The sequence below is a fragment of the Balaenoptera acutorostrata genome, chromosome 12 (assembly GCF_949987535.1).
Source record: "Balaenoptera acutorostrata chromosome 12, mBalAcu1.1, whole genome shotgun sequence".
Lineage (NCBI taxonomy): Eukaryota > Metazoa > Chordata > Mammalia > Artiodactyla > Balaenopteridae > Balaenoptera > Balaenoptera acutorostrata.
Genome location: NC_080075.1, coordinates 461272 through 583167, shown reverse-complemented (window position 1 = coordinate 583167; position 121896 = coordinate 461272). Strand labels below are relative to the sequence as shown.

General features: G+C 46.8%; 2 protein-coding genes and 1 long non-coding RNA gene across 5 annotated transcripts; 2 read left to right on the top strand and 1 right to left on the bottom strand.

The window, feature by feature from the left end:
- Positions 1-412: 412 nt before the first annotated feature.
- On the top strand, positions 413-9564 carry LOC130709361 (uncharacterized). 2 transcript variants are annotated; one of them, XR_009009869.1, is made up of 3 exons: positions 413-2235; positions 6013-6168; positions 8498-9564. It is a non-coding gene; the product is annotated as an uncharacterized LOC130709361 (long non-coding RNA). The 2 variants fall into 2 exon arrangements; XR_009009868.1 differs by having other exon boundaries at positions 413-3794.
- SEPTIN10 (septin 10) lies at positions 6233-57974 on the bottom strand. Of its 2 annotated transcripts, XM_057557911.1 has the most exons (11): positions 57826-57974; positions 37451-37519; positions 31847-31967; positions 31235-31430; positions 28921-29107; positions 25012-25173; positions 22945-23041; positions 21665-21833; positions 15069-15201; positions 9563-9750; positions 6233-7731 (listed from the first exon to the last, which is right to left on the bottom strand). In XM_057557911.1, the coding sequence occupies exons 1-11, from the start codon at positions 57850-57852 to the stop codon at positions 7716-7718; spliced, it is 1365 nt and encodes a 454-aa protein (XP_057413894.1). In that variant the 5' UTR covers positions 57853-57974; the 3' UTR covers positions 6233-7715. The 2 variants fall into 2 exon arrangements, with proteins under 2 accessions (XP_057413894.1, XP_057413895.1); XM_057557912.1 differs by lacking the exon at positions 37451-37519 and having other exon boundaries at positions 57826-57928.
- A 267-nt stretch (positions 57975-58241) lies between these two features.
- Positions 58242-62597, top strand: SOWAHC (sosondowah ankyrin repeat domain family member C). Its single transcript, XM_057558665.1, has one exon. The coding sequence runs from the start codon at positions 58242-58244 to the stop codon at positions 59943-59945; it is 1704 nt and encodes a 567-aa protein (XP_057414648.1). The 3' UTR covers positions 59946-62597.
- Positions 62598-121896: the final 59299 nt, after the last annotated feature.

The window sequence follows — 121896 nt, the reverse complement described above, 5'->3', positions numbered from 1 at the left end:
GACCAGGGCTCGAACCCGTGTCCCCTGCATTGGCAGGCAGACTCTCAGCCACTGCGCCACCAGGGAAGCCCCAGTTGGTTATCTTAAAGCAATTTAAAAGAAAATTTTTTATTGGAGTATAGTTGATTTACAGTGTTGTGTTAGTTTCACGTGTACAGCAAAGTGATTCGGTTACGCATACAATTATATTTTTTTTAGATTCTTTCTCCTTATATTAAAAAATATTGAGTATAGTTCCCTGTGCTATACAGTAGGTCCTTTCGTGTTATCTGTTTTATATATAGTAGTATAATATTAAAGCAATTTTTTAAAGTAAATTATTTTTGGCTGTGTTGGGTCTTTGTTGCTGCATGCGAACTTTCTCTCATTGTGGCGAGCGGGGGCTACTCTTCCTTGCGGTGCACGTGCTTCTCATTGCGGTGGCTTCTCTTGTGGAGCTCGGGCTCTAGGCACGCAGGCTCAGTAGTTGTGACACACGGGCTTAGTTGCTCTGCAGGCAGGCGGGATCTTCCAGGACCAGGGCTCGAACCCATGTCCCCTGCATTGGCAGGTGGATTCTTAACCACTGCGCCACCAGGGAAGTCCCAAGGCAATTTTTAAACTAGAGAAAAACAGTCTTTTATGTTACGTGTTTATTCTTTCTAGTTACTTTGTGTGTAGATTTGAATTTCCTTTAGGTTTCATTTATCTTCTGCCTGAAGCACTTCCTTTAACGTTTCATGTAATCCAAGTGTGGTAGCAGTGGAGTTTTTAAGCTGTTGTTTGTCTTAATGTCTTTATTTTGCCCATATTTTTGAAAGATATTTTCACTGGCATGGAATTCTAGGTTGACTTTTTTTCATTCAGCATTTGAAAAGGTATTGTCTCTTGGTTTGCATTGTTCTTGATAAGATGTGTTTGTTCATTGTTAACCTAGTTTCTCCTGTAATCGGGAAGAGCCTTTGTATCCTATTACCAGTTAATCACTAAAGGGGTGCTGCCTATAAGCTTAAACTCTACATAACGGCCCATCTCTGGGAGCCCTGCCTCCCAGGTAATGAGCATTCAGCTCAAACACCTGTGTTTAGCCCCCAGGGAACCTCCTGACCCCGCCCACCTGTGAATGCCTGCACGAGGGAGAAATTAACACCTCCCCTCCGGAGGCTGATGGGAACCAGGAAGTGCTTGGCTTTAGTCCCGCCCCTTGTAGTATAAAAGGAGCCTGACTGCTGACGCAGGCACGACGGCTCCTTGGGGGCGCGAGCCCACCGTCTTCTTGGTGTGCTGGCTTTCTGGATAAAGTCGCTATTCTTTGCCCCAGCAACTCGCCTCTGAATTTATTGGCCGGTCGTGTGGTGAGCAGGACGAGCTTGGACTCGGTAATACCGTCATTCAGACTCTCTGGAGTCTGCAAGATGTTTCCTTACATAAGCATCTCTTTTTAAAGCTAGTATTTTTCCCACGTGGGGTAACACCTTAAACGCTGAGATTAACGACTCGGCAGGGAAATGGGGAATAAAGAGGGTAAATAAGGAATCGGGCGGCCCCGGCGAGCACTCCAGGCGTTGGTGCGGAGGCTGGCCGCCCTCTCCTTCTGTCATCTCGCCCGGGCGTGCCAAGCGGCTTCCTGATGCCGGAGGTCAGCGCCCTCAGCAGCTGCAGGCGCGCTTTCTGGGCACCAGCCTGTGCTGACCTGCCAGGCGCTCAACGCCAAGTGTTGTGGACGAACGGCTTCCCTCTCGCTTGGAAGGACTCAGGGACGCCAGGGCTCCCCCAGCTGGGCCGGCCTCACAGGGAGGCAGGGCAGCCTCGGACTCCGGCCGCTTTCCTCTGGGCCTCACCCTCCTCCTGGTCCGCTTGGGCAGCAGCACCGCCTGCCTGCTCCCCAGATTTCACACGGGAGCCCAAGGGGCGTCGGAGGGCTCCCAGGAGCCCCAGAAGCCGCCGGAGTGGGCGGCCCCAGGAGGAGCAGCTGGACATGGCCCTGCCCTTGACCATCGCGGAGCAGGTGTTTCTGTTTCCTGTCAGGCCTTCTGGGTGCAGTTCTGCCTGAGTGGGGCCGGTGCCCTAGTTCTGGGGCTTCATCTCAACCCCCTCTAGTCCCACACTGAGTAGCCTTTGTCAGCAGTAAAGGGACACTCACCTTCCAGCAGCTGCGTTTTCACTTTGTTTCTCCAGAACTTCGGGGGAGGAAGCTGACCCTCGGGGCAGCCGTCCTGAGCGTGGAGGAACGGCACCAAGGATGGTGCCGGCCAGGTGAGCCCGGGCGAGGCTTCGTGGGGCCAGGTGCTCGGCCTACCCCGGGCTCCCGGGTCACCACTGCAGACCTGGAACCTCCCCTCTCGGGACCTGAGGCCGCCGTGCCGGGGCCGGGGCCCTGGGGTGGTTTACTTGTGCGGTTGTCTCCTCCCGGGGGCCTGGGCAGGAGAACTGGAGGTTTGGGGGCACGCGGCTTTGACCTCGTGGGTGACCACGGCCTGCGGTGGCTCTGTCCACACAAGCAACCCTTTCCACAGAGGCAGGAATTTAAGCAAAGGCTGCTTGGGCCTCCCTCACTGAGGCACAGGCCACATGCAGGCACCTGAGAGTGGGTGGGCCTTGTGGAGGACCTTGACCTTGACCCCAGACCACAGTTAGATAGGCCTGGGGGCAGCAGAGCCTGAGCACAAGCCAGTTAACGAAAGGGCAGTGGTTGAGGCCGGAGGGGGCAGGCGGGACAGAGCCCAGGACACACCTTCGGGAGCCGAGATTCTTTGCTCGGTGAGACCCTCGAGCCTGCCCGGTGGCCGACCCCCTCCCGTCATCGGTGGGCAGCTGTGCCATGACCCTGTGGACTCCTGGTCCCCGAGCTCTGGCCACAGCTGCATGTGGACTTGCTGCAGACACAGCCGTGTCACCTGTGAGGACTGAGGCCCAGCCCATCTTTATTTTTTGCCTCCTGAGGGGGCTGCCAGCTCCGGTGACGTGTCTAATGGAAGGGGACGATTGTGCCAGCCTTGCTTGCCCCCAGCCTTAAAGGTGCTTTCAGTGTTTCATCGTAAGTGTGACGCCTGCGCTGGTTACTGTTTGCGGATACCCTTTATCAAGTTAAGGAAGTTTCCTTCTATTTGATATTCTAAGAGTCTTTTTTTTGTTTTGTTTTCTTAAATCTCAAAGATGCTAAATTTTATCAATATTTTCTGATTCTATAGGGATGACCATATGATTTTTCTTTTAACGTTCATGCTGAGTTAACACTAGTTAATTTTCTAATGTTCAAACGTCATTGCCTTCCTGGATATGAGGAAATATCTTTTTAAATATATGTTCCTGGATTCAGTTTGTTAGTAATTTGTTTAGGATTTTTGCGTGTTTGTTTATGTATGAGATTAGACTATGATTGTCCTTTCTCAGAATGTCTTTATTAGGCTTTGAAATGAAAACCATGTTGGTCTTGTAAAATGAGTTTGGGATGTTTCTTTTATCCATTTTTAGGGAATGTATTTGTTTCCTATTGCTGCTGTAACGAATTACCACAAATGTAGTGGCTTTAAACAGCACAGATTTATTTATCGTACGATGTTGGTAGTCAGAACCGGACTAAAATCTAAGTGTCAGGCACAGCTGTGCCCTCTGGAGCCTCCAGGGGAGGATCCCCGTCTGCCGTTTCCAGCCCCTGGAAGCGCCCGCGTTCCGAGGCTTATGGCCTCTTACGCATCGCAACCAGCAGTGCTGCCCCTCCGACCCTGCTTCGCCAGCCACACGTCCCTCCAGCGGCCCCCCGAGACCACCCAGAACCACCCCCCGGTCTCAGGCCCTCTGCAGCCTGCTGCCAGGTGAGGAAGCACACTCGCAGGCCCAGGACCGAGGGCGTGGGCATCTCTGGGGTGGGGGCAGCGTCCCACCTACCACGGGAGAGCTGGTCAAATGCCTTTTCTCTTGAGACATCTGAGAGGATTCGCGGCCCAAACTGTAGGGGGATTTTAGTTATACGTTGTCTTTTATTAAGAAATTTTGTATTTCTTATATCAGTAAATTTTTTAAATTATTTTCTGTTGATACTTCTGTATTTTCTAATTTATCAGTGACACTTTAATGTCCCAGTATCTGTAGTGATACTCTGTTTTTTCATTCCCCGCTTTTGCCTTTTAACTTTCAGCCTTTAAGAAAAAAGACAGGCTTACTGAGGCATAATGTACAGATAGTAAGAGGTGGTTGAGGTAGCCGCTTGCACGTGCTTTACGAACGTCGGCAGCCACGCGGCCCCCTCACGCCGTGGGTCTGGGGACCTGCACCAGCCGCCAGATGCCCTCCTGCCTCGGAGGCCAGGCCGCCCCCCAGCAGGGCCGCCTTTTGCCAAAAATGTAGCTACACGTCAGCTTTTGGCTCAGTGTACACGATGTACCTTTTCCTATCAGGACAGAAAGCTTTAGCTCACTCTTGTAAAGTGACGTAGCTGATTTAAAAAAACTTCTATGTAGAAAAATTAGAGCATGTGATTACTGATTTATTTGGGTCTAAATCTACCATATTACTAAATGCTTTTTAGCTGTCATACCTGTTTTATTTCCTTTATGTCCTTGTTTCCTTTTGGATGATCATTTATGAGACCAGTTTTCCTTCTACTGGCTTGAAAGGCACACGTGTTCCTACGCGTATGTGGTCCTTCCTGAGTCTCACGTTACCCGGCTGACGGGACTTTTATCCTCTGCCCAGTTAATGAGAACCTCCTCACGCCATGCATCCCACTCTCCCAACCTACCGTGCCACTGCAGTCTTGAATTTTTGTTCCCTCTTTATTTCTAGCTCCACAGGACATTTTCATGGGTTTACACAGCGTGTTCCTTTGTGTGTCAGTGTTTTTGAAGCGTGACCTAGTTACCCTCCTGCACATGCGGTAGTAGGACTCCTGGCCTGGACTTGAGTCCAAGCCCGCCTGCCCCTGGCCTGGCTCCTCCCTGCAACACACCTCTCCCCCGGCTCCACGCGCATCTGGCCTGAGAGTCAGACTTGCGCCTGCTCGCTGGGCTGGGCTTGTGAACCCTCGTCTGCTCCCTGCCTCCGTCTTCCCAGTCCTCTCTGTTCTCTGATCCTCTCCGTCCCCCGGGTGCACAGGCGGCGTCGGGAGCCTGCTGTTCCCAGCATCCGGGTGGCCCTCCTGCCCTCCTGCTTCGGAAGCTGCTTCAGTCCTTCCAGGCCCAGCCACACCCACCCGCTTGCCTCCCTGTGCTCCAGGGCCAGGGGCAGGAGCCCTTGGCAGAGCGGCCGCCCCACAGGGGCCTCCTCAGTTTGCGCTCCCATTTCCTGACCAGACGGGAAAATGGGGCCTAAAATGAGTTCATCTTCAAAATGGGGATAGTAATCATCCCTGTAGCGCTTGGAAGCTGAAATCATAGTCTGTATGAAAGAGCTTAAAAATTCAGAGTCCTCGGTACAAAGATTAATGGTTGGCGGTGAAAGGCAGTTCTGTTTTACATGCTTTATGGAAAAAAATAAAACATGTCTAGCTTTATTTTGTTCCCAGGAAACTTATTAACTTAAGCATCAGTGGATAATATCTCACTCTGTGACCCTGGAGAATTAATAAGCTTTATAAAGAGAAGCTGAGCGTTACGCAGGCAGACCTCGCTGTATTTGCATATCCTGTGCTGATTGGTACCATTTTTCCGACAGCATTTGCTCACTTCGTGTCTCTGTGTCATGTTTTGGTAATTCTCACAGTATTTCAAACTTCCTCATCATTACATTTGTTACGGTGATCTGTGATCGGTGATCTTAATGTTACTACCACGGCTTGCTGCTTGCTGGATGGTTAGCATTTTTTTAGCAATTATTAACTAAGGTATGTGCACTGTTCTTTAGACATAAGCTGTTGCACATTTGACAGACTAAAGCACAGCGTAAACATAACTTTTATGTGCACTGGGAAACCAAAATTCATGTGACTGACTTTATTTCGATACTCGCTTCATTGGGTGGTCTGGACCCGAGCCCGCACTATCTCCGAGGTCTGCCTGTACTGTAATTGTTTAAAAATATTTTTGTTCTTTGCAGTGCAACTCTTCTAAAATAAAATCTTATGTGGAATCCCAGATATATGAAGTGAATTCAGGAGTCACACTGCGGGCGTGCACGTGTGGCGAGTCTTCCTCACAGCAGAGTCACTAGCAGCCCAAGGTGACGGCCCTTCTTTTCACCTCCGGGTCTGAGGTAGGTTTCCGTGACCTTTTCAACTAGGAATTGAATAACTGTTTTAACATGCCAACAACCACTCTGGCATTGAAAAGTAACTTTATTAAAGTTCAGGATAGCTGTTTATACACAGTTTGATGTAATAGGCTACCAACAACCACCACTCGCAGCACATCACTGAGCTCGCCGCGTCGCTTCTGGGCTAAGGCTCAGCGCTGCGGCACTGGCCGGGCTTGGGAGGCCAGGCTGCCTGCCCTCAGGGGCTCACCGACTCTCCTGCTCCCACCTTCCAGAGGCTGGGCATTACTGATCCTGAGAAGAAAGCGCAGAGCTTTTTCTGTGATGCTTGTAACTTATTTTACTAAACTGCAGAAATGCAAAAATGGAATTTAAAGTGTTGGTCCAGATAAGCTGTGCTACAAAATGAAAGGTTTTATTTGCAACTTACGCAAATTCATGAAAAAAATACACTGCTCAGAATCTGACATGGGCCAAGTAAAACATTCTGTTATCTGAAAAATACTGGTAATATACCTCTGTCTTAAAATAATTCAAACATATAATTAAATTCTCATAGTTCTGATAAGATGTTTAAGATCACAGTTTGCAAAAAGAAGAGTTACAGTAATTTTAAACGTAGTTTAGTGAATATGTAGATACATTTTGTCAAGTGTAAATATCAGTTTCATTTAGAATATTCAAGTACAAAAAATGAAAACTTATGACTGTTAAGAAAAAGTTAGAGGCCATTAAATCGTTCTGCAAATACTGAGGCACTGAATTCAAATATCCTTTACAATACAAATTATCTAAATTTTTATCTTTAATATTCAGATGTTCCTAGTAACTTTTTAAAGAAATATTTTTAATAAGATGATCCAACTTTATTATTTATTTTCCCTGGAAGACAGTTTGAAACAAGTATGTAATACAGACTCATGCAAACAGTGTGAAGACACCCAGTTCCAAAGGTACTTATCACCAGAAAAGGGCTTATTTACCTGAGTGTTTCTGCTTTAAACATATTGTTTCATCACAACAACCCATGGACCACAACACTGAAGCACATATTATGTAATCTGATGCAAAAGCTTAGGATCATGTTACCAGTTGGATAATTGTATGAAAAATTTTAAAGTTCTATAAAACTATTGAGCTTGGAGTTTCAGGTACATAATACATTTTAAAACATATTCCCAAAAGTTTACCTTTAGTATGTACACAAAACGTTCATCTTGGAATATGTATGCAATCAGAGCCACAATATAAACGAGTCCTGTACTTTCAAAGGCACCGACACTCTTGTCACAGCAAAGTGATAGCAAGCTCTGGGCAGCAGGAGGAATGATCTCAGTTCATCACAAACCACCAACTTGAATGTCTAACAGTGAATGAGTAACATCATCCAATCTGGCTTATGTACTGACCTCATACTTTAACTGTGGCCATTTGCCAGATACAGAATAAGTGATACAGCAAGTAAAAACAGCAAGAAAATCAAAGCATACTTCTAACAGTTTAATAACTTTGCTTGTGATGATCTTCTGTGATCTGGAACCTTTGTTTTACATAAAACTGGAGCTGGAAAGGGAAAAAAAACCTTTTGATTGGTACAATAGAAAACCATATAGGAATAAAAATCACTTGTTTTACAAAGCTTTTACAGAAAGAGCAGATGTACATTGAGGATATGATAGGATATCTAGCCATGGGACTCTGGAAAAGAAAAGAAAAAACAAACACCAACATTTCTTGAGGGGAAATTTTTCTGAGCTCTCAAACGATGGGCTTGGCCCTGATTTTGCAAACAACAGCCCATACCTTACTTCCACAAGGTGATTGTAAATGGTTTTTTGCGTATGGAATAAAGTCAGGGAGTCCAAATCTAGTAACACTGGACTAAGTTGAGATGATAAGGTAAAAGACCCCTTAGCTTTATAATTCGAGGCACACTGAAAAGAAGTTATAAATTATATTTATACACTTGGTCCTGTGGATCCGAGGGTTCCACATCTGAGGATTCAACTGACTGAGGATCGAAAATACAATATTTGGGAGAAAATAACAGAAAGTTCCAAAAAACAAAACTTGAATTTGCCACTTGCTGGCAACTATATACCTAGCATTTACATTCTATTTACATTGTAGTAGGTGTTATAAGTAATCTGTAGATGATTTAAAGTGTACAGGAAAATGTGCATAGGTTCTTTGCAAAAATTGTGCCATTGTATATGAGGGACTTGAGCATCTGTGGATTTTGGTATCCTCGGGGCCTCCTGGAACCAGTCCCCCATAGATAATGAGGGTGGTTTTATCTTTTGAAATTCAGTGTATTCATTTTTTCTAGGCTCTGGGGGTGGATACATCAACGGACAAAACAGAGATCCACTCCCTGGAAGAGCTTATGTGAAAAGATCATACATGAGAATTCCTTCTTCCCCAAAACCATAAAATCCAGAGGCCAATTAAATCCACCCAAAACTGTGTGGATTTACTTCTCCATAGTTCAAAAGTGGAAAGCTGTCATCATGGGCAATGTTGTGTTCTCCTACCTTTTTGAAGGAGACTTACAATATCCTGAAAATATCAGTCTGAAATACGATGTGGTCGTAAACCTGAGGGCTGCCCTTTGGGGCACGGGAGAACCTGAGCTCCCCACGCGGAGGGGCTGGGTGCTCAACAGAGGGAGCAAGCAGGCAAAGTGATGAGGACATTTAAGTGGGAGAAGTAAAGTGAAAACAAGAAAGGAAGAAAACCTTATCTTCTAGGACTTCGGTTGCGTTGTCTTTAACACATACCCCAGACCTACAAGCCTTGGGACCATCCTCCACCTGCTACCAAGGCCGCCCCGATGCACGGGGGCCCTCTCTACCTTCCTCTGCATCTTTACGTCCACCACTCGTTTCACAAGCTCTGACATCAAAGCACAGGAGTTCCAATCGATAGCCTGGTTCCCTTATTAAAATAAAAATTCTCATAAAATCATTATCAGAATTTGTTTTTAAAAAGTAAACCTAAGAATTTTTTTTTTATCAACTGTTATGTCTGTGACTCCCCAATACACAGCCTCTGTCAGGCATGAAATGTGACCTAACTAACGGGGGGAGGGGTGGTCAGCAGTCACTAGACGTGCCCTGGAGCAGCCAGTGTCCCCAGGTCGCTGACCCTCACGTGCTGTAGCAAATTTTTATTTCGTTCGTTCATTCACTTCAGACTCTCACTCCAGGATGCACGGAGCACGGAACACGCGCCAGGTGCCCTTCTAGCTGCTGGGGAATCAGTCAGCACAGCAAGAGGGACGAGCTCTCTGCTCTCAAGGAACTGACGTGCAGGAGCAGACGGGAGCAAGGAGACAGGGTGGCGCGCCCTGAAGGCCGGGCACTGAGACGGGCGGGGGGCGGGGGGCGCTTACTTCTTGCGGTCCTTGTCCTTCCTCACGTTACCACCCGGGGTCATAAAGGGCTGGTTCTGGTATATCTCGGAGGTAGCTTTCTTCTTAGAGAAAGCGATTATTTCTTCTTCCAGAAGTCTCCTCTTCTCCTCAAGCCTCAGCTTCTCCTCTTGGTGGACTCTCTTAAGGTGTTCAAACTTGGCCTGGAGCTGTGAAGTGAAGTGCGGTTCCCGCTGAGGACGTGCTGGGGCAGCCCGTGCCCCGGCACCTCCCCACCGCAGCCCTGCTCACGCGGCCTGCGTGGCGACATGTGGAATTGCTGTAACTGTAATTTTGAATGAGCGCCCATGCAAAAAACGCATGAACAAAACATAAAAACAGCCTCATGCACAAACCTCAGTTTTTTAAATGTTTGACCTCTTAGAGTTTTTCTTTTGCTCTACATTTTCCCCACAAAGCCCCTTCAAATAAAGTTTCAAAAATCCATTCTTAATAAAAGTGAGGGACAAATTACAGAAGCAAGTTATCAAAAAGAGGGAAAAAAAGCCCTTATTTTCCAAATAAATTTACTACGTGGTAGTGAAATAGCTGTTGACTACGCTGATGAACCTGTTTGGAAAGCAAGTGTCAATTTAAATCAAGAACCTTAACATCTGTTATGTTTTTCCCACAGTCATTCACCTTCTTGAAATCTAAACTAAATCAAAAAGTCCTGAATTTAGATAAAAGTTTTATACATAAAAATACAGTTGACCCTTGAACCTTGCAGGGTTGGAGACGCCAAACCCCGCCGGTTGAAGATTCGAGTGTGTCACAGCTCCGTAAGCACAGACGGTGCAGTCCTGTGGACTCGGTGAGTGAAAAACATCCCCGTATAAATGGGCCCATGCAGCTCAAACCCAGGTGGTTCAAGGGTCAGCTGTACTTGCTGGGTTTACACCATAATTGGGAAAAAACACCTGTGTCTCTAAGAGAGAACATTTTAAAATTCACTTACGCTAAATACACTCAATGCAGTCATTAAAATGAGTTTTGCCAAAGTTTGTAACAGTACAACATGAGAATTCCCTGGTTTGATTGTTGTGTATCTGAAAAAAGATCTAGAGACTTTAGCAGGTTCCTTACGAATCAGCTGTGTGCCAAGAACACAAGCACAACATCTAGACTCTACATCAAAAAGATAACTTTGTTTTTGATTCTCTGGTCTGGTTAGATAAACTTTCAATTAGTATTTTCAGTTCTGGGCAGCAACCTAACATTTATACAAAAAGTAGGACTTGGTTTCCAGAAAAGACGGCTTATGATCACTGAGGAAGTCATCAGAGGCTGAGGGCAGAGAGAGCAGAGAGCCGTGCTGCTTCCCAATAAAGATCAGATGTCCCAGATACGGAGCGGGCTGGCTAGTGAGCCGGCGACCCTGGCGGCAGAGCTCACAGAATAGGGTTGAAACAGATGAAGTAAGGCCCGAAGGTTCTCTTATTCCTGAGGATGTCCTTTCCAGAGGGATCAGTTCCTTAGTGTTTGCTTATGTAAATGGTTCCTTATAAAGGAAGGAACCATGTTCTTTATAAAAAGAAACATAAATAAATCGGTGGTATAAATACACAGACTGGCAGCTCTCTGAGCATGCGTGCACCCCGTGGATTTGGGAGAGGAGCGGGGCAGCTGGTGGGTGACGCCTGGAAAGAGAGGCCAGAGGGCAGATTTACGTTATGTGAACAGAGATACATCTCTGACAGACACTTAAACGGAGGGTGCATACTTGATATCCTTAAATATCCTGAAAGGTTATGGAGTACTTCATATATCATTTATGAGGTTGACTAAAACTTCCAGGAAAACTACGAAGAGAAAAACGTCTTAGAAAGGGCGCAGGGGGAATGTGACTTACATTCTGTGGCGTTCATGGCTTTCGTCAGTGACAGTCTGCTCCACCTGCAGGAAGTGCTCACTCAAGGGCTCCAATATTCACTACAAGGCCTTTAACTCAGACACAGTTTCAAGTACTTCTGTGCTGTTGAAACTACTCACGGACGCTCTGGAGCCTCTGTGACCAGTGTGGACGCTGCTGTCTCTTGTAAACCTGCTTCTAAGGACACTATATACGCTGTTGTTCAGTGATCCTTTTTAAAGTATCCATTTTAAAAAGTGAATACCAGAGACAACATTCCTCTCTTGCCAAACTAGTCGGTGTCTTTGACCTGACCTTGACCTCTGTACTTGGCTGGAGACCCGGAAGTGTCACTGACAAGCACCCAGCGCTGCGGCTCAGCTGCACCGAGTGCAAACCTCGCTGCTCGTCCTGGACTCCCCACGTCCAGGTTCTAGTGCAGCTGTACTTGTTTACTGAAAATTATCTAGAATACTTTGAAAAACAGGACAGGCATAAATGCTAAGTGAGCAATTAACCAAGAAACAGACTTGCATATAAAATTCAGAAGTAGTAACATTTTAATGTTGGTCATGCACTTCACCTGAGGGATGAATATAAAGTGCACTTTTTCTTGTGGTGCGGAAGGGCTGTGCATCCAGAATGATGTTAACAACAAAAGATGCACAAAAGAAACCATTTAAACAGTATCCTGACATGATATCTGTCCTGTGCATCTCCCTACTCTAGTTACCTGACGTTCACTGCATTTTCAGCTAACTCTGTACTATACATGAAAATCAGCCAAATTCATACAAAAGGTGAATTAAGAGGTATTTGTTTACAACCATATTGCCAAGGGTATTTTAATAACAAGGCCATCTAATACAGACTTAAATAACGTTTTGGGTTACCTGCCAGTATCTTATTGATGTAATAACTAGCTTTGAATGTCCCACTTTGCCCAGTAGAGACCTGGTTTACACCTACCTGTTGTCCAGCGTAACTACTAAAAAGCCTCCTTTCCCTCTAAAACTGCACTTAACTGACGGTAAATTATACGGCCCTCCTTGGTCCTTCAACTGATGGCTCTTTTTTTTTTAATTTTTTTTTTAATTTTTGGCTGTGTTGGGTCTTTGTAGCTGTGTGCAGGCTTTCTGCACCACCAGGGAAGCTGTGTGCAGGTGACTGCGCCACCAGGGAAGTCCTAACTGATGGCTCTTGAGTTAATCATCACTCATGCGAGTGAAGATGACCCCCAGACGCCCTGCACCAGACCTGACTCTAACGTACCAGCCTTGCAGGATGAAACTGGTCATGAGGGAACTTACTAATATTATTGTAATATTAATGAAACAGGCCAGTAATCTGCTTCTAAACCTATATAATTAAAAGTTTAGAACTCTTGTGACAACTTGGTTTAAACTAACTTCATTAGTTTTAATATAATGTTCTTAACACGAAACTGCTTGAATCACAAAAATAAACATCTATGAAGCACTTACTGACAAATAATACTTCTCTTTTTCTTTCAACCATTTGGTCACCCTGAATTTTCAATTTCCTTTTAAACAATACGCATTTAAGCAAAATATTCTTATGTGGGGTTTTAAAAATTAAAATTCAACTATAAACCACTTCTACATCTTCTCTCCTCACTGGAGAAACTGAGAACCATGATGTATGAGAGAGAAACTCTTACAAGAGAAGCATCTACTAATCAAAAGAAAAATCAGCATCCTATTTCCTACTCATCACAACTCCTTCCTCAATATTTGTATTTAAAAATAACTCCAGGGACTTCCCTGGTGGTCCAGTGGTTAAAAATCGGCCTTCCAATGCAGGGGACGCGGGTTCTATCCCTGGTCGGGAAACTAAGAACCCACATGGCGCGGGGCAACTAAGCCTGCATGCCACAACTACTGAGCTCACGTGCCACAACTAGAGAGGAGCCCGTGCATGCACCGCAAGGAAGAACCCGTGCACCGCAACGAAAGATCCCACGTGCCGCAGCTAAGACCCAGCACAGCCAATAAATAAATAAATATTTTAAAATAAATAAATAAAAATAACTCCAAACTAGGGACTGTTTTCAAATAAGAGACTGAACAAAACAGAACACCCAAATGCAATATGAGACCTAAGATTGAATTCTGGTTCCAAAACAAAAAATCACCAAAGAGAAAGCAACAATAAAAGATAATCTTGGGGGGCTTCCCTGGTGGCGCAGTGGTTGAGAACCTGCCTGCCAATGCAGGGGACAGGGGTTCGAGCCCTGGTCTGGGAAGATCCCACATGCTGCGGAGCAACTGGGCCCGTGAGCCACAATTACTGAGCCTGCGCGTCTGGAGCCTGTGCTCCGCAACAAGAGAGGCCGCGATAGTGAGAGGCCCGCGCACCGCGATGAAGAGTGGCCCCCACTCACCGCAACTAGAGAAAGCCCTCGCACAGAAACGAAGACCCAACACAGCCATAAATAAATAAAATTATAAAATGAGAGAGTTGACCTTAAAAAATGAAAGAAAAAAAAAGATAATCTTGGGACGAGTGGGGAAATTTGTGCACTGGGGATTAGGAGAGTCTGTGGCATTGCTATTCCTGTTCTTAGGTGTAGTACTGGTACTGTGGTTATGGAGGAAAATGCACCTGAGCTTCAGAGATGCATGAAGTGCCTGCAATAAAGTGTTGTGATGTCTACAATCAGCTTTCAGACGACCAGGGGAACACACACACTAAAGATGGAAAAATGTCCATTCTAAATCTAGGTGTGGGGAGGGACACAGGTACCCCATACTTTCACTTTCCCGTTGTTTGAACTTTTTCAAAATAAAGATCAAAATTCAAATTATAAACAAGATGTATTAGATTATTTATTTTACAAAACCACTTACTACAGGGTTTATTGAAATAGCAAGTACTATAAGGGTACTTAAAATAAATTTGTAGCATTAAATTACTTTACAAATAACTCCTCAGGAACTCTTACATCAGCAAGTTCATTTGTATTAACATTTCTGTCTTCTCTTAGAGATTCCTTTTTGCAGCTCATCCTTTTTGACCCTCATCTTAAATGTGGCCATTTATTTAAAAGCAGCCATTGCAGTAAAGTCTACAGAAAATACCTTAACTCAGGTAAAACTAAAATTGATCCTTGGAGAACCAGAAGCAAACCAAACGCACTGCAGACGGTTTTGCGCCCAGGCTGCCCAGACCACCCACCTCCAGGAAGCCTCACTTCAAACTCAAAGGCTAGTTAACAGCTTTCAGAGTCACCTACTTCAAACAACAATCCCAAGGACTCAAAACTCTCAGAAAAGGCTTTATCAAGCCACAGCTAAAACACTTCTGGCTCCTGGTTAAGGTATTTAAAAGGTATTTTAAGGTATTTAAAACGCTTCTTAGTAACCTAGTCCTTTACAAGTCCTCGATAAACCACTACTTCTAATGGAAGACACCGTGTTCAAAAAGGCAACAATTTTTGTTTCCAGACTGCTTTTTTTGGGAAGCCTGCATCCAAAGAGTATGTGTTAAAATACAATAGCTACTTTTTAAGGAACAACTAGTTTTCAAAACCATCTCCAAATTCTTGAGATTATTATCCCCAGGTTAACAGGACACCCCAAATAAGTGCACATGCCAGCAAACCAGCGTACTTGCCTCTCTCTCAGCTTCTTTCAATACGGCTTCTTTCTCCTTCACACGCTGCACAAACAACTGCTTCATTTCTTCCTCCTTCCTCTGACGTTCACCATAAAATTCGTGTCTTTTGGCTTCGTAGGTCTCCTGGAGACTGAAAAGTTATTTGTGGTACTCTCATGTTTGTTAGCAAGATGACGTCACAAACTTGCGAACACTCAGGCGTCCGGGTTAGGCCCCGTGACCGTCACAGCACACGTGGCTCCAGGGAGCACGGGTCTATCTGCGGGTCCCTGCTTTGCCAGTGCTCCTAGAGGTGCTCATCTCACCCCAGACGGATCCCTCCTTCCACCTCTGTTGATTCCTCCCCTCCCCTCATTGCCACGTCCGATCACCAGGCTCTGGGAGCTCAGCCTGAGACCCCGACATTACTTCAGTCCCGTCTTGTTCTGATTTCTACAGACACCGTGTTCAGCCCAACTTGATCTTTGTGCTTTTCTGCCTTCACTACTGGAATAATCTCCCAGCTGAGCTCTAGGCTTTTAGTTCCTCTTTCTTTCATTTTGTTCTTCCTGCCACTCCTAAGATTTTTCCACCAAAAACAGAGATCTCCTTATCTTTTTCCTCTGCATTAGTTAGTTATATTATCTACAGGATAGCAGCACTTCAGAAACTTCACAATCTGGCCCAACAGACCCAATCGCCCTAAGGTTTCAGCTGTACCAACCTAACCATTGTTCCTAAGACGTGCGACGCGTTTCATGCTCCAGCCGCTGCCCACTTCCCAGCTCTCCCTCTACCCACTAGTCCTGTCCCTCGCTTCTCCAGTCTCCCCAGCTGGAATCCACTGTTCCTCCCAAGCACTTCCACGGCTCTTTGTTTATACCTCTTCCTGGCATTTACACCCCATCTGCCTCTCTCTCCTAACAGCTCAGCATCTCTGTAAGACCCAGCTATCCAGTAGAGCCCTCCAGATGTTTCGGTTTCTTCATAAATGTTCATCTAATGACAGAAACTAGCAGGGAAGTAGAGCCAGTGTAACCAAGCAGAGCGGGGACTGTCCTGGAACTCCGCGGCCAGTGCCTGCCTGTCTGTCTTGTGGCATTTCAGAAGAACCACAGACCTTATATCCGGCAATGCAGGGCCCTTCCATTTCAGCTCACTTGGAGAATATCCCCAAGGTTTAACAGGGAACACAGATTCACTTTCCAGCTGTGTCACAGTTAGAAATTTCTATTACTTATAAAAATATAGCTAAATAGATTTAAAATGTGATGAAATTCAGGAATTTTACTAATCTTATAACTGGAGAAATCTTTCATGGCTAGAACTGTATAAATTTAAGGAAAAACAGAGGAAGAAATGTTACACCATAGCACTTACAGCTGAGCATAAGTGTGTGGTACCCAGAGCATGTATTCCAAGGAGGAACAATCCTACACATTGTCTTTAAGAGCAAAGTTCATAAATGTACAGAATGCCCTAGATAACCACATAAATGCCTCTAATCTCGAGGCATTTTACTTTTTATAAGGCTTTTTGTTTTTCTGTGTTTGTTTTGGTCTTATTTTAAAGAAGCCTCTAAATCAATCAGGCCACCTTCGCCCACATTTCACTGGTCCTACACTGGACTGATAGCCTTTAGTGGCAAACTTAGTTTAAATAATGTATTTAAATCATGTCAAATCAAAGTTTTAAAAAGTTCTCACTAATTTACTTACACAAGCACTTGAGTTGTTCAGGAGGAAAATCAAGCCACCTGGCAAAGAGAAAAGACCAAACACTTGCGGAATAGCTGCTACCAGCAGGGACTGGTCTGGACTCACTAATTCCCGCAGCGCCATGAAGAACAAGCACTAACACTGTCCTTCAGGTAAGAAGACGACACTCGGAGAGGTAAAGTCACCTGCACAAAGGGACAGAGTTAGCAAGTACAAAGCTGGGGCTGGACCTTGATCAGACGTGCTGCAAAGCCTGTACTCCTAACCAGCATAAATCCCGCCTACAGTGATGCCTCAGCAAAAGGTAAAGAGGAAACACTGCCCCCGCGTGTTCTGCATCCATCACACAGACGCCCACTGTGACAGGTAAACTTACAGAGCCGACTGTAAGGAAAGAGACCGCACTGTCTTTCAAAAGGTGGCAATGAAACTCTGAGAGGGCCTGCGAGGAATGGCTGTGAAACTAATACAACCACTGTTGACTGCCATGGATCTGAGAATGAAAAAGAGCTCTCCTGCTGCCGTGATATTTAATGCAGCATCCTACCCTAGTTGCAAACATCACTGATTGAAGGCAGAGCTGAAAACGAAAGAGGAAGAAAATGCATCCTTGACTGCTTGTGTCCACCAGGAAAATCGCTGGGTCCCCCTCACTCAGGATCTCCCTGAGCTCCAGGTGCAGCTCTCACAGGCCTGATGAGCTTCCACCACAGACCAAGTGCAGAAAGACACAAAGTTTATGACACAAAAAATTATGCCAAACACTTAAGAAAGTCTAAAATACCACACAAATCTCCCTTCCAGACTCTTAGGGCCCAGAGCACTTCAGTGATGGCAAACGAGACTGGTTTTGTTCATCTAAAATAACTTGGGGATTTGAGGTTTATAAAAGCATGTTTCATGTAGTTTAAATAATTAAACATCAGTTAATTAAGACTACAGGGGCACACATAATGCCAACCCCCTGGACCTCGTGACAAGCATGAGATTGGTGTGGGGACACGGGGACGCGAACCCTGACTCAGCACAGCCATTCAGGTGAAACAGAGACAGAGCCACTGTGCGGCCGCAGAGAGAAAGGCCGGGCCCTGAAGAGCAGAGCGCAGCCTGACAGGCTCGTGTAACTAACTGTTCTTATTGATAGATACAATACTGAGGGACAGGTTTTACATGCCAGCCAAATTATAGTGACTATTGTTGTACACATCCCAAATTAAATGGGAAGATTCCTAAGAAAACAGAATACAAGTTCTTAAAACCACACTGGTGAAACCTTCCTAGACCTCAGGATATAAAGAACTACAGGAATTTTATCAAATAATTTATTCACAAATGAGAAAGCACCAAGAGGAGAGAGATTTTGCTGCGCCTGACCCAAGGAATCCCATCTCATCAGGACTGCAGGCCTGGGAAGGGCAGAGGACCGCCAGCTCCTGGGCAGGTGGGCAGGGCCTCCCTCACACTGAGCTCGAGCCCCGTCCTCCTTGCTTGTCCTCTGCGAGCAGCCTGCAGCCACTGGTCCTGCCCACTCTGTAACCTGGCCTCCACTGAAGAGCCTCCTTTCCCAGTTTTCCATTCTTCACCTGTCCAGTGGGCAGATGCTCCCCAAACTGAAGAAATGCTAAAAAACGGCTGTTCTGAGTGCCTGCCCACCATCTCCCTCTCCTGTTGTATTATTATTCTGGTTACCTTTGGCGAGCTACTCCTTCCCACGGGATGCATTCTGGTGGGACAGGCCGTCAGGCTCACACCCACCCAGCCAGGACACGGGCACATGTCCTAAGCTGGGCCCGCTGGACATCCCCCTTCCTGGAAGGAAGGCTGGAAATGGTTTGTTCATGAATGGAACTGGTTTTCTCCCTTCAAATATGCAAGCCCTGGCCTGTGCTGTCCTTTTTGACTCAGATGGCGTGTTCCTCGTTATTGTCAAAGAACGGTCAAGGGAGCAACAGGACTGTATCACACTGCCGTACTTCCACAGCAAAACCCTCTCACCTTCAACACGGCCACCTCTCCCTCCCTTCTTGAGACCCTCTTTACTTGGCTTCCGAGACATGACCCTGCTGGTCTCCTCCTTCTCCTCTACCCTAGGCTTCTCAACCGCTTCTGTCTGCTTCTCCTGCTGACACACATTCAGCGGACTCAAGGCTGTTTCCAAGGCACCTTTCTTTCCAAATGTACTTCTCTCTCCAGGCATCTCACCCATATGTAGTATTCAATTCACCACCTCTTAGTGCCTGTGACTCTGAAGTTCATCCCTTTGGCCCAGCCCTCTCCTCTCTCCTCTGAGCTCCAGATAAACAGCCAAAGTGCCTATGTGACACTGTCACTTGGATGTTTCAGAGGAAACTCTAAGTCCCCAGGTCCCAACTGAGCTAACGGTCTCCATCCTGCCCCACAGAACAGCCAGTGCTCCTCCAGAGACACTACCTCATGAAGGGTACAGCTACCTGCCGAGCTGAAGAAACCACTGATCCAGGCCAGCAGAAGTCTTCGTTTGGCATCTTCTGCTCCTTTACCTCATTGTATCTGAACAGTCACTAAGTTCTTCCAATGTTATCTTCCAGATGTCTCTCAGACACACCCAGCTCTGTCCTTGCTGCTGGTACTTAGCTCCTCAGCACCTCCGCACACGCTCTGACGCCTCCCTCACACTGCAGCCAAGAGTGATCTTTTAAATGCAAATACGGTATCGGGATCACTGCTTCACAGTTTGTGCCTTTCCCTGAGGACAAAGACCAAATCCCCACCAGGCTGCTCTGCTCCTCCGATCTTCCTGCAGAGACTTAAAGATGCCTTTCTCTCTTTGCCTTCTAGGTCTCTGCGTACGTCTCCTCTATTTTCCCCAGGTAGTAAAAGCTCAGAACAATACGTGCCTCAAGGAAGTCTTCCCTAATTCTCCAGATTAAATCCAGATGCCCTCCCCCCATGATACACCACCTCTCCTTTCGTGCACATTTCACAACCACAATTCATTGTGCAATTAATTGTTTGGTTTTGGCCTCCCTTCCCGCGAGAATGTAAAACCCCATGACAGCCAGGACTATATCGTCTCATTCAGTATTACCTCACCAGCACTTAGCCTAGAGCACTGCAAACACCAGATGCAGTATTATTCACTGTTGACTCCAAAGTATCATCTCAGCCTTCACGTCTCCCCAAGCTCCAGATTCATTTATGAAATAACCTACTCTAAGTCTTCACCTGAATATTTAATAATCAACTTAAATGTAACATGTCCCAAACTTCTCAGTTACCCACCAGGAAATCTACCCCTTCCCCAGTCCTGCTCATAACCATAAACATCACCCCCGTTCACCCAGTTTCTCAGGTCGAAAACAGTAACTGGAGCCACCACCCTGGATTCCTCTTTCCTTTACGTCCATATCCAGACCGTCAGAGTCCTGCTGACATCACCTTCCAGTCCCATGTGGGGACCACGCTTCTCACCACCTCCACCACTGCCACGCCAGCACAGGCCTCTGTCTGCTCGTACTTGGACGCCCACAGCAGCCTCCTGCCCGGGCCTCCTCACTCCCCCAGCCCCTGTTCACCACACAGGGCGAGACCATCTTCCTCTCTGCACCCACGGTGCACTTAGCCAGTGACCAGCAGGAAGTGTCTGCTGAAGGGCTGAGTGGGAATTTTCATTTAAATGCGATTCTTCGGCTCCATACCCGGAAACTGTGAACCTGCATTTCTGAGTCCTCCACAGGTGACTGATGACCAATCCACCAGGCCCCTGAATCCCTCTCCTCCAGCACGCAAGGCTGCCCCACCTGCTGTCACTCAGGATCCGCGTCTCCTTCAGGCACGTGGGGACCCGTCACCACCCACAGACTTGAAAGAGCGAGAAGTGAAGCCTCCTGGGAAACACGAAGGGAAGCCAATGCTAGATGCTTTCTCTTCAGCAGAGAAAATCATCGCTTCACCAGAACTGGCCCGTAACTAGAAGCACAGCATGCCCGAAATTGGTGAGGAGCGTGAAGTACATAGAATTCTTAATTAATTACGCTACCAGAGCTAAAACACTCATTCATGTGTAGAATGGAAAAGCTTCAAAGTTGAGCCTCATCTATTATTAAACCTTCCTGAAGGTCACGTGCAGTGGCAGCTGGACCCAGCGCTCCCCCCTCCTGCGGTGTTTGGTGCAGACGCGGACCCCAGGGAACGGCTGGAACGTCAGTAATGAAACGCAGAGGAACCCTTGGTCCCGTAACAGATTGAGAACAGCGTTGGTCCTGAGCAAAATCGTTTGGGAATGTGATGTCAAAACAAATCTGATTTAGTCTGTTAAGGATTAGAGTTCCACCTTTACATATTTTAATGAAAAAAAACAAAAAAAACAAACACCTTGGGAAGGTAGCAGCATATAAAATTATGAAGCAAGTTTATAACAACACTTCACGCTCTAACCACTGGAAGTTACGATTCCTGTAACTTTATGGTAATATTTTCAGTCTCATCTCTGTTTCCCGACAAAAACTTTCATGCTTCCTTTACAAGATATTTTCCTAAGTGTAGTCATTCCAAAACTTCCATCAGGATAAAAAACAACAGCTTTGTAGTTGACTTAATATGATTCATAGTCCAGGTCTTTAAAATAATAATCAATACACTTTTACCTTCTTCACATAAATACAAAAATAAAACCAAATAATGAGAGATTTTTCCTTTGGTTACTCACTTCACCAGATGCTGAAATCCTGGGCTTCTGCCCTATGTCCTCCCTTCTACTTGAACTCCCTGAGTCGGATAAGGACAGAGACCTCTGAGAGCGGCATGGAAAGCAGAGGCATTAATCGTAGCAGGTGGCTCTACGTCATGGTGTGGGAGACTCTCCGTCATCCTGGGCAGACGGAGAGGCCCACCCCACCTCCCTCCCTGGCTGCTCACCTGAGCGGCTTGTTCTCTGGGCCCATGTCGGTGAGGCCCATCTCCTCCAGTTTGCGGCGCCGGTACAGCTCGTAGTGCCTCGTGTGTGTCTCGTCTCGCAGGTCCTCCATGTTCGTACAAATGAGCATCTCCCGGAGCTTGACAAAGTCGCAGTGGTTTTCATTTTCCACTAGCCGGAAAACAGAAAACAGCAACACCGATTTTTAATCCTGACATATAATTAGTATTTGTTGAATGGACGAGTAAATGAAAACACATTTGAAATAACCCAAACAGCGAAATGATCAGTCTGATTAACAGCTACGGTTGTTTCATACAAGTAACCAAGGAAGCAATTCTTGTATTACACACACCGAATTATAGGCGATATGGATTACCAGAGGTTTGCTTAAATTTAGTAGCCAAGGATAAACAGGAAATAGGAAAGAAATACATTGTTCTGTACCATATGCTCCAGTCATTTCACTAATATTTTGTTAGCAGTTTATAAACCGTCCTCAGGACATTTCACATACCGCCTGAAAAGAGTATGTAATATTTTTTCACTAAAACCTCAAGGTGGTAAATTCTGTACCCTCGAGAACACCATCTGTGCCTGCTATAAACATCAAATTCTTGTCACACAATGCCGCATTTGTGATCCTGAGTCACATATGTTACTGTGACCAATAGTTTTTAAGTACAATTATTACCTTTATATTTTCTATACATTAAAAATGTTAAGTTTTGTCAATATTTTCCACTAATTACAAAATTTGTCAATTTAAAAAAAGCAGCGCTGGGAAACCAGTACCAGCAGGGGTGATCCGTTCCCCATCATGAATGAATGACCCAGCCAGTGCTAAGTGCTTACGAATCGTAGAGTCAGATAAATGCTAAACATTTTTAGTTGGCTGACTGGTTTGTTTGGGAAATAGTTGGCAATACTTTGATGAGTAAAAATATATAAATTTACAAAGTGGTTTAGTGTGTCCCAGAATTACCTAGTACTTAGTTTACGTACTATGTTTAAACAATACTATTTACACTCAAATTTTGTTCAAAGTACCCGACCAGTGCTGCCCGCCTTCTGAACGTCCTGGTGCACCTGGGCTGGTAACGTGATCTAAGACAGGAAGTAGGGAGGTTGTGCCTGGCCTCTGCAGACGTGGCTAAAACAGAACAGAGCCAACCCTTCTGACAGCCAATCATAACCCAAAATCAGCATCACCTCCTAGAACTCATTAAATGCCACTTTCAGGCTGTCAGGCAGCACACATATCCTCGTTTAGCTCCTTTACCTTGTACGATGCCCCAAGGGTACTGGCGAGCTTTGACCATCTTATTTCCAACTTTCACCTCATCCATACTTCCTACCACAGCAAACGGCAAGTGTCCCTGGAAAGGAGACAGGACATCAATCACATCTCATACCAGTAAAAACAGAGAAGAGAAAATTTACTAAATAACAAATGTGTTAAAGCCAAATGATCTGCTGTGCCTCAGCTTTTAAAACGTGCCCTGTGAACATGTGTTCACAACTGTTCACGTGTATGCCAACTGTTCTACAGAGTCATCTTCAGGCCCTAGAGAGAGAATTATTTACTGAGCATGCCCCACACGTATTCCTGTTTTGCTGCAAGAATACAAAAACAATTCTAGCACAGGTATCATTTCCCTCATTATTATCTTGGTCCTAAAAGACAAAGATAACGTTGAGGAAATCACACACACACACACACACCCATATAACCAAAGTATATATATATAGTGTATATATACATATATAACACTAATATAAAATAATACTTAAGTCCCAAACTAATGCTAAATACAAATGTTATAGAAATTTAGAGGAGGGAGAGGTCTCTTTGGGCAGGAAGACACAACCCAAACTGGAGACGGATCAAGCAGAATAGGAAGAACTAGCATAGTAAGGAGAAGATTTTGAATAAAGATACAATAGCTGGATTTAATGGCAGTGAGTAGACTGTCCTGTCTGAAGCTGAGGATTAATTTAGGGAAAAAGTCTAATGTAAACAGTATTATGTTTAATATTTAATAATTGACAATATTTAGTCTCTTAATTGCACCCCTCTGAAAACTTATTCCAGGTGGGCACAAAAAACAAAATTAGATATAAAGACAACACACAGGAATTAATATCACTTCCTTTACATTAGTCAGCTTTCTATATATTTAGTTTAAGTATCTTAATATGAACAAAGTATGAAAAAATCAGAAAAGCAAAAGGGGAGAAATGGAACAAACAGCTACTGAATGTCACTGTGTCAGTGACAAAGTGACAAAGCTGTATCCTCACAACCCTTAAGACAGGTATCATTAACCCAATTTCATAGATAAGTTAACAGTCTCAGGGAGGTTAATAATTCCCACAAGAACACATGGTAAAGTCTGACTCCAAAACCCATGATCCGTCAAAATATAACCAAGTATTTAAGAAATTTGGTAGCCTCAAGTAACACAAAGAACTTAGTCATCCTCAATCATATTAAGTTATGTGTAATTAAGATATACTAAATATATTCTATATTAAAATATAAAAAAGTTATGTGAATATTTCATATGTACCTGTGACCCTGTAAGGGAGAATGAGCTTCAATACCAGATTAGAAAGCTCTCCTTAAAGATTTTAAGATCCTAAAGCATTCTGAGGGAGGCTGTAATGTCTTCTCATGTTCTTAAAGACAGGACAGAAAGGAATCTTTCTAAGGCAATTAAATATGGTTCCACAAAAGATGAATCCCGGTCTCACAGATGTATCACTTCATTTAGGTGAAAGTAGGGAGGAAAGAAAAATGCTCAAAAATATATTCTCAGGGGCTTCCCTGGTGGCGCAGTGGTTGAGAGTCTGCCTGCTAATGCAGGGGACACGGGTTCGAGCCCTGGTCTGGGAGGATCCCACATGCCGCGGAGCGGCTGGGCCCGTGAGCCACAATTGCTGAGCCTGCGCGTCTGGAGCCTGTGCCCCGCGACGGGAGGGGCCGCGATGGAGAAAGGCCCGCGCACCGCGATGAAGAGCGGTCCCCGCACCGCGATGAAGAGTGGCCCCCGCTTGCCGCAACTGGAGAAAGCCCTCGCACGAACCGAAGACCCAACACAGCCAAAAATAAATAAATAAATAAATAAATAAATAAATAAGAAAATCCTTTAAAAAAAAAAAAAAAAAAAAAAATATATTCTCATTATACTTTTCCAACTCTAGAAAATAAAACATTTCCCTGTACTGGACTCTTTCAAAACTCACCTTGTTTTGGAAGACAAAAGTGAAAATACATTAGTAGCAATGTTACTTATAAATCACTTTTTTCATATGTAAAACAAATAATATTCAATTAAGAGCTTACATTCATTGAAGCATTGATTTTAGCAATAGTTTCATCATCTGTTGGGAACTGGTATATCTGAACACCATTGCTGACCAATTCACTCATGATCTTGATCTTAAACTTCTGTAATTCAGTTTTAGAAATTGCATCTGCTTTGGCAATCACTGGTATAATGTTCACCTATTAAGAATAAAGAGAAACAAAATCTCATGATTGAGGATTTATTTTTTAATCCTGAAGTTTTTGCATTCAAAACCACTCAGTCCCTTACAGATTTCCTTGACCTAGATCAGAGGACGGGCAAACTACAGTCCACTCACTGCCTGGTTACATAAATAAAGAGTTACTGGAACCCAGCTAGGCCCATTCATTACACATTACATATTTCCTATGGCCACTTTCATTCTGTAATAGCAGAAGTGAGTAGTTGTATCAGAGGCCCATGACCTGCGGAGCCTGAAGTATTTACTACCTGGCCCTTCACAGGAAAAGCTTGCCGACTCCTGACATAGCATCACTGGCTTCATTTTTACCAGATACTCACATACAACCACTCCTACAAATGCTGGCCTTACAATAACTGCTTTTAAAAAGCAGAGCTCTGGCACTTCCCTGGTGACAACAGTGGTTAAGAATCCGCCTGCCAATGCAGAGGACACGGGTTCGAGCCCTGGTCCGGGAAGATCCCACAGGCCGCGGAGCAACTAAGCCCGTGTGCCACAACTACTGAGCCTGCGCTCCTAGAGCCCTCAAGCCACAATTACTGAGCCCACGTGCCACAACTACTGAAGAACTCGTGCTCCGCAACAAGAGAAGCCACCGCAATGAGAAGCCCATGCACCGCAACAAAGAGTAGCCCCCGCTCACTGCAACTAGAGAAAGCCCGCGCGCAGCAACGAAGACCCAACGCAGCCATCCACGCAGCCAGCCATCCATACATACATAAATAAAGCACAGCTCTTATAAAGTTCATCTTTCGTCTGAATTCAGGTTTAGAAATCTGACATTTTCTTCTCTCAGTCTCTGACAATTCCATCATACACAAAATAAATAAAATGTAAGCCGTGAGCTGAAATCAGCTGCATAATTCACTAAGAATTTTTTCTTTCTTAATACTCTAAGCACTAAGTAATCAGGGTGACTGATGTCAGCAGACCTACGGAACAGGCCAAGGGCCTCCTTCTGCCTCTTATTTAAGCAGGTCCCTTTTCCCAGTGACTTCATCTGACCTGCACCCCATTGTCAGACTCTTACCCAGATGTTGAAAGAAGGAGATTTTACGAATACCAACTAAAAACGTTCAAGACTCAAAGGAATAACTTTCTCAGCATTATTTTTTTTTTAATTATTTTATTTTATTTTTGGTTGCGTTGGGTCTTCATTGCTGCACGCGGGCTTTCTCTAGTTGCGCTGAGCGGGGGCTGCTCTTCGTTGCGGTGCGCGGGCTTCTCACTGCAGTGGCTTCTCTTGTTGCAGAGCACGGGCTCTAGGCGCACGGGCTTCAGTAGTTGTGGCACATGGGCTCAGCAGTTGTGGCTCGCAGGGCTCTAGAACGCAGGCTCCATAGTTGTGGCGTACGGGCTTAGTTGCTCCGCAGCATGTGGGATCTTCCTGGATCAGGGATCAAACCCGTGTCCCCTGCATGGGCAGGTGGATTCTTAACCACTGCGCCACCAGGGAAGTCCCCCTTTCTCAGCATTATTTAAAAGTCCTATCACTGGCCCAAGAGGAAGAGATGTGGGGTCCTGAAGACCGACTGACCTGCAACGCTAGTTCTGTATGATTAATGTCCCCACCAAAGAGTGATATCTCCACAGATTCAGGGGTTTGTAGGTTTTTTGGGTTATTAGTTTGTTTTTAGTGAAAGACTTCAGGCTAAGTAGTCATGTGTGTCAAGAGAGTGAGCTATCAATGTAATTTTCAGAATGAAAGTGAAAACTAAATATCATAATTCCTTTTCTATTCTTAAATGTATTTTTCTTCTCCAGTTTCACACTGATTTACTGTGTACGTTTGGATTTATTGGTCTTAAATACGTTCCAAAGGAGGTAAAGATTTTTCCAACTATCCATGAAATAAACTTTTCAGCAATTGTGGGTAAACAGCTTTGAAGATAAATTAGTCAAAGTATATAAAAATTTGATGCCAAGTTCTTTATTTCGGTATCATAATATTGATACATAGATATTCAATAAATTATGCCAAGTTAGTAACTTCTAATTGATTCCACTATTAATAGCAGAAGCAGGCCAGTGTACATACCTGACGTTAAGCTTTTTGATTGTAGCATATGGCCTGAAACTGACCTTTGCTGAGGCATCTACTTCAAAGACATCCATTCGAATAAACCCACTGCAGCTGCGGACATAGCTACTGGCTACCATCAGGTAAGCAACCAGGCAGCCCTGCCTGGAGGACCCCCCTTCAGAAAGCCTAGATGGCTGAGCCTAGAGCGACCTGCCTCTCCCTTCCCAGCCCCAATTCCCATGCTAGTGCTTTAAAGTTACCACCAAAGGGGGAACCTGTGGAACCCCAGATGCCTCACCCTCAGACCATGACAGAGGCTGAGCCCAGGTTCACAATCCCTCCCTCCGTCCCTCCCCACTTCCCCCCCACCGTGTGGCCTCGAGTGTGCTGTGCACCCTCAGGACCCGTAGGAACAACCCTTGCTCCTCAGAGTCCCCTGATGCTTGTTGCTGATGTGCATCCTGGGACCCTAAGAACCAAGAGGGCCGGCCCAGCCACGACAGTGGCCCTGGCGGAGGGGGACGCGTCACCACCCGCACAGGAGGTAACTCTCCACGTGGAGGGAGCCGCGGAGCCCTGTAGTAAGAACAAGACACACTGTCGATTTAGTCCACCCTCACACCTGCCTTCGAGGTAGATACTCTCCTGGTTCTGGTTTGAGAGGCAGGGAGTCGGATGCTCGGAGGGTAGAAACCTGCCAGGAACAAGGGGCGATTAGGTGGCAGAGCGAGTACTGCAGGCATCTCTGCCGCCACCAGACAAGCGCAGCCTGAGACAGAGCTGTGCGCTCTTGGGTTTACGTCCCTTGAATAAGATGGGTTTCCTGTATCAGACTCAACTATGAAAACAACCGGCTAAATGGTTAGAACATCCGATCAGGTGAACAGACTCTCACATGAGCTTCCTCCAGGCCCATCACAGCCTGGGGACTGCGGTGCTGGTCAGAAGCCAGCCCATCTCTGCACCGATGCTGCACCCACTGGCCCGCGTGCCTTCCACACCGACTTCCGTACAGAAAGCAGCAGTGGCCAGATGCCCTTGCTTTCCCAGTCCTAGCTCACGAAATGCTCAGCCAGGTAATGGAGCTGCATTCCTCACACCATCAGAGATCACAGGAGAACCCTGGAGACTTTTTTACTATAAGACAGTAGTCTTTAACTATCTTTTAAACAAATAAAAAAAACTGAAGTGAATTAATTTGTGGATACTATTTTTTATAGCTCCCTGAATTTATACATAGCTCATTGGCTCAGAAATTCAAAAATAGGTTTTCTGGATAAGGTTGAAATAAAAATAATTTACTGTAATACGCGGTGAGACTTTAGACCTTGATCTTCATCAGTGAGCTTCTTCTTACTTAATAGTGTCATACAGTAAAGTTAGTGTCAAATAAATTCTATAGTTAAATGAAAATGAATACCCATATTCTGGCATGCAATTTAATCACTAAAAAAGGACTAAGATTTTATGTTAATGCTTTTTCTTTGCATCTCATCTCCCAAACTGCATTTCTCTGGAAAATATCCTAAAATTGAAAATTATCAAATGTTTTTAAAATGCACAGAATAAGAGTTATGACATATGTACATAGCATAAAGATATTTTAATAGTTCCAAGTAAATGAACTTGGAACTATTAAAATGAACTGAAGCACTATGGTTGGTCCTTTTCCAAACCCACCTTGCTGTCCAGGCTCTTCATGGTCAAGAGATCCAGTGTCTTCAGAGAGTGGCCTGTCGGGGAGATGAAGTAGAGGCACACGTGGATGCGAGAGTCGTGGTAGTTAAAGAGGGAGCGTTTGATTTTCAGCTCTTCTTGGAGATAGGCCTCAAACTGAGCGTCGATATAGTCAACAATTGGTTGGTAGCTGAAAAAACAATTATTTAAATATTTAATACAATATATTCATGATACCTTAATAAGGTATATGCATAAATCTAAAGTTTGAGATCTGTATTTTCACCAGTGAACAGTTGCTATCTATGCTAAACAGATAACTTAAGTAATAAAACAATGTGCAAACGTGCAGGTACAAAGGCAGTACTTTGAAACCATCAGAACAACCTGTGCTTTAAACCATTTTACAGAAACAACACTGAATGTACACTAATTCCCTCTCACACTCATTCACACACTGGAGCCCTTCTGGCACGGCTTCCCACACTTGCCCGGCTGCTGAAGGAGGGTAGGCGTCTAATTGCAACCAAACTGGACATGGCATATTATTCTGCTGAGAGAAGGCATGAGTATCAACAACTTAAAAGATACTTAAGTCAAATTCCATGACTCCCTGCTTCTGAAATCGGATCGTGAGGCGTGGAAAGCATTAACGTAGTAAGGAGGAAGGGCACACCCACGTGGAAGCACCTAACTGGCGACGCAGGCATGACTTTATTCTCATTTACTTACAAGCAAGGGAAAGCCCGTCGCAGCCGACACGCGAGTCCTTGCCTGGACCCTCCTCCCGCCTGGCGTGCCTGCCCCCACAGCTGTTCCAGGCTGTTCACCCTTCAGGGTGCAGCTCACAGAACGATGCACTGCAGTCAATAGTTTGTGAACGGTCCACTTCATTTTGGTATGCTAAATCACCGCCTGTGAACCTCAACTTTCTATGCGTAACTATTCTCATCAGGCAAATCTGGGCTTCCAAGTGAAAAAAGCAGCAAACGGATCCTCTATCAAATTCCCTGGACACCTTTACACTTATCTCTGTAGCCCCCAAACGGAGCAGTAACTGTGCAGCTGAGGTAGTAATAAATGTGCACTCAGTGGAACGCCTCGCCCTGCCAGTCCTCGAGGATCATCACCTCCTTCTTTCAAACTCATAGAACTCCTGTTGTCCCCAGGCAGACGGCACGCAGTTGGGGACAGAGATGGGACCTTACGCTTCTGTGCTCTCCACACAACAACACAACGGCATACCTTCACCACATCAGATGTACTATTGGGAACATATTTTCCCTCTAAAGCAAACTTTTAGGACCTAGGAAACTACCTCTAATAATGAAAATACATAATTTTCAAAAAGGAGAAAGAACAAACAGTCATTGCTTTGCCCCAGTCTATTTCCTCCTTTTATAGTTTAAATTTCATATAGAATCTATAATCAATCTTTATAATACCATAGGAGGGGCTTCCCTGCTGGTCCAATGGTAAAGTCCGCCTGCCAACGCAGGGGACGCAGGTTCGATCCCTGGTTGGGAACTAAGGTCCCACAGGCCGCAGAGCAACTAAGCCTGCGCACCACACTACTGAGCCCGCGCTCCACAACTACTGAGCCTGCACACCTCAACGAGAGAGCCCACGTGCTGCAAACTACAGAGCCCACGTGCTCTGGAGCCCATGCACCACAACTAGAGAGAGAAAACTCGCACGCTGCAACAAAGAGCCTGCGTACCGCAACTAAGACCCGTCACAGCCCCCCCGAAAAATAATAAAAATAAATACATAAATAAAATTTTTTAAAAAGAATAATTATAATACCGTAGAAATAATGACAAAAATAGTGACATAATATAAAATACAAATAAAAATTTCATTATCAAACCTTTCCTGCAATGCTTAATAATGTACCTGGCTAATTTAGTTAGAATTTCACAAAACAATTCATGCACCATGGATCTGGCCATCATATATTTGCCATATATGCCTTGTTTTTTGTTTTTTTTTTTCAACAAGACAAGTCTTGCCTGAACATTAGTTTAAATCACTTAATATACACCAAATTGTCATATCAGGAAATAACTAAAACTATTTTTGCTGAAACACATTTAAAAAATGTGATTCAAATTACTCTAAAGAAATTAGACAACTGGATAGAAAAATGTCAATTTGTTAACAATAATAAAATATTGCTTAATTATTTAAAAAATTTAAGTCTGGGAGGAAAGGCATGGGTTTCCACAGTTGAAAATCAAATCACAGCACATAGGACAAGAAAGCAGATATCCTGAAATAAGAAAAACCTATTTTATTACAAGAGGAAAGCATGTACCTCTCTTCTTTGTTTATTTGGTCACCAAATCCCACTGTATTCACGATGGTCAATTTCAATCGAACGTTACTTTCCTGGAGTTCGTATGTCTGTGCTTTAAGTCTAACATGTGGGTAAAAATGTGAGGATTCATGGTCTTCAAAATTCGTATTAAATAATGTGTCAATCAGCGTTGATTTTCCAATTCCAGTCTCCCCTGAAAGAAATGCAGGGACATCTTCACAGGTGCACAGGATGGATGAAGAAAAACAGAACAGTAAACTCTTACAATGGTTTCATGGATCCCAAATATTTCAAATACTTCAAAGGCTGGATTGTCCCTGAAATACATACATGCGAAGGCTGGTCCACTGAGTCACCAGCAGAGCATAAAAATGAATCACGTGTGCTAAGTTACTCAGAACTCTGAAGAAAGCACTGAAATGTTTAAAGAACAAACAAAAAGTTTAAAGCAGTACAGCTAAGAAAACCAAAACTGATAGAATTTAAATAACTGAAAAAAAATCTGTAATCATGATCTTAAGTTGCTAACGTGGGCACCATGCTGCTCATGACAAGAAGGAAGTGAGCACAGGGCAGGAAGGAAGAATCTAGGGGGGGCTGGGCACTTACCCACGCAGAGAATATTAAAGCAGAAGCCTTGCTGAATCGATCTGTTGACCAGCTGATCAGGCAGACTCTCAAAACCAACATGGCCAGACATGGCTAAAGAACGAGTATTTTCTTTTTTTTGCTGGAAGGAAACAAAAACAACGGCAACAATTTTTTAAAGTTTTACTAAAACAGGATATAGGCATATTAGAGATAAACATAATTTATCAGAAAAAAAATTAAAGGCTTTTTGATCATTATACCTCCCCCAAGATACAACTGGTTAAGTTTGTGAGAAACCTGTGTCCAGACCCTCAAAACACATATTTCTTATTATCTTCCTATGATGAGAGTCCAGCACTACTTATGACATAAAAATATTTGATTTCCCAAAACAGGAAAATACTCAAGTAAACTACGGCATAATCATTCACAAAATGAAGTGTGTAAAAGTCATGAAAGATGTTTTTGATAAATGTTTAAGAACTTAAATTCCCACATGAAAATGTCAAGTGAAAGAGGTACAGTGTGAAATTACAGATACAGTTCCAGTCCCCAGTAACGGCAGAGTAACTTATGTCACACCCACCTCCTTGCTAATAACAACTACAGTCAGTTCCTTCGGTCACTGAGACACACACATCTGCTAGCTTCTCCCGAGGGCAGACCCCGGTCACTGCCGCACAAGCAGACAGAGTGCAGGATGGAGGTGAGAGTCTCACTGGGGTCAGAAGCCAGTGGAGGCAAGGGCAGGCAGGTCAGCTGAAACCTCAAAGGGAAAATCCCAGAAAGGAGGGAGTCCAGCCTTTGCATACACACCCTCAAATCTTTGGCTGAGTGCTGAACTGCACACGTGTAGGGGAAATGGGAACCGGAAGGAGCCAAACAGAGTTTCCAAGAGGGCCAGCCTGGGGAGCTTGAATTTAAAGTCTATAAGTTACAGGGGCTCAGTAAACACACAAAACCCTAGATGGGCCTCACTTTAGGAGTGAGGATCACATCCCAGGAATCAGAAACCTCTCTGGTACTGAAGGCACAGCTGAAATAGACCTGCCATAACACAGATCAGTGTGAGCAGCCAGTGACTTAACTGCGTGCTAGATCAAAGGCCAACACTCCTCAGGAGACGACAGAGGCCAGCACCTCTACAGTGTAGCATCCACAACATCTACTATACAACCAAAGCACTACATAGGAAGAAGCAAAAAAATGTGATTCATAGTCAAGGAGAAAAACAGTCAAAAAAACGAGATCCACAAACGAGCCAGATGTTGAACTAGCTGATAAGAAATTAAAAAGAACTCTGATAAATATGTTAAAGAAGAAAAATGTGCTCTTTTTCTACAGGAAAAAGAGATGCATATAATGGGTGACGTGACAGGGAATTATAAGAGAAACGTGAAACCGCTCAACAACAACGAAAGGCAACAAATGGAATTCCTAGAATGGAAAAATGCAACATCAGAAATTAAAAAGTTATTGAATAGTATTAACAGCAGATCAAACAATGGAAGGAAACTTTGTTCAATATCATTATCCATGCTAAATATCTATTTATCCAAGCTAAAAATCTCTCATAGAAAAGATAAAACTATAACAGAGCCTCAAAACCTGGCACAATATCAAATGGTCTAACATACCTATAATCGGAATGCCGGGTGGGAAAGAAATGGGAGCCAGAGGAGGGAGGAAGGAAATGTCTAAGTAATGGTGACTGAAAACGTTCTAATTGTTTCGGCATGAACTCAGAGATCCAAGAATTCTAGCAAACTACAAACGAAAAAATCCAAAGGATCCCACAGCCAGGCACATCAGAGCAAACCATCTACATGTAAGGATGAAGAAAGCTTTACAAGCAACCAGGGGTGGGGAGGCATATTACAGACAAGTAAAACATAAGACACGCACCAAAAGACGACAGAACAGCACCAGTAAAGCGCCAAAGAAGAAGTGACAGCCCAGAGTTCTGAATCCAATGAAAACACCCCTCACAGGTGAAGGCAAATGAAGACAGCTACATTTGCTAAATGTACAAATGACATTTACGAAATGTCACGACCAGAAATGCTACACGACAAGAAATGCTAACAGTTCTCCAAGAGAAAGGAAAATGACAACAGACGGAAACTCAGATCTACAAAAAGGATGAAGACTGTCAGAAAGGTAAAAATATGGGTAAATGTTAAGAGAATTTTTTGCTTGTTTTAATTTCTTGAAAATATAGATTGACTGTTTATAGCAATAACAACAGTGTATTACAGGATTTATGATACATGGAGAAGCAGGATGCATGACTGTGACAGCACAAAAGATGGGAAGGGGAATGGAGTTACACTGTCATAAGGTTTCTACACTATACAGGAAGTGCTGCAACACTGAAGGCAGTGAGTGATAAGTTAAAGCCCACATCAAGTACTGTTTAAAAAAATAAAAGACCAAAGAGGGTTAGCTAGTAAGCAATCATAAAAATACTCCATTAATCCAAAAGGAGGCAGGAAAAGAAAAAAAAATGAAAGAACAAATGGGACAAATGGAAAACACATGGCCACAAATGTACGGACACCAAGGGGGGAAGTGGTGGTGGGATGAACTGGGAGGTTGGGATTGCCATGTATACACTAATATGTATCAAATGGATAACTAATAATAACCTGCTGTATAAAAAAATAAAATACAATTTTTAAAAAAAACGTAAAAAAAAAACACATGGCCAGTTGGTAGACTTAAAACAGCTGTGTCTATAATGAAACAGAAGTGGTCTAAGCCAGCTAGCTGTCCAACAGGACCTTCCATGACAATGCTGAGCTGCCAACAGGAGCCACCAGCCACGTGCAGACACTGAGCACCTGCATGTAACGCATGCAACCGAGGAAGGAACTTTTAAATTTTATTTAATTTAAACTAATTTAAATTTAAATAGCCACGTGTGGCTAGTGGCCACCATACTAGACAGTGTAGGTCTAAACTTTTCAATTAAAAGGAAATTGTCAGACTGGATAAAAGAGCAAGACCCAAATATATGCTGTCAATACAGTAACCGACACACTGATGGTAAAATTCATATGGGAAGGCAGAAGACTTAGAACAGCTAGACTGATTGTACAAAAGAACAAGCTGAAGGACTTACAGTACCTAATCTGAGGCTACAGTCACCAAGGAGTGTGGTATTGTGACAATCTATTATTTACCTATTTGTCTACTTAATCAAAATTAAAAACTTAGAGTCATCAAGGAATATGCAAGTCACAGACTGGGAGAAAATAGTATATATATGACAAAGCACTTGTATTCAGAATACATAAAGAATTTTGTAAGATTCAATAATAAGACAACCCATTTAAAAAAAAAATGGGTAAAACACTTGAACAGACACTTCACAAAAAAGATAACAAAATAGCCAATGAGCAAATGAAAGAGTGCTCAATATTATTAATAGTTATCAGGAAAATGTGAAGCACAACTACAATAAGATACCCCTGAAGAGCCACTAAAATGGCAAAAATTTAAAAGGCTGATAACATCACGTGTTGGAGATGACGAACAAAAATGGGAACTCTGATAAGTTCGCTGCTGCAAATGCACAATGACACAGCCGCTCTGGGGGCAGGCAGTGGTTTCTTCTAAAGTTAAATACACGTAACTGCACAGCCAGAAAACCCCGCTTGCCAGCACCCAAGATAAAGAGCACCCATCCACACAAGGACTGACGCACGGATGGTCGTAGCAGCTTTCCTCCAAACAGTCAGAAGTGGCAAGAAACAAGCAAAGGTCCAACAACTGGCAAATGGATAAACAAGTTGTAGTGAATCCACACGATGGAATCCTGAACGACTGACACATTCCACACGTGGAGAAATCTCAGATGCTAAGTATCTAAACAGTGATTTATTCACTGTGATTTGAGTTTCAAAAAGAAAAAATCTTTTCACATATTCTCATGTATACATGAATATAGATGACGATGTCTCACAGGGTAGTGACAGACTATTGGGAGTGGACCTGGAGGTGTAGGTGAGAAAGACGAGCTTCTCACTGCACACGGTGGGAGAGTTCCCACGAGGACCCCAAGACTGCTGGTACCGGGTGTGCCCACACCTTCTGGTTACTCAAACACTAACCTAGCTGCTGCGGTGAAGGGGTTTTACAGATGTCATTCAGGTCCCAAATCAGTTAACCTTAGAAAGGGAGATTATCCGGGGTGGACCCTTAAAAGGGACAGAGGATTTCCGAGTGGAAGGGATTCGAAGCATGAAGGGGCCTTGCCTTTCCAGTTCCCCTTGCTGTATGGGTCACAAGGACCTAAGAATGATCTCCAGAGGCTGGCAGCAACCGGCCAGCAAAGAACGGAACTCTGCCGACAACCTGGAAGAGTCGGGGGTGGGGTGGGGTGCGGTCCCAGCTGGGAAGCAGCAGCCGACCTCCTGCACGTGAGGCCTGGGTGGAGACGCCAGGGAGGCCTCCTGGCTCTCCCAACCCGCAGGCTGGGAGCTAATCAACAGCTGCTGTTTCAAGCAGCTCAGTCCGTGCCATTTGTTACGGAGCAACAGAAAACTAGTCCACGAATGAGTTGTGCCCTTCGAGTCCCTTTTACCAGGTAAGCCTGTTATCTCTGTGATTTAAAAAGAAGAGAGAATGAAGAAACACACTATGCTTCCCAGCTGGCCGTGAGAGCATTCAAGAGGATTAGAATAGTACTTGTTAGAGTTTCTATCGGAGAAGCACAAAAGTTGAACTAAACGGCCTATAGACTCCCTCCTGGTTCTAAAGCACGTGATTTTAATGTCATGGAAATAAAAGAAGCTTTTCAAAAATGTGGGAGTGGTCAGCATCATTTAAGGAAGAAGAGGGGCTGGAGAAAATGAGGACTGAGCAGTGAGCACTCAGTGCATCAGTCACTAAACAACTGCAGCAGTTTCAGCAAAGCAACGTGTTAGAAGGCAGATTAAGAGTAATTCAAAGTCTGCGAGGTGATAAAGATAGAACAGACTACAATCACCAGTGAGAGAAGAGAGATAAAATGATGGCAGCTCGGTGGCCAGCTCGGTGGTATCAGAACTGGGGGGACCTCAGCACGTGTGGGGAGGCAGAGGCTGCTGGAGCACGGAGCTAAAGGAAAGGGATCTCGTGACCCGTGCTCACGGTTACAGTTTTCTCTTTCAAAACACGGACAACTCACCTCGTTCACCAAATTAAATTTACTCCCTCTTTTTAAATATAACTTTTAATACAAATTACCGAAACGCATCCTGTGCAGGCACTCAGAAGGCCCTCAGAAGCACTAAGGTCTGACCTCGCACTCAGGAAGGCTCCGACAGGGCCATCCTGTGGCGTCCCACCCTGTCATCACCAAGGTCTGCGAGGACGCCCGCTACAGCAGTGCCAGGTTCCCCCCGCCTGCCGTGGCAGAGCTGGAACCTGCATCTGCTTAACGTCAGGCAGGGTAGAGACGCTGTGGACAGTCGACGGTGATGCAGTTCGTCACTGATTTTTAACTTGGATCAACATAACAGTTAATTCATATTCAAGGTAAGTACCAACAAAAGTCTGTCAGGTCTCTCAGTAGTTATTCTGAAACCACAGAGGCATCCAGAGTACAAGGTGGGTCTACTTAAAAGATATACTCACTTTCTCGTCATTGTCAAATACTTGTGGGGACATATGAGCTGTTTTTGTTGCCATGTGAGACTGAAAGAGCTGAAAAAGAAAACACAGATATTACTCCAAAAAAACCTATATCTAAGTAATGTACTTATATTAAAAAGGAATTCCAATATTGTCATTATCGCCAAGCTTTGACTTGTAATCTACACAAGTGACTCATGTTTAAAACTGTGGTTTTCTTGCTGGAAGGGTATCTGCACAGGTAAGTAATATGTGATAGTCAACACATGATACACATTATTGCACTTACACCCACACACACAAAAATGTAAAAATTATCATGTATAGAACCTCTACCACATGCCCATCACCATGCCAGCTCACGGAGTACGTGCTCTTATTTGATCCTCAGGACAGATCTGAGCTACACACATTACCACTCCACAGCCTGCACGAGAAAATTAGGATTCTGAAAGGTTAAGTAACTCACCCTAAACCATACAAGCCAGTAAGCTGTAGGCACAGGTCTACTCTGACTGCAAAGCTGGTGTTCGTTCTACTGTACCAAGTGTGGACCAAGTACTCAGTCACCTGTATGCAGGGAGTGGGGAAGACAGTACCAGAGAAGCTGTGGGAATTTAATTTCTGAGCAACCGCTTAAAGGGCACTGCCGCCCTACTCTGAAGGGCAGTGCAAGACACGGAGGAAACGTGGCCTTTTAAAAAAGTAACAGGAACATGGATGTAGTAAGAAAAAACGCAAACAGTGCCAATGAGAACACAGAGCAGAATAAGTACGTTCCCTTCCTCCCCTGACTCCCTGCAGCCTCGGCAGTGCTCTCCCCAGAGGCCACCTCCTGCGGGTAGAGGATGCGCGTGGTGGGAACGTGCAGTCTCTTTGGCTCACAGACATGGCACATAACCCATGCTCTGCAGTGGGTGTTTCCTTTCCACTTAATCTATGGTGGGGGGACTTCCCTGGTGGCGCGGTGGTTAAGAATCCGCCAGCCAATGCAGGGGACACGGGTTCAAGCCCTGGTCCAGGAAGATCCCACGTGTCGCAGAGCAGCTAAGCCCACGAGCCACAACTACTGAAGCCTGCGTGTCTAGAGCCCGTGCTCCTCAACGAGAAGCCACTGCGATGAGAAGCCCGCGCACCACAACAAAGAGTAGGCCCCGCTTGCTGCAACTAGAGAAAGCTCACATGCAGCAGCGAAGACCCAACGCAAACAAAAAATAATAATTAAAAAAAAAAAGGAATCCACCTGCCAATGCAGGGGACATGGGTTCGAGCCCTGGTCCGGGAAGATCCCACATGCCGCGGAGCACCTAAGCCTATGCGCCACAACTACTGAGCCTGCGCTCCAGAGCCCGCGAGCCACAACTACTGAGCCCACGTGCCTAGAGTCCGTGCTCCACAACAAGAGAAGCCACCGCAATGAGAAGCCCACGCACCGCAACTAGAGAAAGCCTGCGCGCAGCAATGAAGACCCAACGCAGCCAAAAATAAATAAATCTGTGACTCAGTTTAAAAAATAAATAAATAAAAAATGAACACTCCCTCTTAAAAAAAAAAACCTCTCTGGTGCAGGCTGTTGCGGCAGAACGTGAGCTGCCTCACTCCCTCTACAGGACAGCGCTCTCTCTGTAAAGTACACAACATGAGGATGCACTGTCTTTAACTACAGTGAACTACGCTGCAGTGAACAGCTTTGCCCGCACAGGGGACGAGGGACGGACCCTGCGGCAAGCGAGGGGCGTGTCTGGCGCCTCGAACCGCCCCTCCCCCCACCCTGGGCTGTGACGCAACAGCCACAGAGACACACGGGGCACATCGGGACTGCGTTCTGCGCAACGCTAACGGCCCCTTCCTCTGGTACTTGCTGGGTAACGGAAGCTTTTGAAGCCTGGCCCTGGGACTTAACAGGACACGTAGCGAGTCCAAACCCTGAGCAGCCAACTGAGCGCACTGTGGCGACAGGTGGCTCTGGCCAGTGGGAAGAGGCCCCGTGTAAGAGCACAGCCGAGGCTCGGGATGAACACACAGGCACGGGCTGTGTTTCTACCATTTAAGAAGTGAAAAGCACGTAATGATACGAAGCCCACCAGAACTGGCCTAGTGTGGTTTTAACTGTACACACACCTCCCTGACTCCCCCCAGCCCCTGTTCTGAGCCAGCACAGAAGAGTGAGAGCACTGGGAAGAGAGAGCAGTGATCACGGCCACGCGCACAAAGAGGAAAGACAACGACACTGCGCTGGGCCAAGAGACGGCCAAGCATCAGGCGAGGCGGCATAAGGTGGGAAGACCCCTGAGCCCCGGAAGGGAGGCCGGATTTCTTATCTGGACAAAGTGAACCGTGAGGGAAAGTTTGCTGGAAACACAACGCTCATCGTCTCTGGCTGCGAAGTTACGAAGAGGCGAGAAGCCGAGCAGGGGCAGACGAGTTGCGGGCTGAGGCCTGGAGTGTCCGCCTGGGCTGGGACCTGCTGTCGGGACCCAGGCGCCCCCGAAGCTCCGGCTCAGGGCCCCGCGCAGGCCCGGAGGGAAAGCGAGCAGAGCCTCCGCGCAGCCATCCGCTGCCATCGGGATGGGAGTGGGTGCCGCCACGTCTAACTGAACTTCATAAACTACAGAACAATAATGAAAATTAATCTTTAAAAAACTACAGTAAAAAAGTAGTTTTGGGGTTTTAATATAATGGAGAGCATATCGAAATTTTTGTGAAATGCTGCTTAGGAAGCAGTTTCATTGATGTGTAAAATTTGCTTAGAAAAAATGAGATAGGGTTTGTACTCCTTTATGATTAAACTTTAAACTTTGACTAATAAAACCAAGGTTCCACTTCTGTCATTTATGTAAGTTCATATCAAATATCCACTTTTGTTTATTCATTTCCTGTGTTTCTGAACACCTGCCAAAAAGCTTACTTTAAATCTCTGTGGATAAGTATTTTGATCGGGAAGTAAAAATGAGTCACATAAAAGTATTATAAATAGTTGTTTTTAGTATTTTCCACTGGTACTACCTGACTAGTCAAATTTCCAAAACACATTTTAGAATGAAAACAGTTTTTAATAAATTAACATTACTGAAGGTAAAATAACAAAGGGACAAGAGTTGACCCCGTCCCTCTAGTGGCAAACACTAAATTAAAAAAAAACTGGAAGTGGAATTCCAGTCTGCTCCACCACTGACTAGCTTCTTAGCAAATCCTATGCTGGGAACTGGGTCTTAGGAGGAAAAGACACGGCCCTTGATCTTAAGAACTTACCTCAGAGAAAACACAAGCTCATAATAGGCAATCAAATCTCATTCCAAGGCACCAGGGAAACTAACAAAATCACCATCTACATATGACGACAGTAGCTTTTATTCTGAATACAAGCATACATCATACATACACAAACACACATGTATTTAAATCTCTACACCTACATCCTAGAAAGAAAAACTTTATACAGTACTTTTAACTCCTGCCAAAGTCTAACACATTTTTTAAAAGTTGTAGTATATAACGAATCACAGAAAAAAATGCCAGAACATTTTGGGGAAGATCAGGTTCTCCACCTTCTTCAAAATATCAGTTTGGGGAGTATGGGCAACGCAACAGAGGCTGCACACAATCTGTCCTGGGGTCCCTTGGAGACAGGTGGTAGGTGACCTTCTTCCTCCCGGTCAGCTATGGGGAAAATTCGGTGATTCACAACGGGACCCTAGATTTCCTGACAACTCTTCTGACTCGCCTGGAAACAGTCCTGTAATGCTTCATCACCTCTCTAGGTACAACAGTGAGCTTTGGAGGAACAGAATTATGACTTGGGTTACAATAGCTTCATTTTAACTTCACTTTCTCACAGTTTTTATCTTTGTAAAGCTAATCCAAGAAATAGAACCACAGTTTTCAAATTGTCCTCTGGTACTGCTTGGAGTTCTTTAGGCCAAAAAAAAAAAAAGTAAGAGAGAATGAAGAGCAGAGAGGTCAAAATAGTTATCTGGGCCTATTTTATGGGTTTCAAGAGATCCGCGTTCTTTGGCTTAAAACAATACTTTGAAAGAGTCCACGGATGCATTATTTAAATCATTTTATTAAATCTTCAGCTTAAGTAAACTTTAAAAATAAAGTTAATATACTCATCTAAAATTTTCCTAAAAACAAGTAGTAAAATTACCTTATTCAAATTATACAGAAGTTGATTCTGGAAGTGGATACTAATTACAACCAGGGAAAAAAAGAAACAATCCAATTGAATCAATAAGACTGGGCACTGTCACGAGAAGCAACGTGCAGGCCTCCTGTCCCTCCAAGACAGTCTTGGTCGAGGGCAGCTTAGGGTAGGCCAAGTTCCATCAAAATATCACTTCAATTTTACCACCATCTCCAATAAACATAAAAGTTAAAGGGTAACTACAAAGTCTCATATGCAGCCTCAAAAGATCATCAAGATGGGAAAATTCTTGATAGTAATTCATATGAAAAAGAGGGATTTTAAGCTCAAAAAAACCCCTTACAGTAGCTGCTTCAGATACAAATGCAATCTTATTTTGAAATTACTTTCCCCCACTTAATTAGAAAAGGAGTATTTTATGTTTATTACAGGAAAAAACACCCTTTCTAATTGTGTCACTTTAATAACACTACCATGAACACTCCTCCGTGGCAGCCAAGCGGTGTGCCCCGCAGATGCCCCTCCAACAAGAACTGCCCTCTGGCTACACAGGATGCAATGAGCTGACGGCCTCCAGCAGCTGGGCCTGCAGGACTGGACCCCCACCACGCCTTCCCAGGAAGCCTAGCCAAGGCCTGAGCGCGGTGCGGTGTCAGGACCCGGGCTCTTCTGCCCCGCGCACACTGCCCTGGCAGGCACTGGGCTGGCCCAGACTCCGCCGGATCCGCACGGGCTCTGAGGGTCTCTCTGTGGATTCTGCTTCCTCCCCTTTCTCCTCCAGGGCGTTACCCTCCCCCACCCCATGCCCCCGCCCCAGTCAATCTCCTGGCTCTTCCTTGAGGACCCCCCACACACCTGTACAACCATCGATCACTGTGTACATCTATCTGATAAGTTTTCTCACAAGAAATCCCTAGAATGTAATTACTGGTCAGAGGTATGAACATATTGCCAAACTACTTACATTTCCAAAATCAGTATAAAAATAAAGTATCATCTCATTATATAGTCATCATCAATACAGGTGTTAACAATTTTTAAGTGTCAATCTGTTAGGCAAAAACTGAAATCTTAATTTGATTTCTGGTATTCTGAACATTTTTTTTCAGGTTACTGAAAAAAATTTTCAGTAACCTGAAAAAAAATGTTCAGAATACCAGAAATCAAATTAAGATTTGATTTTAAGATCAGGTTTTCATTCATCACCAGTTCACGTTTTCCCATTTGCCTATTAGGGTATTCCTTTTTTGTTTCTTATTAACGAGAGCTGTTGGATGTAACTCCATGCTTGTCATGTGTATTACAAATGTCTTTTCTGGATTTGTCACTGATCTCGGTTTCCATAGAGCTCAATCTATCAATCTTTTCTATTATGGGTTCTTCCTTAAATGTAAAGCTTAGAAAATCTTTCCACACTCCAAGTTTTTTAAAAACATGAATCTAAATTTTTTCTGAGTTCTCTTATGGCTTCATGTCTTATACAGAAGTTTTTAAGCCTTCTAAAAATTACTTTCTAGTTCTGTGTGAGGTACTTCTCCCCAATGTTGTTGGCCTGTTGCAGCATCAGGGGACAGCAAAGCGTATTCAAACATCTGTAGTCTGTTTCATGGAGATGAATCTCCCAAGGGAAAAAGCAGGACCCATGAGTGAACTAGAGAGGCTGACCTGACACAGCAAAGAGAAACTTCTGAAGACCTCAGGCTGTCTAACAAGACGGGACGGGCTGCCCGGGAAGGACTCAGCTGCCGACCCGGGCAAGCTGTGGCGCCAGTTCCTGCTCTGATCTTCTAAGATCGCTTTCAACTCAGGATGTGTGACCTGTGAGCAGGCAATGAGGAAAAGTATGTGATGTGACGGAGAATGAAGGATGAGTCATGGGAAACTGCAAGTACAGACAAGGTGGATTAAGGAAAGACACAACACAACCACACCTAGTTGATACGGAAAGGCTTATTTAAATGAAAAGTAGATGGTTTGCATTCCAGGGAGAGGAAGTATGTCCCAGGCAGGCTAGGTGACAAGCCAATCAAAGTTGAGAAGTCAATTACTTAGGACAGGGGAAGGCAGAGGAACTCATTTAAAGGACTTAAAATTGACAAGGAATATTTGGGGAAGAAAAGAATACTGAAGAATAAGTGGGAAGTCTACCAATATACATTGCTTTTCGTTTATTCCACAAATATACACAGTATTTACTAAAAGACCTACATTTTCAGGACCCCAGGCATTTGAGGCTCAAAGGTGAATAAGTCATATCTTTGCGGTTTGAATTTGAGCACAGGTAGGAGACATGCATACAACTATGGACAGGGCACAGGAGTGGCTCGTGGTGAAATGACCCCCGCACGGTTAGAGATGGCACTGCCAAGAAAAGGCTTGAGCTGAGCCTTGAGGGAGAAATAGGAATTTTCCTAGCAAAGGAGAAAAGGATGTAAAGGAGTCAGTGTGTGCAAAAGCATGAATGCACCCCTGGCGTGGCTGGAAGCTGCAGTAAGTGCAGTGTAACCTAAGGCGGCTTCAGTTTAAGTGCGAGAGGACAGCAGAAGGCAGCAGGGCGGGACATTCCCTCAGCCTCCCAGTGAGGCCAGGAGCACCTCCACGCCTTTCAGACAAAGGTAAACTGATAGGCCATGGTGCTTAGCAGGAAAGAAGATTTGAGTTTAAGGTTCCTACGGGTCCCCGGATCCCTCAAGGAGCTTCCACCTAATCACTGGACTCTTTAGTCAAGTGTATAATAAATCTAGGGTAATTTTTACAGGGTTATTAAAAACAAATACAGTGGTAGTTCCCATTTCTTTTAAAAAGTGTCCCCTGATTCCGTAAGACTTGTACTCTTCCACATTGATACGAGCACTAAAAATCCAGCCCAACTCACTAAGCCAGTCAGGTTTACTTTTCAGACAGAACATAGTTAATACTATAATAGTTAATACTATACTACTAGTAACAGTTTAGAAGTTATTACCCCATTTTTGTAAGTCAGAAAAAGATAAATCTTCAAAAGGAAGGATAAAGTTGCATATTCTAAGAGTCTATACTGAAATATTGGCAACAGGAAATATTTTTACAAAGATTAGAAGCAATAATTATGAAAATTAAGAGAAATTATATGTGATATTAACTGGCAAAGAAAGAATATAAGATTTTGTTGACACCATGGTTACAAGTAAAAATTATTTATACATATGAGCAAGCATGTATAGAGTCTGATTCTAAAGGGAGGAGAATAAATATTTCCTTTTCTTCTTGATATCCATTAATATTATCCCTTATGTGAATTTAACAAAGACTAATGTAGAAAAAAGAATATGTCTTCCTCAAATATCTATAAAAATGCATTTATTTAGCAGATATGAATTGAGTGCCTCCTGTATTCCAGGAACTGTCCGAGGCCTTGGGGCTGAATAACTTAATAAAATAGAAGAAAAAAAATTAAGTCATTATGGAGCTTCCATTCCAGTTAGGGGAAGAAAGGCAAAAATCGAAGTGAAACACATGCTATGATGTGATAACAGAGAATAACAAATGCAGTAGAGAACAATAAGGCAGCAGAGGGGGATGGGGATAGGAAACGAGGAGGCGGCGTGGGGTCCCGGTCAGGGGCACCGTTCTGAACAGGGTGGTTGCAGGGAAGACGGCAGTTCAGCGAAGACCGGAAGGGGCACAGGGAGCAGAGCAGGTGAAGGGGCGCCTGGAGGAAGAGCATCCCTGGCAGAGGGAACGGACACCTGCAAAGATGTGGCAGCTGTGTGCGCTCTTGGGTCCCCGGAACAGCAAGCAGGCGAAGCAGCAGAGGGAGGGCGAGGCAGGGTGGTGCTGGACTTCACAGGGCTCCCAGGGCGCACTGAAGAACCTGGCTTGGAAGGGCTTGTAGCATAAAGGGACGTGAGTTAGCTTTGTAGGAAAAGATTCATTACAGCTACTGTGTTGAGAGGACACTGAAGGATGGCAAGGCAGAAGCAAGGAGACAAGGTGCAAGGCTACTGCATTAACCCATGGCAGTCTGTTAGTGGTGGAAGAGGTGAGATGTGGGCACATTCTGGACCCACCTCGACAGCAGAGCCAGTGGAACTTGCTGAAGGCTCAGTGTGGAATGTGGAGCGATGCGGAGAACGGTTCCAAAGTTCTGGGCTTGAACAACGGGGAGGAGGGAGCGCCCCTTCCTGGAACTGGGAAGACTGCAGAAGGAGGGGTTAGGGAAGGCGGCTCTCCTTGGAACTGGAGATGCCTGCTGGACACTCAAGTGAAGGTCCTGAGTAGGCAGCAGGGTGCTCGAGTGGACAGAGCAGAGATACGTGGACTAGAGGTGACAATTCTGATGTCACCCATACACGGCAAGTCCTCAGCGCTGTGGGACGAGGTGAGTCACCCTGGGAGTGAAGGTGCTTAGAAAAGAGAGGGCTCCCAGAACTGAGCCCTGGGGGGACTCGGACTCTTCAAGTTTGGGGCACTGGGAGCAATCAGTCCAACTGACTGAGAAGGAACAGTCAAAGAGGGTGAAAGAAATCCGGAGAAGTATGGAGTCCTGGAAGAAAGCGTTGGAAGAGAACGAGTACCACTCCCATTCCTTGACCGACCGTGTGCGGCTGCTTTCAGGACACAGTGTACACAGAGACCACATGGCTCGCAAAGCCAAAAATGTTTACTGTTTGACCCGTTAAAGAAAATGTTTACCAACCCTCGACCTAGAAGGATGAGACGGTGAATGAACGAGGAACATGCGGCACAGTCTGTCGGCAGCATCAAGGCCTCTTGAGCCGAGTGGTCACGACGCGAAGGAAGACCACTCGGCACGACGCTCCTCCATCGCATTCAGCTGTGAGGACGCACGCGCGGAGTCCGGCACCGCTTGACTGCAGGCGGCGGGGGTTTGCCGGGGGAGAACGATGAAGCGAGAGAGGCGGCTGAGACGTGACATGAAGGGACAAGAGGGCGTGGAGGGCGTGAGGGGAAGGGAGAGGCGGCGGGACGAGAGGGCCGTGGGGCCGGGAGCGCCTGGTGGAGGGCACAGGAAGAGGGGCGGCGTGGTCAGACTGAGCTCTCAGGGGTGCCCTTACGGATGACGACAAGGTCAAGGTGCTCCCCACTAGAAGGCGAGGCTAAAGGAGGGTGGCGAGCAGGACACTGAAGGAGAGGAGGCGGGAGGCTGAAATCGGCCGTGATCACACGGGTCACTCGCTAGAGATCCATCAGGCCCTGCGGCAGGAGGCGTTTCAGAGGTGGCTCAACAGAGGCGGTGAGCATACAGTATGCCAGCCCCGTGAGAGTCAAAGCCTGGAACTTTCCAGGATGAGAGCGAATGATGGGGAGTGGCGACCACCTCCCCTCGGGGCTCTGTGCTGCCAGGTGTCCATGAGCCACAGGAAGCTTCCACACACTGCCCCCCGCCGCCGGTCCCCTCCGCCCTGCGTCCCCCACAGAGGCTCCTCCTCTCCAGTCAAGGAGCTTCTGTCTGAAGAAGGCAAAGATTTCCTAGCTACAATACCAAAAGCATGATCCACAAGAGAAAAATGATAAACTGAACCTAATAAACTAAAAACCTTCTGCTGTTCAAAACACACTGTTAAGAGAATGAAAAACCAAGACACGTACTTGGATAAAAGATTTGTAAATCATTTATCTCATGAAGAACTTATGTCAGAAATATCTATATATGTTTAAAAACTTGTACAACTCAAAAGACAATAACTCAATTTAAAAAAATGGGGAAAAAACTGGAACAGGTGCTTCACCAAAGATATAGGGATGGCAAATAAGCACATAAGAGGCTCAATATCCTTAGTCATTAGACAAATGTAAATTAAAACACAAGGTATCCCTACATACCTATCAGAATGACTTTTAAAAAACACTATCTGGCAAGGATGCAGAACCATCGTTAGTGGGAATGCAAATTTTGGCACAAACATTTTGAGAAACAGTTTGGCAGTTTCTAAGGTTAAAACACACTTACCGGGCTTCCCTGCTGGCGCAGTGGTTAAGAATCCGCCTACCAATGCAGGGGACACGGGTTCGATCCCTGGTCCAGGAAGATCCCACATGCCACGGAGCAACTAAGCTTGTGCGCCACAACTACTGAGCCTGCACACCTAGAGCCTGCGCTCTGCAACAAGAGAAGCCACCGCAATGAGAAGCCCGCGCACTGCAATGAAGAGTAGCCCCTGCTCGCCGCAACTAGAGAAAGCCCACACACAGCAACGAAGACCCAACGCAGCCAAAAAAAAAAAAAACAAAAACACACACTTATACTCAGCAATCCTACTCCTAGATATCAACCCCAGTACAATGAAAACTATTATTCAAATAAAAACCTGTATGTGAATGTATGTATGTAGTAACTTTATTAAAAACTGGAAACAGCGCAAATGTTCTTCAACTGGAAAATGGATGAACAAACTAAACTGTGGCCCATCCACACAATAGAATAGCACTTGGCAATAGAGGGACATGAGCAACGTGATGGATGAATCTCATAGGCACTGCTCTTAGCTAAAGAAGCCAGCTCAAAGGCTATGAGAATCCCATACGCATGACGCTCTGGCAAAGGCAAAGCAATAGGGGCAGAAAAGTGATCAGTGATAGACACTAGGAGGAGGACTGCAAAGAAGCACCAAGGAATGTGCGGTGGAGGATGCTGGAACAGTTCTCTATTTTTCATTGTGGCTCTGGTTACATGACTGTATGTATTCATCAGAACTCATGAAACTTTGTACTAAAAAAGTAAACTTCACTGTGCATGAATTATAGCTTAATAAAAAAGTTAATTCTCAAAGATATAACAAAATTTTTTAAGTAAAAGTAAGTAATCAATACATGGGAAAGCAGTAGCTAACAAAAACAATATCTGAAGACAAACCAAATGACTTAGAGGATACATGTATGATTATTTGTGAGAAGCAATAAAAAAGAAAATATTCAAATATGCAATGAGAATAAAATAGTCTCTCCAATTGTTCAAATTACAATTAAGTATTAGGTTCTTTTGGCTCTCAGAGTCATGTGGAAACTGGAAATTATAATTCTTTTCCACACAACAGAATCTCTGTTACTATATGACAAGCAGCCTATCTTTTCCCAAAACAGAGAGCCCCTAGAAATTGTCTTAATGACCGAGGTCACAAGAGAGAAGGGTTAACATGACATCAGTGTAAATGTATGGCTTAAGAAGGCTGCTGGGACTTCCCTGGTGGCGCAGTGGTTAAGAATCCGCCTGCCAGTGCAGGGGACACGGGTTCGAGCCCTGGTCTGGGAAGATCCCACATGTCGCGGAGCAACTAAGCCCGTGTGCCACAACTACTGAGCCTGCGCTCTAGAGCCCACGAGCCACAACTGACCCTGCGTGCCGCAACTACTGAAGCCCGTGCGCCTAGAGCCTGTGCTCTGCAACAAGAAAAGTCACTGCAATGAGAAGCCCGTGCACCGCAACTAGAGAAAACCCGCGCGCAGCAACGAAGACTCAATGCAACCAAAAATAAATAAATAAAAAATAAAAATAAATTTAAAAAAGAGGGCTGCTGGAGCTAACTGCTTATGGTGGCAAGAGATACAAAGGTCGGGAGCACTAAGCAACTGCCAAAGCCATGTGCCAGGGCCCGGGCCAAAGAGGCACCAGCACAGCAGGAGCAAAACAAGAGACAGTCTGTTAACAAATTTTGAGAGAGTTAACCCTCAACCCCCAAAACGGAGATAACAGTACTCGGCTCATGGAGTCGGGAGGAGAAATGTGATAATGCAAGTCAAGCACTTGCCCCAGTGAATGCATGTTAGCATGGGGAGCACTCAGTTACCCCAGTGGTGTCCCATACAAAAATATACCTTGAATACTTTAGTGTTTGCAAAGATCTTTAGAGATTACCAGACCACTAAAAAAGTAAAGATTCAGCTAAAGAAGTTGAAAATAATGGTTAAAGTTTCCTTTAGTTTTTAAAAAATATGCATTAAATTTTAAAGCTATTTTTTTCATGACTGGCGAATACAATTGAAAGGCATCTCGTGATATTTTAAGATTGAGTATATACGCTGAGTCTGAGATGAAGAATCTTCTTCCTGCCGAAAATATTACTTCCCTGCTAATCCATGGCCATCTCTTCCTTTAATACTAAGCTCAATATTGAGTTTTGGCAAAAAGGCCTCACTCTTTATATAAATTTAAAGCTAGTACAAATCACCATCTCACATATAGGTTGTACTTTCCAAAAGTTCATTTTAGTAAGCTTTTTGGATCTAGAATACTGTTTCCATAGAAACAACATTACAGTTAAGGTCCTGAGTAGGTTCACAAATGCCTTATTTAACCCATAATGTACAGACGATTTACAGTTTTAGACTAAGTTTTCAAATCCAGCAGCAGACAAAGTACACCTGTTGCCCTATTCCTAGAAAAACTAACTCTAGATCATGCATTCTCAATGGGGGTATCCCCCCACCACTAAGGTGGTAGAAATTGGTTTTTGGGGGACCAAAAAAAAAAAAATCAGTGGTTTGTGGACCTCCAAAGCTCAATCAACCCTATCTGAAAAAATGTATTCTTTAGTACTAAATTCCTCTCATTAGGGAAAACTTAATTAATTGGATCAATTAATTTAATAAGACTAATTAAATGTTATTAATGAACTAAATTTGATTTAACTTTCATTTTTCTCCAGAAAGGGCAATAATGAAAAATGATAATTACTGCTCTAGACAAAGACTGAAACAGGCCACGTTTGCATGCAGCATTTCCCACCTTCCTCCGCAGCCCTCTCCACGCTGCCCTGCGCTCCAGTCTCTTCACCCAGGTTGGTCCTAAATCAACTGCCCGCCTGTTTTCACTGCTAATCAAACTCCTTTCTCCGTTCCCGAGTTCTCACCAGGGGTTAGGAAAGTGACCTCTGACTAACCTTCCCTAAGCTAGTTATACTTTCACAAGAGGAGACTTGGTGGGGACAACTCAATGCCTTTGTTTCTGAAGCCCTGAGTCACTGCCCTGCAGACTGAGCACACTAGCTACCAATCTGCCGATGAGGACAGTTTCCCACTTACACACACAGGACGGCCCCAGTTAACAACTCATCTTAAAACAAAGCTCCTTTATAACAAAGACATCTTTTAATGTTTGAAAATCATTCAAGCAATCCTGGCTTGATTAATAACGCAAAGTAATAGTCCAGTTAAAAAGTATACACTGAACTAAGCGAAAATAACACTGTGCACAACTACATCTGTCCATGAAAAAACGAGTATGGACCACTCACAAAACATTTATGGTGTCCATCAATATACCCTCTACCTAGCATTTCATTACTTATGGCCTTTTTCTACACATATCAATCACACTGTCTGATGAGAACAAAAGGACTCCTCACTGTCTCCATAAACATGGTCCGAATAGAGGGCAGGATAACCTTGATCCGGTTCTTCAGAGGAGAGTGAAAGGAGACCAGAGAAGACGTCCCACAGTTCTTGCACCTCATCTTTGGTAAGCCCTGCGGTTGTGTGACGCTAGGCTGCCTGAAACTGGCTTGGCAGGGCCGGGGACCCCATCACAACTGGCAAGAACCTGCAGGACCAGCCCGTCCTCCTGGTCCCTCCCCACACACACATCTCAAACAGAAACTGCCTCTTCTCCTTTCCCCCAACCGTAACCCCTTCTTATGCCTCACGATGCATATTTTATTTTTTCAGCATATGTCATAATTTTAATACTTACTTCAGTTGTTTTACTCAGGTCTGACATCCCAGAAAACAACCCTATTCCTCCTGTATAATTTCTACTTCTGGCAATAAGCATTTCTGAAACACATCCTTTGTGAACTAAATGATTACCACGCAACCTCTACCAAACTGCCATATGCTTACATCTCCATCTGTCAGTTGTCTCAGGCCTAGATGTCAGAGTATTTAGGATCGTTTCAACAGGAAAAGATTCCGGATGGCCTTAAATGGAACACGGCTGAGAGGGTGCATCTTTATCCCTCTCCCCTGACAGGGGTTCCACAGCCTCAGCCCTCCATGTGCATGTGGCACAGCTGCCACTTCCGCTTACTGGCGTCTCCACGCATCTTCCCTCGTAACACACAGAAATGGGACTGAAATTCTGACACCTAGGTTCATTTTCCTCCGCTTCATTTCTCCCAAAGGCTGCATTTCAAAAATCTGTCACATGCTCTGTTTGACTCTACCTTCCTTTTGTAGTCTCAATACCCGGTTCATTTTTTTAAATTTGCCCCAACAATTTAGTTATTCCATAATTTAAATTTTTCTAGTGTCAGAAAAAGCAGACTGAAAGAAATCTGAAAATTCTAGAATGTAGTCAGTCATGGCTCCTGAGAGAATATGGTCACCATGTTTCTCGAAACAGATGCTCCAAACACATGGTCTAAAAGTATCCTGTCCTTGGAAAGACACCTGGCAGTGCTCCAGAAAACCCAGGGCTCAGAGCGTCCCTAAGCTGGTAAAAGTCTAACCACACACCTTCATTTGCCTCTGACAGGGAAAGCCTGCAGATAGCCAAAAGGGAGCCTGTACATCCCTGTGGCATTATTTAAATTAACCAAAACAAATGAGGAAAAAGAGGCCACCAAAACACAATTCTGGACAACTTTAAGATTAGCACACAAAAGCTCACCTTTGCAATGACTAGTTCTGGAACGAATCACATAGTGTGAGGAACTTTGAGTTCTATTGTATCTAAGCTGCTTCAGCTAGATCCTCAATGAAGAAATCTCCGGACTTTTTGAGAAATACAAAGAAAGGAGTTAATTTCAAATAAGTGTAACTGCCAAATACAAAATTTCAAAGACAGGAAGAACACTCGAACAAAATATGCATATTTACTAAAAGTAATAATAAAAAATTGTAAGCATACTAAATCATGATTGGTTTTAAAGGTATTTAAAATGGTAGTTTTTAATCTTGTGGTTTTGTCATTGAGACTGTGAGCTGCTTATTTCTTTTTTTTTAAAGAGTAGCTTTTTTTTTTTTTTTCCTTTTTTTTTTTTTTTTTAATTTTATAGCTACTTTATTTATTTATTTATTTATTTTTGGCTGTGTTGGGTCTTCGGTTCGTGCGAGGGCTTTCTCTAGTTGCGGCAAGTGGGGGCCACTCTTCATCGCGGTGTGGGGACCGCTCTTCATCGCGGTGCGCGGGCCTTTCACTATTGCGGCCCCTCCCGTTGCGGGGCACAGGCTCCAGACGCGCAGGCTCAGTAGTTGTGGCTCACGGGCCCAGCTGCTCCGTGGCATGTGGGATCTTCCCAGACCAGGGCTCGAACCCGTGTCCCCTGCATTAGCAGGCAGATTCTCAACCACTGCGCCACCAGGGAAGCCCTGAGCTGCTTATTTCTGTGATCTTCAAATCAGTGGTAGACACAAATTGTAAAAGGTGTTAAATAAAATTTTAAAATAAAGCATCATCTAAATCAAACTTCCTCCCAGATATGATCAAAAGAAAGTGTAAAAATTATTCTCATTGAAAAAGCCTTGAGAATCAGGTATTTTGTACCAGGAATACTTAAAATCTTAAGCAGAGAAAATTAATTTAGTATGGTTAAAAATAAAGGGCCAGGGACTTCCCTGGTGGTGCAGTGGTTAAGAATCCACTTGTCAATGCAGGGGCACGGGTTTGAGCCCTGGTCCGGGAAGATCCCACATGCCGCGGAGCAACTAAGCCCATGAGCCAGAACTACTGATCCTGTGCTCTAGAACCTGCGAGCCACAACTACTGAGCCCACGCACCTATAGCCCGTGCTCCGCAAGAGAAGTCACCTCAATGAGAAGCCCGTGCACTGCAACAAAGAGTAGCCCCTGCTTGCCGCAACTAGAGAAAGCCTGCGCGCAGCAACAAAGACCCAACACAGCCAAAAATAGATAGATAGATAGATAGATAGATAAAATAAAAAATAAAGGGCTAATAAATATTCTTGAGAAGAGTAAGTCTATTCTGTAGTAAACTATAAAAATTTAAAACACTCTCTTCCTCCTTTCCCACACACCCAAATAAATAAATAATCAATACAAACAGTTACAGTCTGGAACTGTGTTAGGATCAAAATCAGCCTGGAAAAACCTCAAAGGCTTGGAGGAAGGTGGAGCCTCGTTAGAACATAAATGCAGACTAACAGCCTCTGGCTGCCTATAAGAATTTATAACTGATGTGTGTAACATTCAACAAGAATAAAATGATTCAAGGTGAACATACTTCCCATATAAAAAATATTCAACACCGGTCCTCAAAGATGTATAATCATGGCTATGGAGGATACAAAGAATATTACAGGTTGCTTTTCCTGAAGACAGATCATTTAACTGAGGGGGGGGGGCGAAATGCAAGGTTCACTAAAATTTAATTGATGTGAAAAGTTAAGTAACAATACAAAACATAAGTTAGGAGGTACTGCAAGGAAGCACATGACCAGTGGCAAACAAGCAGTACGACAGACTGCCACAGGTTAAAGTGCTCTGGGAAAGCTTCAGAGAAGATGGGACAGGAACTCGGTCTTTCATTATCTTATGATGATTACAGGACCTGGACCAGTGGGAAGGGATGTCTCTCCAGATCAGAAACACTGAGGCGGTAATTAACTCCAGGACATAAAAGAGAAGAAGTAAAAGTCACAACTTCAAGGTAGAAAGTAAAACAAATGAAGGAAGCTTCTAAGATACAAAAATTATCCTCACTGAATGATAACTGAAAAAGAAACATAAGAGTTCAAAAGTATAGCATCTGAAACGGGAAATGACAGAGGCAGATTGAAATTGAAGAGATCTGGACACCATTTAAAAGCTTTGGTAAGGATAGTCTGAAGAAGCGGAAAATTATGAGTGTGTTTCTCAAGAGACAGGAAAAGGTAGTCAACGTCATGACAAGATCCACTATCAGAGTCAGCAATAAATAACTATACAGTCAAGATCTCTTGAATCATAAAACTTATGCAATTACTAATGGGGGACATGTAGAGACAGTGGCAGGCACAATATGGCCAAAAGCAGACCTCATCATCACTAGTGTGATTCCTTGAGCATGCACTAAACCTCCCTGAGTCTTTTTAATACAACCTTTGAAGGTCAGTTTCCATTTACAGTTATTACAAAATACTGGCTATACTCCCTATGTTGTACAACATATCTTTGAGTCTTAATGTCCGCTTCTATGAAAAAAAAAAGGTCTGAAAATCTGAAGAGTTTCAAGTGAGATTTAACACAGAGCTCTTTAAAAACTAAAGGTAGAATGAAAATGAAAATACAACATACTAAAATCTGTGGAACACAGCTAAAGCCCTGCTGAGAGGGAAATTCATTAACACCATGTGCCTATATTAGAAAGGAGGAAAAGTCTCAAATCAGTGATCTAAGGTCTCCCCTCAAGAACTTAGAAAAAGAAGAGCAAAATAAACCAAAAGCAAGCAAAGGAATAAAGATAAGATCAGTAATCAGTTTATTGAAAATACAAAGATAATAGAGAAAAACCAACGAAACAAATAGTTCTTTGAAAAGATCAATGAAATTGACAAACTTCTAGCAAGACTGACAAAGAAAGGCAGAAGATGCAAATTACCAATATCAGGAATGAAACAGGGACTGTCACTACAGACTGAAGAAATCAAAAGGATTATAAGATAATATTATGAACAACTCTATAGCAGAAATCTGACAACTTGGAAGGAATGGATCACAAAACCACACACCATCACAACTGACCCAATGTGAAATAACATGAATAGCCAGATAACTATTAAGGAATTTAAATTTGTAAGTTTAAAAGTCCCTCTCCGTAAACTAATATATAGACTTAATGTAATATCTATCAAAATCCCAGCAAAATGCTTTGTAGGTAGACAAGACTATTCTAAAATTTATAATGAAAGGCAAAGAAACTAGAATAGCCAAAAATTTTTTTGAAATACAAGAATAAAGTGAGAAGAATCAGTCGACTCTATTTCAAGACTTATTTATATAGCTACAGGAATCAAGACTGCATGCTAACAGAGACCCCAGAGAGAGATCCACACAAACACACTCAACTGATTTTTGACAAAAGTGCAAAAGCAATTCAAGAAAGGATAGATAGCCTTTTCAACAAATGCTGGAGCATCCATAAGCCAAAAATGACCCTTGACCTAAGTCTTGTATCTTATACAAAAATTAACTCAAAATGGGTCATAGGTTTAGATGTAAAACAAACTATAAAACTGTTAGGAAAAAAATAAGAGAAAACCTTTGGTCTTTTGAGTTAGGCAATGGATTCTTAGACTTGACACAAAGGTACAATCCATATGACGAAAAACTGATAAAATGGATGTTATCAAAACTTTAAAATATGTTTGCTCTGCACAAGTTTCTTTAAGAGGATGGAAAAAACCCACAAAAAATGAGAAAAAACATTTGCAAACCACATAGCAAGGACTGGTGTCTAGAATATATATTTTAAAAACCTCTAAAATCAGGAGTAAAAAAAAATCCAATTAGAAAATGGGCAAAAGAAATGAAGAGACATTTCACTGAAGAGAATATACAGATGGCAAACAAGCACATGAAAAGATGTTTAACATCACTAGCCATTAGAAAAATGCAAGTTAAAACCCCAATATATCATTACATACCTATCAGAAGGTCTAAATAAAAAAACAGGAGCACCAAGCGCTGGGGAGGATGTGGAGAAACTGATCTCGCATACATTGCTGATGGGAATGAAAAATGGTGCAGAAACTCTGGGAAACAGTTTGGCAGTTTCTTATGAAACTAAACATGCAACTGTCATGTGAATCAGAGAACTGACGACTTACATCTTCCTCATGTAACATTACTAAAGCAGCTTTATTCATAACAGCCCAACACTGGAAACAACCTAGGTGTCCTTCAAACAAAGTGTGGTATATCCACCCCCTGGAGTACTACTCAGCAATTAAAAGGAACAAACTAATGATACTTGCGACACCCGAATGAACCTCCAGAAGACGCTGCTGAATGAAAAATACCCAGTCCCCACAGGTTACACACTGGGCGATCCCATTATATAACAGTCTCGAAATGACAAACTCATAGAAATCACAGACTGCAGTAGTTGCTAGGGGCTAAGGAGGAGGTGGAGTGGAACGGAAGCGGCCGTGGCTACAAAAGGGCAGCGAAGGGCCCTGGGGCGAAGGAGAGCTCTGTCCTCACACAGCAGTGTCAGTGTCCTGGGTGTGCGCTTCACTGTGGTTGGCAGCGTGTTATTATCAAGGAAGACTGGGTAGAGGGTGCTGGGGAATTCTGTTACTTCTCACAGTTGCACAAGAATTTACAATTATCTCAAAAACTTTAATTAAAGGTAAACTTATTGCAAAATAAGCACAGCAACTGACAAGAAATCCACCATCAATTAAATGATTAAACTCTCTCCAGCCCAAGTGTAATTCTGAAGACTGAACTTCACTCTGAACCAAAGAGTTTAAAACACATTTTCCTCACCCACACGTGCACACAAACACAGCAACGGTAACAAGGCAGTCCAGACAGGAAAGCTGAGACCTCCCTAACGACAGGACACAGAGGAAAGAGACCTGGGCTGAATCAGGACAAAAACCCTTCTCCAGGCTCTATCAAACTGGCTGTGTGACTTGGGAACATCACCCAACCCCTCAGGTCGCCACAAGCTAAACTTTTAATCTGGGAGACTGCTTAGACCAGCACTTTTCAAAACTTTTGGTCTCAGGCCCCCGAAGAGCTTTTGTTTACAAGGATTACGACCACTGATATTTATAGTATCAGAAATTAAAACAAAATTTTCAAAAGGCAAGTGGTCCTTCCACAATGTATAGCGTCTGGAAAACTCCACGGCACTCACAAGAGAATGAGAGTGAAAAGGGCAAGGAACAGCTTGGAATGGCCGAGGACACAACTGTGACCATCCCACGGCTTACTCTGAAATGAGATCAGTGCATAAAAGGGACTTGAAAGGTACAGAACACCGAACAAATCAGCCACATCAGTTCTTTTAACGGAAAAGGGCGCCAAGGCGGGAGAAAAAGGCTCCAATCCCAAGGAGGTCGATACTGGGTAAAATGGGGGGCTTCTGAAGGCCTGGGAGGCCGAGTCCAGTGGGCCAGCCCGCCACCGGCCCGCTCTCGCGCGTTCGGGACCGTTACAGAAACCGCCCCCGCTTCAGACTCAACTTCGGGGAAGACGGGAAGCCCCGCGAAGCCTCGGCCGCCGGGAGGGGCCGTGGCAGGAGGGCGGGGGTCCCGGGGAGGGGGGCGGGGGATCGGGGACTCACCAGGTGCCGCGCCACCTCGGAAGACATGGTCCGGGCGGGGCTGGGCGGGCGGAGGGCCAGCGAGGCGGCTGCAGCCGGCCGAGTGGCGCGTCCGGCGGCGGAGGGGCGCTGGGGGCGGGACGGGACGGGACGGGGCGGGGCGGCGCGGGCGGGAGGGGGAAAGGGAGGAGCGGCGGTGGGGGGTCCGGGGGCCTCAGTGACGTGGAGGGCCGGGCGGGATGGCGCGAGGCGGGGTCCGGTCGGGAAGGGAGGGGAGCTGAGGGGAGGGGTCCCGCGGCCTCAGTGACGTGGGGGGCCGGGCAGGATGGCGCGGGGGGCAGGGGTCCAAGAGGGAGGGGAGGGGAGATGAGAGGAGGGGTCCAGTGGCCTCAGTGAGCTAGGGGGCGGGGCGGGCCGCGCGTCTCCACCGCGCCCAGATGCCGCGCGCGCGAAGCGGGCCTGTCACAGGAGTGCCCAGACCTTTTAGAGAACGACCAGTTAGTGCCGGGGAGAGAATGGAGCACACTCGGGACACGAGGAGAAAGACGCGCGGAAAAGCGGCCGCGGCTTTTCTGACAGCCGGGGCGGGGCTGGAGCACAGATTGCGGCCTGAGCGGGCGCCGGAAGTGGGCGGGGTCGGGGCGTGTCCCCTGGCAGGAGCGGTCATTGCGGACCGCTCACGGTCCGGAAGTGGGTGGAGCCAGGGCGTGTTCTCCGGGGAGAGCACTGATTGCGGCCTGCGCGGGGACCGAAAGGGGGCGGTGCGGAGAGGAGCGGGGCCAGCGGGAGCGGTGAGGCGGCCAGTGCGAAGGCCGGAAGTGGGCGTGTCCGTCCGGCGGGGGCGTGTCCGCGGGTGCGGCCGGGGGGCGGTGGGGGCTAGTCAGGCCGCTGCAGCGCGCGAGGAGCCTGAGGAGGGGCTGGCCGCGTCGGTCCGGAGCCGGCCAGGTGCGCGGCCGCGCATGGAGGGTCCAGTGGAGTGCGGGGCCCGGGACCAGGCCGAGCTGGAGCAGCCCGTCGGGGGCGCCCTGGGCGGTACGCCCGAGCAGCGCGCCCGCTGCCGCCTCAGGGAGCCGGGGCACTCGGCGGCAGACCCCGCCAACCCCGCCGACCCCGCCGACCCCGCCGACCCCTCCGACCCCGCGGACGGCGCCCCGAGCGCGCCCCCGGGGAGGCGGCCCCGCGGCGGCGCCGCGGAAGAGGGCGCGCGGCCCGAGGTGCCTGGCGATGCGCCGCGGCCCGGCCGCCCCGCGCCCCGGGAGGCGGCGGGGGGCTCCCCGCAGCTGCGGCGCGGCCCCGGGGGCGCGGACGGCGCGGCGGCAGAGGAGGAGGGCGCGGGCGCGCTGACGCTGGACCCGCTGGAGCACGCGTGGATGCTGTCGGCCGCCGACGGCCGCTGGGACAGCCTAGAGGGGCTGCTGGCCTGCGAGCCCGGCCTGCTGGCCAAGCGCGACTTCATCACCGGCTTCACCTGCCTGCACTGGGCGGCCAAGCACGGCCGGCAGGAGCTGCTGGCACTGCTGGTGCGCTTCGCGGGCCAGCACCGGCTGCCGGTGAACATCAACGCGCGCACAAGCGGCGGCTACACCGCGCTGCACCTGGCGGCCATGCACGGGCACGTGGAGGTGGTGAAGCTGCTGGTCGGGGCCTACGACGCGGACGTGGACGTGCGCGACTACAGCGGCAAGAAGCCCTCGCAGTACCTGAGCCCGAGCACCGCCGAGGAGATCCGGACCCTGGTGGGCGCCCTGGACGAGGACGAAGCCGAGAGCGCGGCGGGTAGCGGGGGAGGGCGCTGGAGACTCTCGAGGGTGCTGCCCTCGACCCTCATCTCCGGCAGGCTCTCGCACGCTCTGGAGGACGGCGGGGACCACCACCACCATCACCATCACCATCACCTGGCCGAGGGATTGGCTGCGGGCAAAGCGAAGGAGCCGGGTCGCAAAGCCTCGGGCAGCTCTAGTGGGCGGATGAAACCCAGACTCAACAAAATCCGCTTCCGAACCCAGATCATCCACACCACACCCTCTTTCAGAGACCCGGAGCAGCCCCTGGAGGAGGGGGAGGACGAAGAGGAGGACCGGTCTTTTAAAGGCCACTCATCCTCATTCAAATTGAGACCCAAGTCCAATGTATTCGGGTAAAAATGATTTCTTTTAGAACGTTCTAAGACTTGTTTGTCGTCTTAGGAATAGGGTACTAGGTGTAGACAAGGAAGTGAGACCAGAAAAGACTTAAGCTAAATGCTGCATTCTTACTTCGGGGGGTTGGAAAGGATGGGGAGGAATTCTCCTTAGCAGTATGGCTGCAGTGGATTTCCAAGCGATTCCTCAAACCTTGACCTAGGCCTCTTTCCCCCCTGCCACCCTTCTGCGCTGGAGTCCCTGTTTCTAGGGACTGAAAGTGTATCTAAATCAGGTGCTGAGTTGATGATTGAGGGTCCCTTTGATTGAAACATTGCCGGATACCATACAGAGTAAGGAGCATTGCACATTCGTATCTGTTTTTAATAGTGGCGACTCTTCCAAGAGCAACAGGAAATGCAAATTGTAATGAAGCTGGTAGTGTTTGTAAGTGTGAACAAACCGACATACTACCCTGTGTTTTTACTAATTGCATTTGTTTTTTAAGATGCTACTGAAGGTCAGGTCAGAGTTGAAATGCACAAATACTAATTAGAGAATAATGTGAATACAATTGGGAATCTCTTGGTACCCTACTTGTAAGTAGGGTTCACCTGTTTTCAACAGCAATTTCAGCTTTGGTCACTGAACTAAAGAAATAGGCAGCACTCACTTTTGAGTTAATCTGTTGTGTGGTTTCCTCTTAATTATCTCTAATACCACTGCACTTAGTATTAAGGTACATTATTAATAACTACACAAATTTTTATTTAAAGAAAACACTTTTAACAACCTATGGTACTTTTAAGTAAATATTGCCTCTGGTTCTGATTCTCACTAACTTGTTTTGCTTTTCCAAAAGTCTGAATTTGTCGGAGTTTTTATTCTGGGGGTCATTTAACCGTTGGTTCTACTTGGCATGACCCTATTTGGCAGTGCTTAGAGTTGAATTGCCTACAGAAACTATTTCTGGTTTAGATTATTAACAAAAATTGACATAAATGTTAGTGAACTGATGCTTCTGTGAAGTAATTATTAAATGAACTTAATGATTCTCACATAAGGTACACTTTTTATTTTACTAATGAAATACATTCATAGTCTCAATACTTTGTAGCAATGTTTTACAAATGTTTAAAATACTCAATCTTTTCAATTTTCCAGTGTTTCCTTGAATCTATTAGAGACATGGAGTGAAGTTATTGGAAAGCTAGCTAGTAAATCTACCCAGTTAAAAATAGCACTTTATAAAAGGGAAAAGAAAATAGATGGGACTATTTCTATATTTAAATGCTGCTGGCTATTGAATCCCTTCACATATAAGTGAAAAAATATCGGTCATTAAAATTAAAGACTTGTTTAACTGTGGTTCTTAACTATATTTCGTTCAGATATGTTAGGGTGAGTGTCTTTATTGTTCAGTTTAACTCACAGGCATATTAAATTCACTTGTAACAAGATTCAAAACGACTTGTGGGAGACTAATTCCAAAACGTCCTTCTCCCTTGGTCTTTTTGGTCTCATAGTTGCTGAAATATAAGTATTGCAGCCTGTAGTGATGACAGAGTGAGTTAACAGATTGCAGAGTGAATGAACCAATACATGAATTACACAGAACTGCAGTGTTTAGAGAGTTCTTAGATCTTTAATTTCCAAAGTTGTAGAAATTTGTAACAAGTTGGTCACACCTCTCTAGACAGCAATTGATTTCGTTTAAAGACTAACGAAAAACATTCACATAAAATATATAAACTATTGTCCATTTGTGTGCCTTTACTTTTGTTTTAGGATTATGGAAGTGGGATATGTACATTTGAGAAGCACTTTTATCCATACATGTGGGTGAAAATCTAATTTTGTATAAATCAAAAGTAGGTTCCTTGAAGGTGAAAAGCAGTCATTTGTTCCGGATCATACACACATTGCCTGTATCTAGTGTGGGGTAAGTTGTAACTTCTCACTGAGTCTTCGGTTTCAAGGACGTGTGAAGCCAAAGTGAACCATAAAAACACTGCGGAACCACCTCCCCGTTCCACTGAACAGTCAGTGTTAATCTCTCAAATGTGTATGTTAGTGCCTAATTGCACAGAATCTATAATTTGCTAGATCTTTAGGGGTTGAGTCAATACTTAACTTGCTTTTCACATTAAAGAATTCAACTTTTCAGATAAAATATACTTTAAAATTTCAAAAATCATTCCTGGGGGAACTTCTAGCATTCCTTGTCATGATGTACTTGTGTGCAGTAAGTGCAGCATTTTCAGCTACTTAACTCTGTTCTTCTTATTTTTTCAATTTCTAAATTGAGATTATAAAAAGCAAGTGATTTGTGTAATTTGATGTTTGTGGAGTTGTGCCTACCATTAATGGAAATGTGCACGCCAGTTACGCAGAGGTCGTTGATGTGAAACTGTGGTTAGAAAATCCAGGTGTGTCGGTGTGTTTCTTACAGGTGCACTGGACACTAGTGAATTTGTCACAGCTCTCTTCACTTTTATGGTGTATAAAGTGCAGCTAGCATATAAAACTTGAAAATATGGCACTAGTCTATTCATGCCTGAAATCTTGGAGTCCAGGATGCCTTGTCTCTTACTTTTCAAATAAGTGAAACTTTGGGAGTTTAGAATGTAAAATTTGTAAAGTTTGTTTTGTCAAAATAAAACGTTCACACTAGATTTTTCCTCTGAATTGTCTAAATCACTATAGTCCTTTATATTTTTACCTGTCTGGGGTTTTACATTTCGCACAATGCTTTTTGAAGTTTGCATCTATTTGATCCTTTTTCTATCCCTTAAATCATTGGCCGTATATCCTTAATTTACAGATAAGGGAATGAAGGTTGATGCTGTTCAGGGTCACAAAGTCAATGGCAGTAAGATCTCAAGACTTGGTGCTTTTCCACAACATTATCTTTTCTGCACTTTGAATTGCCAAATTTTGGCAAAGGTGCTGCAGTTGGGCACCAGCGGTGGAGGAATCAGCTTGGGGAGAGGGTAGTAACTCTACCACTACCTTAAAAAAAAAAAAAATTGCAAATGAAGCGACCAACAAGGGATTAATCTCCAAAATATGCAAACAACTCATAGAGCTCAATATCAAAAAAAAAAAAAAAAACCAATCAAAAAATAGGTGGAAGATCTAAATAGACATTTCTCCAAAGAAGACATACAGTTGGCCAAAAAGCATATGAAAAGATGCTCAACATCACGAATTATTAGAGAAATGCAAATCAAAACTACAATGAGGTATCACCTCACACCAGGAAGAATGGCCATCATCAAAAAATCTACAAACAAATAAATGCTGGAGAGGGTGTGGAGGAAAGGGAACCCTCTTACACTGTTGGTGGGAAGGTAAATTGGTGCAGCCACTATGGAGAACAGTATGGAGGTTCCTTAAAAAACTAAAATAGAATTACCATATGACCCAGCAATCCCACTCCTGGGCATATATCTGGAGAAAAGTGTAATTTGAAAAGATCCATGTACCCCAATGTTCATTACAGCACTATTTCCAATAGCCAGGACATGGAGGCAACCAAAATGTCCATCAACAGAGGAATGGTTAAGGAAGATGTGGTACATACATACAATGGAATATTACTCAGCCATAAAAAAAGAATGAAATAATGCCACTTGCAACAACATAGATGGACCTAGAGATTGTCATACTGAGTGAAGTAAGTCAGATAGAGAAAGACATACATCATATGGTATCCCTTGTATGTGGAATCTAAAAAGAGGGGTACAAATGAACTTATTTACAAAACAGAAATAGAGTCACAGATGTAGAAAACAAACATGGTTACCAAGGGGGCAAGGGGGGGGATAAATTGGGAGATTGGAATTGACATATACACACTACTATATATAAAATAGATAACTAATAAGAACCTACTGTATAGCACAGGGAACTCTATTCACTACTCTGTAATGACCTGTATGGGAAAAGAATCTAAAAAGAACGGATGTATATATGAGTGTAACTGATTCACTTTGCTGTAAAGCAGAAACTAACACAACATTGGAAATCAACTATACTCCAATCAAAATTAATTTAAAAAAAATTAAAAAACCCATGGCTCAAGCACACACCAGCTACCAGAAACTCTCCCTTCCCAGACTGGAGCTTAAGGAAGATGGGAATGCCTTTTTCCATTTTCTTTAATATCCATCAAGCATTGGACATTAATGAATTTATTTCCTCATCAAGGTTGCCTTTGATCTTTGTTTTAACCAAGTTCAGCAGGTGGCAGAGGGACTTGTGAATCTTTGCTGTAACTGTCCGCCATTGGTCCCTCTCAGGAAGATCCTGCTATGATTGCTGCTGGGGCTTTTTGTTGTTGCTGTTAATTTATGACAGCTTATAAAACAAGATAAGTCTAGTTTCTGTTTCTAGAATGACTTCTTTCCTTAGAAGTACGTATCTTAAAAGGATTCACTGAGGAATCCCCATGAAGATATCTTTGTAATTTTTCCTAGTGAAAGAGTATTTTTTGTTTTGCTAAATACACGGTATTATTTAGAGTTTCTTGTAAATCAATCCTAAAAGTACTTGGGAATTTGCTGCAAACCAGTGTTCCTTCAATGATGAGTCAAATAGTTACTATTAGAGGGCTGGGAGGTGACCCTTCGTGAACCTGTTTTTCAAGATATAGCAGCAGAGTTGTTTGCAACACTATCAGATTTTTTTTTTCTGAAGAATACTGCTTTCATGTTACCAAACTTTTTTCTCCTCAATCTTCTCTTCAAAGGTCAGTTTTGTCTCAGGAAGTGACTTCCCCATTCAGCTGATAAAGTGTCTGCTTTTCCATATTTATCGGGGAATGAATGACAAGTGTCCCCACAGGCACAATGCCTGGCATGTCGAAGGTACACAATAAGTGTTTTGTTTTAATGGAAAACTCTAAGGAAATTTTTCATAATGTTGCATCACATGGATAATGTCAACAATATGCATTCATTCCAACTGAATAAGGGTAAGAATTTTTCCTACAATGTGGCTCTACTGCCAGCCAACCCCTGCATCTGCAGCCTAGCCCAAGGAACAATCTATTCCAATCCTGGAGGTAAAATCGGCTTTATTAGGATTTTACTTTGTAAGCAATTCAAGAGATTTTCAACAGTAAATTTGATTATAAGAAGTTTTACCTTACAAGTTTATTCAAGTACATAATCCCTAGGAGGATCTGCTTTAACTGGCTTTAAATATTCTAAGTATTATCATGCATACAAATGACTACTTATTCTGTGAAACCATAAAAAGCAAGAGAATAGGGAGATGAAGTTTATTTCAGCTTAGAGAACTTTCTAATAATCATTTTAAACATGCCATGGACTGTCGCATAAGGTAGAACACTCAGCCTTTGGAAATATTTGGTCAGGGGTTACATGAGGACCTGAAAAGCTAAAACAGATCATTTTAAAGCACCCCTGTGACTGATGCGGTATTGAGAAACACTGCTCTAGGCCTTCCACTCTGACCAAAGTTTCAGCCCAAATTTGGCTGACTTAGAATGAAGTTTAATAGTAAAGTAGGATCGTAAAAGTTTTTTGTTTTTTTTTTTAAACCAAACTTTACGCTGCTCTGATCAAAGAACCTGGAAGTGCCTGTTAGAATATTCTTTTGGGTCTGTAAGAAACTTTGAGCTAAATACTCTAGAAAGGTAATTGAGAATCCTTGAGATTTCTCCAGAAGTTTCCAATATTGATGAATGTGATCTTCAAGTTTTGTCTTCATCCATTCGGGCTGCTGAAACAGAATCCCATAAACTAGGTGGCTTGTATACAACAGTTACAAGTTGAGTTTGTTTTTCACAGTTATGGAAGCCGGGAGTGCAAGATCAAGGCCCCGGCAAATTTGGTGTCCAGTGAGGGCCCGGTTCACAGATGGCTGGCTGTTCCCTGTGTCCTCCCGCTGTTGCGTCAGAGGGTCTCTGGTAAGGGCACTAATCCCGTCATTAGATGAAGCCCTCCAAAAGGCCCCACTTCCTCACACCATCAGCTTGGGGTTTGGGTTTCAGCACGAATTCTGGGGGACAAAAACCTTCAGTCCATGACAGCTTGCATTCACCAGGCAGTTACTTGGTTGCAGTCAGCAGTTCCACACCCTGCTGCAGGCTGAGTCGGCACCGAGGGGATTGAAAGCTGGCCGAGGGTGTTCTTCGGCTGTAAACACCGTCAGTTCTCCCAGGAGGCAGGCTGTGTACGCCAGGCAAGGTTTTAAGCATTTTATGAAAAGTAAGCTGTTTAATTCTCCCACCTCCCCCCGCCCCAACTGTAGCATCTCCGTTTCGTTGATGAGGAGTCCATGGCAGAAACTGGCTGCTTGCCCAAGTTCACAAAGTGAGTTGGCAGCAGAGCCTGGCCTTGAACTCAGGCAGCTGGGCGCCAGGCCACGCGGGGACCACGAGCTGTGCCACTTCTCTGGGAGCACAGAAGGCAGGGCTACCACCCTCTGATGGAGAGAGCGCACTGTCCCTGTGGAAGAAGAGACCAGACAAACCGCAGACAAGCACTAATGGGCGAGACAGATTGGACTTGCACACTTAATATTGTTTCCGCACAGGAAAAGAATAGAACTGGACTTTTGGGTGTTTGGTCCTTTCCATCTCACCTAGGGTAAAATTCATCTGCGGTGGGAAAGAACATCTCCTTAGCTCCCAGTGGTGGAGTTGACAAAATGTGTAGGGTGTGGTTATGTTTCTCTCTTTCCTCTCCCCCAACCTCCACCAACTTGTCTGAGCACTTGAGCTCTAGTGGAAGGGCCCATTCTGCATAATCCTGGGATTATAGGTGGACCTGGAGGAGAACCACCAACACAGCAACCACTTTCCTTACCATAAATTTCTAAATTTGTAACCCACTAATTCCGAATTTTGGAATCTCATTTTGGAATAGGCAGACGCTTGCCTTTGCTCTACTACAAAGGGTGATGGTTGAAGATGATTGAATGTCTTTAAGAACATAATATTTTTTTTTGAAGGTAATTTTCTCTTTTTTTTTTTTATAGATTTAATTAATTAAGTTTTTTGGCTGCCTTGGGTCTTTGTTGCTGCACGCTGACAGAGAGCTGGGGCTACTCTGCCTTGCTGTGCGCGGGCTTCTTAGTGCGGTGGCTTCTCGTGTTGCAGAGCACGGGATCTAGAGCGCAGGCTTCAGTACCTGTGGCCCACGGGCTTAGTTGCTCCGCGGCCTGTGGGATCTTCCCGGACCAGGGCTCGCACCGGTGTCCCCTGCGTTGGCAAGCGGATTCTTAACCACTGCGCCACCAGGGAAGTCCCAAGAACAGAATCTTTAAGGATATCTGCTCATTGCTTGCAAACTACTCTTAAAAAATGAGTTGCTACAACTTTGATACCCAATTAACTATGCATGAACTTCAAATGAATAAAAATGCCTTGCTTTAATTTATTTACTATTTTTATATTTTAAAAAATGTATACTCATGGACAGTTAGAAGAAGAAAGGGCGAAAAGTAAAGACGACTCATTTCTCCGCCATTTCCATCCCCGCGTAACTCCAGCTAACGGTTCCTTCTATACTTTTGGGTATTGGACTTTTCTTTAATTCAGGCTGGCCTGTCTCCCTGATTTAAAATGATTTACCCAATTTTTGCTGGGTTATACGGAATGCAGACGTTGAAGAAGTGAGAAAAAGCTGGTATTGGGCTTTCCGCCCCGGGGCGCCCTTGCAGCGGGAGGCATGCGCACGCCCGCCCCCGGGCTTCCGCCACAGCCGCCTGCGCGCCGGCTTCCGGCCTCCGGCCTCGCTTCCGGCCCCTCGCCGCCCACAGCAGGCCCTGTCCAGGCCCGGAACCCTTCTCCGAGCTGCGCAGGCAGCGGGCTCGCTTCCTGCCGCTGCCCCTCCCTGCCTCCCAACCCTGACCACTTGACAGTTTGCCGCTGCGCGCCCCCGGCTCCCGGGGCCCTGGTTTTCTGGCCCCTGTCTGTTCCCAAGAGCACATGGCTTCGTCTCGCCCCGCCATCCTGAACGTGCTTCCTCTCAGCAGCTGTTTGAAGACTGAGGAATGAACGGCTCTTCTGGCCACCTGGCCCTCCCGCCGTCTATACTTTGCCCACAACTTTGGGATCTTCAAGAAGGGGATGCATCTGGAGCTGCTTTTCCTCAGACCTGTGCTGCGTGGCGCTGGTGGAGAGCTGCTAGGAGGTGAGTCCGGGGTCTGCTTGGGGCCATGTTGTCCATTGAAAAGCCATCCCACCCTAGTTATCTTCCCCAGGGCCTTGCCCAATGCCTGTTCCTGGGAAAGTTCCTTCCAGGAGAGGTAACGCGTTAAACCTTAATCGCCACTAGAAAACCGTGCATTCCTTGATCAAAAAGCTGGAAAACCACCTTCAAAACAAATTTAACGTCCTGAAAAAACTCCACAGCAAGATTGGTAAGGTTGGGGTGGGGAGAGGAAAGGAGAAGGGAGAGAGGACCCAGGAGAGCCTGAGGTGGGGAGCCCTGGCTGGCGATCTTCTCCTGCGCCATCTTTGTGCCCGTTTACGTCTACAGAAATATGACGGTCGCCCTTCTGTGCACCATCAGGGCTCGGCGTCCTCTGTCAGTCTGCAGGCTCCAGGAGGGAGGCTCTGCATCCCCTGCTCTGGCAGCTGTTTGCATCGAAGTGTTCAAAGGAGACCATGGGGGCCTGGATGTGGTCTGAGGCCAAGATGAAAACGCCTCGGTTCAGCCCATCCGACAAAACTGTTTTGCGGGAACCCCCCCTGGGGATGTTCCTGGCGGTCAGCTCCTCCTTCCTCCCTGGCGGGGATAATAGACTCTGCACCGGGTGACCCTTCTGCTTGCGGCGGCTTCCACGCACTTCCTGCCGTCTCTTGCGTGAACACAGGCATCTGTTTATTCAGGTGTGGGCTGTGTTGAAATTAAGCCCTTAACTAACTGCGGAGCAAGTGAACAGAATAGAGGAGTATTTAAGCGAAATGTTGCTGGGGGCGAGGGGGACTTTAAACCACCACCATGTGCCTTTCGTTCGAGGTGAATTCTGCCACTAGTACAGGATATTGAGGAGGGAATTCCTAACACCAGTGGAAAGTCGGGCAGGCTAGACCTTGAGGTCATTTTAATTAGAAACTTGTGTGATAGAGATGCTTATTCTCGCGCTCCAGAAACCTAGCTACAGGTCACGCTCAGTGTTCGCTAACCCCAGGACCTATATTGAAGCAGACATTTGTCAGCCTAGTTTGAGTTTGCTAAATAGAAATGAATTGCACTTGTAACATCTTATAATTCAGATTTTTCATCAATTCATGTTGATCTCACCCCCAATTAGTGTTGCTTTTAGTATTTTAAAATACTTAGATATAATTGACTCATGAAAAACCTAGATTACTTTATCCTTGAAAGCGACCACTATTTCTTTACAACTGGAAAATTGTTCTGCCATTTACTTGCCATTTAAACGTAGGCAGCTATGTATTTTGAGTTTCAGTAGTTCATCTATAAATTGGAGGTGATAAATCCTGTATGTACAGCCCATCACACTTAGTGGTTTTGAGATTCAAATGATACATCGTGAGGACGGTTTAAAATACTAAATAAAATACTGACCACATCACAAGTGGAATTAAAGCAGGAGTTCTTTTTCCCCTCTTTTCTCCCCAAATCAGACTGTTTTCTTCCTCTTCTAAAATCATAAAAAGGCATAGGGTGATGTATACCAAATTAAATCTGATTTTTACCTCTGGGGAAAAGGAGAATGAAATGGAGAAACTTAACTGTATCTATGGAGTTTTGTTTCTTTAAAACAATCTGAATCAAACATAGCAAGATGTTTAAATATGATAAAGCTGGGTGGTGGGTAGACACTTACTGTATTTTTCTATATGTTTGGAATATTGCACAAGGGAAAAAAGAACAAGACAGGCATTCTTTGGTCTTCTGTGTCATGGCACTTACGTTCTCCCTCACTGTGCTGCTTACCTCAACTCATTCACGATAAAAATCTAAGTGATACGGCATGACTGTCCCTGAGACCCGGCGAGATTGCACGGAAGAGGCCACGGCAGGAGCACCAGCGGGCAGAAGGGGAGTGGGCTGGTCTGCAGGCGGTCACACAACTCCACTGCAGCCCCGTCCAAGCCTCACGTCTCTCCCACTCACAGCTACGCCTGTCAGACCCGCAAATCTGGGAATTTTACCTAGACTGGCTTCCAAACTGCTGCTCGCAGGTTAGGAAGATCAAAGTGAGGTGTGGGCTGCAGCGCCGTGTCACCCACAGGCAGGCTGGCCGTGGGGTCCCTCCGGGAGCAGAGTCTTGGTGTGGTCCTTAGCCTCGGGTGCTAGAGCCGTGTGGAGACACCCATCCCTGGTGTGGACGCGGCTGGGGCAGTGCGGGCCTGGATCCGCAGCTGAGGCAAAAACCCAAACTTCTGTATGGAAGTGAAGAAAATGCTTAGGGAAAGCCCTCAATTCTATGTATACGCTGATGACTTTTCAGTAAACTCACCACAGCAGCTGTGTAACGGGTCACCCAGAATGAGACACAAGGCGACACCAGCCCTAGAAAACCCTCTCGTGCCCCTTCCGGTCACTGCCCTCCTCGCAAGGGCGACCCTCTCCGGCCGGGCTCGTGACTCTGATGACAAAGATTCATTTTGACTGTTTTGTACTCCTTGTGTCTGACTGTTTTGCTCAACAGTATTTGTAACATTCGTCCATGTTCTCGCTTACGGTGGCAGTTGTTTATTCTCCTTGCTGTGTAGTTGTGTGACTGTAACAGTTTCTCTCTTCTCCTGTTGATGTCGATGCGCGCTTCTGTTCGGGGCCTCGTGAGCTGTGCTGCTGTTCGCGGGCGGCTGTGTGATGTGAAGCGCTGGTCCTGGTGCGGCGGCGGCGGCGTGGCCCGACTTCCTGGTTCTCCGTCTTCCGGGCGGTGAAGACGGGGCGGCCCCATGGTCCTCTGTTTGGTGGTCTTCTGGGAGGGTCCTCAAAGCACGGCCTGCGGTCGTCCCCTAACACTCACGAGGCCCGGGGGACGGCAGGGGTCCCCTTTCCTGGTTTCTGTCGCAGGCAGCTAATCACTAACCATTAAAAAAGGGTGTTTCCTATTTTCCCGAGTGTGGCCACGTCGGTTTACACGCGTGCGCTTCCCTCACTATGTCCACATTCGTATTCTCATACCTTCTGCTAAACTCATCCTTTTTCCCCCAAAGCTGTCTGCCTTTTTTTTTAATGTGCTAATTATTTTATTGTTTTAAATTACATGGAATAGATTTTCTTTCTTTTCTCTTCTTTTCTTTATTGAAATATAGTCGATTTACCGTGTTGTGCCGATCGTTGCTGTACAGCAAAGTCTGTCTGCTTGCTTTATACCTTTTTCTGTTTCACACGTTTCACCAACATGACGACGTGCTACCTTTGCACAGCGGCACAGCTCAGGTGGTTCATTCAGTCTACTTTTTTTTTTTTTTTAAATGTAGGAGAAGGTAGCGCTTTCACAGTTTGTAGTGTAATGCCAAACTTTTTCTTACTTTTTAAAAAAAATTTAATTAATTAATTAATTAATTAATTTATGGCTGTGTTGGGTCTTTGTTTCTGTGCGAGGGCTTTCTCTAGTTGTGGCAAGCAGGGGCCACTCTTCATCGCAGTGCACGGACCTCTCACTATCGCGGCCTCTCTTGTTGCGGAGCACAGGCTCCAGACGCGCAGGCTCAGTAGTTGTGGCTCACGGGCTCAGTTGCTCTGCGGCACGTGGGATCTTCCCAGACCAGGGCTCGAACCCATGTCCTCTGCATTGGCAGGCAGATTCTCAACCACTGCGCCACCAGGGAAGCCCCAGTCTACTTTTAAACCGTAGATATTTTTAAACCTTAAAAAATTTAAGTGAGATCATTATTCCTTTCCCTCTAGAGGAATCTCATGTTCTTGGCAAGCAAGTTGGCAATTATGTGTCCTACTAAATATAAATCCTCCTGAATAGCTACTAGCAAATACAAACATTATTTGCCCTAAAGTAGTTTTTGAAAGATAAATTATATTGATTTTTTATTTTACTGGGCCTTATTTCCACAAGCTTGAAAAATGATAAATCTCTACCTTAATATAAAAATTAGCTTTATAAATATTTACTAAATAGAGAATTTATTTTAAAATCTCAATCCCACTTGGTACTAATTTGAGTGTTAAGTATGAAAATATTTGTATAAGTGTGTATGTGTATATATACATTTTTTGCTGATATTTGTTCATTAAAAGTCATTCTGAGCTCATACAAGGAGAGCAGCAGTGTGCTTCCCCCATTGAGGAAACAGTGATCCAGGGTCCCAGGCTCTGCCCTTAAGAGACCCAGTCAGAAGTGAAACAGAACATGCACCCAAACAGCTGCAGTGCAGGAACGAATAAGAAAAACATCTCTGTGGCTTATACAGACAAGGTGATGCTGAGGTTTAGAATGCTGACTGAAAAAAATTACACAGCCTGAAAGTTGAGAGTTCTGTTTTATTTGGCAGATGTTCTTAGGACCTCAGGCCCGGGAGGCAGCATCTCAAGTAACCCTGAGAGAACTGCTCCAAGGAGGCGAGGGGAGAGCCAGGTTATATAAAAGTTTTGCAACAAAGGACAGGTAGTCTGAGCATCAAAAGATTATTGTTAACTAAAGAAAACCAGATATCTCAATGAATTTAGCGCTTTTCTCTGTATGGGAAGATGCAAGAGTCTGGGCTCACTGAAATCATTCCTTTGATATGCACCTCAGCTCTCTGGGGCCAGTATCCCCTGTTTTCACATCCCCAGTTTCCTCAAGGCTCACCAGAGTGGCTGCAGTCTGATGGCTGCTAGATGGCAGGTATTCTTTGTTTCCTTCCTGAGTCCCCTCAGGGCTCACCAGCTCATGGTTGGAGGGCTGCAGTTGCTGATGACTGTGATATCCTTTCTTTACTGATATGGCGGGCAATATTTTATTTCTCAAGAAGATGAGATCATTTCCATCTGGAGGATCAGGGGAGACTTGTGGGGTAACAGCTAAAGATGTATAAGGATGGAAAGTTTCCAAGATTAAACACTTGAAATATATATTTTGAAAATACCCTGAGAGCACTGGTTCTCTGAAGGTTGTGTGAACTCCTGACTTGTGGTCATTGTCGGATTGCAGGTACCATCTCTTGCAACTCTTGCTGTCCACATATGATGTTAACGCAAGTTCATGTGCCCGATGTACAGTGAGGCCAGACAAACTGAAACGTCAGAGTGTGGAGCAGAGAAAGGTTTATTGCAGGGCCATGCAAGGAGACAAGGTGGCTCTTGCCCTGAAAAGCCTCAAGCTCCCTGAAGGGTTTCAGCAAAGCCTTTTTAAAGGCCAGGAGTTGGGGAGGGGGGGCGGTGTCGCAGGGTACGTGATCCGCTCGTGCACGATCCTCTGATTGGCTGATGGTGAGGCAGCAGGGTGATGTCACAGAGGTCACAGTATCAGTCCTGAGGCTCCAGGAGGCCTGGGGCTGTGCGCTCATGATCATCAAGTAAATTCATCCATTTGTCTGGGGGGGGGGGCAGTTCACATCTGCAAAACAACTCAGGAGTGTGCATCGACTACTGTTATCCAGGTACTTCAGAGAGGAGCTAACGCAGAGGATATGGGGAGGGCCTGTCCCGGGAAGGCCCCAGAGGGTCCTGCTCAGTTACAGTCAAACATTTGAGACAAGGGACAGTCATGTTGCCCCAGAGCTAAGACTCAGACCTAAGCCTGCAGAGTTTCAGCTTAATACTATTGCCTCCACTTAGACTATTTTCTATAATTACCCTTTCTTATAATGGAGTATTTTGAGAAGAAGTCATTCATAGTCCCAAATCTTTTTAGAAAGTGAGCTAAATATACAGATATCAATTCATAAGTTTGATGACATCTGTCATAACTTGCCAAATCCTTAATTTGGGAAACCCTAGATGTATGTTGACTTGTGTCCTAAGTCCCACCACTGCTAATATGAGGGTTGAAAATCAAGTGCTCAGGAGAGAAGCTACAAGTTCATTAAGGCATTGGTGATCAATTTTGCATGATAAAGATTGTTTCTGGTCTTTGTCCTGGGTTCCTGGCATGAACCTCTAAAATCCCTTGAAATTTCCTGATAGTCTTTGTTATGCTAATGGAGTGACCCCTGGTGGGTCCCTAGACAGGTTCAGGATGGGAGCTGGTCACCAGAAAGACCAACCCTGTGATTAGGAGGTTGGGACCTTGAACCCCCTGACCTTTGGGGGAGGGGATTGGGGCTGGAGATCGGGATCGGTCACGTGACCAGTGATTTGCTCAACCCTGCCCACATAATGAAACCCCAGTCAAAGTTCTAGACGGACGCCTGGGCTTCCCTGTTTGGTGTGCAGGGAGGGAGAGAGGGCACAGAAACTCTGCATCTGGGACTCTCCCTGATCTTGCCCCCGTGTGTCCTTTAAAGTAACACTGCCCTCTCCTGAGTCTCGCGCTTCCTGAGTTCTGTTAGCTGTTCTAGTGAACCGTCAAACCTGGGAGGGTCACGGGAGCACCAAGTGTGCGACGGCAGCCTGCGGAGGACCCCGCCCTGCCCGTGAGGCCCACGCTGACCCCAGTGGCTGGAACTGGGTGTGGGCAGCAGCCAGGTGGGAGGAAACAGGTGTCACGTTATCTCTTCAGTACGTGCTGTCCAAGGTGAAGTACACAGGCACCGTTTTGGATTTCTTTCCATTCCAGTTCCTTTCGGCTCCAAAATCTTAACAAGTTGCCATAAACTTATTGTCGTTCCTTTCTACTGTGCTCACGCTCTGTGGAAGCCGGGGTGGGAGAGCTGCGTCAGGGCCCTGGCAGGAGTCGGAAGGCACATTCAGCTAAAATTTGGGGAAAGACTTTCGAGTGAAGTAATGATTTTTTAAAGAATAGACAGGAGGAAGGGAACCAGCAGGGAAGGCTGAGGCTCTCAGGGAAGCTGTCCCCACCCTTGGGCCAGTGGAAGAGCTGCCCCCCGGGCCTGCCCCCCAGAAGTACATGTCACTGCCGTCCAGCCCTCGTCTCCCTCCTGCAGCGATTCCCAGGGGCGGGTGGAGGTGAAGACAAGGCTAAAAAGGAAACTTGGCTAGAGAATGAATCTGGGGGCAAACGGATGGTATCTAACAGCACAGAAAATGGGTGTCGGACTCAGCCTAAGAGACAGCTAGCTTCCCAGACTCCCACCGACTGGCTGATTTTCAGAGTCAGCGGACGTGTGCTTCTCCTGTAGCTGAGAGTTGATTCTATTTAATTCTCTTAAAAATCTAGTTTGTGCAGCAGCTGATACCATATGAGCGCCATTGTAGAAATACGGATTAACTGGTGGTTTTGGTTGCAGTTTGTCACCTTTTCCGGGAAGCTTTTGGTGAGCTGGTTACATTATATGTTGCGCGTTCCCTGTTGCGTTTCCCCTGTGATACTGTGATTCAGTTTTTCTACCTGCCTGTTTTCCTACTACATGGTAAGCTTTTTTAAGGCGTGGATTTTCTCATGTTCCTTTCTGAAGAGTCAGCACAAAAATGTAAGCAAGTAACAAGAGACTGTAAGTTGAATAAGCTTACTTGAAAAATAATTAAAATGTTCATAAATAAAATGTATAATAATTGAAATTTAAACAAAAAATAAACTTAACGGACAGCCTTACACCAGGAGAGGAAAACAATCAACTGGAAGACACATTTAAAGAACTTTTCTAGAATATAGCTCAGAGACACAGATTTTATTTTAGTGTAAAAAAGAAGTTAAGACCCAGAAAGGGTAGGATGACATCAAAGAGACACGCATTTAGGATTTCAGTAGGAGAGAATAGAGAGAAAGAAGAAGCAATATTTAAAGAAATAATGGCGGGGAATTTTCCCCAGCTGATGGGAAAACACCAGTCATTGACCAGGAAGTCCAACAAACCACAAAAACCCAGGCCTAGAGACATACTTAAACTGACGAACATGAAACAAAGAGAAGACATTAAAACAAACCAGAGAGAAAAGACAGATCATCTCTGGAAAATGGACAGTTAGGCTGAGAGCTGATGTCTTGATAGCACAGTAAGCGCCAGAAGGTGGGGGATGATGGCTATAATATTAGTTATTTGCAAATAATATAAAGTCACAACCACAAATGAGAACCCATGAAGAAATAAAAAACTGGTGTCCATGAAAAATTAATCAGTCGATCTAAGAAAGAAATGGAAAATTTTATTCGAGTCAAATTTGAGGATTATAACCTGGGAAGAACATCTCAGAAAGCTCTGAGAATTCTTCCACCCATTAGAAGTCAAGGCACAGTCAAGTTTTTTGAGACAGAGGGCTGTACATCAAATGACATTATTTAGTTATTTATTTATTTAATTTCATTTTATTTCACTTGGCTGCCCCGCACGGCTTGCAGGATCTTCCCGACCAGGGATCGAACCCAGGCCCCTGCAGTGAAAATGCGGAGTCCTAACCACTGGATCTCCAGGGAATTCCCTTCCAATGACATGTCACTGACAGTTTACATAATCCAGATCTAAGCACAGTCGTGGTGGGCCATGTGAGCGCTTACAAGATCAAGAAGGAATGTTATCTTTTAAGGAGTTGTCTTGTTGATGCTGGGAGAACGTTACTCTTTATGCTTGAGCAGGTATTTCTGCTGATGGGGAGCTTTGGTGGATGCCTAATGCAGATACACGATGCACAGGGAGGGGAGAGAGGAGGCCAAAGGGCAGAGAAGAATTTTTTATGTTTAAATTTTTCTTGTCTTGCCATAAAATATGAATTTTATTTCACACTGGTAAACAATCATGATCGTCTCTTTCTCATTAAATATTGCATTGCTGATACGTTTACTTATTTTGTCATCTGCCAGCGTCCACTTGCACATAGGCTGTGGCAAGAGCCTAAATGTTATTACCAGTTTATGGAGAATCCTGAAACTGATGATGTTTTATCCTAAGTTTTTCTGAAATTGCAAAAAGAACAGTTTTTGACTGTTTGTGATCGAGTTCTTTAATCCACTTTACACAACTTCAGTGTTTAGCAGAAGCGAGATAACTATTTGGCATATCGTATTTTAAAGGTTTTTTTTTTTTTTTTGATGTGGACCATTTGTAAAGTCTTTATTGACTTTATTACAGTACTGCTTCTGTTTTATGCCTTGAGCCCTTGGTCCCGAGGCATGTGGGATCCCAGCTCCCGGACCAGGGATCGAACCCTCATCCCCTGCACTGGAAGGCAGAGTCTCAACCCCTGGACCCCCAGGGAAGTCCCTCAGATTTGAATCGTTTATTTTTCAATGCTCCGACCTTGTCAAGTGGCGGGTGAGGACGTTTTACCCAGTGCTCACCGGTGGGGCCACACAGCACGTCCTGAGAGGGAGCTGCACCTGGACTGGGCCGTCTGACCCTGTCTGAGCTGAGGAAGAAACGGAGATGGGGGGAGACAGTGGAAACCAAAAGGAAAGACGGGTGGTGCTCACTCCCGTGGTGGGTGCCAACTGGAGGTCATGCCCTTCGCTGCTGCTAAGTCATAAACATGGATGAGACCCAGTCTCTACTCTCCCTACAACTGGAAATTGATACGTAAACAAAGAATCGTACTGCAGTTATTACGAATCCGATGATAGTTTAGAATTCTCATGGTTTCTTATTTCACTGAGAAGGGCATACGAAGATACAGTTTTCCTGTTAACAATTATTATACATCAACTCCTGATACGATGCACTAGAAAAACACATGGCTGCTACGAAATCTCTGCCAAAGGTGCATGACCTGAACGGAGTCACTAGGAAACAGCTGACCAACCCAAATGGAGGGACTTTCTACAGTGTACTGAAATGTAGTCTTAAAAACTGTGAAGCCTGTGAAAGACAAAGACTGAGAGCTGTTCCAGGTTAAAGGAGACTCAAGAAATACGACAGCAAGTGCAGCGCAGGAGCCAGGCTTTTCTTTTGCTGAAAGGATGTTATTGATGCCGAAAGCTCAGTTTCTGTGTGCACCGGTGCTGAATCAAATCTCGGAGAGAGTTTTGGGTGAAATAGAAAAGGAGAGCTTTATCACTTTGCCAGGCAAAGGGGGACACAGCGGGCTCCTGCCTTGAAAAACTCTGTGTCCCCCTCCTTGGAGAAGACAGTGAGAAGTTTTATAGTAATTGTTCAAAGAGGGCGTGGTCAGCTCGTGGACACTCTTCTGATGGGCTGGTGGTGAGGTATTCGGGAGTCGGCATCATCAACCTTCAGGTCCAGCTGGTCTGGGGTCTACGTGCTTGTGGGCAGCATAACTTCGTTAAGTTAATCATTAACTTCTGCCACCTGCAGGGGGTTTCAGTATCTGCAAAACAGCTCAAAGATATTGTTGTGTCTCTCTGTTGATGGGGAAACAGGACCCTGCCCCAAGGCTGCTCTTGACTGTTTGTTTCTCCCTGGTCTCACATCCCTTCCCTCCCCTAACTAACAACTGCTTGAATCTGCCCATTGGAACTCAGGGAGGGTCACGGGGGCTGGAAGAAGTCTGTTTCCTGTGATCAAAGAAATGGGGGGGGGGGCTTCCCTGGTGGCGCAGTGGCTAAGAATCTGCCTGCCAATGCAGGGGACACGGGTTCGAGCCCTGGTCTGGGAAGATCCCACATGCCGAGGAGCAACTAAGCCTGTGCGCCACAACTACTGAGCCTGTGCTCTAGAGCCCGCAAGCCACAACTACTGAGCCTGTGTGCTGCAACTATGAAGCCCGCGTGCTTAGAGCCCGTGCTCTGCAATGAGAAGCCACCGCAATGAGAGGCCCCTGCTCACCACAACTAGAGAAAGCCCGCGTGCAGCAATGAAGACCCAACACAGCCAAAAAAAACCCACAACATACTACTATTTAAAAAAAAAAAGAAGAAAAGAAAAGAAATGGGGGACACAGAAAGGCTTTGTGCCCAGGAGCCCCACAGGGCCCTGCTCAGTATCATTATTAAGCGAAATTGGCCAAATCTGAATAAGGCCTGTAGATTATAATGGTATTGTGTGATGATAATTTCCTGGTTTTGGTCTTTGTTCTGTGGTTATGTAAGAGACTGTCCTTGCTTCCGGGAAATACACACTAACTATCTGCACTTAAGGACATCATGTCTGCAACTTACTCTCATACGATTCAGGGAAAGAAGCAAGAGACAGAGAAAGTCAGGGCAGGTATGGCAAAATGTTAACATTTGAAGAATCAGGACAAAAGATGTATGGAAATTCTTTGTGCTCTTATTGCAACTTACAGTTTTTTAAAAAAGGTAACAGAATAAAACTATTATTCAATGAAACTATTATTCAACTATTATTCAAACTAAGATAAAGCATTTCAGGTATTGGTAGTACTCACTAGAAGCAGCTTAAGTCCATTTAAAGTGGAAGACCCTGGGTTGCTCTCTGGAAACATGAGATTTAATATTCCCTGGAACTTCCTTTTTTATGTCCCATAAATGCAAACTCAAGTTCCAAATTCCTCACCAGGTGTGCAAGTCATGTGTTTGGACTGAGTGTTTTGTTATTGTTTTTCCTGAACCTGCTTTTGAAGGCACCTCCAGAGTGGGACTAAGCCACCTGCCAAAGGTAACAGTGACAGGACTGGGCCTTCTGTGCAGCCTCTTCCGTTGACTCGTTTAAAAATCAGTCCAGGGCTTCCCTGGTGGCGCAGTGGTTGAGAATCTGCCTGCCAATGCAGGGGACACGGGTTCGAGCCCTGGTCTGGGAAGATCCCACATGCCGCAGAGCAACTGGGCCCGTGAGCCACAATTACTGAGCCTGTGCGTCTCGAGCCTGTGCTCCGCAACGAGAGGCCACGATAGTGAGAGGCCCACGCACCGCGATGAAGAGTGGCCCCCGCTTGCCACAACTAGAGAAAGCCCTCGCACAGAAACGAAGACCCAACACAGCCATAAATAAATAATAATTAAAAAAAAAAAATCAGTCCAGTTAGACTTAGCTTTCACAAATGTGTTAATCAAATCAGTTCCTGGGTCCCCATGTACTGTATAGTAGGTTTGCACAGTGGTAAAAAAATGTTTTAATGGAATCTCAGCAACAGGGTTTCCTTTGTTTAATTCTCATTTAGATTCTTTTTAAAAATTTTTACTTTCTTTTTTAATTGAAATTTATTTGACATATAACATTGTATAAATTTAAGGTGTACAACATGTTACTTTGATACATTTATACATTGTAGCGATAATTAGCAGCTCTATCACATTGCATAATTATCTTTTCTTTTTAGAAGTAATATTTCAGGATCCCTTTCCCAAAAGCAGGTGAACTCCAGCCAGGGTAGAGCTGATGACTCACTGTGGTCCACAGCAGGGCTTTTTAGTAGTAGTTGAACTTAAGAATCATTTAGTTCTTAGCAAGACTGATGGTTATAATACGCTATTGCTGTCTGTTAGATTCTTTTAATGGCTCATTTATGAGGGCTTGGTCTCAGCAACTAGGACTGGTTCTCCTAAAAAGCACTAAACTGTTAAAAACCACTAAAACTGTTAAGAAACAGTTCAAATGCCTAGGGTGTTGCATTGTTGAGATGATGTTCTCGTAAGACTCCCTGTTTCTTCTGCCAGGCCTCTGCGACGGTGTTTCTTCTGCCAGCCCTCTGCGACGGTGTTTCTTGCAGTAAATAGAGGCTGGAGACTTTTTCTCACCTCCAGTGGTGCTTCCGTCATGTTCCAAACAGAGCCTGGACCCAGAAGATGACGCTGCTGGCCAAACCCCTTCCCGGCAGACACGGAGCAATCTAGCACAGCACCCCTGGGTTTTCTCTCCAATATTCATGGAAAGAGGAGCTTGTTGCCCAACGCTTAGGACGCTTCTGTTGTCATGTCAACTGTTCACGTCAAAGTGGTTTCATCTGCAGCATCTCTCCCTTTGTAGGGATTCATTCAGATTTTTTCAAGTGCATTTGTTCTCTACCTTCTGAATTGAAAGAGTATTTGTACTCAGTGATGGATTTAAGCATTAGGCCAAATCTGCTCAAAGAATAAACCAGACATTTCTCCAGAGTCTTCTGCAGCCTTCAGTGAAACAGTGATCTGACTTTGGAAACTCTGTGAGGGAATCAGTTGTAATCTAGAGGCTCTGACCTGCCTTTTACAAAAGGTCATTCATGTTTTCTGACACTGCAAGGTTAAGAGGGAAAGAGAACCCAAGGAACTTCCTGCTCTTTTTGTTGTTGTTGTTGTTATTGGGGGTGTGTGTGTGCCAAATCCAGCCTGATGGCTGAGCTTTTTTTTTTAAATATAAATTTATTTATTTTGGGCTGTGTTGGGTCTTCGTTGCTGTGTGCGGGCTTTCTCTGGTTGCGGCTAGCAGGGGCTACTCTTCGTTGCGGTGCGCGGGCTTCTCATTGCGGTGGCTTCTCTTGTTGTGGAGCACGGACTCTAGGCACGTGGGCTCAGTAGTTGTGGCTCGCAGGCTCTAGAGCGCAGGCTCAGTAGTTGTGGCGCACGGGCTTAGTTGCTCCGCGGCATGTGGGATCTTCCCGGACCAGGGCTCGAACCCATGACACCTGAATTGGCAGGCGGATTCTTAACCACTACGCCACCCGGGAAGTCCCTGTTTATTTTTTTAAATTAATTTTTATTGGAGTATGGTTGCTTTACAATGTTGTGTTAGCCTCCACTGCACAACAAAATGAATCAGCCGTACACATACAGATATCCCCTCCCTTTTGGACTTCCCTCCCATTTAGGTTACCACAGTGCACTAGGTGAGTTCCCTGTGCTATACAGCATGTTCCCATCGGTTGTCCATTTTATACATAGTATCAGTGAGGAACTTCCTGCTCTTAAAGGGCTGGGAATTCTCTTTTTTCCTGCCCTCTATTTTTTTCTGAAAGGGTGCATTAAGCATAATGGAGGGTTCACAGGAATACTTAGGAATTATATGATTCCTTGTGTTTTCAAAGCCCGAATCTCACAACAGCTCTGAACAGGAAGCATGTATTACAGGATCCCTTTCCCCAAAGCAGGTAAACTGCAGCCAGGGCGGAGCTGATGACTCACTGCGTCCACGTCCATGCAGGCCTTGTCTCCGCAGTCTGTTCCCACCCCCAACTCCCGCTGCGGGCTGCTCCTGTGAATCGGTCCCACTCGGCCCTTTCTACATGGGGCTTCAGATGCCTGCTCTCTGTTTCCATCCTGTATGACTGCTGTTTACTGAACAGTTATTCCAAGTCCTCAAGCCTAGAGACTGAAGCATCTGTTTTTCTAAATCATGCCCAGGTGTGGCGGGAAGGACTGACTCAGACGGCGCCCGTCCACACCCGCCTGGATCCTGCTTCCAAAGCAACCTGACAATCTTATGACACTTAGAGGCGGTTACTTTTATTTGGGGTTTACCAATGGCTAGAAATTGAGGCTAAATCTTCTAGAATTACCTTAAAAATAAGATGGGGAAGAAAGGAAATACTCGGGATGCCTAAGAAGTATTTAATATATAACTGGAAATAATGGCTTCCAAACATGGGTTCAGCTGGGTATACACCCAAGAGAATTGAAAGTAGGGACTTGAAACAGGTATTTGCACACCAGTGTTTATAGCAGTGTTATTCACAATAGTCAGAAAGTGGAAGCAACCCAAGTGGTATCAGTGGATGAATGGATAAACATGATGTGGGCTATACATACAGTGGGATATTATTCGGCCTAAAAGGGAGTGAAATTCTGACACAGGCTACAACATGGATTAATCTTGAAGACATCATGCGAAGTGACATAAGCCAGACACAAAGGGACAAATACTGTATGCTTCCACTCATGTGAGAGCCCTAAAGGAGCCAGAGTCACAGAGACAGAAAGTAGGATGGTGGGGGCCAGGGTCTGGGGGAGGGGGGACTGGGGAGCTGGAGTTTAACGGAGACAGAGTTTCAGTTTTGCAAGATGAAAAAGTTCTGGAGACGGAAGGTGGTGATAGTTGCTCAACAATGGAATGTACTTAATGCCGCTGAATTGTTCACCAAAAAATGGTTAAAATGGTAAATTATATATATATATAATATATATATTTACCACACTAAAAAAATATGGATTAGGGAACAAAGGGACAGCAGTCACGTAAATGGCAAGGTCAGGCTTTCCGTTTCTCAAATAACCTTTCTTTCTTTTCCTTTGGCTATTTGAAATAACATTTTAAAAAGGAATTCAGATTGTTAAAGGGAACTGAGTATTGGCCACTTAATGAGTGATTGAGGGTATTTCAGCCAAAATGTTCAGCAGTATTTCAGCTGCTCTTTGGCAGCTGAACATCTGGGGCAGGCAGGAGTGTTCTGCCGTAAGCAGGAAATAAAAGCCCCTCGTGTGTGAGCCAGATGGCAGTTCACTTAGAGTCTGGGGGAAATCTGCTGAAGTTACCTGCTAAGGTCATAAGACACCATCTTCCCACGCTAAGCCCCGAGTGCCCTGAAGGCTGTCATCAGGTACTTGTTCTTTCTTCCGGGCAGACTGCCTCACTTCTAGCTTTGCTTTTTCCTCACTTTGCTTTCAGACGTCATCTTTTCTTTTCAAAGCTCTACCGCTAGCATCTAATTGAGTGATTACAGCCACTTAACGAAACCATATTTACTAATCACCTGCTGTGGACCATCGTGCTAAGTCTTCAGTGTGTACCAATAAGTACAAGACAAGGCTTTTGGTCTCAGGGACTTACAATCCAGGTAAGGAGGACAGTCACAGGCACACAGAAAGGTAACTAACAGTATCGGTGCTGAAAGTGAGATATATGTTTATGGATGGGTTGTGTTGAGAAGGGAAATCACGAAATGGGAGGTATTGAAGGAGACAGAGCCAGGAATAATATGCCTGGAGGGATGATGGAAGGGTTGGTCTTAGCAACAGGACAGTAGGATGCATGTACTCCAGGTCTGCAATCTGCATCTCATTTGGGGAGACAAAATGACAAAATGATTTGGGGAGACACAAAAAGTGTTTACTACCCAGAAGTAGAAGATGAGGTAGGAGATGGGAACTGTTGCCTAAGATAGTGGATCCTGAGAACTAAGACATCAGCTTGTAGGAAATGGTTGGCTCTGGGTGGTTTTTATGTTGTTGCTAACTTTGCATTTTGGAAAATGTTAGAAATAGGGGAAGGTATATGAACCCCAGTGTCCCCACAAACCAAGTTCCACAGTTATCAACGTTTTGGTGAAACTGTCTTTCATCTATTTCCCTACCCACTTTCCCCATCTCATGTTATTGTGAAGCAAACCCAGACATCAAAAAAAGTGTTCATAAGCATTGTTGAAATGTCTAAAATTGCGTCTGGTAATTCTGTGATATAAATTTGCCAGTTTTCTACAGATAGTAAAAATAAAAGAACTTACTGTGCTGCCAGGCTACACGTCACCAGGGTGTGTGAATGTGAAGGACATGGGCTTGTGTAATTTGGAAATTCCTGGTCCACTATGAAATGTTTGGATTTTTAAATTCTTACTAAAACTCAAGATTGAAAAGATGCATTTGTGTGCATGTGCACACACACACAATCACAATACTGTTACACCTAAAATACTGGCAAGAATTCCTTAATATCATCAGATACTCAGAGTGCTCAAATTTCTCCAATTTTCTCATATTTCTAAATAGTTTGGTTGTTTTAAAAATTAGGTTCATGCATTTGAATCAGTCATTATGTCTCTTAAATCTCTTTTAACTGATAGGTACCCCCAGTTACCCATCAACATCTTTTTTTTTTTTTTTTTTGATGTTAAAGAAACTGGGCCATTTTTGCTGTCGAGCTCCCACAGTCTAGATTTTGCGAACTGCATCCCCATGGTGTCATTTAACATGATATTCTGTCTCCTTATTTCCTGAAAATTGGTGTCCTATCTAAGGCTGAGTCACGCTCGGGCTCCATTTTGGCAAGAACACTTCTAACAGCGGACCCACAAGAGCTGTTGTTTGTACGTAGCGGGTGTGGAAGATCAGTGCCTGCCCGGATCCGTTATTTCATTAGAGGGTCAAAATGTTGACCTTCTAATTGTGTCATTCCTTCTTCAATTGTTAGCTGGTCTACTCCTGTAAAAGGAAACTTCTTCTCATCAATTATTTCGTTACCCTGAGGTATATAGTTCATATAGGAAAAGAAGGGTACATGCCTGGGTTTTCCCTTTATTTGCAGGTTTTCCAAACAACAAAATGGTTTCCTAGCATCTTCCAGAGGCGACCAGTGATCTGTACAAAGACATCATGATGAGCTCTGAGCTTTAACACATTTACTGGGCTTCTGCCCTCTGCAATTATTTCTTATGCTCTAATTTTCATATTATAAGCTAACTCGAGAGGGTTTTTCTGACCTTTGATTGGCTCTCATATTGGCTGATAACACCTTTGACACAACTCTTCTTTTTCCCAATATGGCAATATCTTCCATGTTCCTTGGTACACTGTCTTCCGCATACCTGGAATCGGACATTTCTCTAAGGCAGCCTAGTTTTTCAGTGAGAAATGCTGTAAGGACCTCTAAGGTGCTCACTGCTATTGGGCTTATAATTGTTTCTAGGTCTTTGAGAGGACAGTGCTGCAGAATTCTTTTTTTTTTAAATTAATTAATTTATTTTTGGCTGCGTTGGGTCTTCGTTGTGGTGCACGGGCTTCTCATTGCAGTGGCTTCTCTTGTTGAGGAGCATGGGCTCTAGGCGTGCAGGCTTCAGTAGTTGTGGCGCACGGGCTTAGTTGCTCCGTGGCATGTGGGATCTTCCCGGACCAGGGCTCGAACCCGTGTCCCCTGCATTGGCAGGTGAATTCTTAACCACAGTGCCACCAGAGAAGTCCCAGAATTCATTTTCAGGAATAAAATATATTACTAGCTGTAAGACTTAGATCAATAGGATGTACTTCTCTGAGCCTCTGTTTTCTCATCAGCAAAGTAAAGATGAGTGATCCCTACCATCTCATAGGCTTGTTACAGGAATTTAACAAGGTAGCACATGCTGCGATTAACTCAGATGTCCCTCTGCACAGCTTGGAATGCAAGTCACAGGCTGTAGTTTGATTTTAGACCAGTTGTGCATAAGCTCTTATGTGCTCTTGGGAGGTGATAGCCTCGAAGTGCAGTCTGTCTCCTTCCTTTCCTTCCTTCCCCTCCCTCTTAGTGCACACAGGATACCCCTCATAATAGGGGTCCTTAGGGGAGTCCCATCGGCCTGTCTTCTTTGGGGTGCAGCCCGCAGTGGGTGGATGGGGGCTGGTGGTCAGGAAGACGTGAAGGCTGAGAGCACCTGCCCCGCCGTGGCCCCTCCTAAACGCAGAACTGCCACCTCCGCGTCCCCAGCTTCTCGCTGGCCAGTGCTCTCTTGACAGATTTTTCTTAAACTCTCAGAACTCAAAAGGTCGTTTCATCATTTTCCTAAAATATGCGAGGGATGCCTGGTCCACTCTTGTGAGACCCGGATTTTTTGGTCCTTGCGAAGCAGCTGGCATTTTCTCTTTAAAGTTGAAAGTAAAAGCCAGTGTGATGCCTGGTACAGCCCCTTTCCAGCAGAGGCCCTGCTCCAGGAGGCCAGCACAGAGCCAGGGGCTGCTTCGGGGGTGGGTGAGGGCCAGACCTGGCCCCTCAGGACAGTGTCCACTCAGTACGTGATCCCAGCAGGGAGGCAGGTGGCCTGCGGTTTTCAGACACCTCATCTCCAGGTCTCAACCCCATCCCTTATCTTCAACCCATCCCACCTACTGTGTAGGCTCTGGGCTTTGATTCCCAAATAGAATTCCCATAGAATCTGTAAAATTAGAGCACCATTTCATTAATTTTGATTTGGAGTTCTGAATTTCAGACTATTTAAAATTAAGTAAGACACTTGAACCCACAGATCAACCATAGCTTCACTAAAACTGGGGCAGTGGACACGGTACCCCTGGGTGAGGCTCTAGGAGGCTTTCAGCACCACTTACGTATAGTCTGCTGGAAAAAATGGAACCTAATCTCATCAAGCCTGTAATACTCACTGCCCCTTATAGGAAATGGCAGGGACAGTGAAACAATGTAAGTGACATCATGAGGATGTCGTCAGTCAATCCAGAATGTGGGAAACTCCAGAGGACAAGCGACCAGGTCCTCCCCAAATTAATGGCGTAAAAAGGGAAGGGAAGGATGGTTACAAAAGAGACTTAAGGGACAGATTAGCCAAATATACTATGTGGAATTTGTTTGAATCCTGATTCCACCAGAGCGATTGTAAGAATAGGTTCTTAAGACAATATGAACAATATGAAAAAAACTTAATTTTGTGACATATGATAATAGTATAGTGGGTATGTTTCGTAAAAACTTTTTATCAGTTACAGAGGCATACTGCAGTCTTTATAGGAAAAAAGGCATGATATAAGAGATTTGCTTTAAAGTATTCTGAAACAAAACAAAGTACCAGTGTTTGTGGGGAAAAAATATAAAAATAACATGTGCAAGATGTTGATTTTTTGAAGCTGGGTGGTAGGTTTAAGTAGGTTTATTATATTATTCTCTCTACTTTTTATATGTTTAAAACTTTCTATAATAAAGTTTTTTAAAGCATAAAAAACAGTAAAATAAAAAAGTGAGAGAGGGGGAGGAAGGGAAGCTTTCACAATATGGTCTAGGTGGAGACAGAGGTGCCTTGTACTCTGGTTCTATCAGCCAGATGGCGAGAATTGATGAATTCGGGGTATATTTGAGGGGAGTAGAGAGCTGTTTTCTAGTGGTATTAGGAAAGGGGTGAGGATGAAGAATGTCACCTGCCTTATCAGTAAACAGAGTATGCTGTGGTCATCAAGCCACCAGCCACTGCAGCCGCCTTGACTGTGCACCCTGAGGAGATTCAGGATGGAGAAAAGCAGGATATTGGCCCTAGATCGTTAAGGTACACATCAAAGGAATGATTTCAGTGAGCCCAGACTCTTGCATCTTCCCATACATAGAAGAACGCTACATTCATTAACAGTAATCTTTTGATGTTCTGACGGCCTGGTTTCTGTTGCAAAAGCTCCTATGTATCCTGGCTCCGTTCCCCGCCCCCTCCCAAACCTTGCCAGCACTGCCTTGCCTCTTCAGAGAAGTCCCTCAGAGCCCTCTGAGAGGCTGCATCCCGGGCTTAAGTCCTCAGAAGTCGGCCAAACAAAACTTAATTCACAACTTTTAGGTTGTGCATTTGTTTCGGTCGATGGGGGGGAATTGATTATGATTCCTCAGTTTTTGGCTGCGGCTGCCGGAAGGATGGCCATGAACTTGTTGAAGAAAACTGGGAGGTGGAAGAGGTAGGCAGAGCTCTGAAGTTCGGTTGTGACCACACTGAGTCTGAGATGGGATTAGAAATCTCGGTCCCCAGGTGGACATCCAGCCCTGGAGCTCGGGGGAGATACACACTTAGGACTCATCAGCCAGTAGATAGCATTAAAACTAGGGGATTGAATAAGTTCACTAGGAGAGAGCATGGTTAAAGAAAAGTAGTTTGTGTTAGAGCTAGAATTTTCCAGAATCTCTAAGATGAATACTAAGAAATCTGAGGCAAAAAGGAAAATCAGGCTTCTGCAGTAACACATTCAAGCACACATTCAGACCACAGGAGCTTTGTGTTGGCTGGTGTCTCTGCACCCACAGGCATTGGGAGCTCTTGCTGGGAAGTCACAGCAGTGCTGCCTGGATGCAGCCTGGGGTGGAATGTAAGCCTGCGGTCATCACTCCACTTTCCAAAGAAGCAGCGCTGTCATCTAAACCTGGACCTTGTTTCCTGTCTGCTTCCCTGGCTGCTTGTCAGTATTTGATTTTCAGATCACAGGACCCCGTATTGCCAAACCCCAAGCCTGTCACTTAAAACAAACAGAAGAGGAAGTCAGCAAAAACCGCTCTGATCAAACTGTCGACTTGGGAAACTTGTCCTTGGTTCTTTGCTCCTGCTGGTCCCCGCCCACCCCTAGGGAGAGCTATGCAGTGCTAACTGAGCAGCTTTTGTTTGTTTCCCGACTGTGTGTTCCCAAAGGACAATGCCGCATTCACAAGCCAGTGGGACCCCAAATGTCAGTGCAGATGCCAGCAGCAAGGTTACCGTTCAGTCTGTTGGCAGAGTTCTCCCTGGTGCGTGCCTGCACGGGCTGTGAATTTAATTCCCTGACCACTGTCTCTGAGCCTTGACTGCCAGGAGTGTAGGGTCAGCCTTCCAAGGTAAAGAACTTTAGAGGCGGATTGGAGGAAGGAGGTGGGGTTCACGTTGCAAATCCTCACCAGTTTAGTCGGTAATTTCAGCTCCTTCTCCTAGAGCAGCGGGTAGTCTATGAATTGGCCGAGTGGGCAATCAGCCAAGGTCAGTGGGTGATGCCTCAAGCTCACCCTTTTAGCCAGAGATTTCCTTCTCTGTGTAAAGCCATTAGTAAGTGAGACCGTGCCTTATCAAAATAGATCCAGGTCCCCCCAAGTTTCTATATGAAAGGAGACCTTCCAGGTGAGGATGGTGGGGAGGTGAGGAGACAGCTAGGGCTGGTCATGTAGACAGAGACAGAAGACACGGGATGTGCAGACTTGGAACAGCGTTCTAGGTCCTGGGAATTCCCCCACGAGGCTGCCTTGAGTTTCGTGATCTACATGCCTGTCCTTATGCTCAAGTCCTTTTTTCCCCCTTCAGCTGGTGTAAGTGGATTTCTTTTTTTTTTTTTCTTTTTTTTGGCCATACCACATGGCATGCGGGATCTTAGTGCCCCGACCAGGGATCAAACCCTTGCCCCCTGCAGTGGAAACGCAGAGTCTTAACCACTGGACCGCCAGGGAAGTCCCGATTTCTATTACGTAGAGTCAAAAAGTCCTTGGTGCAATTTGGTGAGTCAATTAGGACAATGGGTGTCACCTCACATTTCTGAGGCCACAGGTGCTCCTTGTGCTGGCAGGGCTGGGGAGGAGAGGAGACCCCAGTCTCAGAAGAGGCCCCAGGTATGTGGGGAGCCCTGCGGGACCTGCCAGGGACAGCCAGCAGGTTCAAACCTCCAGTCTGTGCACCACGCACAACCATTCTGTTTCATGGCTTCAGTGGGAACCCCTACACCACACGCGGGGCTTCTCCACGTTCAGTGCGAATGTGCATCACCTGGGAGCCTTGCTGAATGCGGATTCAGTAGGTGTGTGGTGGGGTAGACACCTCTAACTCCTAACCAGCGCCCAGGTGACCTAAGAGTAGAGTAACCTGGCCAGGTCACCTTGGCCTGGACCTGCCTCTACCCTAATTAGAGCCAATAGGCTTCTGCTGCTTCACTTAGAACCGTGCTTGTTAACTGCTACTTTCACCCCATAAACAAGAAGGTAAGACACAGTGCTTACCAAAAATGAAAATCTTACAGCTTTTGTTGAGAACTAGAAAATAAACACCTGACTACCTAAGCATTCAAAAAAGGGGGGGATGAGAATTCCCTGGCGGTCCAGTGGTTAGGACTTTCACTGCCTTGGTCCTGGGTTTCAACCCTGGTAGGGGAACTAAGATCTGCAAGCTGCAGTGCGGCACAGCCAAAAAGAAAGGAGGCAGGGGAGGGAAGCTTCTTTCAAGCAGGGAACAGAAAGCTTGGAGATGGCTTGGAGAGGAGTAATTTACCCGTCTCCTTGCCTCAGCAGAAGAGTCGTAATGATCAAGGGTTCCTGAAAATGGTGCTTGAAATGCATCACGGGGTTCAATGTTTAAAGATATTGCGAATTTTATACTTACCTAAAATAATTTTTTTTTTTTGGTAAAGCATCTGACTAATTCCTCATTTATCTGTTCTAAAATTCCAAGTTTCTTTATATTCCATTTTCTAAGAGCTGAATTCCAGAACACAAATTTCCTTTATGGAAATTAACCGCCTCGCGTGTTTACTTGGGCAGAGATGAACTTGGGGACCCGTGACAGGCCACGGGGGCTGTGACCCCGCCCTCACAGCATGTCACACTGATGTGATGACATGACATGCAACCGTTTGTTGCAAAACAGTTGTGTCCTTTTCTTAGGGCAAGGCTGCAGTGATCCTGAAGGTTCCCGGAACAGTCTCGGTTCTGGATGTTCCTTGCAGGGCACTGCTGTGTGTGGCTTTGATTTTTCAATTGATTCACAAACATTTGTGCTTGTTTGGATTTTGTGGGAAGCAAAAGTCAGGGAGATGATGGAAATTCATTATACATTCTAGTGGTGTGACAGCACGCATGGTAGCAGCCAGGCTCAGGAAACAGCCTAAACTGCACAGATTGACAGTGGGAATTTGATCTGGGGAATTTGGAGCAACGTCCGAGGAAGCCCACAGAACATGGTGGAAGGCAAGCTGCCCCAGACATTAGCAGTTTCAGGAAAGGCAGAGAGGACATTGAGAGGGGGTGAATCCAGGTGTCCAAGAGCAAGGACCACCGCGTGAGCTGGAGCCACTGGGGCTGCCTGGTGGGCCTGGGGCCCTGGGGGAGCAGCTGCCCAGCCAGAGCTGCAGCACAGATGAGACACAGCCAGAGGAGCAGGGGGGAGGGGGAGGGGAGGGGGAGGGGAGGGGGGAGGGGAGGGGGTGTGGGGGGAGGGGAGGGGAGGGGAGGGGCCCTGCCTCCCTCCTCCTCCTGCCAGTCTCCAGCCAGTACCTCCCCCTGTCCAGTCCTACCTGGAAGCAGACGGCAAATAGCTGGCACTCATTTGTGGCTCAGCATCTGTTCTCTTGTACCTGCCTGTATTTAACTCCTGTTTGATGACGTCATGGGTCCAACCACCAGGATTTGCTCTCCTTAACGTACCCTCTCCCGCCAAGTGGAGAGACACAGAGTCCCAGCCATCTCTGGATCCATCTCAAAGTCCAGGATCTCTGGTGATGCACAGCCCCCTCTGTCAGATCCAGATGTGGCTTCAAATGTGGTCTATGAACTGCACGGGTTAAGTACCACCCATTTTCCTTATCTAAAATAATAAGCAAGAGGTAAAGCGGAAATATAGGTGCGTGTGTATGTGTAATTTTAACACTTACTGACGTGTTATATTTTATATTTATTTATTCATTATATTTTACTCTTTAAAACTACTACAGTTCTCATTTCTGTAACTGTCATTAGGTTGATATGGTCACCTTTTTGTTTTTCACCCCCCATTCCAAGTTCCCTTTGCCATCGTACGGTTGACATTCTCTAGCTGGTGGAATGACAGAAACGTTTGCTTCTGAGTGGTTCGACGCGTCTGTGGTCCTGCCTGTAGTTTTCCCTTAGGTTTTACTTTGGGACACGGAAGTATTAAGAAGGACCCACTAAACCCCTGGACGCCCCAGCTGGTCGTCTCTTGTCCCCACGATCTAGGGCCAGCCCCCTGTCCCCAGGGAAAGCCAGCTCAGCACGTCCCCTTCTCTGTCTGCCTGGTGGGTCAGTGGTGTGCGGAGCCCCAGGTAGCCAGGTCTCAGCGTGGGTCAGTGGCACCTTGTTGCAGCCTCTGACGAAGACTCCCCGCCTTGACAGCCAAGAACTCTAGGCCTCCAGATCCAGTTTTCAAGGCTGGAAATGGTTTACCAGGTGATGGTGAGAGGGTCCCTATCATCTCTACCCTGACCCCTGCACCTGTGAACCCTGCTGTGGAAGAAACAGCACATAGACCCTCCTTGGTGCAAAGCATTCGGGGGCAGCACCCAGCCTTGCTTCCCAGCTGGTTCCCTAACCAACCATTTATAAGATTGGGCTCAGGCAGGTCCGGGAGGTTAGGGTCCCATAGCAGCTCCTCCTGCTGCATCGCCCTCCCGCCCCCACCCCAGACTCAAGCCGTCGTGGAAGCTCCTTGTGTCCATATGAGAGGACATGAAAGCTTGGGTCTGGTTTACAGGTGCTTCTGCACAGCCTGCTGGACCGGCACGGAAGGGACTGCGGCTGCACTCAGACCCTCTCCAGGGCCTCCCTGGAGGACAGCGTGGAGAGAGAGCTTCCCAGTGGACGGAACTGTGAGCGCCGTGCCCAGCTGGAGAGAGAGCCGGCCGTAAGGATCTGTGCAGGTTCGTAGATGGCGGCTCATGGCTTGGCCGGTTGGTTGGCGACTCTGGCAGGGAGCCTGGGGAGTGGGCAGAGCACGGTGATGGCTGTGTCCCCTGTGAGCGCTTCCAGCGGCATCCACTACACAGGAGGCTTTCAGAAGTCAGGTGAACAAGATGACATTAACGTGTGAATGTTAGCTCCCCACGCCCCCACTTGCTCAGTGGCCCCCTGTACAAAGTGGTCATAGCGACAGGGAGGAAGGCTGTGCGTATGGACAACCCCTCCCCAAGGCTGGTCTGGCCACTGCTGCTGCTGAGCGCCCAGCCTGCTGGTGGCAGAGCCCACGCTTCTTCCCCGAAAGGGCGCTGCCTCCAAGAGGGGGTGGTGACAGGCCAGCTACGTGGTCGTAGGTTGATTGCATTAGACCCCTTTCCTCCGTGGACAGGGTGCCAGTTTGTCTTCACTACAACAGACAACTCTTCCGGCTGTGGACTTGCTTTCCCTGCCTGCAGTGCTTCTGCTAACCCCACTATTCTTGGATTCAAAGAATGTTCTATTTATCATCATGGTATCCTGCAAAACCTTACTCTGACCAAGGGACTCTCACGCATCAAAAGAAGTAAGTCATTTTCACTTGATGGTGATTCCTGCTGTGCGTGCACAGCCGTGTGGCTGGGTGGCTCACACAGCACCCAGTTCATGGTGGCAGCTTGAGTGCCTGCTGATCTGGTGTCCCCTGGTCAACTTTTCAGTCTCTAGACAAGCCCAAGAGGAAACCTCCAGCTGTTTCTCAAAAGCATGGATTACAGTTCTTGGTAGAATAAAATCGATGTGCTCTGGATGGTAGAAACAGGGGTGTTTTGGCTTTCCAGAGGTTCACGTTGACATATTTCGGTGCTGACTCAGCCCTCAAAAGTCTGGTTGTTTCCTTTCCTAGACGCACAGTCACCTGGTAACTGACCGTAAGGTCAGGTCCCTGTGGGGAGGGCTCCGATGAAGACTCAGATTATTACATTTCTGACAGTGCTGGGGATTCCTTCCTAAGAGGACCTGGCCTCCTCTTCATCAGGGTTTGGGGCTCCTGTGAGCTGACAAAGGTCTGGGAGTCGAAAGAGAAATAGCTTCCTTTTTTGGTCACTCAGTCATGCTTCTGCTGACCTAGAACTTTTCTGCTTGTGTGGATGAAGTAACCTTGGTAGGGTGCCGTTCCATTTCAGAGGTGACTGTGATCTCTGTAGTTCAGACAGTCTTCTCCCCTTTTGCACATCACAGTAATTGCACCCATTTGTCTGCTGGACCCATTGCTGCAGGACCCCGCCATTCCTGCTGATCAGAAAGCCCATTTCAGTGCAGAGGCTCCCGCTGTCATTCGCATAGGGCTTTTCAAGGCTCCTGGTTCTCTACTCACCAAAGCATTTCTCAGAGCCTTAATAAAAGTGAGTCTCCAGGTCCTCCTGGGAGACAGTCAGGTGGTGAGGAGGTGGGCTGCACAAAATAATCTCTTTTCAACTTACTCATATTCCTAAATCTTTGGATTCCTTCCTTGACATTATCCCAGGGAAGTTCTGGCCTCTCTTGTTAAATGTAGACTACCGTCGGGCCCACATTTCAGTCAACCAACCAACCAGATTGTTAGAGCCAGCACACAAAGTCCAGGATCTTGAATAATAGTCCCCATTATCCAGTGCAACATTTCTTTCCATCTCAGGTGACCGTGGACATAAACTTAACAAAATCTTGAGTTGTTTTGGTTTATAAGTTATCTGGGAACAGACCTAGGATGCATGGGTCCGACTGTAACTATGGGTTTGGAAGTAATGAGCAGAGGTGAAAGTAAGTCTTCAGGAGAATAGGCATTTCCTTAAAAGACACTTACCTCAGGTGAGTGGCCTCAGGTGCTGTGGAAGGCATGTTGCTACTGATAAGGAAGTCTCGGTGGATTTGGGGTACAAGGTTGTCAGACTCTCACAAACCCATCCAGATGTCCTCATCTCAATCTCAAGGTCCTACATGCCATACTAACAATTTCTAACCCTTCACATAAGAGACTTTACAAGGCTGAAGGCTGAACTGTCTTGTGATTCAGAAGCTTGCACGACTAGATTTTGGGTCTAGTCCTCAGCCTGTGATATAAAAATAAGAAATTCTGTTAGGGCCTCCATGGGAGTTCTGTTTCTTTGACCAGGCCTTGACTTGAGCCAAGAGTTTAAAGCCCTGAGCTTAGCTTTTTTCTCTTCCTGAGCCCTGTAGTGCAACATGAAGAAACCAGTCCTTCTTCACTTCTACCCTTACCATCATTGCTACGGCCATTACTACCATCATCAACATTACTACCACCATCACTACCCTAACTATCATTGCTACTGCCATTGCTACCCTAACCACCATTACTACCATCATCACCATTACTACCACCATCACTACCCTAACTATCATTGCTGCTGCCATTACTACCCTAACCACCATTACTACCGCCATTACTACCATCACCTCCATTACTACCGCCATCACTACCCTAACTACCATTGCTACTGCCATTACTACCCTAGCCACCATTACTACCATCACCACCATTACTACCACCACTACCCTAACCATCATTGCTACCACCATTACTACTACCACCCTCGTTACAACCATAACTATCAAGTATATTAGCTACTTCATGTCCCAAAGTCTTGCTTTCCACTGGCCTTTTACCTTGAGTCAGCACAGATGACATTTAAGCTCAAATAGGTAAGCAATCACAGAATTCCTGAATCTCAGAATTCGTGGGACCGCTTCTGGGGTCAGCCGGGAACCCATCTGAGCCCGAGCAGACACGCTGGTGGCGTGGTGATGGGGTGCAGCGTTTGTCCTTGATGATGAGCTAGCTGTATGACCTCTCTGGGAGGCTCTGGTTTGTACCCTGGAGCTGTGTCATTTCTGTCCCACCCCACTCCTCTGAGTGGCCGGGAGCCGTACATCCCGACTCCCACTGCTTCCAGCCACAGTTCTTTGGAACTGGGAAGACACCGGAGCAGCAGCTTATGAATGGCTGGCAGTGAAGGGGTCTGCCCAGATAGAGTCAAGGCTCTCATTTGAGAATTAGGGTGAGGCCGGCCCTGCAGCTCCTAGGATTGGGAACGTTTGGGGTGCTGAAGAAGGAGAGGTGACACATTCGTAGGATAAGAAGCGTAGAGGTGGAGGCTGGGGAGACTGTCAGGAGACGGGGCTTCACCGGGTGCCACCCTCCCACCCCACTTCCCACCCCACGTGCATGGGTTCCCTGAGGGGCCCCTGTAGCCTTAATTTAAATCGAAAACAAGCAAGCAAAAGCAAAAGCAAAACCAACAAAACAAAACCCTGCCTTTCACTTGAACTGTTTGCATGGTCTTGGCCTGGGGAAAAAAGAACACCTCTGGTGGCGCAGTGGTTGGGAATCCGCCTGCCGGTGCAGGGGACACGGGTTTGAGCCCTGGTCCGGGAAGATCCCACATGCCGCGGAGCAACTAAGCCCGTGGGCCACAGCTACTGAGCCTGCGCTCTAGAGCCGGCGAGCCACAACTACTGAACCCACGTGCCACAACTACTGAAGCCCGCGCGCCTAGAGCCCGTGCTCCGCAACAAGAGAAGCCACCGCGATGAGAAGCCTGCGCACCACAACGAAGAGTAGCCCCTGCTCGCTGCAACTAGAGAAAGCCCACGTGCACCAACAAAGACCTAATGCAGGGGCTTCCCTGGTGGCGCAGTGGTTGAGAATCTGCCTGCCATTGCAGGGGACACGGGTTCGAGCCCTGGTCTGGGAAGATCCCACATGCCGCGGAGCAACTAGGCCCGTGAGCCACAACTACTGAGCCTGCGCGTCTGGAGCCTGTGCTCCGCAACAAGAGATGCCGCGATAGTGAGAGGCCTGTGCACCGCGATGAAGAGTGGCCCCCGCTCGCCACAACTGGAGAAAGCCCTCGCACAGAAACGAAGACCCAACACAGACAAAAATAAATAAATAAAAATTTTTTAAAAAATTCGTTAAAGACCCAATGCAGCCAAAAATAAATAAATAAATAAATTTATTTATTTTTTTAAAAAGGGAAAAAAGAGCACCCTTAATACACTGTTGTGTGTACCTAGACTGGAAAACAACTTTTCAGAATCAGATAACTCATGGTTCAAATTCATGGCCTTGGGTGGCTTAACCTCCCTGCACCTTGGTTTCCTCAACCGTAAAGTGAATAATTCTGTTTGGAATGCCCTTCCAGACCTACCCATGTGCCTTTGCCAGCCCATTGTTCAAAGTAGCTCAGGTGATACCCACAGCCCTTCTAAGTCCTATGGCATCACCGGCCTCCGTAGATCCATCCTACTCCACCTCGTACACGCATTTACACGCCTTCCTATCAGGGCCGCGTCCAACCTTCCTTTTCCCCAGCAGGCGCAGCAGAGAGCCTCTCGGGGAGCAGGTGTGGAATGAGTGAAGCATCCACAGTCCGTTAGAGCCACTTTCTTTCCTTTAATTTTCAACTCCTTTTCTTAAAAGTAAAATCCCAAAGGAAGCCTAGCTTCATTTGTTCAGGTGCCTAACATATACAATCATTTCTGAAGTGTATCTCAAACGATCATTAGTTAGTAATTGTAAAGTTCATTTACCCTCTGGCATTAATTAATGTCATGTGAGTCTTCTGGGTTTTCTTCAGCTCAAGTTTTAGTGAATGAAGAATAAAGCCTGAAGGGGATGGAAAGAGATAAAACATGGTCTATGATTGTGTTAAGAAAATGGAAAGAATTTAGAAAAGTAGGAAGATTCATGGGAGGAATCAAGATCCCCAATGGAGAAATAAAAAGGCAGATGGTAAAAATTAACTGTAGGCTGAGGTTGATCTTTGGTCCAATTATTTCAACACTGGGGCCAAGAAAATCCGTGATGTGATTTGAGAGAAGTCATTTCAGCTAAATTAGAAACACCCTCTGGATAGCCTGCTCTCATGAATGGTCCAAAGCTAGACCTCACCTACCTGGTGACGGTTAATGGCCAGCTCTGTGGGGACACGCAGGCACCCTGCATCTGAAATGCCAGACAGATGTCTGTTAAGTGGAACGGGACACACCCATCTTCTTTCTCTATATTTCCATAGAAGGAACGTCATACATGTGTGCAGAGGGATGTCCAACTTGAAATAAATGTTTAAATTGGTTATAACTTCATGTCTGGTGTGGGTGACTTTTAATAACTAAGAATGGCATTGTATTACAGGAGAGGAAGAACGCACTCTCAGAAGGGAATCCAAGTTGACTGAGGTCTCCAAAGGCATGATTAGCCGCGTTTGTCATTAGTCACTTGACGTAAAGTCTTACCCAAGTTCATAACTTTGAAATTAGCACAAATCAGAATTCATGTTGTATAAGCTGATTCGCACTTTCTCTCCTGAATAAAGTGATTTCATTTCTAACAAATATAAATCAGAATCGCACTGTTCTCTCCTTATTTAAACAGACACCATGATATCTAGTGCTAAGATTCTTTGAGGATAATGTTGAGTCACAGTGAAAGGATCGTATTAAAGCTGTTCAAATATTGAGCAATGGGGGCTTCCCTGATGGCGCAGTGGTTAAGAATCCACCTGCCAATGCAGGGGACACGGGTTCGATCCCTGGTCCAGGAAGATCCCACATGCTGCAGAGCAACTAAGCCCATGCGCCACAACTACTGAGCCCACGAGCTGCAACTACTGAAGCCTGCACGCCTAGAGCCCGTGCTCCACAACGAAGAGTAGCCCCTGCTTGCCGCAACCAGAGAAAGCCCATGTGCAGCAATGAAGACCCAACGAGCCAAAATTAATTAATTAATTAAAAAAAATTATGCTTGTGAGATTCATCAACATCAGTGTACGTCTCTGTAGCTGGTTTTCATGGCTGTCTAGTATTCCGTTGTCTTCCACAAATCATTCAGTTGTCCGTGGACACTTGTGTATTTCAGTTTGGGACTGTTATAAATAATGCTGCTCTAGATATTCCTGTCCATGTTTCAGCCTGTGTGTACACACTTTAAAAAAAAAAAATTATTTATTTATTTATTTTTGGGTGCGTCGGGTCTTAGTTGCCACACACGGGATCTTTGTTGTGGCTCGCGGGCTTCTCTGTAGTTGTGGCGTGCAGGCTTAGTTTCCCCATACATAGCATGTGGGATCTTAGTTCCCCGACCAGGGATCGAACCCACCTCCCCTGCATTGGAAGGCGGATTCTTAACCGCTGGACCGCCAGGGAAGCCCCTGTGTGTGCACACTTGTGTTAGATATTCCCAGGAGTGGAGTTGTTGGGTCACGGAGCACGCACGTTCCACTTTAGTCAGAAAGGCCACTTTTCCAAGGCAGTGGCATCCGTTCACCTTTACAGACAGTGCACGAGGGTTCTAGGACCCCCAGCCTTGTTTGCACTCAACGTGGCTTGGTGTCCTTTCTTCATGTTAGCTATTCTGGGAGTAAAGTAGTAGCTCGTGTGGTTTTAATTTGCGTTTTGCTGAAGGCTAGTGAGGCTGAGTGCCTCTCCATGCATTTATTGCGTGTTTCGGGTGTCTGTTTTGTGAAGTGCCTGTCCGAGTCTTCTGCCCAGTTTTTCTGCTGGGTTGTCTGCCTGCTTCTCATTAACGTGTTAGGATTATGTTGCAGATACTGCCTCACGCTCTGTGTGAGATACCTTTCACTCTCTTAATGCTGCTCCATGGTGGTGAGCGCAACCATCCTATTTTATTAAGTAATTAATTAGGCTGCACCAGGTCTTAGTTGCAGCATGCAGGATCTAGTTCCCCGACCTGGGATCGAACCCGGGCCCTCTGCATTGGGAGCGCAGAGTCTTAACCACTGGACCGCCAGGGAAGTCCCCAAACATCCTATTTTAAACATTAAATTTTGAGTCACTGTACTTGAATTTAACAGAAAAAAAACTGAAGTAAAATGGAAGGAATTGCTGAATTTCAGATAGATGTTTCCTCGCCATAAAAAAATACTAGTTTCTAAAATAAAGCTGCTAAAATTAAGAAAAGGGTTTATGGAAAGCATTAATAGGCGGCGGTTATTTTTGTTTGTTTGTTTGTTCGCTTTGGCTGCACCACGGGGCATGAGGGATCCTAGCTCCCCGACCAGGGATGGAACCTCCGCCCCCTGCACCGGAAGCTCCAAGTCTTAACCACTGGACTGCCAGGGAAGTCCCAGCATTTATTTTAAAATAACTCTGTTATAACTTTGGATAGTATCTACTAATGCCTTGATTTGAAGGAGATTAACTTCTCACATTTCCTTTCCTCCTCTCTCCCAACCTCCTGAGTTTGCCAGCTTTGTGCTGTCGAGGTTTACGTTTTCTTCTGAAACCACACTTCCTGCCGTGGAACAGTCTTCACTCTTTGTTTACGTGGAGTCATCCTCTTTGCCAGTCTTTTTACCGTGGCCCCTCCCTCCCTTAATTTTCTATTTTGATTCATCTCTTGGTTGGTTACACTTCATTTTCAGAGACATTTTTAAGTGCCCTCAGGTGCCGATTTCCTCTGATGCTGGAGAACGTCTGCTACCTTCAAACTCGAAGGACGAGGTGGCGAAGCCGTGACCCGAGTACGTCCTGCAGCGTCTGCCCACCAGCGCGGGGCGCGGCCTGCCCGCCTCTGCGAGGGCTTTGAAGGCTGTGTAGGAAAACGGTCCCGCGGATCGCTGGCCCTCGGGCACCCCTCAGGCTCCAGGCAGCAGCCCTTCCGCGTCACTGGGAGCGGACTGCTTGGTTCCTATGGGAACGCAGGCGTCTGGGCGGGGCAGGGGGGCCACAGGGGCCGAGGAGGAAGATTACGGCTGCTTCTCCTTCCACAAACATTTACAAACGAGGAGGTTCCTCCGCGGAACAGCCGTCAGAGTCCTGCCTCTTGTGCGGAGTGCCCTGGAGGACCTCCGGCAGGCTGGAGGGACCACGCCGCATGGCGCTCGGCCCCCTTCCAGCCCTGGTGCCCCCTCCGCCTTCCTCCTCCCACCCGTGAGGCCCGGGGCGCTCGGGTGAAAGCGGGGCAGGCTCTTCCTCAGCATCTCGAGGCCCTCTGCGGGACGCCCTGCCCCAGCATCAGCCCCTTACTGGGCGCGCTCTGCCCTGCCCTCCCTGCCCAATTCAGTGAGTAACTGCCGGGCGCGGGTTCGCTGTGGCTGTCACAGCGAAGCAGGGGGTCCGCAGGCGGGTGTGCGCAGGCACATGCGACACACCCTGCCCGGAGTCCGGGCCCTGCAACATCCTCGCAACAGGACAGATTTTCTGCCTATTCAGCACAGCCGGGGAGGAAGCACAGGTTTTGCCCTAAGCCCTGAAATTACCTTTGTCAGAGCAGAAGCCAGAGAACTGACGTGATGTGAGAGGCTCAGGAAATTCCAGCTGAAGGAGAGGTCGTGAGCCTTCCTATGGAAAGAAAAGGAAGCGTTTTTCCTCCTAAAATGAGGAAGCCAGCAAGCTTTCACCAACAGGAGCACGGGCACACTGCCTTAGGCTCCTCGGTGTTCATCCTGCCTTTGCAGGGCGGCTGCTTCTCCTGTGGGCCCTGGACTCACCGCCCACAGCGGAGGCTGCCCTCTGGGCACCTGGGGACTCGCGCCTGCAGAGACGCGGCCTCGTTTCTTTGGCGTCTGTCTCTCGCATCTTCTCTGTGAGATCTGAATCTGAGCGGAGGGGGCAGTTGCCTTTCAGAAGCTAAGGTGTCATCTCTGAGTTTCTCTGCCTCTGCTCTGCTCCTCACTAAGTGGGGCCCCGGCCCTTTTTGGCACATTCGCCTTTCCCGAGGCAAACACCCCGATTTGCAGACGGCCTTCGCGCACGCCCTTCTCGTCGGCACCCGCGCTCCTCCATCGGGAGCTCTCCTGGGCGGCAGCCCCTCTGGGCACCTTCCCTGACTCATCCCTCGCCTGCGCTGCAGGATGGCCCACCGGACGGCAGGCCCTCACCGCCCCAACACCTGGATGGAGCACTCAGGTGCCGTCACCCAGCTTTCAGACTGCACCCGGGCCCCGCCCGAGGTTTCTTTGAATTGGTCGTCTCAAGGTCAGGCCTAGCCGGTTTCCAGCCTTGGCCCCAGGGTCTGCTCTTTCTCTCCATGATGTGGCTCATCTTTCACCTCTGCCCTGATGTCAGCGTGTAAGAGTCAAGGCCTGTCCTCTCCGATCACTCCTCCACGGTAACAGCGAACCGAATTCTGCCAGGATCAGCAGAAAGTTTCCTGAAGGTTTATGGGTCACAGGAAGTGCTTTTAATAGCAAAGCACTTAAATCCACATGGCTCTTGAACTGGGCCTCAGCCAGGATTTTCGCAGCTGAGCTCCCTGTCCTCCCTCCTGTTTCTTCTCCTCTTTTCCAGGAACTCCCTCCCACCCCTGGACTCTTCCCCAAGCAGCCTCCATGCCCTCATGCACCAAATCCTGACCCAGAAGTTTTACCAAGTCATTTTCCCAGATAAAGTCAGTTTCCTCCCAATGGAGAACTCTGGTGTCAGCTGTGTAGATGAAGCAGCTTTTATTTCCTTACCAGAGCAACTGCTACTCTATCGTATAACCATCCATTTCTGTGTCTCCCTCTGAAACCAGGCTGGACTCTCCTCTTTCGATCCATGCATCCCCAGAACCTGGCAGGGGGACTCATAAGCACCCAGTAAGTCCAGCTGCTGAGAGACAGAGAATGGCTGACCAGAGGACAGCCCTCAGGGGATGCACGCCGGGCTTCCTGTCCAGCAAGAGCCTGCGGCTGGGGATGAGGGGCTTTGGGGGGATGTGCAGCGTTGCCTAGCAACATTTCCTCACTCTCCTGTCACTCAGAACGTACAGACCAAACGATTCTCAGGGCGAGACTAGCTCTTTGATCTCACTTAAAAATAGGTACGATCTTTCCTTTTGTCTCTGCTCAAAATCCATAATTCTTAAAGGACCCCAAGGGTGAAAAGTATTGAGGATCTCAGATACTTACACCCAGGAATCTACTTCATCAGAGGGTTAACTGTGTCAGAGGATATTGGGAGGCCATCCAGGGGCCCACAGCCTGTCTTCCGCTCCCGGAGGGACAAATCCCGTCCGCGGTGGTGGGTGTGCTTCCGGCCTGGAGTTGAACCGAGTGTTCACGTGGTCTGGCCTGGACCGGGACAGAAATGCCTTCCGGATGCGCTTATGCAGCCCAGGAAGAAAACATCCAGAACCTTCCTGCGAACTTAAGTTCCTTGAAGATTTGCATCGAAAATGTTGCACGTGAGTCAAATAGTAGTAAGGAATGACCAGATTTCCCTGGTGCCGGAGACACAGTGAACACTTGGTTTTTCCTTTTCCTCTTTCCTTCGGGCTCCCAAGGGAGCCTGGACCCAGGCTGCAGAGTGGGGCCCAAGGGGCTCTGCGGGCTTGTGGGTGCAGGGAAGGCCCTGCTGCCCCGTAGCCCTGGAGCTGCAACCCACCGAGAGTGGGACCCCCAGGTGGACCCGGCGCACAGTAGGAGCACAGCCTGTGGATAAACCTGGAACCTTCCACCACTCAGCTCTCAGCCAGCAGCTGCCAAGGGCCCGCCCTTTGCTGACCCGGGAGTGACAAAGGCAGAGGTGCCACCGCACTCGGTCTGGTCGGCCGCACAGCCTCCGCGGCCGGTCTGTTCTGGAAACTGGCTCGTCGCCCCAAGGGAAGTACAAGGGTAGGTCCCGTGACACAGCACTTTCATCAGCGAATCAACACATAACCTTGTTTTGTGTGCTTCTGTTTAATTCACACTTTTAAAATAATTAATTAATTAATTTTTTGGCTGCGTTGGGTCTTCGTTGCTGCACGTGGGCTTTCTCTAGTCGCGGCGAGCGGGGGCTACTCTTCGTTGTGGTGCGCGGGCTTCTCACTGCGGTGGCTTCTCTTGTTGCAGAGCACAGGCCCTAGGTGTGTCAGCTTCAGTAGTTGTGGCATGCGGGCTTCAGTAGTTGTGGCGTGCGGGCTTAGTTGCTCTGTGGCATATGGGATCTTCCTGGACCAGGGATCGAACCCGTGTCCCCTGCATTGGCAGGTGGATTCGTAACCACTGCGCCACCAGGGAAGTCCCTGTGCTTCTGTTTAAAGACACCTTATTTAATATCAATTGTTGATTCATTAACACTGAACTCTCAGTGACAGCCCCGTAACTCGGGCCCGAATGAGACTCATCCCACACGTGCATCTTCTCCCTGCAGCACATCCCAGCCTTCCTGCCCTTAGAAGCCCCAGACAGTACCCCAGCAGCATGCTTGGGGCCGTTTCCAACAGCATGAAATGTGAAAAACATGTGGAAACTAAATAGGCTACAGAAAGGGCACTTGCTGACAGTGTGACATGAAACAGAAAGCAGAGCCCTGTTTGTTTGACCTCAGCTGGGAACGTGCAGACAGGTGACACATTTCTCTCCACTCTGAGAGTGTGCACAAATGCCCACGAACGCACGGTGAGCGTTAATTTTGGGTTACAAATTAGTTTTGGAGAGCAGGTGAATTCGCAAATACAGAATCTGTGAACAACAGGATTGACTGTGTATATATGTACGGATGTATGTGGCATATCTATCAAAGTGGGACATCTACACACACATGGGTACATGTGACAACCATATGCATATGTTTGTCTGTCTTTAAAAAGTAAAGCTTACACTCTTTGTACCACCCACCTCACGATGAGGAGGCATGGCCCTAAAGGTGGCCTCCATCAGCTGATTGGAGCAAACTTCTGGTTACTTGGTTTTCCGAGAGAAATTTCCAAATCTAACCGTCCCACACCATCTCAATCAGACTAACCCTGCTTGTATCCTGACTTAGTGAAACAGAATCGGGTTTCACTGAGTCCTAGAGCCCAGGAATGTGAAGGCGGATTTTACAGTTTTCAAAGTTCACAGTTTGAGAATCACCTGTGAAGGTTCCCAGACAGTGGGAGACGTCAGCCTGGAAACTCTGTCTGACCCCGGGGGGCGGGGGGGGGGCAAGAGGCAAGCCACAGCCCTTCCTCCTCGCCCCCAACTTGTGAGCAGATGAAACCAGTCTGAATTTGGCTCCGGGAGAGAAGAATGTCGTAGGACTGGGAAGACAGGCGCAGCTCCATTTGGAGCTGGGTGACCTTTGTCACACACAGGTGCTAACATTCACTTCCCTAAGGAACTGGGCCAATTGTCTGACTTGGGCATAGTCTAAGAAGACACAGGCCTTTAAAAGACACACTGTGAAAATTCTTTTTCATTCATCAACTTTTACTACACTTGACCTACCAAAGTGACAGTTATTTAAAACCTGTTAAAGAGTTCTCCAGACGTTTATTTTAAAGTGTAATGTAAAAAACTGTATAAAGAACTAGATTTTATAATGGATTTGTGAATAAAATAATACTCAAGGTTGTTAGCACTGAATAAATACCTTTTTGATAGTTATATACACAAATATGCAACTATTTGAACTTTAATTAGCAGCTCTCTTCTTTTTTCAGTTTTTCACTGGCTTTTTACTTGGTGCTTTTACTTGTGTTGCACTGATGGTCTGTGTTCTGTGAACAAAGTAAATTAACAGTATTAGTACTAGGAGCTGATTTTTGCCAACTATAACAGAAGAATACTGTAACCTTGAAAGGCATCCAAACAGTTTTACAGACCTAATTCTATAAACCTCAGGTTGAAGAAACCCAGAGAGCAAGCTTCTAAAAAGTCTTGAGTATATGTATACATTTGAAACAAGTGCCCTCAGCTCCAAACCATCATTATGTCAACGCGGCATAAGCGGGGCGGCACATTCTTCATTCACCCTTCAGTACGTTCACCAAAAGTCAAGTGCAAGAGCAGCATTAGTAATGACCAAACTAACAGCAACCTAGGCATCTGTCGACAGTGGAGCGGGCACGAGTGCTGGGACATCCGCGCAGCGGGGACCGCACAGCCCTCGGGTCGGGAAGGAGACACCCCGTGGAGCTCCGTTCGCACGACACGGGGGAGAGGGGGACAGGCAAGCCTGTGAGGGGCACTGAAGCCGGGGAAGGAGAGACAGGAGGGTCTCCGAGTTTCTGGGCGTGTTGGATTCTGTGCTGCTTGTCCATGTGTCTGTACCTCGTGAAAACTTTCTTTAGTTGTGTGCTTACTTATGCACTTTACGCAATTTGTATTACATTTTTTAAAAATTTATTTATTTTATTTATTTTTGGCTGCGTTGGGTCTTTGTTGCTGCCCGTGGGCTTTCTCTAGTTGCGCCGAGCGGGGGCTACTCATCGTTGCGGTGTGCGGTCTTCTCATTGCGGTGGCTTCTCTTGTTGCAGAGCATAGGCCCCAGGCACGCGGGCTTCAGTAGTTGTGGCACGCGGGCTCAGTAGTTGTGGCTCGCGGGCTCTAGAGCGCAGGCTCAGTAGTTGTGGCATGCGGGCTTAGTTGCTCTGCGGCATGTGGGATCTTCCCAGACCAGGGCTCGAACCCGTGTTCTCTGCATTGGCAGGCGGATTCTTAACCACTGTGCCACCAGGGAAGCCCCTGTATTACATCTTATAAAAGTTTACTCAGAAAAGAAAGGCAGGGCTGTGAAGAAGTGTGTGGCTGGAAGCAGAGATCGATGTCAAAGATGGAGAAAAATCAAGTGGCATTAAAGAGGAAGGGGAGGAAGTCAAGGACTGTTCACTGTGACAGTTTTGAAAGGTGAAACACAGAAACTCTGGAACTCATAGAGGCTGACCTGGAGAGTCACAGCCGGGGTGCAGGGCCCTGGCGCCCCAGAGTGACCACAGGGGCCCTGCCGTCCTCCATCGTGTGCTCGGGGAGGCTCGCGTGGCTGTGGTCTGCTTCCCAGGGCCACGTCTTCGTTCGTTTGGCCGTCAGAGGTTCACGGAGCTCTTCCTCCTCACTCCTTCCATCCACCTCAAGCCCAGTGGAGACAAGACCTCCCTGGGGGGATGATCTCTTCTGTTCTCTGAGCAGAGATGGCCTTTTTCCCAGTGCTTCCCAGATCTGCCTGTCCCGGGTCTTAGGATCACCGAGGTGCTTGCCAAAAACATGCTCCCAAGGCTGTTTCCTGGAGACTCTGATTTGGTTGGTCTGGGGTGGGATCCAGGACCCCAGGCTCTTCTTCCAATCAGACAAGTTTAGGAAACAGTGCTCTGGTGCAAAGGACATTCTTTGGAAAAGAATAAACACATTACTGTAAATAGTGAGATGATGTTTTGAAAATAGTCCAAGATATTGTAATGATTTTACAATTTCCTGTAGGGGAAAAGGAGAAGGGGAGTCCTGCCAATGCGTGCGGCGGTAAAGTTGCTACATAAAAATGCAGGCTGCCCAGGTAAACTTGAATTTCAGATAAGTGATGAATAATATTGTAGTAAAGTATGCGTGAGATGTCCTTAGACTGCTTATCTGGGATTCAGACTTAACTGGATGCTCGGTATTGTTATTCGCTAGATCTGACCACCACCCAGGAGGGCGTTGAGGACCCCGAGGACGATTGCTGGGGCCATTGCAGAAGGGAACCGGCAGGTTGGGTGGGGTCAGAGGGGCAGTCAGAGGCTCGTGTGACGACGGGAACATTGATTGACTGTTACATAAGCACTTCACGTTATATAGTGGATTTACCGCTTCCCCTACCCTATGATGTCAGGTTTATCCTCATCCCCCTTTTACAGATGGGAAACGGGGCAGATAGCTGTAACTTGGCCCAAATCGCGTCAGTGAGGAACCCAGGCAGTGTGATCCGTGCCCTTGGACCAGCTGCCAGCCTGGCCGCCACCAGGGAGAGGCCAGGGTTCTCAGAAATGGGGCTCTTCACCGTGGGTGGTCCCTGCCCCGGCCCCGTCCGTCCTGTGTTCGGCTAATACTGACTGTGTACCTGCCGTGTGCTGGCCCAGGGCTCACAGTGGTGGGACGGGGGTGCTGGTTCTAGAACTTCGTCAGAGATTCTGAGCCCTGAATCCCCCTCCCTCCGTGGAAGGTGAGGGCCCACTGGTCTGGCTCCTCTCTCCCCGGATCTTTCTCAAACCTCTGGCTGCCTTGCCCAGGGCTGGCCACCCTCCCGTCGGCTCCCACTGTGTCTCATCCATGTGTGCTCCTGCCACTGACCTGAGAACTCAGAGCAGCCCTTGGTCAGGGAAGCAAGAGGCATCGGCCGGCCCCCTCCCCCGGGCAGTCTGAGGACTGAGGAGGGTCCCTGGAACCCACTGAAGACCTCACAGTGGGCGTCAGCTTGGGACAGAGGCATGTCTGGGAGGACTTGGGGCCCAGCAGGAGGCTGCCCATCCCCGGTAGACTTTCCACCTTTTCGGAAACGCGAGACCTCCTCCTGGCAGCGGTGGTCTTCCCAGTTTCGTCCCTGCCTTTGCAGAAACTGGTCTTCCTTCACCCTCCCTCCCCCAGCCCCACCCCGGCAGCGAGTGAAGGCACAGCATTAAAACGTGACTCTTACAGGATCGTAATGAAGGAAACACAAATCACAGCCGTGGGACTGTTTTTCACGCGTCAGACTGACGAGCATGCCAGAGGTGAGGGCCCGCAGTGCTGGTAGTGATTTGAGAGGCAGGTTCTCTCACGCCCGGGAGAGGGTGACTTGGAACACATTGTTGGAGGGCATTGTGGTGACATCTGTGAAAAGTAGAAGTACACACATCCTTTGACCCAGGTCTCTTGGAGGAAGTCACCATACGGCATAAGCCAAAATATCTGCCTAAGGGTATTTACTGCAGCACTAGGTGTAACAGTAAAAAAGCCAGAAACGATAAACCTCAATGTCTGTCAATGTGGAAATGATTAAATAGTCTGTAGTTTCTTTGCAAAATCAAATTCCACTTACTATTAAAAGGAATGAGCTAGAAAGCTCCCCAAGACACCTTTCTTCTTCTCTGCATCTGCCGTTGAGGAATTCATCCCACAGTCACCACAATTACAACGTTCTGGCCATAGTGCTGGGGAAGAAGCAGTTAATCCCAAGAGCCTCAAAAGCAGACACCGGGAAAGTCAAGGAAGGTTTAGAGACATGTGAAAACTGTGTGGAAACTGAGAGAAGTGAGGCGGTGGTTGGAGGTGGGTGAGGGGACCGCAAGATCCATTTTAAATGGGAGACACTTGAATATGGAAAAGCCAAAGGGAAGAATTCAGCTGCAGTGTGCTATTAAGTTAAAAACAATAGCCACAAATGTGTGTATACACACATATCTGTAGAGTGTAATAGGGCATGTATAGTTTGATCCCATTTGTGTAAAAGTTTAGAGGCTAGTCATGATGGTATATACATAGACATTTTCTGGAAGGACACATAAGAAATTATTAATATTGGTGACCATTGTTAATTATTAATAGTGGTAACTATTATTATCTTTGGGGAGAGCTGGTGGGGTGGAAAAGAGGTGTGATTTTTCTTTTTATTTTATACTTCTGCACTCTCTTCTTCCTCCCCCAATCAAAATTCTAATTTTCAGGGTGATTGATGTCATCTTAGTGGGAAGAGGAAAGCAATTCTAGTGAAAGGAATCCAAGGAACCCAAGCTAAGAAGTAAAGTGTAAATAACCCCCAGTCACCCCAGTAAACTGTGCTGAATCCCAAAGCGGGGGGAATTTTGGGAATGTGGCCCATCGCTCCCCTTCCTGGGTGCTGGTGTCACTGTGACTTGTGCCCAGATGAGCATCCAAATAATCTGGGATCAGCTGGAGGGTGGGGTTACCTGGGGACCTTCAAAACCACTAATGAGCTCTTACCACACCTGATCAGGTAAACCCATGGGGTGGGGCCCAGGTGGCACTCTTTTGAACACTTGACTCCCAACCCAGCTGCTTGTGAGAATCACTTAGGGGGTGAGAAATATTAACATCTGTATCAGTCTGCTCGGGAGGCTGTAACAAAATGCGACAGGTTGGGTGGCTTAAAAACAGAAATTTATTTTCTCATAATTCTGGAGGCTGGAAGTCCAAGATCAAGGTGTGGGCAGGGTTGGTTCCTTCTGTGACCCCTCTCCTCGGTTTGTAGACGGCCGTCCTCTCCCTGCGTCTTCAAATGGTCCTCCCTCTGTGTGTCTGTGTCCTAATCGCCTCCTCATATAAGGACCCCAGTTTTACTGGATTACATTCTGCCCTAAAAACCTCATTTAACTTGGTCACCTCTTTAAAGGCTCCGTCTCCAAATACAGTCACATCCTGAGGTCCTGGGGGTCAGCTTTGACATACGAATTTTCAGGGGACACAATTCAGCCCATAACACTGTCCAAACTGCATTTTAGGCCAGTTAAGTCAGAATCTCTGGAGGTGGACATGAGTGTGTTTTCAGCCACAGATGAGTCTGATGTGCAGCTGAGGCTGAGGTACGCTGACCCACAGGGGGACAGGGGGACAGGGGGACAGGCGCAGGAGGTGGGCTCAAGGGACCAGCAGGCAACCGCACTTTGTAACCGGCAGGTGTGTCCCCAGCGAGAGCCTGGATGGTGCTGCTTAGTGTGGCCGTCAGAATCGAGAGCTATAGCTGTCCCCCCACCAACTGCGTCTTTAAATCCATTTTTTCATCTCCTCCCAGTTTGGAATTCAGTCTTGGAGGAGCTCAGTGAAGCGTGCTCTTAATCAGAATCACCAGATCGAATTCCCTGAGGCCAGAGTGATCAAAATGTAAGTGAGTTTCAGATAAGCTAATGACATCACTGAAAAGAGCCAGGGCACGTGACAAGTCCAAAGAGTTGACTTCCAGAAGGGAGGTGAGGAGGCCATACCCCAGGCAGCGTGCCCCTGCCCCGTCCCATTGCTGCCGAGCCCCATGGACCTGTCTGTGTGAGGATGTCGTGCCAGGAATCGAGGAAGAGGCTAATGAGGTGAGACGGACCCTCCCAGCGCAGAGGTGGTGATGCCATCACGTCAGGGAGCTAACCCAGCCCCAGAACTGCTCCACCTTTGAACTTGTTGTTAGAGGACGTAAGACATTTCTTAGTGTTTAAACTGTTGACCTGGGATTTTCTGTTTCTTGCAGTCCAGAGCGTCCTAACCTGACACAGCTAGTTACTGCCAGGCAGTGGTTCTCAGCTACAGCGGCTGAAAATTACACCCACTTGGTAGCTGTGAAGAAAAAAGAACAAAACAAAATCCCACTGATTTCTGAGTTCCACATCCAGAGATCCTGATTTAATTGGTCTGGAGGGAAGTAAAGGCACTAGGAATTTGAAAGGTGGGATGGGGCTGAGAGCCACTACGCTAACGTCAGGAAATTCACACGAATGGGGATCCAGGAGCTGCCTCGGAACCTTTCAAGCCAAAAGCTGAGCAAAGATGGGGTGAAACGGAAGGTGGGCCTGTGCCTCTTGTCCTGGGCTGCTGTCAGGGCCGAGCAGGAACAGCTTATGCCCATGCGGTGGGCAGTCCACAGGGAGCTGCCACAGAGCTACCCAGGGCAGGTGTGGACTCAGGATCTGGATAAAAATGACCTCATTTCCTTATCAGTCGGAAGAGCCAGTGTGTGTGCTCCGCGTGTGCAGTGTGCATGTGTGTGATACACATGTGCATATGTGTGTGTGTATGTGTGCGTGTGTGATACACATGTGCATTGTGTGCATGTATGCGTGTGTGCATGTGCTGGTGATGGGGAGATGGGGTTTGCACTTTATTTGGAACTGGGGAAGCACAGGCTTTCAGTAAGAAAAACCAGGGGGACTGAAGGCCCGACCGTGGTGTGAGCCTGCACCAAGCCTGACCCCAGGTGGCTGGTGTGGGTTGTGTGTGCGTGGAGGGGTACTGAGGTCTCCCCCCTCGGGAGTGAGGTGGGCTCCACTCCTAACTCTGAGACCATGGGGTGGCTGTGTGCTGCCTGCAGACACAACAGGGATGGGGACACACAATGGGACCTTGGGGACAGGAAAAACCAACATCCCAGAAACAGCTCTGGGCGGGGGACCCCGCCCCTGTGCGCTGGGAGTGGAATTTTCACTGTCAGTCTGGACGATGGCCATTGCGGTCAGTGGGATGTCGACCTGTAGGTCAGCGGCGGGTCGTCATCAGGAGGACCCGGCCGTCTCATTTCCTTGGCGGACTGCCTCTAAGGATTGTGACCAGGACAGATCACCCTTCCTTTATTTTCCTAGTTAAATAAGAAGCAAACAGTGCTTTCTCTTTAACTATCCCTTTAAGGGTTGCCCACGGGATGGCCTGGGTGAGGATGGCGAAGCCTGACTTTTGGATGGTGATGATCAGGAAGGGGAGATTAAGTCATTCGATTGTTGGAAAAGTCCTGAGTGGGAGTCTGGTAAAACGTGGAATAACGTCGTCCCTGCCCTCAGAGAGCTTATAACTCGTTAGGGAAAGCGGACTGAGGTGGAGAAGGTACCAGGAGTGGCTAGAGGTCCATCTGTGTGACCCTCAGAACAAAACCCCTGAGCTGGGGCGCCTGGAGGGGGAAGCACCTTCCTGAGGAGGCCAGACTGGGGGGGTGACAGGTGCAGGGACTGGGCCGGGGGAGGACAGCGGGCGGACAGCCTGCAGGGCCACGGGCGGTGCGGTGGGTGTGGGGTGGCCGGGATGCGGAGGACTTGGGGGCCCAGAACCGGGGCCCCAGGGAAGGTCAAACACCAGCTCACACGCCTGGGGCCAGGCAGCCCCTCCCTCCGCTGTGTCAGGACTGGGAGTGGCCCAGCCTGACCTGCAGGTCAACATCGCTTCCAGAACATTGACCTGGTCACCTCTGTGTCCTGTTAGGCTGTTGGCCTCGAGCCCTGAGTCAGTGACCGTCCTCCCAGAGTGCTGGCAGATTGAGCAATAAACGCACGGCTTCCTGGGCAGGACTCGGCTGGCTGGCTCCTGTCCACGTCCTGACCCCGGGGGACCCTGCTGGGGGCCACAGTGGCCCTTTCCCTCTGAGTAGAGACCACTTCGTGTTCTTCCCTGTGTCTCTTCCGGGTAAGTGCCAGGCCCACAGGGGGTTAAATTCAGTAACCTTTCACTTCCCCCAACTTTATTAGAGACAAAACTATACATATTTTTAAGACTTCATTTTTTTGAATAGGTAAATATATACATGAACAAAATTGTAAAGTTACAGTTTTGGGGAGTAAGAGAAAAGCAAGCTTCCCTCTCTCCTCGGCTTTTCCTTCCATCTAGTTCCCTCAGGCAACCACTACTAGGCTCCTTGAGAACCCTGCGAGAAACATTCTGTGCTTATGGGCTTCTGTGAACACGTATTTTCGCGCTCAGCACGTCGCTTTCGTCACTTACCAGACACCCTGCGGCTTTCCTGTACGAGTGCACCTTAATCCTGCTGCTTTCTTTTTAACAGCCGTGCGCTGGTCCACGTGCAGAGGCGTGTGATTTATTCAACCAGGTGACCACTGGTGAGCTTGTAAGGGCAGACGACGTTACACTGAGTAGCTGTTAAGACACAGTTTTGTACTTGCACCAGTGAAGGCTAATCACTGAAGAGAAGTTCTGGGTCTCAGGATGTGTCTCTTCCAAATTCGGGCAGTTAGCGCTGCATTGCCTTTGTAGAGGCCACACCAAGTTACGTGTAGTTTGCAGAAGCCGGGCAGGGCTTTTGGTCTTACCAGGCCCTCATAGCGCTCTGCTCGGGCTGTGAGGGTGGGACCCCTGAAAGCCCCTGTGGCTCGACAGGCTGGCCAGCTGGCGGGACGCCCCTCCCCGACCCCCGAGACCAGCATTCGCAGGTCGACGGGGTCCCAGGGGCCTGTCAGGCTGGGCGCCTGGGCGCTGGGTTCTGGTCTGTTTGTGGGAAGGGTCACCTCAGGGTCACAGAACAGGGGGAAACAGTTCCCAGGGCCGGGAAGGGACGGTGAAGGAGGGAGGAGGATGGGAGAGGGGTGACGGGCGCTGGCCAGCGGGGGAGGGGGGGAACTCGGGAGAGCAGATCAAGTCTGGGCGGGGGGAACGTAAACCATGGGGGGAATTTGGCGTTTTAAAATTCCTGAAGAAATATCAACAGAAGAGTAATTTTTTAGAGGGATTCGTGGTTAATTTTGTGTATTTTGGAATTTCCTTGTCTCCCAGCCTCTGGCCTTCACATCTCAATACTTTTTTTTAGATGGTTTCACCAGTTTTGCTCAGTCCCGTGGTAACTGGGTGTTTATCTCAGGGCTTTTGCAGTGTTAGGGGCAGCCTATGAGAAGGGTTCCAGGGGCCCTGGATTTTTGCTAGAGCAAGTCAAGGCCCTGAACCAGTGACCTCCGGACGGTTGTGAAGAGGCTGAATGGCTTTTTAGGAGAAGTCCGCAGCATCAAGCTCAAATCTTATTAAGCAAACCGGTTTCAGTGCTTAAATGTAAACACACCCATCTGTGATGCAGATAAGGCCTGCTTCGTTTAACCGTAAACCTGCCGGTTTGAACAGGAAAGAGCTTGTACTGGGCTACGCCTGTGTAAGGAAAATTGCTCACAGGCTCCTCCATGTTTTGCAGCCAACGGGGCTACCCTTTAGAAGCAGCCTCCCTCCTGCCCAGGACGTGCAGCCCGTGTGCCTGGCCCCCTTTAGGCTCAGCACATGCGCTTAAGTTACTTGCTCGGCTGTTTGTTTACATTGGTTTGGACTCCAGAATGCTTAGTTTACAGGGGTCACAATCCAGAATTATCATTATTTACTTTGCTGCTTTCATTGCCCCGGCAGGGGTTCCTTCAGGTCCACTACCCCTCCTCACCTTTCCTTTCAGCAGCACAAGCTAGTTAGGGTCATCTGGTCGTTTCCTTGACCCGTCCCTGGAATCAGCCCCATCTCCAAGAAGCCCTGGTTCCGTTTTGTGGAGAATGGTGTCTCTGTCTAAGTGTCTCTAACATTTCTTTTCAAATCCATTTAGGACAAAACTACGGGTTAGCACGTAAATGTAAGCTGTTCATCTTTCCCTTGCAGTGCTAGCACTGGGGTCAGTAGGCCCGGAAGAGGGCAAGGGTCAGCAGGAAGTCACTCGTGGAGAGATTTTTAAGTAGCTGTAGCATATTTTCAAACCTGCTTCTCATTAGCAGTGACAAAATCCAGCCACACCCTGGACTTGGCGGCATTGCCTCTTCCCTCTCCTGCACTCGGGTCCGGTAAACTCTAAAATTCCTTCCTTCTGAAAGCCCTCTCTTTCCCCCCTCCCCCCATCTCTGCTCCATTTCTAAAAGTATGTTCTTGTACTTGCAGGGAAATTTGATCCATATGGGCTGGATCATCTACACTTAACTCATAAAAACTGCTCTTTTGTAAGAGTTATCCCACCGCCAAGTGTCTGTGAACAATTAAAATGTTTTCCCAAGAAAAAGTGACAGCTGAACTCCCAAAATTCACCCTCTCTCCCTGACCTAAAATTTCGTTCAATTTAACCAGCCGTTACAAAGTGTCCTAATCTGTATCGGGTACGTATTGGGGTATAAACATAAAGGCCATCTGGCTTCTGGTCTCCAGGAGTTATTAGGCTAATGAGGGAGAGAAACGTGCCGATGACAAGACTCTTGCGGAGCTGAGGAGGGTCCTGGCACAGGTGACAGAACCTCAGCGGCACTCGAGGCTGGCGATGAGCTAAGGGTGAAGCAGCGAGCAGGCGACTGAGCGCCTCCGAAGCCCGGCCGCCTGGCGTCCGCCTGCGGCTCTCCGGCAGCAGGGCACCCATCGGGGACCGCGCCCTGAGCGCCGTGCGGGAGCTGTGCCACCCCGCCTGGCTTTCCTCCCTTCACCCACCTTCCTCCTTCCTGCACACGCGGTGACCAGCGGGTTCACAGCAGTGCCTTTGCGACTGTCCCTCCCCAGCTCAGCCTTGGCTTCGCTCTTTGCCTGACTGTCGCACCAGAGCGGGGCCCCTCCCCAGGGCGGACGGCATCTGGTTCTGCAAGTTTTACAATGTTCTGAGCCACCAGCAGTGTCCTGCTGCAAGGCAGGTTCTTCACAAACAGCCGAGCAGAGGCCTGGGGTCCAAGCGTTACAGCAGCTCTGCCAGAAGCCCAGCAGATGTGTTTAAAGAAAAACAGACCTACTGTCGAGCAGCAGAACCAGCCACGGTCAGCTCTTGATGACTGGGAGAGAAATTTCCCTGAACTAACACCTGACAACGGTGGTTTCAGCCTAAACGCGGGAACCTGGGGGAGAGCCACCCAGGGGTGTGGTCCTGTGATCAGTCACTGCTGAGGGCATAAATTAGCTGAGCGGCTCCTGCAGGACGCGCCGGGCGGGGCCGGTTTCCAGGCTGTGCTCTGAGCTGGACCAAAGCAGGAATGCTCAGTTGACCTAACACTTGGCAGGGCTACTGTGCCTTAGGTTGGGACCAGTTCAGGTCTGGGGCGATCCTTGTGGAGCACTTTCCAAGTTCTGCCAGCCCTGGAAGTGGGACTCGTGGCTGCCTCAGTGATCTCGGGTCCCAGCCTGTGGTTCCTCCTGCGCTTCCCCTGCCCCTTGGTCAGGGGGCGGGTGGAGACGGGGGCCAGAGCAGCCCCAAGGAAAATCTGTACCGTGAAACTGAGCCATGGTGGGTGTCCTGGGGAACACAGCCTTATTTCTGAAACCGAGTCCCCCGAAAACCGAGTTCTCCCACTGCCTTTATGATTAATCTCTCTGTCCATAACTTTATTCCCTTTCTTGTCCCCTCTGACCTCAATCCTGTGCTCACTGAACACTAATCAACCAAGGTCAGGTGACTAAGGTTGCTGGCATTGATAAGATCGTACCTAACAATCGTACTAAGGAAAACTGCTGGGACTTCCCTGGCGGTCCAGTGGCTAAGGCTCTGCACTCCCAGTGCAGGGGGCCCGGGTTCGACCCCTGATCAGGGAACTAGATCCCATATGCCACAACTACGAGTTTGCATGCCGCAACTAAAGATCCCACGTGCTGCGATGAAGATCCCGCACATGGCAACGAAGATCCTGAGTGCCGCAACTAAGACCCTGCGCAGCCAAATAAATAAATTTAAAAAACCCTGCTGCTGTCGATACATCATCATTAACATACACACTCAGGTTGTTTCTCCAGGGCAAGATGAGCTAACAGACCCCTGAGCCATGAGCCACCGGAGACGTCTTGACCCCTGAAACCATGATTAAGTAATGTCACAGAAATGCCACAAGTTGATGAGCAATCCCAGCCTCTTTGTTGTTCCCGTTTAAAGCACCCCCAACTCAAAGACCAGGCTGGAGTGGAACTGAGGCTTGTCTCCCGCTCCTTTGGTTGGTGTCCTGTTAATAAATCCTTGCTACAAAATCCTGTCATCACAGTTTGGCTTTCTGCACTGCAGGCACAGGAGCCCTTGCTTACTTACAAATCCACCCCCGACCTCAAGCATCCTGGAGAGTTTGTGATCAGTTTTCAATTCTGCCTCTCAAGCCCAAATCCACCTCCTGCAGGCTTACTGCCCGGGGAAAGTGGCCTTTCTCTTCTGGATCAGGTGCTGATCAAATGTGGCCACAGAAAAAAGCCAGCAGCATGGCAGGTGTTGTACAACCCCACCTCTGTTTGCATCCGGAACAGGCATATCCACAGGGACGGAGAGAGAGTCTGGGTGCCTGAGGCTGGGGGTTCCAGTGAAGGGCTGTGCAGTGTCTTCCTGGGCGTCGGTGCAGAAGTCTGGGCATAGACCAAAGCCCACTGAACCGCACACTTCAGAAGGGTGAACTTTATGGCATGTGAATTACATCTCAGTAAAAAACAAATGTGACAGCAGAACCGAGAGGCACACAATAGAAGCCGAGCACCTCATGCTGCTCTCCTTGTGGGAAAGTCCCTGAGTTTTGCTCTTGCTTTTGGCTCAGCTGGAGGCTACTGGCCACGTGGGAGAAAAGCCTACAACTCAGGAGGGACGGGTCCCTCTCCCTGCGCTGGCTCTTTGCCCTTTCTTCTTCCCTAAGTCAGAACCTGGGTTTCTCTGAAGCTGTGAAGTGGCTCCCTGAGTTAATTCGCCTCCAGAGCTGCAGCACAGGGGCTCCGTCTGTCCGTCAAGGCCCTTTGACTCCCGTCGTTCATCCAGGTTTGGGCCAACTGTGTGCGACTCACCGCTCTGGGCACTTGGGATACGTCAGATCTTCCCATGGTAGTCAAGAAGACAGAAACACGGTAAACATTTAAGAAAGTAAATCATGGGGCATATAAGAAGGTGTGAAGTGCTAGAAAAGAGAAAAGCAGAGCAGGGTAGGGGGTTGGGAGCACAGGGTAAGGGTGCAAGTTTAAACCACTGGGTGGGCAGAGCAGACCCACTGAGAAGGTGTCATCCGAGCAAAGAGCACGAGGAGACCCGAGAGAGCCCTGCAGGGAGCTGGGCAGGAGCTGTCCTGCCGAGGCTCGGCCCCAAGGCAGGAGGAGCTTGCCAGGCAGCTGAGGTGCAGCCAGTAGGCAAGGAGGCCAGGAAGCCGGCGGAGGGCACAGCTCAGGGAGGCACCACAGCTATTAACTGTGTCTTCCTTATGCTGTGTTTTTGATGCTTTGACATCTTGGGGCCTTGCTGACCCTGGAGGGACTGCTCCTCCCAGGTCAGCTCATCCCCAGAGACAATAAGCATGCAAACCACCCAATTCAGAGCCCACTCCCAGCCCCTCCTCCATACACTCTCACCGTCCAGGCCACTGCTCCCCTGGCCTGCTCACCCCGAGGCCAGGAACCAGGAGACTCGGGGCAGCTTATTCAGTCATTCAAACCTCCCAGTCCCTACACCATTACCAGCCTTGCCTGCACCTTCCTGTGGAAACCACAGTAAAGGCTCTTGGCCACATTTTCCCATAGAGGCAGCCTCCGGACTGGCCTTGGGGCTTCCCCGCATGGCCCTGTGTGGCGTGCCTCCTGACTCTAGGGAGCTGTCAGTATAAAATCTTCCTTCATGGGGCTTCCCTGGTGGTGCAGTGGTTGGGAGTCCGCCAGCCAATGCAGGGGACATGGGTTCGAGCCCTGGTCCAGGAAGATCCCACATGCCGCGGAGCAACTAAGCCCGTGCGCCACAACTACTGAGCCCACGAGCGACAACTACTGAGCCCACACACCTAGAGCCCATGCTCTGCAACAAGAGAAGGCACCGCAATGAGAAGCCCGTGCACCGCAACAAAGAGTAGCCCCCGCTCGCCGCAACTAGAGAAAGCCTGCGTGCAGCAAAGAAGACCCAACGCAGCCAAAAATAAAATTAATAAAATTAATTTTAAAAAAATCTTCCTTCATGACAGTGATTCCCATGTCTATGTGTCTTACCATGCCTGATGAAAACAAATCCCGGGTCCCCTTAGAAGACGGGGTCTTTGGCTGCTGCCCTGAGAGAGATGCGACCCTTGGGTGGTTCAGAGCAGAGGAGGCTGTGGCGGACATGCTGGTTGCTGGGCTGAGAAGAAACTCAGGTCTGCGTCGTCCTGGTGATGACAGTGGTGCTGGGCCAGGGTAGGGGCTGTGGAGGTGGTGAGAGATACAGACCAGATGCGTCGTGAACGCAGAGCCTGCCCAATTAATGTGAGGTGTGGAAGAAAGAGGAGTCCAGGTGACTCCAAGTTTTGCCCTGAGCAAAGGAGGGATGGCACTGGCCTGAACTGAGACGGAGCAGGTTTGGGGAGGAATTTAGCTCTGGGAATGCTGCCTTGGAGAGGAATATCAGCTCTCCAAGCAGAGATGTCAGGTAAGCTGCTGGATACACGAGTTTGGAGCGTGGAGGAAAAACTGAGCTGGGTGTACTTGGGAGTGGCCAGCCGGTGGGTGGTATTTCAAGCCACAGGATCTGAGGAGACTGGCCAGGGAGAAAGAGGGGTGGCCCCGGGAAGCCCCAGGCCAGCCCGGGAGGACTGGGGTGCAGTGTCGGGAGGCCACCTGCATCAGGGAACCAGGTGTGATCACCTGTGTCACATGCTGCTGAGGGGCGAGCACTGAGAACTGACCATGAAATTTGGGAACACACAGGCTCTTGTTTTGAGTAGGTCGCTGGAGGAGAAAAATGGCAGGAAATGAGAGGACCAGGTGTGGGAGGACTCACCTGCACGTGCCCTGAAAGCTCAGAGCAGGTGTGGCCTCGGAGAGACAGGGTGACCCAGGGGAGATGGGCGAACCTCACTGGGGCTGGGTGATGTCTGCAGAATCTGAGCCTTGGAGCTGGGGCTTCAAGGAGGAGGGATCACGGTCTGGAGTGAGGAGCCCTGCCCGGGTCTTCCCAGCCAGAAGAACCCACTTGACTCCACAGTTAGTTGCATCAGCTACTGGGACTCGGTGGGGCTGTGACTCAGCTGGTGGCTCTCAGGATAGCAGGGGTGTTGTTCTACCTTCCAGGCTCACTTTGTCCAGAGGAAAATGAATGGGTTGTAAGGGTTGAGGAATGATGGACTGAGGCCACGGAGGGACTATTCTGACAGTTTCATCGAGGAGGTTACTTCCTGACTTGTGACTGTTCTGGTTAGAAAGTGGGATAATCATTCACACTCCAGCGATCCCCAGATCACGGAAGCAGATAAAGACCCAGAGAAATCAAAGGCAGCCTCTGTCCTTGCAGTGCCCAGCCCATTGCTGGTGAGTGTGAGGCCCAGGAAAGGAGGGAGGGAATTTTTCCCCAGCCTGGCTGTAGAATCACTCTCCTGATTGTCTTTCTGCTGGTACAGGGGTTCAACTCTTCCAAGGTATTTTAAACCAGAGACAAAAGGCAGCAAACACGTTGCAGAGAACGGGGAGGATGGTCCGCGCGAGATGAGCATGTGTGCAGCGGATCCTTGCCTGAAGGAGCCCCGTCAGCTCTGAGAACCGCCCTCCTTCCCTCTCACTTCTGTCCCTTCCTTGACCCTCCATCCTTGCCCCTTTGCCTGCTCTGGGCTACTGCGTTTCCCCCTCCTCCTCAATCCACAAGTTAGTGTGCTCACCACCAAGAAACATGCATTTTCTCAGTGGGTGTTCTGGTCATGATTCAAAACGAAAAATTGGTGTTTTCCTTCAAGAAGTTCAAAGTGGTTTTCAGGTTTCAATCTTTTCACGACTCGTAATTATCAGGACTATCTCCAAGAGGCAGAAAGGAATGCAGAGATGCTAATTGTCGGCTGTATATTTATTTATTCATTTATTTATTTATTCTTGGCTGCTTTGGGTCTTCATTGCTGTGCGTGGGCTTTCTCTAGTTGCAGCGAGCGGGGGCTACTCTTCATTGCGGTGCGTGGGCTTCTCATTGCGGTGGCTTCTCGTTGTGGAGCACGGGCTCTAGGCACGCGGGCTTCAGTAGTTGTGGCTCATGGGCTCTAGAGCACAGGCTCAGTAGTTGTGGCGCACGGGCTTAGTTGCTCCACGGCATGTGGGATCTTCCTGGACCAGGGCTCGAACCCGTGTCCCCTGCATTGGCAGGCGGATTTGTAACCACTGCACCACCAGGGAAGTCCCTCCCCCCCTGCCCATTTAATCATCCTTTTCTCCTAAAATGCAAAGCTCTCTGGTCTCATGGTTTTGAAGTGTCAAAAAAATATCTAAATGTTCACGTGTAAGTAAAGCAAACAAAAACGTCTTGGTTTGAGCCTCTCAGACAAGCCAGGCTCTCCATAGCTCTGTGCAGGGACAAAGCTGAGCTGGGGTGTCCCATTGAGAGTAGCTCAGGACAGCCCTGGGCATCTGGTACCAGGCACCAGTGGTGTGAACACCCTTGTGCGAAGGCACTTAGGTCTGGGCTTAGAAAAACCTCCTTGGCATCAGTTCTGAGAAGCCCTTCTTTGTGTCTCCAAAGCAAGACCTCAACCCCTCTGATTCCTGCAGACGCCCGTTTGCCTGGGACACTCTCAGTTTATACCTGTCCTCTTGGCTCAGTTATTAATAGCATCCCTCTCAGTTTAAGAAGGACCCCAGTTCAGAAGAACATTTTACAGCCACCACACTTATTCCTCACTGCCTCCCTGGGTCTGGAGGAGGTGGTCACTGCTGATGTGCTTAAGTCCACTGATGGTGAAGAGAGAATTTATTACAAACCCTTGGTTCCACACGTTGACCTTGAGAACACGTGCAGGATCTCCAGGCCGTTTGCCAAGCCTCCTGCAGGATCACAGGACCGTTGAGGCTGGGGTGGGAGATTTGTGACCATCCATGCTCACTGTCAGAGAGAAATCTGTGGACCCCTGGCTCTTTGCCCACCATTGCCACCAGTCCCTCCCCAACCTGAAACCAAGCAGGACCCTGTAGGGCCTTCCCCCAGTGTCACCTGCCTCTTGTTTATAGAAAAGCTTTAGCCTCCTAGACCTTCCCCAAGTTTCAAAGAGCAAATTTAACCAGAGAAGTGAAA

What these genes read in the sequence shown, in the direction of transcription:
- SEPTIN10 (XM_057557911.1), bottom strand. Translation starts at nt 57,852, where the DNA reads ATGTCTTCCGAGGTGGCGCGGCACCTG. An exon ending in AAATCAATGCTTCAATGAAT is followed by an intron (nt 23,042 to 25,011) that starts GTAAGCTCTTAA and finishes TCTCCTTTCCAG; the next exon opens with GGACACTTGCCGTTTGCTGT. An exon ending in CCCTTGGGGCATCGTACAAG is followed by an intron (nt 21,834 to 22,944) that starts GTAAAGGAGCTA and finishes TTTTCCGGCTAG; the next exon opens with TGGAAAATGAAAACCACTGC.
- SOWAHC (XM_057558665.1), top strand. Translation starts at nt 58,242, where the DNA reads ATGCCGCGCGCGCGAAGCGGGCCTGTCACAGGAGTGCCCAGACCTTTT.